The sequence below is a fragment of the Phasianus colchicus genome, chromosome 19, assembly GCF_987193195.1.
Source record: "Phasianus colchicus chromosome 19, bPhaCol1.hap1.1, whole genome shotgun sequence".
Taxonomy (NCBI): Eukaryota; Metazoa; Chordata; class Aves; order Galliformes; family Phasianidae; genus Phasianus; species Phasianus colchicus.
Window position 1 is genome coordinate 4084826 of NC_143454.1, and position 108492 is coordinate 4193317.

A 108492-nucleotide genomic window follows, 5' to 3' on the forward strand; every position below is an offset into this window, starting at 1 on the left:
GCTCCAGAAGCCCCGGCAATCATTCTCTCATCAGCTTACGGGCACCAACCTCCCGTGAAAACCACAGATGTGCCACGACAAGCTGGGAGACAGCTGCACGCCTTCTGCAGGCAGTGCCTGGCTGGTTTATCCCATGCAGAGCACTGAGCTGCAGTGAGGAGCTGGCCTGCTCCTGCTCCTGCCCATCGCTGCTGCAGCGCTGCCAGCCGCACTGTGAACTGCTGCACTCCTCCGAGGGGACACGAGGACTCTGGATGGTGACACGGGGCTGCTGGTGGCCAGGGAGGCACTGAAGACAGCCCAGGGCTGCAGTGAGGACTGTGCACATTTCAATGCTGATCCAAGCTGGGAGTTGGACTCAATGATCTTTATGGTTCCCTTCCAACTCGGGATATGCCGTCATTGATTTTGTGATTTGGGATTTGGGATCGCGTTGCCATGAACTGTAACAGAAGGCTGTGGGCACAGCCCTGCGTCGGGTTTGTACTGCACTAACCTTCCTGTGCCTGCTGTGTAACCCCCTTCTGTGCCTCTGTTTGCATGCTGTAGTGTGCTGTCAGTTCTCACAGATCACAGCTCAGCTCTTGGAGCTACGAGAGCACAAAATGTGACCTTTTTTTCTCCTCTGTAGGAATAAAGCTGCTGGGATCAGACTTCCACAGTGTGCATCAACCGAAACTCCTGAGCTAAGGTTTGCTGTCCTGTTGTGTGCCCAGATCTGCTGGTTGTCCTGGGGAAATAAAATCACCCAACCAGCAAGAAAGGAGGAGGTGGGGGAAGGGTGGGAGGGGGGTTGGAGCCACAGTGGTGCTGAGGCACAGACTTGCTGGTGCCAGCAGAGGGAGAGAAGTTCACGGGCCTGGGTCACAAGAGCTGCAGCACCGGGGTGAGATGGCTTGGGAGAGAGCGAGGCCATCACAAAAGCAAACCAAGGGAGGTGATGGGAAAGAGCTGTTAGAAGGGGAAGTTGAGCCAGAGGTCACCAGAGGGCCTTTATAACTTCCACTGTTTCCACGTTTATTATGGGAATGTAGAATGCTTTGCGGCTCTGAAGTGTGAAAGATGGGATCACAGGCTGGTCCAGGGCATCGTGACCTGTGAATGTAAAGGCATCTGGCTCTGCACAGCAGGGTGCAGCTCAGGGTGGGGCTGCTGCCTCCCAGACATGGACAGGGTCCTTGCATTAGGAATAAAGGCATCAGGCTCAGGACCTGCTCCCTGTCCAGCTATAGGGCCCACTGCAGAGAGATTCCAGTGGCTCCTTGCTGGAAATACCAAGCCCAGGACTTTCAGTGGATATGGTTCTGTGTCTCCTGGGTTATCACTCATCCCCTGGGGCTAGGGTACAGCTTCCTTAATTATACACCTCCAAGTCTGAGTAAATAAAGGCTGGGTTTCCCCAGCCATGCACTCTGCAAGCCTGTCCTGGAGCCCAGGCATAGGGAGAGGTCCCCTGGACACCTTCCCCAAGCCATGGTCCGTGCTCCTGCCATACATGTATTGCATGTCAGGGCTTCTCTTATGAGGGTCAGTCCCGAAAGGCCACAGTATGGCTTTGCAGCCCCAGCTTTGCCCCTTGGGGCCTCCATCCCCAAATCCCAGCCTGCTGAACAGCTTCCATGTTTTGCTGCTTAGCACAAGGCTGTATCCAGATGGATTTCCCCAGGCACGGAAAGTCCACCAACTCCTTGGTCAACTTCCTCCAATTGCTTGGGATTTAATTCGTCTGATTTCCATGACAGACAGCTGGTGTGACTCACCTGTCTCAGAAACCAACAGCAACTGGTTCCTTAAGCTCTGATAAGAACAGAATTCAAATGTTTTTGTAATGACCGCACGTGACCCAGGAGTGGAAGGAAGCTGGATTGCACACACAGCATTGCAGAAGAGGTGTGGAAAAGCCCAGAGGGGCACTGCAGGCCGAAACACCAAAACAGAGGAGATAAGCATGCTGCAGCTCACAGCAACTACAGGGAGACCTGCTTACCTCAAAACAAAACAGCTGAATCACCGACAGGATTCAGTTCCTTCATTTGTACTGCAAAAAATGAGCCATCAGTTGGTGTGCAGCCAGGGAGCTGTGTGGGGTGGGGGGCAGTGGGGCACGGTGTCAGTGAGGGTGGGCTGGGATCAGCCCCTCATCCTTTGGGACACGGAGGAGGGGAAGATGTGCGATCACAGCGAACGACCGAGTGTGGAGTTTTGCAAAATCCTGCCATTCTAACGGCTGCTGAAAATGAAAAGGTGGTTCAGCAGTGGTGGGGGTGGGGTGCAGAGCTTGCAGAGCTCGGTGTAAACGCGGTGAGCCCTCACGAGAGGGCAGCAGAGACAGAACCTCAGCAGCATTCCCAAGGCAGCGCCCCGCTGCGTGCCGGACACGCGGATACCGAAGTGCAGCCGCAGGAGATGCTGAGGATGCGTTCAGTGCCCTGTGACAGCTGGCTTGGTGGGAATCCGAATGTGTGCGTGGGGTGTGACCCAGCAAAATGGAGACAGGGAGCTCTTCAATACGACGTCCCCATCGCCAGGGGTGGGTGAGCTGGGATGTGTGGCAATGCAGATGTAACAGAGGCCGCCTTCAGCCAACTTCCAGGCCAACCATCAGCAGCCAAACACCGTAAATTCACTGCAGGGCTGGTGACTTGAATGAGCTAAATACAACCAGAATGTTACATGCTTGGTCTGCTGTGCAAAGCCTAGCATCCCACGTCGTGACCCCCAGATCCATCTGTGATAAGGACAGGGCCCATCCTGGCCGAGGGTTGAAGGAGTGCACAGGAGTGCACATCCCTGCTGCACAGCCCTGCTGTAGCAGCTCCCAGGCGTGCACACCACCGTGGCTGTTTAGAGCTACAAGCACCAGCTCCAGCTGAGTTTGCAGGGGGTGGGACAGCCTGCAGGATGGACTGCAGGGGAGTGTGTGGTACTGTGGAGGGATGACGTGGCTGTGCGCAGTCTCAGAGCAGCGCATCCAGGCAGGCTCTGGATGTGGGGCATGCCAGGACACAGTCCTGTGTTTGCATTCCTAGCCTTGTGCAGGGCTTGCGACTCCTGGGAGCTGCTTTTTTTTTGCAGGAGAGCCCCCTGCAGCCCAGCTCTGTGGCCTTCTTGGTCCACACAACATTTCCAGTCCTTCTTCTACCCCTCCTTCCTCCAAACCCTCTCCTTTCCCAGGGCTCTTTGAGCCACCTCAGCTCTCCTCCTGCTGCCCTGGACATCCCCAGTCCCACTGGCACGGGGACCTTTGCTCCAGCATGCATCCCTGCTGGTAAAATCTGTTGGCCTTTAAAGCAAACTGCATTCAGATGTGCACTGGGGGCAGCTCCTGGGACATTCCTGCCCTGTGGCCTTGCCTGGGAGTGTGGTACATGTGCTATCCCAACCCAGTCTGACATTATGCATGATAACGTTCCCATGCCCAGCAGCATTTATTTTAGTGCTACAGATACATCCTGTGGGACCAGGCACACTGTGAGACACAGCACTCCAAAAATGCTCCAAGAGGGCTTTGCCTGCCCCGTGTCCCCAACCCCCGGTGTGCCCCTGCCCCCATGCCCAACCTGAGTGGGCACAGCGGCTCATCCCCCAGCGGCTCAGTGTTTTTTCCCAGTGGAGAATGCTAGCAGGGACACACTCTCTGGCACTAAGAGGAGCTGCGTGGCAGCTTTTTCATTCTGCCCAAGGCTGGGGCACAAGGGGTAGCAATGCTGGTGCATGCAGAGGCGTGCCACAGGAATTATAAACACAGCTGCTTTCATTAGACACATTATTCACCCTCTGGCTCGCTCTAATCCAGCCTGTCAGACTGATGATGTCTCAGGAGCACAGTGGAGAAAATATTAACACGCCTTTCTGTAGCTGGGTTGCACGGCCTCAGCACAGCACTGCGTGCTGTGATGAGCAGGGGAACCTGACGAATCTGCTGCAAATACGACTGTGAGAGAGGACAAAAGTAAAGGGAAGTGACGAATAATCAGAAAAGCAACGGACAACCTGGTGAAGACACCTCTGGGTCCGTGCCTCTGCTTGCATTAAAGAGCCAACCTGCAGCGAAGGGTTTGGGAACGGATGGAAGGACGTGTTCCCTCAGCACAAAAATAGTGACAGTGCTTTACGTGAGATGGAATTTGGGGTGCTGACCCTCGCGCAGTGTTTCCTTCAAACCTGGCTGAGGAAGGAGGCTGTGGGGGCAGCAGGGGTTGGTGCTGACAGCAGCTGGGGATGCAGAGGTGAGCAGAGGTAGCGTTGGTTGCGGAGCAGCGGCCATAGAATCACAGACTGATTTGGGTCAGAAGGAACATGGAGGGGCTCTGAGGTACGTGTGAGGGTGTGAGGACATGGGGTACCTGCAGTAACGTGGGACAAGGCAGGGCTGTGAGGTGCAGCACGAGGACACAGCCGGGCCCTGTGATACACGGGGCACCAGGGAGCCTTTCTTTGTCAGGGAGATGCTCCCCTCCCTTAGCCATCTCTGCGGCTCTGCGCTGGGCTCTCTCAATAAATTCCCTGTCCTTCTTGAACTGAGGGGCCCAGATTTGGACACGATATTCCAGAAACGCTCTCACCAGGGCAGAGTAGAGGGGGAGGAGAACCTCTCTCTCCCTTCCAACACATCCAGGATGCCGTTGGCCTTCTTGGCCACAAGGGCACAGTGCTGGCTCCAGGTCGTCCTTCTGCCAGCATCCCCAGCTCCATTTCCCCCACGCTGCTCTCCAGCAGCTCAGCCCCCAGCCTATGCTGGTACCTGGGGCTCTCCTTGCCCAGATACAAGAATCACAGAATCACAGAATGGCCAGGGTTGGAAGGGACCTCAAGGATCACGAAGCTCCAACCCCCTGCCACATGCAGGGCCACCAACCTCCACATTTCATACCAGCCCAGGCTGCCCAGGGCCCCATCCAACCTGGCCTTGAACACCTCCAGGGATGGACGGGGCATCCACAGCCTCTCCGGGCAGCTGTTCCAGCACCTCACCACTCTCTCTGTCAAGAACTTCCCCCTGACATCCAACCTCAATCTCCCCTCCCTCAACTTCAAACCATTTCCCCTTGTCCTGCTGTTATCTCCCCTTTCAAAGAGTTGATTCCCCTCCTGTCTGTAGGCTCCCTTTAGGTACTGAAAGGCTGCAATGAGGTCACCCCACAGCCTTCTTTTCTCCAGGCTGAACAAGCCCAGCTTCCTCAGCCTGTCTTCATAGGGGAGGTGCTGCAGCCCCCTGATCATCTTTGTGGCTCCTCTGCACCCTCTCCAACAGCTCCTGTCTTTCTTGTACTGGGGGCTCCAGACCTGGACACAGTACTGCAGATGGGGCCTCACAAGAGCAGAGTAGAGGGGAACAATCACCTCCCTGTCCCTGATAGCCACCCTTCTGCTGATGGAGCCCAGGATCCCATTTGCCTTAGAGCCACAAGAGCACACTGCTGGCTCATGTTGAGTTTTTCATCCATCAGGACCCCCAGGTCCTTCTCCACAGGGCTGCTCTCAAGGACCGCTCCTTCCAGTCTGTGAGTCTTCCAGACTCCACATTGCCCTTCTTCTATTTCACTCGATTTCTCCCCGCCCAACTCTCCAACCCGTCCACGTCTCATCGGATGGCAGCACAGCCACGGCCCCGAGGACGCGGCTCCGAGCGTCACCCGGACAGCAGGACCCCGAGGCACAGGGGCCGCACAGACACACGGCAGGGCCGCACGGCACCTCGGCCGGGATCCCCCGCCGGCCGGCAGCTGTCGCTTTAAGAGCTGCGAGGCCGCCGCCCCCGCCCGCCCGGCCCGGCAGGGGCCGTGATGCAGCGCGTCCGCCCGCCCGCCGCTGCCGCTTCGGCTCTCAGGTAAGCGCCGCCGCCGCCGCCGCCGCCGCCGCCGCCGCCGCGCTCGGCCCCACCCCGCACCGCCACCACCGGGGGAGGCGCTGCCCGGGGCGGCCGCTCCGCCCCTCCCGTCCCGTCCCGGCGCTGCAGGGCGGGGTGCGGGGCCGGTTCCGCCGCGGGCCGTTGGCGGGCCGTGGGAGCTCGGAGGGTCCCGGGTGCCGTGCGGGGGGTGTTGTTAACCCTCACCTCCCTGAGCTGCTTTTTGCTCACCGAGGTGCTGCGGGGTGGTGGTTTCGTTAGCGTGCTTCTTCCTTTTCTTTAACTTTTTGTTTTGCTTCTTTTTAGGAAAGAGGATTCCAGTTTTTCCCCCTCTTTCTCTCTTTTTTTCCCCCTCTTTCTCTCTTTTTTTCCCCCTCTTTCTCTCTTTTTTTCCCCCTCTTTCTCTCTTTCTTCCCCCTCTTTCTCTCTTTTTTTCCCCCTCTTTCTCTCTTTTTTTCCCCCTCTTTCTCTCTTTTTTCCCCCTCTTTCTCTCTTTTTTCCCCCTCTTTCTCTCTTTTTTCCCCCTCTTTCTCTCTTTTTTCCCCCTCTTTCTCTCTTTTTTCCCCCTCTTTCTCTCTTTTTTCCCCCTCTTTCTCTCTTTTTTCCCCCTCTTTCTCTCTTTTTTCCCCCTCTTTCTCTCTTTTTTCCCCCTCTTTCTCTCTTTTTTCCCCCTCTCTCTTTCTCTCTTTTTTCCCCCTCTCTCTTTCTCTCTTTTTTCCCCCTCTCTCTTTCTCTCTTTTTTCCCCCTCTCTCTTTCTCTCTTTTTTCCCCCTCTCTCTTTCTCTCTTTTTTCCCCCTCTCTCTTTCTCTCTTTTTTCCCCCTCTCTCTTTTCTCTCTTTTTTCCCCCTCTCTCTTTTCTCTCTTTTTTCCCCCTCTCTCTTTTCTCTCTTTTTTCCCCCTCTCTCTTTTCTCTCTTTTTTCCCCCTCTCTCTTTTCTCTCTTTTTTCCCCCTCTCTCTTTTCTCTCTTTTTTCCCCCTCTCTCTTTTCTCTCTTTTTTCCCCCTCTCTCTTTTCTCTCTTTTTTCCCCCTCTCTCTTTTCTCTCTTTTTTCCCCCTCTCTCTTTTCTCTCTTTTTTCCCCCTCTCTCTTTTCTCTCTTTTTTCCCCCTCTCTCTTTTCTCTCTTTTTTCCCCCTCTCTCTTTTCTCTCTTTTTTCCCCCTCTCTCTTTTCTCTCTTTTTTCCCCCTCTCTCTTTTCTCTCTTTTTTCCCCCTCTCTCTTTTCTCTCTTTTTTCCCCCTCTCTCTTTTCTCTCTTTTTTCCCCCTCTCTCTTTTCTCTCTTTTTTCCCCCTCTCTCTTTTCTCTCTTTTTTCCCCCTCTCTCTTTTCTCTCTTTTTTCCCCCTCTCTCTTTTCTCTCTTTTTTCCCCCTCTCTCTTTTCTCTCTTTTTTCCCCCTCTCTCTTTTCTCTCTTTTTTCCCCCTCTCTCTTTTCTCTCTTTTTTCCCCCTCTCTCTTTTCTCTCTTTTTTCCCCCTCTCTCTTTTCTCTCTTTTTTCCCCCTCTCTCTTTTCTCTCTTTTTTCCCCCTCTCTCTTTTCTCTCTTTTTTCCCCCTCTCTCTTTTCTCTCTTTTTTCCCCCTCTCTCTTTTCTCTCTTTTTCCCCCTCTCTCTTTTCTCTCTTTTTTCCCCCTCTCTCTTTTCTCTCTTTTTTCCCCCTCTCTCTTTTCTCTCTTTTTTCCCCCTCTCTCTTTTCTCTCTTTTTTCCCCCTCTCTCTTTTCTCTCTTTTTTCCCCCTCTCTCTTTCCTCTCTCTCCTTTTCTCCCTTTTCCTTTTTCTTGCAGTAGTTTTCTGTGGGAAAGCTCTCCTTTTGTTTGGCTCCCACTGTCTGATGCTCGGTGTGAGTTTGCTGCATTGGCTGCCCATAACTCCGTGCCCAGCCTTTATTCCCCTGGCAGATCTGAGCCCCTCCAGCCTGGGGGGGACACTGTGGGTCCGGATAAAACAGGAGTGCCTGTGGCTGCAGCGTGTTGGCTTCTGCATTGGAATCCTTTAAACCTGAAGGGAAAGGGAAAGAAAATTCTGGGCCCTTTGCTGGAGGGCCCAGAAAGGGAAAAGTGTGTTGTACCAAGAGGTTTGTTTTCACTGCTTCCTGTATTTCTCTGAGGCTGAAGAATACAATGCTTTGAAATGCTTCAGTGTCAAATGCTGAGCTCTTCCCTTTTAACGGAATCTGTTGGAAAAAGAGAGGAAAAAGTTCTGACCAACAGAGCAGTTCTGCCCACGGGGCTGATGTGTGTGTAATGCAGGAAGGGCAGCTCTGCAGGACCAGCAGCGATGCTCCTGTGCGTTGTTCTTCCTGCCCTGCACTTGGTCTGTAGCCCTGGCCATGGGGAAGCTTCAAGCACAGGTTTGTGGTGAGAGAGAGATCCAAAAAGAGCCAGAACAGGGCGTGATTGAGAGCTGCGATCTGTGCTGAGAGCAGGATGCTCCAAGTGTGGGGCTGGCAGGTGAGGTTCGGGTTGTTCCTTGGATTGTAGTAAGTGGCTGTTTGTGTCCTCCGCTCCTCAACAACCGCTGTGGAGGGAATGGCAGAAAGTCTCTTGGCTTCCCGGAGATGGGCAGCTCTCACCTGGAATTCATGGGTGAAATGGGGCCTGGCGGGGTGATCTCTGCTCCTGCAGCTCTGCACCGCCTGCTGCTTTCCTCCTCCTCGAGTAACTTGGTAGTGGTTGAAGCGCTCAGGAAGCATTTGGAGCCTTGAGCTCCTTCAGGTGGGAAAGCAGTGCAGAGAGCTGCGTGTCTGGGGATGTGCTCAGGGAATGGTGCAGCTGAGCCACACTGTGCTCAGAAGCTCTCACCGTGGATGCTCTGAGCCGCTCTGAGAGCAGAGCAGTGAGGGGCATGGGAGGAGAGACTTGGGTACCCAGGAAGAGGCAAGAATGATGCAAAAGATCTGACTTAAAGCACTTAATGCTCAGCAGCACTGAGGCTGCACACACCAGCAGGATCAGCTCAGGTTCTGTGTGAGCCCTGAGGTGGAACTGGCTGCTTTGTTCTCTTCTCCAAGTGTTCTGCCATCCCCTTGGGCTCTCTGTATGTGCTTGCCAAACATGTCCTGTGCTGCTCATAAGCTCCAGCTGTTTCTGCAGGTTCCCAGTTACTGCGTGGTTGCTCTTACTGTGTTTCTTTTAATGGCTATAAACTGATTTCTCAAAAGGAGTCAGAACTGGAGCTGAAAAGTCGCATTTTCTTCTTTCCCTTCTGATTTGCTTGAGAAGCTGCACCGTGGGATATAGCAGCTGAGCTTGTGGTTGTCTCCTCTTCCCCTCTCCTGCCTTGAGTTGACAGAGAGGTGGTTTTGCAGGGACCTGGGCATCTGTGCTCCACCTGAGCGATGTACTTTGCCTTTAGTGGTTGATGGATGTTTGGGGTGGTGTTTGCTCTTAATCCTATAAATTTAGGAACTTGGCCGAGGCATAGAAAGCTTGAAGGAAGCTTTTTCTCTCGTGATGCTTTATGTAACCAGAACGTTTGCACTCAAACAGAGCTATGGGTCTTTTTAGAAACCACAGGGCAAAAAGCTTCTTTAGGGCAGTCCTTCAAATCTGTATAAGATTGAGTCACACTTGGAGCCAAAGGTGCCATCACTGACCAAAGGGTTGCACTGTGGCTCTGCCCTCCTGCACTGTGCAGAGCAAAGCCTCAGTGGTTCTCATGTGGGTTAGGATCAGGGTGGTTCTCGTGGTTGAAGTGTAATCCTGCTGGGAGATAGCAAGTAGCTTTGGTGAAGATAAATGGAGAGAGAGCCCAGTGTGCTTACCTTGATGCCTTGCATTTATGGTAGTGAATGCATGTTGCCTTTCCACTCTAATCTTTGCTTCCTTCTGCTTGTTTCGTAACAGTTACTTTTGCAAGTTGAACGGCAAATAGGTGCTGGAAGTAGTGAATAATCACTTCCCTTGGAATAATCCTGCACTGAGCAGAGCCAAGGATTCCTCATGATCTCTTGCTAGAGACAAGCTGACTTTTTTTTCCCCTTCCTGTATGCTCTGTTGAACACTGGAGAGTGACTTCTATCCAAGAATTTAAAAGAAAACCTTCCAAAGTCCTAATGGCCAACGAAGGGCAGCATGGAAAGGGCTGCCTGGGGGCTGCTGCTGGGAGCAGCTGATGCAGGGTGGGACAGCAGTGGTGGAAGTGATGGAAGTCAGACTGCAGCTCTGAGTTTGTGCTCTGTGGTGCTGATGTGGTGCCGCTGCAGTGCTGCTTCAGGAACACAGTGCAGCTGGCCCAGCAGGGACCAACCAGGAGTGAAAGGTGGGAATCAGCTGCTGTGCTGCTTCTCCCACTTGTTGTACTTCTCACCTTCCCCCCTCCAAGGGCTTCACCAAAACAAAAACCTCGTGGGGATGTGGCACAGGGAGGAGCGTGGAGTTCATGGATGTTCCTGGAGCTTCATTGCAAGTGTAGGTAGAGTTGTTCTGCATCACTTTAAACAGCTTCAGGGTGAAGTCTGCTTTCTAGAGACCTTGTTGTTCTCTCACTTCTCTGCAGAACTCCTCTTTTCCTTGCGAGGATTTGTGTGATAACTGTGGGGAGATGCTCATGTGCAGGTCCAGAAGCACAGAAAACACATCCATGTTACTGCTATTCCCTCTTTAATAGTTTTCTTTCTTTTCCGGATGATGTTCAACTTGCAGCTCTGAGGTTTCTTTTGTGCTCTACCAGTGCTTGCTTAAAATGAGAGTTTGCACAGATCCATGAGTGCATCCTGCAGAGCAGCAGAATGTGATGCTGCAGTTAGGTGCTGGCAGGCTGTCTCACTGCCTGCAGTTGTGTGGGAGGAAAAATGGCTGCCTGGTTGTGTGACCCCAGTGGGGAGAAGAGCAGCTGGGGTTTAACAAACTGGTTAGAACTGTGTAGGCCCCCCAAATTCTCTCGAGACATCTCTGCTTTCCTAGAAGCTTCCTTTAACAAGCTGATTTCTCAGGCTGATTGCTTGCAGATGAGATCATGCAGTGTGTTTTGCAGGGAAAGAATCTGAACTTAGACTGGCGAGCCAGAAAGTTTTAACACACAAGTCACATGCCCAGCGTCCTCATGGCACATACAAAACACCAGAGACTGTGAAAGCATCCATCTCAGGGCAGCTCTGTGCTCCAAAAAGAGCTTTCTGAATACACAGCACGCCAAGGGATGCTCTTGAGCGCCGGGTCCTGTTGCTCAGACAGCAGCAGGAGAGAGCAAGGAAGTATTTCATCTTTCCTTAGCTCTGTTTCTCTCTTTAGTGCGTGTGGTGCTGGGATAAGCCCAAGCAAGGGAAGGCTCTCATCTGCCTTAATTCCACAGACGCTTTTCTGCTGGCATCGGCAAAGGAATTTGTGTAGGATTGATGGTATTTTTACTGCTAATGCATCAGAACTTACTCAACAGTGAAAACTTGATGGCAGCGTTCTGCTGCGGAGGATCCCACAGATCTCTGGCCCTCGCAGAAGGGATGCTGTTTTCCATTTCTCTTGACGGCAGCTGGGCTGAAGGTGTCCTTCATAGAAAAGCCTTTTCTTCCAAAATCATCACAGCCATAGTTGAAGAATGTTGTGACTTCTGCAAAGCTGTTGTAGGGTGATGGTGGGTGTGTGCTGCCAGCAGATGGGAATAAGCTGAGTTTGGATGGCGGCAGCTTTAAGGACAAGCTGTTCTCTCAGGCAAGGTGGGAAGGCACCCTTCTGATCCCAGGGCCTCTCTGGGCCTGACATGACTTCTTCTTCCAAATCAAGGAATTACTTATACAAAACCCTTTGATTTTTGGGAGGGTGTTACTGATGTTGGTGATGGAAATAGGAGATGAGGGGAGCCACTTTTGTTCTAAAAAGGAAAAAGGGGAGTTAGGCTATTGTAGCAGAAATGCTGAGTCAGGGCCTGAAGCAGAGATTGAGCACCTGGTGGGAAGGCAGGGCCAACCCAGGGGAGCTCAGCTGCATGCAGTGCACCTGAATGACTGGAAGGAGTGGAGCCAGGATCCATCCTTTCCCAGACCTCATTTAAGGGTTGGTGGAGGTGAGGACATCTCTGGCTGCAGATCCCTGCCTACCTGAGGCCTTCCAAAGGTAAGAAGCTCTTTTCCTTCATTTTTGCATCTGCAGCTGCTGCATTTGGGCTCATTCTCATTTGCTGTAGTCAAAGACTTTGCCACCCCGCTGTTATCATCCCATTATAGCATTACACCTATGCAGGGAAACTTTCAGTCCTAAACCTGGGATCTGCCCACGTGTTGCTCCCAAATGGGATCCTGCAGGTTGGTGCCCAGGCTGGCTGCTCTCCTGGGGCTGGCTGGAGGTGATGGTCTCTGCCCTGAGCAGCGCTGCCTACACCTTGTTGTGTCTGTGGAGCTCCTAAAGCTGCAGCCCTCTCAGAGCTAATGCTCACAGAATGCGTGAGCAATGCATTAAACTGGGTGGAGTTGTACCAGAATTTGGACTTGGGCCTGTCTGCTCCTCGTGCAGCAGCTCTCTGGGTGTTTGCCTGGACGAGCTCCTGGCGCAGATGATGCTCTCCTGACCTGAGCTGACTTTCCTCTCTTGATGCTTGGGTACCGTGCCCAAATCTGACAGTAATGCTGTGCAGCACAGAGCTCCAGGTGTTGGGTGAACCTGAAATGAGTCCATTGCTGTCAGGGGATGACAGGGTGGTGGTGGTGGCTTCGTACCATGGGGGATGGAGGAGAGGGTGAGAAGACAAGGAGAGGGAGGGATGAAGTCAACCGTTGTGCTCCTTCCCCAGGATTGTCGTACGTTCCGAGCCTGCCAGCTGCAATTTGGAAGGCAGAAGAATAGGGTGGGGTATTTTCTTCCAACCAGATGAATTGACGCAGTGAAAATGAAAAGCTAGTTGAGTTTCTCTGGGAATAGCATTTAAGGTGCAAAAAACATCCCACCCATCAGTAATGGAGAGCTGCAGGAGATTGCGAATACAGAGACAGAGCTCACAGAGCACAATGGCTTTTCAGCTTTCTTTTTGCTTGAAGGATGGGAACCTGGGCACGTTCTGCTGCCAGTATTGTTTGGTAGTGGTTGCAGTCCTTTGTGTTGCTTCTTACTGAGAGTTAAACTCACCAAACTTCAGGTTTCATCATCCATCTGTATTGTTGCTGTGTTATTTCACTTGAGCTTGTTTGTTTACACACACACACACACACACAAACTGTAGCAGAAATAGCTGGAGTATAGACATTCTCTAAATGTCAGCCTGTAGTGAGTGCCTTCCAGTGAGCTCAGGGCTGTTCCCCAGTTCCTGACAAGCTGTCACATTTCCATGCATGGTAACGTGAGCTTTCAGGAATGCTGCTTTCATTTCTTTGTTTGTAGTGGGGCTGAGCTGGGGGTGCGTGTGAGAATATGTGTGGTGTGAGCCTGCAGTGCCATGTTATTGTTTGGGATGAGGTGTTGGCCATGTGTGCTGTGATTCAGCTGTGGGAGAGAGCAGCAGCAGCGCCAGCCATGCAGCAAGCTGCTCTGCTGGATGTGGGTCCCAATGCTGTAAGCTCATCCCATGCACTTTGTTCTGGAGAGCGTGTGTTTTACGTTTCTCTGGACTGTGATGAACATCATTCAAATATCCCTCCTCTTCCCATCACTTTGATGCCATCTATCTGTACAGCTAGCAGCAATCTTCTGTTTTCTTCCATGTTTTGGAACAGTGCAGGCAGGGCCTCGTGCAGACGTGCTCCTTCACCCGAGGACTGATTCTCTGTGATTAGCAGTGGCGTTTTTTGACCTCATCCCAATGCTGGAAGGACAATGAATAGCAGCAGTACTTCTGAGACGTCCCCAGAGCACGAACTGAGTGGGAAAGGATTTCTTTCAAAATTGCTGCAAGCTTCTTGAGAGCTGCTGGCTGCCTGGCTTTTCGCTTGGAAGTCTTGTAAGCTTTTGTGTTTGAGTACATAGCTGAAGTTAATTGCCAAGAAGAAATCTCTTATGGAGGGTGCTAATTCCTCTAAGGACAGGCTGACGCAGTGTGCTGACCCTGCCTGAGACCTCTGCAGTGCATCACAGCACGGAAACTGGTGTGCCAGTATCCCTGCCAGCACACAAATAGCCCTTGTGTCGTCCCCATCAACCAAGCTTTAGCACAACCTGCAAAGATCTCTTCGGAGAAACTCAATGTGAGTTTTTCCTGCAAGTATTGGCAACAATTCTGCATCATCTCTGTCTCTATCACAGAAATGTGGGAGCCCTGGTTGGAGAGGGCATCTGGAGGTCTTCAGCCCAACCTCCTGCTCGAGGTGGGACCATCTCCAGCATGTGATTGTCTCAGCCATGGCTGTGTCTGGTTGAGACTTGAAAATGCATGGGCAGGGCTCAGGGTGCTGTGCCGGATCAGCTTTTGTTTGCTTTTCCTTGAGCTGCACCTACTGCACCACCCTAAGTGTGGGTTTAGGTTTGGATTACCTCATCCTGCAGGTTTCAAAACATTTCAGTGAACTGTTAGGAAATGTCCCAATAGGGCTAATAGTGTGTAATGGGTCTGAATCCTTCTGTCTTTTCAGCGCTAGCATGGGAAATATGAGCTGATCCAAGTGCTGTTTCTACTGAGTCCTGTGTGAGGTGGTTTCCTCGTGTTTGCACGGGCTATTGCAGATGCAGCAGCGCTTGCAGGACACGTCCCATTGCTCAGATGAGCATGAGGGTGTTTTCTATGCAGCATCAGTTCTGGGATGTGCCCAGATGGGATGAAGGCTTGGCACAGGATGGCACTGTGACCATTCCCTGCCCTGGGGCCACACGTGGGATCCGCGTGGGCCAGCTGTGAACCCAGGCTGAGGCCACCCATACACAAGGCATGTTGTTGCCTTTCATCTGCCCTTCCCAGCCCCTCGCAGTGGGAGGGGAGTGTTTTCTCCAGAGTCCACGTTCCGGTCAGAAAAACACGGGGTCACGAGTCGAGCCTGCCTGCTGGAGCACCCATCTGAGCACCCACTGCGTCCTGGTGCTAATGAGAGCAGGATGGCTCTCAACATCTGAGAAATAAGCTTGCCTCCTGAAATGCCACAAACTTCAGAGAGGCGATGATGGGCAGGCAGTGAGGCCAGAGCAGGGGCCTCAGTGTCATCTGGGCTGGGCTGCTTTCTTTGCACAAAGCTGGGGATTGCAACACCCCTGCGCTGCCTTGGGCTGGGATGCCTTGTTCTGAAGGGGATGGGTGCTGGGGTGAAAACATCCTGAGCCTCTGCTGCTGAGCTGAAATGGGGCCACGGCCTGCATCTGCCATCCCCTTGTTGTGGGGAGGCCTGAAACAGCCTATGTGCTCACAGCATTAAAATGAGAGCTCTGCAAGCTGCTGCGGTCATCACGCTGTCCTCTGCTGTGCACTGGCTGGGGCTGTGTGTGGTGGTCCTGTTTGAGTGTTGTAGTGCTGTGCATGGCTCCAATCTCTGCCTTGTGCCATGTGGTGAGACCTACTTGGTGTCTCAGCCCTTCTAAGCTGCTCACTGAAAGCCTTCCCAGGCCTTTTGCTCACGTACCAGGCAGTGAAAAGGGCTGGGAGCATTGGCTCCTGTGACCTCCTGTGGTCTGAAGGCGGTGGTCCTTGCTGAGGAATTGCAGCAATGCGGCACTGCTGTTGTCAGCTGCTGTCTGCATGCTGGCTTGAGCCACAAGTGCAGAGGGCAGGTTTGGGGTCATGTGGCCGGAGGGTCCTGGAACAACAGCTACAAACACAAAAGCAAGAAGCTGGCTTTGCCTGACAGCTCTTGTTCTGACCTGCCTTCTGTACACCAGGAAGTGCTACGGGGGTCTGTGCTGTAAGAGCAGTAATGACGGTGCTGCCAGGAGCTGCGCACAGTTCTGCAGGCTCCGTGTTCCCTGCTGGGAAAAGCATCCCACGTGCTGCTGCTCTTTGCTGAGGCTTAATCTGTGCTTGTGGTTTTCTGGGCCTCTCTGCTTGTCTTTTCTGGGGAAAAAATCTCCAGTGAAGGCAGCTTGTTAGCTGTTCTAGGTCTGGAATACACGCTCAAATGTTGGTCTTCCTGGTGCAACCTGCACAACAGAGATTCACGTGGGGTGACCTCTGGGAGAGAGCAGCAGACGTAGAGCAGTGTTGCTGTAGGTGAGGTAGGGCTTGGCTTGGGAGCTGTGCAGCTTCACCATCATCTCTCCCTGCGCTTTCCTTCTAGCTCCAAACTCACTGCAGAGCTGGAAGGCAGAAAGAGCAGCGTGCTGCAACAGGGAAGAACGTGTGTGAACATTGCTCGGAGTTGTGCTATGGGATGCTGGAGGGCACGTGGCCCACTGTGCGAGGCTGGAGATGTCCCACTTGGGCAGGTCCCGTGTCCAGGGATAGGGAGGAATGGCTGATTGCAGATAATGTTTTTCTGTGCTCCTTTCTGACAGTTCAGCTGGTGTGGATGGCCAAGGGAAAGTGTTTACAAACGTCTGTGCTGAGCACTGCGGTATGCCAGGAGTTTACTCTTCGTCTGGGTGACGTCTTTGCTGGGCCTTTGTCAGTACAACTACAGCTAAGCTGATCTCGCCCTCCTTGTTCTGACCTGCAGGTGTAAGTCAGCACAACTTGCCTTCTCTCTGCTCTCATTCCCATCTCTGAGACAACCCAAAACGTAACAGCTGAGGAATGTGCTTACAAACAGAGCAAATAGAAGGCTGCGAGGTGCTGCTGGTTGAAACTGAACTGATAGCATTACAGCTCCAAGCGAGAGAGGTTTTGGGGGCTAGGGAGGAGGAGTCCCTCCTTCACTCACTCCCTTTCCAGCCGTTCTTTTCCCTGGGTGCCAAAGTGGTACTGAGTCCTCTTCTGCTCCATGTCCCAGCAGAGACCATCATCTGAGAAATGAGCCTTTAAGTGTTCCCTCCAATCCCTATTCTCTTCTGTGCTGTTTGGGACCACACGGGGCTGAGTATGGCAAGAGTCTGTCCCACGTCAGGCATCTGCATGTCACCACGTGCACTGCCTTGTCCTACCATGGAGCTGTGTTACACCTCTGGGCAGCGTGTCATCTATCACTGTGCTCTGACAGTATTTTTAGAGGGTGTTTCGCACACCTCCCACTTTCCCTCCCTGCTGTGCCAAGTTCTGCTCTGCCTCCCTCCCTTCCCAGGTGCATGGCTGGAGGCAGTGTGTGCTGTGCTGAAGGCTGATAGCAGCAGAGCGTGGCTGAGCAGCCCTGGGGGGCTGGGCATGGGCTGTGAGCAGAGCACTTGTGCAACAGGCTCCTCCACTGCACCAGAAGGGCCTGGGGAGGTGAAGGGGGGGAGCTGGCTTCCACTGCCTCTCCCTGAAAGAATAAATGGTGTTAATGCAGCAGGTCCGACCTCTGTGGTGGGACTGTCCCTGCTGTGCAGCCCCCTCATCCCTGCTCAGCCAGAGATGCTCTTCTGGCCTTCATTTCTGCAATGTGATTGTGTGGCTTTTCTTTCTTGGGAGCTTTGTGCACCATGAAAAGGGATCTGCTGGGTTATTCAACACTGTCAGTCTGTCTTCAGCTGCTTATTAAGTTGCTTTTCCTTTAGCACCAGTGTCTTTTCACTCACTTCTCCTGGTGCCACCTGATGGTGCAGCAGCCAAGGAAGCTTCCTGATTTCAGTGCTCCAGTTCACCAGCCATGAATTTCAAATCTCTGCTTTGTTGCTTGGACTCCCCAAAGTATTGATGTTATTTTTAAACACCAGAAGCAAAAGCTGCTTTTAAGCCTGCTGAAACATGCCCAAGTTGTAAATAATTAACAGCACTTTCAAAGCTATTATTTTTATTATTATTATTTTGAGAGTGCTTTTTATCTCTTCTGATAATGTTCCTGAAATGTGTCTGGGTTGCAGGGTACCGCATGGGCACCTCCAAAGCAGCCAAATTGCACCGCAGTAGAATAAACAAGTTGGTGTCTAAACTTGTGTGTGGAATGTAAGTATCTGCTGTTGGGTCTTCATCTGCTCATTGGTCTGATCTTTGCTGAAGCCAAACGCAATCCGTTGGAGGCCTGGCCTGCACTGGTTCTGCTTCCTTGCAGTTTGGAAACCTGCTCGTGCTGCAGAAAACTCTGTGCAAAACCAAAACAGGGTCTGTTGATGTTATTTCTAGTCCTTTGAGAAAGATGACTTACCGGTCACATGTGCTGTATGAGGTCATTAGGAAGCCTCTCAAATACACAATTTGAGAACAGATGATGCCATGGCAGAAGTATGCTCCCTCTGCGATGCGAGATGCAGAGCTCGCTGAAATGCTTGAGTTTCTAATAGCTTTGAGTGGGATCTGTTATCGTGCATATTTGGGCTCATTCCAGTGGAAAAAAAGCACTGTTTTCTGCTTTGCTCTACGCCTAGGATTGATTAGCGAATGCACACGGTGGAATAAAGTTACATTTCAGAGGGCATCCAGCAGAGAGGCTGTTGCTGTGCTGGAGGCGAGCGAGTCCAAGTGCCAGCTCAGCAGATTTCTTAGCAGTGCTTTGTGCTCCGCGGCACCGGCTGTCCGCTGGGAAGGCAGTGCTGCACATTGTTGGGTCCTTGCTCCTCCCAGCCATGTGGGGGTTTGCCAGACTGTTAGTGTTGCTTCTGTGATGGGTGTCTGCTTTATGATGCTGCTATTGGGGTCTGTCCTGGATTGCTTGCTCTGGATTCCCAGAGCTGCCTTCTGCTGCTCACTGCTGTCTGTCATCCAGCAGGGATGCTGTTGGTCCCAGCTTGGTCCACGAGCACTGCTGATGGGGCAGACGTCCTTATTCTGGCAGAAGGGTGCATCCTGCGTGTTTGATCTGAATCAGTTGTACTCACTTGAGGTAGGGCTTCCCAGGCACAGAGGCATCTCGTGTCTGTGCTTCTCCAGCTATTGCTGGTCATGTGCTTCTGCCCCAAAATGTGTGAGCCCTAGTGATTGTCCCATCATCTGGGCTGATAATACACTAAGATGTGGGAAAACTTCCCAAGGGGGAGAAAAAAGTAAATCATTTTTGCAGTACAGAAGTGAATTGTGTAGCTGAGACAGGGCAAGGAGGCAGGGAGGAAAACAGAGCGTGGAAGCATCTGACTTGCCCATGTGACATGCATCTCAACTCAGAGCTGTTTTCCAGTTCAGATCTGCTGTGGGCACAGCATGGCTGATGTTTCTCTAGAGCACATAGCCCTGTTGCTTTCAGTCCTGCTTTTAGAGGTACGTGGGGCAGGGGTCTGATCATGCAGTGCCAGCAGCACGCCGTGCAGCTCTATTTCTCCAAGCATTCCATCACAGCAGTGTCCCCTTCCCCTGGTGCTGTGCTGGTCCCTGCTGTTCCTGCAGACCCCAGTCCTGGGCTCGTGGAAGAGCACGGGGATAGGGATGCTGATGCTGTTAGTGTTCCTTGTGCTGGTTTCAAACAGGCTGTGGAGGAGCGGTGTGTTGCCGAGTAGTTTTGCTGCCCCTGCAGAACCTCAGCAACGTCACCTGCCAGTGAGGGTCCTGTAGGGATCCCCCCAGGTGCTGCCAGGTATTGATTTTTTTATTAGCTCTATTCATCCTGTATTTCTAAAAGAAAAGGAGGCAAATGCAGGATCCGCAGACCTTGCCGTGCCGGCCCAGGGGAGCAGCAGGGCTGTGCTCTGTGCTGAAGATCCTCCTGCCCTGCATTTATCGCTTCCAGGACAGACTCCAGCAGCAAACCCCAGGACCGAGGAGTTCTGTGGCTGCGGTCTCCCTTTCAGCTGCATTTAATAAGTGACGAGTTGCACCTTTGCTTTTTACCTCCCCCCACGGACAGCCGGGGCCGCTGAAGGATTCTGAGCGCGTTGCAATGACAGCCGTGTCTTTTCTTTCTTCCTGTCCGCGTTAAACAAGAAGGTGCAAGCTGGCAGCGCGGGGCCCGGCCTGCCTCTGAGACTACACGGGCCCTGCTTCCTGAGCAGGAGAGCTGCTTTATGTTGTGGTTTTACTAAATGAATTCAAAGCTTGGCCTTCCTCCAGCCCGAGCCCGGGCCGAATGCCAGCAGAGCAGCCCCTGGGGAGAGCGCCGGAGCGAGGAGGGGCCGGCGGGACAGGGAAGAGCGGAGGAATCCGAGGAGGCAGATCCGCCTCGCCGACGAGCTCCCTTCCCATCTGCTCGGCCGGCAGTCGCCATAGGAACCGCGCTGACAGAGGCAGGGCCGTCCCTCGAGCCCGTCCGTGTGCGCGGAGGGAGGGAGCGGGGAGGAGCTCGTGGAGTTTGAACACATCGTGCGTGCTGGTGCGGAGCCGCAAGGAATGTCGGCGGGGCGGCCCGGCTCGGGCCGTGGGGCGCGGAGGACGCGTTGCGGTCGTTCCCCGCTCTCGGCGGCCCCCGAGGGACGCAGGTGGGTGGGCGGCCGGCCGGGCGGATCGCAGCGCTGTGCTCGCAGCCCGCCGGCGCCGAGCCCCGCTTTCCTTTCCGTGGGGATTCGCGGGGCCGGAGTCGGGTTTGCAGCCGTTGTGCCCGCAGGAAGGGTTTGGGGGAGCCGGGCTCCCTGCCGCTCCCGACGGCACCCGGTGGCACGTCGGGGTCCTGGCAGCTTGGGTGCTGCTGCCGCTCGCGTCCTGGCGGGGGTTCGCTGCGGGACTTTCCGGCGGCAGCCGTTCCGGATAAGTGCGATTACTTCCCTGGTAAACCCCTTTTTCCAGGTGCTGAGAACTTTCCCAAACGGCCCCGTTCCCACCGCGGAGCCTTGCAGGGTTGCTCTCCGCTCCGCGGGTTTTTATTTAATAGTTTGGCTGAAATTCCATCCGCTCTTTGTGTGCTGCAGAGAGCGACGCGTTCGCGGGGCTTCTGTCCTTTCAAACAAGAAGCGGATAGAGCCGCTCTCTGCATGAAGCTGCTCAAGGCTGCGCAGACACAAAGCTCCAACAGGGAGATGCAGGAGCCAGGCAGAGAACAGCCCGACCTGCAGCACAGAGCTCTGTGCTGGCCTTAATTACAGCTTTGCTTATACCTGCCTGGGTGAGGGCTTGCAGCCAGCAAACCCTGCCCGTTGCTGTGCTGGTGGAACCACAGCTGTTCTTACTGTGGAGATCCACTGCCCGTGTTGCATTGAATGAGTCCTGTGCTGCTTTGTGGCAGCGCGTCCCGGAGGCGTAACGTGTGTGCTGTGGAATTTCATTCCCTCAATTTTAATTTGCTGGTTTTAATTTCAGTCCGCTATGGAAAAGAGGTAAATGGGATCCTCTCTTTGGTCTAGACATTGTCATTTTGTGTATTTTATTGCCCGTATTTCTCACTGCCTCAAACAATGCGGGACTTTTCCTACACCTCCCTGCCTTCCCTAATCTTATGACTTCTGTGATCTCCTCTTTCTGGTTTGTCTTGAAAAAGATTCCATCAGGCCCTGCCATGCTGCCTTTCCATGGCTGTGAAATGCTGCGAGATCTTTCTCAGTGTCCTTGTTTTGCTTTGTTTACAAACAAACCATTTGGTTTGATTGCTTGAAGTACATTGCGGTAAGCAGGGATGCTCTCTGAACTCTCTTCAGTCATGCTAGGCATTTTGCTGGAACACTGAGTTAATTAACATTTCATCTCCATGTGCAAGAAGTTAAACTTTATCTTTTAGAGCTGTTCCAGTAAATAGCACACCTTGCAGAACGCAGAGCTGCCTGAAAATCCTTGCTGGCTCTCTGGGCTTGCAGCAGAGATTCGGCTCACCCCAAAGCTTTGCCCCTCTCTGCTCCTGTTTTTGCTGGGCACTTCCCCAGTTTAACTTGAAAAGCACTTTGTAGTAAACACAGCTCACTGAGCAGTGTGCAGCCAGGCTTCCCCTGCTCTGCCCTCCGAAGAAGTGAGCTGTGCTGTGGAGCTGCCTGCGCCCATGGAATGCAGTTGGTGATAACAACCTGTGCTTCTTGCTGTTGGAAAAGCTTGCTCCAGCTTGCTCTCTGTAAACGTGTGGCACAGCTCGCTTTTCACCTTGGTAAAAGCTTTGAGGGAAGAGGACAGCAGTGCTGTCATGATGAGGTCAGTGACAGGTGCACGGAAATTTCTTTTTCTGAATGAAGGGACGTTTTTACAGAACCCATAGAATGCAGCATTTGGTAGTGCTAGCGTTGCTGCGGTGCTCTGATGTAAACTGGGTTGCCAGCTGAACGAGTAGAAGTTCCAGCGTAGAGTTTGTTTTCCTTTCCACTGAACCATCTCCTAGTGCTTGGCTCCCACCCTCGCACAGCCCAACCAGCAGCTCTCAGCTCAGGGCTGGATGCTCCACGCTGCTCTGCACGTTGTTTGCTTCCCTTCTGCTTTTGCAAAGAGGCTGCTTGGCCTGGACGACTTTTAAAAGGGATCTGGATGGAGCAATCTGCGTGGAAGCGTAGGTAGGGAGCTGTGACTGTGAGCTGGCTTTTCTGGAAGGGAGCAGTTAATAGAGAAAACTAATTACAACTGAAAAAAACACAAATGTAGCTCGGGGCAGTGAGAAGTACTTTGATGTCTGTGTGGATGTGTGTAGATATGCCCTGGTGCATCACCCAGCTGGTGGGTAGAGCACGCCGATGGTGTTTGGATGGGAGGACTCGGCACTGCTTTGCCATCCACGTGAGCTCTCCCTTCCCTTGTAGCTGTGCTCAGATGGCACCGTCCCAGTTTCCATTCGGCCGATCCATGTTCTGTTGATGAGGTTGATTTACAAAGTGCCACCCGATAGCTCCCAAAAATAGAAGCCAGTGGGAGCACGATCTGTGCTGTGCAACATGGCTGCTGCCATACCCCGGCCTCTGGGATGAGTTCTGCTGCTCCGGTACATCTTCAGGGAAGACAGAGTGCAACTGAAGCCTGGAACCTCAGTCCGTGGAGTCTTTTAAACCCTGGCTGGCCAAAGCCTTGCACTGCTGCTCCGAGCTTGGTGCTAACCCTGCACCAGGAGCTCATCCAGCCCCAACAGCTCTGTGCCTCCGTAACCTGAGCTCCTTCTGAGTGTGAGTTTGAGCACTGTTAAGTAAAAGGTTATGGCGGAGCCCCTTGAGAACGGGGAGGGAGGAAGGTGGTTTAGATTGAGTGCTCTTAATACTCCATCTGTCATCTGTGTGGTTAACATGTCATATAAATGGTTGCTATGTGAGCCTCGGAGCGGGAGATGGTGGGTCTGGGAGGAACGTTGTGAGCTTGTAGCTGCTGTGCTTTAAAGATTGTTTAAAGGAGAAAAAAAAAAAGTAAACAGCCTCGAAAAAGAGGAGGAATTAAAAAAACCTGTAGAGAAACACAAGTGTAAGGAATAGAGGAGAGCTGTGTGAGTGCCACTGTGGGTTCTGCGTAGGAAGGAAGCTGTGGTAAGGGACGAAGTGATGCCTTTGCTTGGGCAACAGGAGATGGTCAGAGCCTTCTGTTCGTGCCCATCATCTGTTCTCCTGCCATCCAGCATTGCAGTATGGTGAACTGCATTTCCTTGTCTCTGGCTCTACCTCTATGTTTTCTATTTTGGCTTGGTTAACTTGATGGGTTGTGTTGCATTTGTTCACTGATGCTTAAATCTGGTGTGTGAGGAAGGGCTCTGAGCAGTTTCCCAAACTGAGGACACCCCATTGCTGTGGAATCAGCCCACAGCAAGAGGGAAATGCTGGAACGTTTGGGGTGTCATACTTGCCCAAACCTTCACACTTCTCCTGGGCTGCAGCTGAGGCTGCCCTTTGTGCTTGGGGCCGTGAGCTGATCCTTCTCCAAATGTTGTATATCTACATGCAAGTGCCTGGGATATGATTTTTTTTTTTCCTAAAATCTTGCAGAGTTGTTGCTTTCTTTTCCCCCAGCAGTCTCATCAGGTCTTTGGCTGTGCTGTGGAAAGGCTCAGGCCCTCACCAGCTTCTTGAGAGCCCCGTCACCCACCTACAGGTACACAAAGCATACCAGACCTCCACAGTCTTCTGCCACAGTGCCCTCTGTGCTGTCCCCATCCCTACCCCACGTGCCACTCTGCAGCACTGTTGGTCACTGAATGAATCCCACACACTCTCTGCTAGTGGTACATCTCCAAATGCCACCTTGAAGATCACACTGAAGCTACTCAGTTTTTCTAGGCCTTCTTACCTTATGCATCCTGATAAACCCCAACCCCTTTCCCTGAAGCCTGGTTGTTGTCACTCACAGCCATGTGGAGCCTGGCCATGCCTTGTGTTCCCTGCTGCACTCCTGATGCTGCCACGTGGTTCTGGTCTCCCTGGCCACCTCCCCTTGGTCCCTTGCATGAGGACCTTGCTGGCGTGCCCAATTTCCCCTTAGTGTCCAGTCTCCGTGGTGCTTGGTCTGTCCTGGTCCCACCTGTGAGTCACACAAAGGCTTCTCCTTGTGTTATATCCAGGGCTGGCTGCAAGGACTGCTCTTCAGGTTTGCTTATGGGAAAACTTGTCACCTGCTTCTCACGGGGCCCAGGACACTGTTATGGGGCTGCTGCCATCTGGTGCTGGGGTGGGTGGCCTTCTTTTCAGGCCAGGGATCCTGATGTAACTTGTGTATTTTCCAATCTAATGGCAGCTGGCTTAGCTAGAAGATATTGCCTTTCCTTATGACATTTGTTCCTATGTGCTCTTAGTGTGATGCCAGCTGAGTTGTGAGGGCGAATATTTGTTATTGATAAACAGGAGCTTATAGGGAGGAGGTGATTGGAACTCCTTCTGCTAAGCATTTTCATCAGCACGTTTGGTTTGGTCAGGACTGGGGCTGCATGGGCTTGTGTGTGCTCCAGAGGTGGACTGTTGGGGTGTCCAATTAATTTTGAGGCAACAGAAAAGCCCCACCATTGTTCTGGAGCCCTTGAAATGGCAATCACACCTCCCTGCCTCCTTCTTCAGGCTTCAGATATTGCCCCATTTAGTGGCTTTGCTGCTTCCTCCTTGAGTGCCTTTAGGGCTGCTAGGATGTAATGTCCAGTCATCCTGACCGTTCCTGAACCCCCTCTGGGGATATTTCAGTTCTGGATAGATCCTCCTGTTACACAGCATGCAGAAATGGATGCACACCCATGAGCCTTGGTCATGACCATGAAATACCTTGGCACAGATGCTGGGCATCTTTAATGGGATGCCTGCAACGAACCCGAAGGTCCCGCTCCAAGGTAACGATCTGCAAAGGAACCAGTTAAAACAAATGGCAGTTTCAGTCAGGATCTAAAGAGGCTTGCAAACATGCCAGACCTCCGTAATGGATCTCTGGAGGGAGAATAGTGCCTGGAGGAGCTCCAAGTCCCACCTTCTTCATGCAGATAGCTACAGAACAGCTCCCTCCTGCGCTCAGTGTGCTTGCAGGGCACGCAGGGAGCTGGGCATGGTGAGCTGTGTTGTTGGAGAGCTGCACTGGGTGTTCAGACACAGTATCTGCTGGCTATGTTGGGAAAAAAGCTGCCCTCCATTGCATTTCTCAGTGAGTTTTTCAGCAACTAGATATTTTTTTTTTTCCACTCTCACAATGATTGTAACAGGATTTTATTCTCCTGCAGCCAGCTGTTAGCAATTAGCAACTTGATCCATTCAGTCTGAGGACAGAGTTTAACACTTTCTTGCCACTGTGAGGATGTTGCTAATCCTGTTTGTGCTGGTCTGGGGCTTGTGCTGTGGTGTTGGCACTCTGTGTACATGTGCAGGTCAGGAGGAGAAGCACCATAAACCCAGGGACTACAATGCAGCTGAAAGAGCTTGAGGAAAAGTGAGTTGTCAACCCAGGAAAAAAGAAAGTCATTAGGAAGATGATTTCCAAGCAGTTTGCACAGAGGCTTGTATTTTGTAGTGTATTCCAGTGTGCTCTAGCACATGGAAGCGTGCAGTTTGGAAATCAAATCTATTACCAGCTGAGATTTAGCCTCAGCAGAAATCAGCATCAGTAGTTGTTCAAACAGCAGTTCCCAGGATGAAGAGCTTCAGAGTGGAGCCGAGGTTCCTCTAAATTATGAGATGAGTGGAAAAACATCCTGGATTCTTGCTCAAGGCACCAACGGCTGCAGCAGGGCTCGAGAAGATGAGTGATGCTGCTTGCACAGTGGTGGTCCAGGACCAGGAGCTAAGTGTGCTTGGAAGAAAAAATTCAGTGCACACTGAACCCAGCTGCTGGGATCTCCACGTAAGGTTCATCTGCTGGAAGTATTCCTTCACTGCCAGATACAAAGGTGAGCATTCTTCTCATTTAACCGTGGCCATCAGGGAGGGATGAGCCTTGTCCAAGCCAAGCTTTGTCTTCTGTCTGCCATCAATGGTGAAGGATGCATCCCAGAAGGATTCATCTTACCTATTTTGGACCCTCTTTGGGTAAGGGAATGGAAGCAGAGGTCTCTAGGCCAAATGGAGCTTTCATAGGCACAGAACTGCAGGCAGGTGAGCTCTACAGCCAGCTCTGAAACTTTCTTAATGTATTTCCTGGAGACCAGGCTGGCTGCTATGGTCACATCTTCCAGTTTCAGCTTGCTGTTCCCTTAAGACATGCTGGTTTTTACATGACCTGCTGAGCTCCACGTGCCCCTGGAAAGGCCCTGGTCTGTGGGATGGGGTCGGAGAGGCAACCCATGTGCTGTCCCAGCCCATGCTGTTCCTCCTGCACTGGCTGCTGGCTCATGCCAGGAGCTGGCATGCTGGTCAGGCATTTCTGCATGCTTTCTCTTGCTCTCCCCAATTCCCTCTTCCCTCTTGTTGTCTCTGATATACTGATCACTGTGTTCAGGTGGAGGTATGACAGCGTGGCTAGATGGATGATTATATAATAGGTTTGATTTGGGACATGTGATCTTTAGGTAAATGAGCACCTGAATGATGTGTTTGTTCTGTACCTGGTCGAAATAGATAATTTTGGATGCTGCTGCTCTGTGTGTTGCGTGTCACATGTATTATATTGCAGGGATAATTGTGGCCATTGTTGTGACTTGAGAGGGTGACAACCTCAGCACAGCTCAGTAAGAAGGCAAGTCCTTATTCTGAGACTCAGTACCTCTCAGTGCCTGTCACTCAGACAGAGAGCCGAAGCATTTGGATGCTTAAGATCACATTTGGGATTGCTCTGATTCCTTTTTTTTTTTTTTTTTTTTTTTGCCTCAGCAGGGGGCTCTTGTCCTCACCTGACAGTGGGCAATGTCTATTTCAGTGCTCTTTGGCAGTTAACCCTGGGTGACTTTGAGGACCTTTCCAGAGTGTTGTGGTGGGAGCTGGCCCCTGTCTCCACAGATGTCTCATCCTTTCCTGCTGGCTGGGCTGTCCTCGTGTTCTGAAGGGGGTGATGAGGATGTGGAGCATCTGTGTGCTTGTCCTCTGCCAGCTGAGGGCTCCTGTACAGTTGGCAGCTGTTAAACCTCCAGCTGAGAGGCCACCTGGGAGATGTCTCTAAGTTGCTGTTCTCCTGCCAGGACCCCCTCAGGACCTGGCAGCTCTGTTACTGTGTGGGGACACACACAGGGAGGGAGCATCCCCAGCCCAAGCTGCACCCACAGGGCACCCCAAACCCCTCCCAGCAGTTCTCTGCTGCGTCTCCATCTCAGGCAGTGCCCTTGCAGTTGTGAGGTTTTTGCCTCTTGCTCATATTGTCACGTTGCTGGGCACAGCACCCATCATTAATTCCCCCTCCTGCACCACATTTGGCTTTCCCAGGAAGGCCCCTAGCTTGGGGTTCAGACTCACAGCTATTCTCTCTGATGGAGTGAATCCAGCAAGGACAATGGCCAATAGCAAATCCTTAGGAAGGAGAATAAAAACAGGGCAAGCCTCAGTGATTCTAACCCTGATTTAGCTGCTGGGCGTCTAGCAATGTGCAGCTGGGGGATTTCCTGAGCCAAAGGTTTTACCTTCAGCTTTAGGAACCAGTGGTGCATCTTTGTTGTGAATAAAGCCAATTGTTTGGGTATCCACGGCAACTTTAGGCTGTGAGTTGAGTGGCTTAGTTATGTGGGGTGGGAAAAACCATCTTTTGTTAGAAATCTCTGAGCTAATGGCATCTGATGCTCTGCCATTCCTAAACATGTGTATGTGCTGGCATGGTGACGATCTCTTCCTTTCATTAACAAATCCTATCACTCAAATTTTGCCTTTTTAATAGCACTCTGAGGGTTCTTTGGCAAATATTCCTTGGCTCTGGCAACTTTTAATTTATTGGTTTGTTCTCTTTTCTTCTATTCTAACGTTCAAGTTCAAGACAAACCCTCTGACCTGCCATCTCTAAAGCAGTCTTCTGGGATGGGAACTTCCCGAGGCAGTTTGTAATGACTGTGGACACAAAGAATCAATGTAACCTCACTGATAACACCTTAAGAAACACAAGGTCATGCTGTGGCTTTCCACTGAAATTGCCAGAGTTTAAGCCCTTTGCTATTTTTCTCATTTCCAAGCAGGAAATTAAGCGTACTTGCATGTGTGAGTGCACACGCTCTGTTGGCAGCAACGTGGACACGAAGGGAGAGATTATTTTCACCCTGGTTTGGAAGTTTGCCTCTAGATTGTGTGACAAGTTTTGGGTATTTGGGGGTTAGCAGTTGGTGTGGATAGAAGTGTGCATCTGGGTTCAGCACTGCCTGGGGAGCCTGGCTGGGCCATCCAGGTTGGCTGCAGCAGCAGCTTCTGTACTTGTTAATATAATGAGGAAACTGATTAATAGATGGAGGAGTTATTGCTTTCATTAGTCTTGCTTAAGAGCAGTTGTTGGGTAAGTCTGTGTAGTAGGCTGTGGAGCTGAGCTGGGTTACACTTCAGTTCTAGAGGTAACCAGGCAGTATTAACCATCAGTTAGCCCCTGGTCAGGAGCTGAGGTCAGGGCACTTCTGAAGGCATGAACTGCCCAACGCATTGCAAGACGATGGCAGTACAGCATGCTAACACAGCAGCACGGCCGTCCTGCCTTTGGAGGGCTCTCATCTTCTCTTTGCTTTGTGTTTCAGAAATGTAGATCGCAGCTGCTGCCTGTGAAGGACTCGTGCCCATCTGAGCCTGCGCAGCGTCTCTGACTGCTACCATGATCTTCTGCATACTGCTGCTGGCCTCCCTGCCTGAGCCATCCGGCTCCGAAGTCAACCCTGGTAGGGAGCTGCCAGATTGGGCTCCAATCTCCCAATTCCCCTACCTTCATTCTCAGCCTTTCTTTGCTTTTCAGGGTGAATGCGTGTAAGTGTAATGAATGGGCATAAACATAATTGCTGATGTAATCCTTGACTGCCTGCTCCTAGGCTGAGGTAGATGGTTTTCTTTGACTGTGCTGGTGTGCAACATCTGACAGTTCCAGGAGGGCTCAGGCATGTGGATTTATTCTTTCCAGTGCTTTCAGCAGGTCTGTGTGGAGTTCTGGTTCTCTCTTCATTGCTTTGGCTGTGCAACGTGCAGAACAAACCTGATTGTAGGCTGGCTCAGAGATGCTTTGCTCACTGTAGAAATCCAATTACCAGTTAGCAAAGTCTAAACAGCAGTACTGCAGCCAGCAAAGGGGATTCTGGAGAGGGATGTGGAAAGGAACATTTAGAAACCATACCTGGCACAAAGCTAAGCTATAGGTAGGAGTGCAAGCCTATGAGTCCCTGTGGAGGGAGTGACCTCTTATCCTGCAGCACCGAGCAAGTTACAGGTCTGAGTGATTAATAAGATAATGATCTGCAGCATATTGCGAAAATCACCGTAATAAGGTGGCTGCTGCTGGAGACAGTCTGAAATTAATTAGTCTAGTCTGTGTCCATATTGGCCCAAGGTGTGGAGAGCCAGCAGTGCTGCCCTGGAGGGGCTTGTTGTGTCTGGCTGTGTTTGAAGCACTGTGACTGTGTTTGGCTCTGACCCCGCTGTCCCTTGTAGATGTTTGCAGCAGTTTGAGGTTGTGCTGCAGCCACACAGATGTGAAGTGAGGCCTGTGGGGGAGCTCAGCAGGTATTTATATGCCTGTTCCCAGTGCCCAGCTTTGAACAAGGGTTGCCAGCTGGTTCTGATTGTTTTCCCTGTACTTCCACAACATTTAACAATCACATGCAAGTCCTTTTAGGTGGTGGTAAGTACATAAATTACATGCAGGAAAAGCTGTTCTCAGTGTGGGACCTTGGCTGGAGGGTGGGCTATGAGCACAAGGCTGTAGTACCACCCTCTGGCAGTGATTTCATCCAAGAAGTGAACATTTGGCTTTGCTAGGACTTCAGAGTTTGGCTTCCTGAAGAAGCTTTGCTTTCTTAGCTCCCCTGGCTGTTCAGCTGCCTCTGTCTCAAGGGCTGTGTCCTGTTCCCATCCAGACACGTGGCCCAGCTGGTGCTCCTTGGTTGTAATGCCCACTGATTGTCTTGCTCTGAGCTGCTCCAGGAGCAGTCTGAAGCACCTCTATAGCCTGTCTGCAGCTTTGTCTGTAAGCAGTGCAGGTGCCCCTGAACCAAAGGGGCTGCTTTGTGGATGATGCCAGGCCTGGGTGGGAAGGATTCCGTATTAGTCCCTTAGCCCTGCATCAGATGTCTGATCTCACTGTGAGAGATGTGATAGACCCTCCTATCTGCCTGTCAGGGGTGTGTGTCCTGGGGTGCACAATGAAGAGCTGGGGAAGTCTGAGCAGGGGTCCTTGCTGGGTGACAGAGCCCAGGTGGGCTTTTTGCACAAAAGGACTTGCTTTTGGTGAGAGTTTTCTGCTGCTGTGAGTCACAGCTGTGTTCAGAGTGCATTCCTCAATGCCAGGGCTGCTCTGGTTTCCATTTGCCCTTTATATGGCATTGTTGCAGGGAATGCCATTTTAAGCAAAAATGTGGCCAGGCAGGACTCCCACTGCAGAATCACAAGAGCACTTTCTGCTTTCAGGTGATAATTGTGCCTTTTTGGGAACTCTTTAGATACTCACCCACAAGTCAGCAGCATAACAACTTAATAATAATAGGTCAAGTTCTACTGGTCCCTTCTGTAATGAGGCTGTTGACTTTTCCTTATGCATAATACGTTGCATTCTGTACCTTTTGATGGGAAAGGAAGTGATGGCTGTGTTCCATATATGTTCCATATATGACCATGAACACAGACAGTTGTGTAGTGGTGTTTTCTAGTTTTTGTGTACTCTGCCATAGTGCTAATTTGGTTTTTGACTTTACTTGCACTCAGCATTCAGGTGTTTGTAGAACAGTTTGTTCTGGTGGTAACAAAAGGTGGGTTTCGTTCTTCTGCCTTTTCTCTTCCAAGGATTTACCAATGACCATTCTGCTTTTAATTGTGTAATGATTTAATCCCAAATAACGATACAACGCTTTTTCATCTGCTGTTGGTGTCAGTCTGACAAAAATATCTCACTTGCCTGTTCTGAATACTGAGCCTTAATGAATACATTAAGACTTTGAGTTTTCTGAAGCATCTCTAATATTCCAAGACATTCAAAACATGACATCAGGCGGAAGAGCTTGGCCAGCAGAGACTTGTAAGCTGCTGCACTGGGCTGTAGTGAGCTTGCAGAGCTGTTGTCTGTACTCCTTTGAGGCACCAAGTCTGAACTCTTACATGGAGAGAGATGCTTGCTTCACTTACAGATGCAGGTAGTGACAGACCAACGTGAGCAGTGTGGACTCTGCTCAATTTGCTGTGACCTGCAGTGACACAGCAGTGTCAGTGCTGTGGGAGACAGAGTCAAAGGCTTTACTGAAGTCTAGGTAGGCTGCATCCACAGCCTTTCCCTCATCCACCAGGTGAGTCACTTAATCATAGAGGGAGATCAGGTTGGTCAGGCAGGACCTGCCTTTCATGAACCCAATGCTGGCTGGGCCTGATCCCTTGCTTGTCCTTTGCATGCTGTGTGATTGCACTCCAGATCACTCCAGTGATGTTCCCTGGTACTGAAGTCAGGCTGACAGGCCTGCAGTTCCTGGATCCTCCTTCTGACCCTCCTTGTAGATGGCTGTTGTGTTGGTAGGTCTGCAGTTGTCTGGGACTTCCCCAGCTGAGACTGCTGAGAAATGATGGACAGGAGCTTGGCAATCACTTCTCCCAGCTCCCTCAGCACCCTCAGGTGAATCCCATCCACTCCCATGGACTTCTGGCAGTACAGTGAAATAGCAGGTTGCTAACTTCTCAATAACAATGTTTCCCACTGCATCCAATAAACGATAGAGATTTTCCTTGGACCTCCTTTTGCTGTTAATGTATTTGTAAAAACATTTTTTATTATCTTTAACAGTGATTGCCAAATTTAATTCTAGCCCACCAGCCTCACTTCCAACCCTGACATGCTACCCTTCATTTCTAGCGAGTCAGGTTTTATCCCTTTCCCCATTCAAACCTAGTCTGAAGCTGTCTCAGTGAGCCCTGCCAACTCCTGGGCTGGAATGCTTTTCCCCTTTGAGGCTGGTGGAGCCCATCTGTTGTCAGTGGGCTCAGTGTTGAATTAACTGCCCTGTGATCAAAAAAACAGTTGCTGTACATTTCATTGTAGAATGGGTCCATGCAATCAGTAATACGAGTATGATTTTGGGTTTCTTGTTCTTTGTCTTGACAGGACTCTGCTGAATGATACTGAGTGTATTTCATTACTTATAATTCTAGTTTATGGCAATTACAAAGCATTCTATCCTTTTTATTTGTGTTCTTGATTTTATCATTACCACGTTTATTCCCTATGAATGGCAGCCTTTTAATTAAACTTGTCTGTTGGTCTCTAAAGAGTTGGTATTGATTTTTGCTTGCTTTGGTTCCTGTTTCCAGCTACATGCCGTTACCCTTTGGGAATGCATGAAGGCACAATACGGGATGAAGACATCACTGCTTCCAGCCAGTGGTATGATTCCACAGGACCCCAGTATGCACGGTAGGTTAACGTATGGCAAAATAGAAAATTCTGATTTTCTTTTGAAGTTATCCAATATGTGATTGAGGAAAATATATTTGTTTAGCTTCAGTGTTGAAGACGCTCATTCTTGTAACACGTGAAGCTGTGACTCAATATTAAGAATTTTCCCCATGAAGTGGTGAGATGTCAGACACGTACCCAGGGGTGGCCATGTCTCAGTGTTTGGGGCAGTTCAGGATTTGGCTGTTCAGGGCAGCACAGCATAGTGTTGGATTGAGCCCCGTGGTGAGCAGGAGGTTGGACTGGACTTCCAGAGTTCACTTCCAACACTGATCTTCCAATGGATTTGGACCTTAAAAGTCAGCCTGGGACAGCCCCCCGGGGCTCTTGCACAGTGTTTGAAACTTGTAGGAAATCACTGATGAGGATGAATTTTCAACAGCATCCTTTTGAACAAATGGGCTGTGTCCACTTGGACCCCAAAACCTGGAAAATGTAGAGTTGAGGAATTGTAAAAAAGCAGCTTGAGGATTTTCTTTCAAGATCAAGCAATACTAACATGTTTCTCATGAGCTTTTCATTTTTGTTGTTTCATTTACCTCAAAGCTGATATTTTCAAAATATTTACAAATCTGAATTTCCTCAGAGTTGTTTGTTATGATGATGTCAAACATTCCTGCAGTTTCTGTGCAACTCAGATTTGAATTTCAAGTTAGCTACAATGCTTTATTTATATTTATTTTTATATATATATAAATTATATATATATATATTTGCATTTATAAATATGCAAAATATATATATTTGGGATTGCTCCCAGTTCTGCAAATACGTGGGGCATCACTTACCATGTGCTACCAAAATCTGCTTGCCAGGGCAGCTGGATGTCCGCAGGGTGAAGACATAAAGATGTCCCCAGCTGACTTTGTTACAACTGTCTTTCTCTTTCCACTTCCTTGACCTGTGTGTTTCCTGGATACTTCTTTCCTTGGTACATAGGGGTTGACTGCACTCATGAATTCCATCAATTAGAGCTGAGATTGCTGTCAGAATGACAAGGGCACTTCAAGGGCTTCCTGTTTGCTAGGAAATCTCTTGCTGAAGAGACTGCATAGCCTTCTTGTGTCCACATTAGAAACTTTCACCACCTGCTGGCTTGCACAGCCAAACTCAGACAAGTCTAGGTAAGGCATTGGTGCCTTTAGTGGCTCCACCTGCTGATGAGTCCTTTCCAACTTGAGATATTCTGTGGTTATGTGGTTCTATTTCCAGAGTGCTCTTCTTGGCATGCAGTCTCCAAGGATTAAAAACCTGAATTTTTGCATCTGGTACTGCAGTGTTCAACTTCTAAGCACAGAATTCCACGTCATGTAGCTAGCAGTGTTGTGTACAAGCAAGTCTGATGAATGAAGATGTGACAGATACTTTGAGATGACACAGAACAATTTGTAGGTGGGCAGAGCTTGCTTTCTTAAATGTATATTAAGATAACTCCTCTTTGTGCTTGATACAGCTGTAGGGAGGAGGTTGAACAGAGTTCCCCATGTGAGATGTAGGAGAAATATGCACTTCCTGGGCATGATGCTAAAAAGCAGGCAGTGCACCATTTGCTACTGAGTAGCTCAGTTGTATCTGAGCAGCATTATATTATTGCTTCTGTGACAGAAATGACTCTTAATGGTTACAGAGAGGTATCTAAAACAAAGAGGGGCTGTCCTGAGCAGGAAAAACCTGGCTGCAGGACTCTGGGAAGTCTCAAAAGTCAGTCCAAAAAGGAGAGGTTTTTGTTACCCTTCTTTTGCTCAATTCTCAGTTTTAAGGTGTCTCCTGAGCTACTGGGGAGGATTGGTGCTTGGAAGTGAAGGCTTTTAATTTGTGTTTTCCCCAGGTTACAAAGGGAAGAGGGTGATGGAGCCTGGTGCCCAGCTGGCTTGCTGCAACCAGAAGACGTACAGTTCCTCCAAATCGACCTGCATAAGCTCTTTTTCATCACCTTGATTGGGACTCAGGGACGACATGCCCGTGCCACAGGCAAAGAATTTGCCCGTGCTTATCGAATCGACTACAGCCGCAACGGGGAGCGCTGGGTCTCCTGGAAGGATCGTCAGGGCAGGAAGGTGAGCACAGACAGGGAGCTGTTGGAGAGGGTGCAGAGGAGCCACAAAGGTGATCAGGGGACTGGAGCACCTCCCCTATGAGGACAGGCTGAGGGAGCTGGGCTTGTTCAGCCTGGAGAAGAGAAGGCTGTGGGGTGACCTCATTGCAGCCTTTCAGCACCTAAAGGGAGCCTACAAACAGGAGGGGAATCAACTCTTTGAAAGGGGAGATAACTGCAGGATGAGGGGAAATGGTTTGAAGCTGAGGGAGGGGAGATTGAGGTTGGATGTCAGGGGGAAGTTCTTGACAGAGAGAGTGGTGAGGTGCTGGAACAGCTGCCCAGAGAGGCTGTGGATGCCCCGTCCATCCCTGGAGGTGTTGAAGGCCAGGTTGGATGGGGCCCTGGGCAGCCTGGGCTGCTCTGAAATGTGGAGGTTGGTGGCCCTGCATGTGGCAGGGGGTTGGAGCTTCATGATCCTTGAGGTCCCTTCCAACCCTGGCCATTCTGTGATTCTATGAGTATAGTAGGTACTGAGTCAGGGAGCATGCAGAGTACAAGAGGGTTAAGATGCTGTCCCCTTGTTTCTGACAACAGTTAAGGATGGTGCTCTCCTTTAGCACTGCTGTTGCAAGATTGTGAAGTTCTGGGCCCACAATAGTGTCTAGCATCAGCCATGTACCATTGTATGCCTGCAGCACCACTTCATTCCTGTGCTTTTGGGAGCACTGCTCAGCATCAGCAGTGGCCAAGGCTGGAGGCAGGTGCTGAGTTTGTCCACACACTGCTGAGTTTGCTCAACAGTAATGGCAGCTTGTGGAGGTGTTAGACAAAATCTGTCTTATTTTTTGCCGTATAGAATGGTAAAAATGTCTGTTTTCCTGTTATGGAGCTGATGCAGAGGTACCTTTCTTCTGAGAGACTGGGAGGTGGCTGAAGCTTTCTTCCTTTTACTGGGATTCTTCAAGACTGGCTGCAATGCCATGGAAGAATAAGAAATACCTCTTAAGGAGGAAAATTAATCTAATTGCAGTCTAAGTGAAATTTTGCCATATGTTTTCTCCTGGTGGGTCTCATCTTCTATCAGCAAGGTGTGGTGGATCAGCAAGGATCCAGCTTAGCTGGCTTCTCAATCTCCTATATTAGGTTGTCTGAGAGCTGAAAAGGTCAATCACTGTCTCCTGCTTCCTGAATTCAGGAATTAGCCATGTACCTGGTTCACTGAAAAAGTCATGAGTGTTTCTCTTAGGAAGAGGGATGTTAAGAGGCTGCCAATTGAAAGCCTGTTGAGGAGCCTGAAGAAGATGCAGAAACAATCTTTTTGACTGTTCTTCTTTACCAAAGATGGAACTGTTCAGCTGGAAGGGACCTACAAAGATGGTCGAAGCTGCACCTCTCTGGGGCTAACCAAAAGTTGAAGCATGTCATTGAGGTCACTATCCAAATGACTTTTGAACACATTTGCCCTTGTTGAATTTCATGTCACCTGTATCACGCAGTGATCTACCTAGATCCTGCTGCAAGGTCTCTCATCCCTCGAGTCACCTTCTGGATTTTAGGGCGGTTGCTGGGACTGTGCAGATCCGTAGTTGTGTACAACCAGGTGCAGGAAACTTTCACAGCTGATCCAGCACAGTTGAACAGATGATGTGACCTCTCTCTGTTTTGGCAGCCTTGCTGTGCTATTTATCCTTCATCATCTTCAGAGAGATACAGTTCTGTGAGTGGCTTCTTTCTGTAGTATAGCATGGCCTTTTAGTTCTCACTGCACTCCTACGCCACAATGAGTCTGTGCTGATGTGAAGATGAAGATTCTGCTCCTTTATTGGCCTCCCCCATCTTTTAAATTGTCATCACACCACCAGTTGCAGTCCATGTGATCTTTTGAACAACCTCTGCTTCTGCTTCCACCCTTCCAAGAGTAACTCTTGATGTCAGAAGTGTTCTTATTTTGTCTCCATAGGTGCAGGTCCTTTCAGAAATCTCTTACATGCTTTGTGTCCATCACTGGGAGATTGACAGTTCAGCTTTTTCCACACACTGACTGTCAACATAAGCAGCAGACTGTTCCCAGAACTGCAGTGAAGGTGAAATCCGTGACACATCAGACTGTACTTCAGTGGTGTCTGGCAGGGCTGCTTGCACTTCCATCCACCAGGCACTGCAGCACCTCTGAAATTTTGTTGTCTTGTGCAGCATTTCATAGAAGAAGGGTATCAGGACTTTCCACAAGTTAATTAATGATGAGGGCAAGTACTCAGTTACTTGCTGTTTGAATGTGCACAGAGGATTGCTTGAAGACAGAGAGGTTATGTACAAGTAACCAAAGATCTCTGCAGCGTGTGGTCCACTTATATGTTCATCTTTCACCTGCCTTTCTCCTCTCCATCATAGTCCTGCCTGGTAGGGGTCTGCAGTGGGCAGGAAGCAAAGTGGCAGTGCTCCTCACCCTGTCAAGCACACAGCAGGCAGGAGGAGGGGAGCAGCAGGTGCCAACCATACTGAGTGGAAAACTCCCCAGTCTTACACTGATGGCATGCAGCTACAGCACCGTACGCACGGATTGCACAACAGGGAGAAGTTACTGATAAGGACTTGTCTTTTCCAGGTAATACAAGGCAACATTGATACGTATGATGTGGTCTTGAAAGATCTCCGGCCTCCCATCATTGCTCGCTTCGTCCGGGTCATTCCTGTGACAGAGCTGCCCATGACTGTCTGCATGAGGGTGGAGCTCTATGGCTGTGTGTGGTACGGTAAGTAGCTGCTGCCTGTACTGCAGAGTAGTCCTCGCATCACACTGACTGGGACTCACCTGTGTGTGCAGAGGGAATTCCAGACCCACAGGACTGCTGCTGTTGGTCCAGATCACAAATACAAGGGTTGTGTGAGCAGGGATAATGGGAGGCGGCTGCTGCTGTGTTTCTGAGGTGTGTGGCCTTCTTTTGTAGATGGGTTGGCATCCTATAGCATCCCCGAAGGAGGGACGATAGCGGCTCCTGGCTTTCCCATCGTTTATCTGAATGACTCGACCTATGATGGCTACCAGGAGCGCAGGTGGGAGAAGTCATCCTGTTTCCTCTCAGTCCTTCTGCAAGTCATCCCTTCTTTCTTACTTACCTCGTCGCTAATATCTCGTATCCCAAACGCTTCTTTGGTGAGACCTCCCTAGCTGCAAGTTATCCTATTAATGCTCCAAAGCATGTGCTATTTCAGTGGGTTTGTTCCAGGCCCTTTGACATGCTGTTAGTTCCTGTTTTAGAGGATGTGGGCTCATGACATAACAGGTTCATTCTTAGATGGCAAAGGCTGTCAGGAAACGGGTTTTTTTTTATTACTGGAAGTTGTCAGTGCTTCTCTTCTAAGAAAAGAATGTCGTTACACAGCTCACGTTGTCTTTGTTCATGGCTTCCATCTGTGCCTGATGTGATGAGATGGTCCTGATGTATTTAGTTGCCTTAAAGCCCTCGTCACTCTTGGTGTCTAATTTTGACCATATCCATTGTACTTATTTATGTTGGGTCAGGTATAGCTTTAAGCTGTTTTTTGATACTTCAGATTGTAAGGTGCTGCCACTCTTTGTTGCTCCAGTTTGGAGTTGGAGATCTGGCTGGACTTTTAGCCTATGTGTCACTGGGACAGATAAAGATCCTTCCCCCCTTTAGTTGCCTCTGTTGCTTATGCAGGCTGCGTTTCAAACTGTTGCAGGAGGTTTCCAGGGTAGACAGGGCATGAAAGTACACAGCAGCTGAATGCAAGGCCTGCACTCAATACCTGTGAGCTCCTATGCAGATCTGAAGTGCTCTGTTTAAAAAGGCCTGATGGACTTGAAACGCTTTGGAAAACTGCATCACTCCCTGTGGGAAGCTTCAAGTCAGCAGAGGCACCACTGCCAACATAGCATGAGGGGAGGTTGGCTGATTGCTCACTGTAGAGATTTCTTGGGTATGATGCTTTTCCAATTTGGAATAAAAACAAAACAAAAAACACCTTAAAATAACTGGATTTTGAGAACTCATTGCAAGGCCCGTTAATTTTTCACAAAATTGAGATTAATTAGGTAGGTTGGCACGATCCTTATGTTGAGGCAGTTCTGGTTTATGTAACTGTTGGGATTTGGAAAGAGTTCATTGACAGTCTGAATCTGAAATATTAAATAACAGTGAACTTGTAGACATTGTGTGACCACTTTGTTTGCTGTAGATTTGAGCACCTTTAAAAGGCATTAAACCTTTTAGTACCTGAGTATGGATGTCCTTTTGGGGCAGCATATCCCTGCTAGGAGTGGGCCTAATAAGTGACCCAACAGTGACTTTTCAATGACTTGCTGTCATAATTTAAGGTGCTTCCATTCCACGTCCAACTGCAGCTGTCATCAACTTCTTTGAGTATTTTTTATTTTTTACCTGAAGTTCTTTATACTTTGAGGTGATTTTTGCAAAGTTGTCTTATGTCATGTTGAAATATGGGAGGAGAAAGTACCTTCTTAGTGCTTGGAAGATGTGGTGAGGTACCAGGTACCTGTGTCTTAGGTTAGTGTCTGATACTTTCAAACTGGGTTGGATATAGAAGAAAAAAAGAGGATTATATGGTCAGAAAGAAGCAGGTGCTACATTTAGAAGTCCAGTGCTTAGGATGCTGAGTTTGCTGGGCAATGTCAGGAAGCTCTAAATGCAGACACAAAGCTCACTGTGCAAACAAGGAGTCTTCAGAGCTAGCTAAACCTAAGTTTGTGTGCTTTACTGGTCTGGAATGGAGTCTCCCTTGTCCAACTGTTAACCTGCTTTGGAGCCCACAAGGCATGTGTACCTGTGCAAATCCTTCTGATTTGAGGGCTCACCTGAAATGGGCTGTGGGACCTCCAGCATACGTAGCAGCAGCCCGAGTGACAAAGGCTTCCTAGAGGAGCTGAACAAAACAAGTCCAGGGAGCAAGCTTGGGCACTAAGGCTGCTGAGTGTTTGCTGTTTCCTTGCTGTAGACTGAGGGACGTTCCAGGGATGACACCAGAAGGACGACAGGTCAGGAGTGTACCACATCTGGCATCTTTTACTTATACAGCTTTCCAGCACTGACCTGGTGGGCTCTGCACTCTCAGATAGGAAGTGGAACAAAACAGGGTTCTGGGAGAAGAGTCTGATCAGCCTTGCCAATGGAACTGATAATGCTTTCCTCTTGCACAAGCAACAGTGCCAAAAATAACCCCAGTTAGAACTGGCCGAGCTGCCCAGGGTCTCGCTGCTCTTTTTTCTGCTTTTCTGTGCCTTCCTGCAAACCTTTCCCCACTGATTTCCCCAGGGTAGCGTGGAGCAGTGTGCCTCCACACAGCACGGTGATGAAATGCTGCCCTGCAGTTTGCTGTTCGGGAATCTTGCAGTATCACTTTCTGTAGTCTCCATTTTTGTTGCTGAGAAGCTCTGCTCAAAGCTTGGCTTCGCCGTCAGTGCAAAAACTCCTGCCTCCTCCGAGGCAGGGAAGGGCTTTAAAATCCCAATTTGAACAGAATAAATGGGTAGGAAATGAGGTTTTTGTCTACGACGCGTTAAGAACAAACAAAGGGTTGTTTTCCCAGCGCCAGCCAAAGGTCCCGAGTGCTTTCACATCTGAGCTCTGGGTGCTGAGCTGTGTAACTGTGCTTCTTCCTGGCCAGGCACTTGTATGGAGGTCTGGGCCAGCTGACGGACGGCGTGCTGGGGCTGGATGACTTCACACAGAGCCACCAGTACCGCGTGTGGCCGGGCTACGACTACGTGGGCTGGAAGAACGAGAGCTTCAGCACAGGCTTTGTGGAAATGGAATTTCAGTTTGACCGACCGCGGAACTTCACCTCCATGAAGGTACTGGGTGTTGTCCTCCTCCTGCTGCCTCGGGGTGGGCTTTGGCTCTGCCTGCTCCCAGCTCCTCATTCAGGGGTTGGAACTTAATGATCCTTGAGGTCCCTTCAGCTCAAGCTGTTCTGTGATTTGGGTTCTGTCTCCGAAGCTGGAGGATGTAATGTGCACAACGTTACATCCTCAGAGGGATGCACAGTGTGAGGAGGCATCATCCCAGGTTTGCTGATGCAGACTGCTAAAGCAGGGCAGCATGTACCTCTCTGGATCTTGGACACTGTCAGTATTTGGCTTAAATGACCAGGGAAATAATACCTGGAGCAGTGTTTAGGCAGCCCTTGTGGGCAGTTAAGAAGGATTTAGGATGCAGGCTGCTCAGTGTTTAAGGCCTGTGTGACCCTTAAAAGAAAAGAACGTGTTTTTGTTTCCATTTTTGATGAAAAACAACTCTGGATGCCTCAGTCTATGCTTGTGCTCTGGGAAGTTACTTACACAGAGGAGAAGGATGACCTGAACTTTTAAATTCTGTAGTAAATAGAATCTTCTAAAAAGGGTCAGTGGCTTTTCTTGTACGGGTTTCAAATGAAGGAGAACCCACCACATCCTTCAGTGAATTGTTTTGGTGGTTACATACCCTGGTTTTATTTTGTCTATTTTTAACTTGCGACCATTGGCTCCTAGCCTGCTTTTGCTGGCCAAAAGTAGGAATCTTGCCTTCTCAGAAACTTTCCTGCTTCTATACTGCGGTTAAATCACGTTCTTAATCACTGCTTCAGTAAACTAGGTTGGCTGAACTTCTCAGTGCCTTCCCTGTGAGATCTAGGATCACTTTTGTAGCTGTCTTCCAGTCCTTTCTTTGTCTGCCAATATTCCTTTGGAGGTACAGAGACTGGATGCAGGGTTTCCATCGAACTGCATAAAAGAATGGTACCAATTCCCTGGCTTTGGATAATTCCTCTTTGTTTATCAATCTTGTGATCATATTAGTTCTCTTAGCCAAAGGATAGGGAGCCAGTGTTCATTAAGACTTTGGTATCGTGCTGAAAGTCAGTTCAAAGTTACTGGCTTCCAGTGCAGAAAGAATTACTTAAGTTTTGTTCCTGAGTTCACAGTCCTGAAATGAGTCAGTCCAGAGGAACACTTTCCTCCTAGGAAAACACCTAAGAATGATTTGTGCCTTGACTTTTTTTTTTTTTTTTTTAAGACTTACTGGACAAATTTTGATCAGGCGAATATTATTCATGAGCTCCTATTATGCCAATCAGAACAAGTGTTCTAATGCCTCTTAAAAGCCTGTCATGTAAACACAGCCATCCTGATCAACCAAATAAATAAGCATGTAAAAATAGCTACTTCATTTAGTGTTTGATTATAAAACTGTATTTATCAGCATAGATTATTCCTTGTTCCTTATTAAATATGAGCTGTTTCAGCTTTGCGTTCTGCACAGACTTGGTGGTCTGTAAATACTTTGTGTTACATCTTGGTACCTTTTTGCTTGGTTCCACTCTTGTGAACTTCCCCAGTATCCAAGGAAGTACTAAAAATAAATGTTAGCAAATATTGCAGCTGCATTGCAAACTACTTAGGCTTGCACATTATAAAATTGGACTTCAGTAGGTGGTGTTTGGAATAGAAAGTGTCTCTGTATCGGTCCAAGATGTGAACATATCCAACTCCTACCCAAATACGGCACAAACTGTGTATTGCAGATGTCAGGCTTTCCTGCCTTGTTATGGATGACTATATCTCCATACTGAATGTTGTCTAAGCTTCATCTGTTCTTAATTATGCTCAACTACCCTTCTTTTGTCTTCTTTCTTCTCACCAGGCCTGTTGTCCTCATTACTGTTTCCCTGCTATTCACTCCAAGATCTCAGAGGCCGTGCAATTAATAGGGTTCAGAGCTGCATGTAGTTTGGAAAGGGCTGTTGTCACAGTTGCTAATGCTCCGGAGTTGTTAGGAAATGATTTCCAGAGTTGCTAAGGGAGGGCTGGACCACTGTGGCTATGAAAACAGAGGTGTACGGTGAGAGACACTGAACTATTTAAGGTTCACCTTATTCCTTTGACTCCCAGTCATTGGCTACAGTGCCAAAATACCTTGGTCCTGATCTTCAGGATGTCTTTGCTTTAGTGAGATGTTAACTGGGCAGCATAGTGATGGCAGTTTAAATTCAGCATCACTGCCTAAACTGATGCTGCCACTGCAGCAGGCAGGACTGAGCTACCAAGAGAATGATGAATGTGGGCTCACATGGCAGTGTAAAGAAAACAGCCACACAGAACTGCTGCTGTATGACGGGAGAATTTCTTCCTGAGGTCACACACATTGCTTGGTTGTTTTGTGGAAGAGATCACCTCAACTGCGGAAGCTGAAGGGTTTCTAAAAGAGGTCAGGGCCCAGGTACAGTTTTCTTTTCCCTTGCAGAGTGTGTGATCAAGGAGAGTTGGTGTATGAGGCTTTAAACTGTACAAGGCTGCTTGGATTATATTTTTTATATGGGCCTTTTGAAGACTGATAAAATTTGGCTATTATTGTATCATTTATTCTGGGCTAAGAGTATTCATACAGAGAGATGTTAGAAAACCTTCACGAACAAAAATCCACGAGGCTTCAAGTTTTTTTTATTCCAACAACTCTTCCTCTTTCCTGCTGTGTTCTCCTTGCCAGGTGCATTGCAACAACATGTTTTCCAAGGGGGTGAAGATCTTCCAGAAGGTGGAGTGTCTGTTCAAACCACGCCTGATTGCAGACTGGGAGCCTGAACCCGTTGGTGTGGCAACGGTCTTGGATGACAAAAATCCCAGCGCCAGGTTTGTGACTGTCCCCCTCAATCAGCACGTGGGCAAAGCCGTGCTGTGCCGCTTCTACTTTGCTGACACCTGGATGATGATCAGCGAGATCTCCTTTCAGTCAGGTGGGTGTTCCTGCAGTCAAGTAGATCTCGGGAAGGGTGGAGAACAGAAGAGGTGATGTGGAGGTGCAGGATGTGAGCACAGGGTGCTGTGGGGCTGCACAGTGGGGAGGAGGTAGCAGGGAGTTGGGAGGGCAGTGCGTGTGTAGGAAAGTCAGGTCTACAGAGGATGCTTTTCAAGCTGTTAATGATGCAGGTATGCAAATGCACAGCCAGGGCAAAAATTAAAGTGTGGGGCATTTCTTTTTAAGGCAGTTGCATACTGTTCATCGGGTCAATTTTTACCTGCACCAAGTATAATTGAACTACATCTATAGCTAGCACAGAAATTAACAGATTGCAGGGTTATATATAAAAAACAAAACAAAAAAACCCACAACAGCGTGAAACTTTTGTTGTAAGTGTGCAGCAGAAGTCAGTACCATGAGGTGGTTTGAAAGGGAGGGAGTGGGCAGAGCCTTGAAGAAAGCAGCCATCACTGCTTAGTGATGTACACAACCTGTACAAAGGTTGTGGCTCCAGCTTTCTGCTCTGAGGTTCCCTTGTGAGGGGACACACATAGGGAAGCAAGGCTCTAATTGCAGCTTGGTGCTTATCTTGCTGATAGCAGCCCCTGCTGGCTGCCTTCCCTGTTACACATGGCACTAGGCAGGCTCTTGGTCCAGCCTGGTACAACGATTCTGCTAATCGTGCTCAAAGGAGAAAGATGACGGGTGCAAAAAAGCCTTTGCTTCAGTACCAGCTTTCTACCCAGGCTGAGGGAAGGATATTGCATGCACTGGCAGTTTGCTGTGGTTAGGAAGCACAGGCTGCTCGATGGAAAGGCTGTGCAGGCTCTGCTCACTCCTGCCGGGCAGGCGGGGAAGTTCAGCTCAGGATCTGCTGTGTGGGTCTCAGCCCAGGCTCACTCTGGAAGGCAGAGGTCATGTTTGGGATTACACTGACTGCTGGCAGGAGCAAGGAGATTTTGTTGGACTGATGTTTTCATTCCCCTCCCACAGACATGGAGAGCGTAAATCCTATTTTGGTTACGGCAGCCACAAGCACTACAGATGCCCTGGAAACAGCATACAACGTTACTGAGGGGACCTGGGGTAAGGGCTTCTGTCACTTAGTTGTGTCCAGGGCTCGAGGGTTGGGGGTGACATCCTGGCTGTTGTGGTCTCTCCCTCTCTGTAGATCTGGGTATGGCCTGCTTGTTGCCCTCGTACACAGGGCTGCAGCTGACAGTCCTCCAAGCCTCAGCTATGTCTTCTGCCCTCAGCTGGCCTATGCTGCCTCACAGAGCAAGTAGGCTGAGTGCATGTGTGCCACTGGTGAAACTCTGGAAGTACGTGGATCCATTGAAGGAGTTTTGTTCTGGTGCTAAGAGCAGTGCTTGGTTGCAGAAGTTCTCTGCACAGTTCTTAGCTGTGAGCCTTCCTATTGTGGCTGACCAAGGAAAAATGGGAACACAGCTGATGTTAATACTCAGGAATCCTAATGAATGAAGGAATGCCTAAGATCTTTTCTATACCAATCTGTAGGAAGGGACATGATCTCAAGGAAGTTAGCCAGCATGTGTAACAGCCTGTGCTTTACTGATGGCAGGTTGATCTTAATTCCTCTCTTTTTGCAGAAACCACATCTTCTGTAACGAGCACCTGGATAGGAGAGAAGGCAGATGACTCCAATACCTCCATCCTTGTGGGCTGCCTTGTGGCTATTATTCTTCTACTCCTGTTGATTATAATCATTATTCTTTGGAAACAATATGTTCAAAAAAGGCTGGAAAAGGTAATAAATACAGTGGGGCTATTTTGCAGGCACATGTTCAGATCTAAGAATTAACCCTTAAAGAGCTCTGAATTCTGTGGAAAGCACAGGGTTTCCTCTGCTCCCTCTAGCAGCTAAAACCCTGGTCCCTCAGCAGGGGAGGGTGCAGGCCCTATCCAAGATGTTACTGGAAACATCTGTACTGGCAGTTGCAGCCAGTACATTACTCAAACTGAGCGTCGCTTCAACAGCTTTTTCTTCCTCTTTTTCCTGAAGGCCCCACGCCGAATCCTGGAGGAGGATGCCACAGTTCGCCTCTCCTTCTACAGCTACACCATTGCCAACAACCAGACCCAGATCCACCAGTCAAATCCCACCTATGAACGTGCTTTTCCACTGGATTTGGAATATCACCAGCCAACTACGCTGCTCCACAAGCTTCCAGAGCTATCCCAAAGTGCAGAGGATTCAGGTAGGGGAATCATCAGACTCCAGAAGTTAGGCGTTTATTCTTTTGTTATTTCCTTCACATTTTTAAAATATGTCTGAGTAGTCTTTGATACAGTGCAGTACTATACAGCATTTTGAAGCTCAGAAGTCTTTTAGTATGTAACAGTGGCAGATGGAGCACCAGCCCCCACTGAAGGGTGGTGGCCTTTTATTGCTCTCTTTAAAGATTGTTTATGTGTTAGCTAGGTCATCTTCTTAGGAGCTGATTTTGGCAATCACAGCAGCAAGTCATCGCGTCTCATCAGCCCTTTGGCAATGGAGTCACTGCCTGCAGTGCTCCCACGCTGTCCAGGCTGCCTGGGGGAGGGGGAGGAGAAGGCCTTCAGCACGTCTCCCTGCAGCATGGGCTCTTTGAGACTCCATTAGAAAAAGCAGAGGCAAATGCAGCAGATGGTTGTCAGTGGTGTGCTGGCTTCCAGCCCCTGGGGAGCTTTTGGATGTGCACAGAAGGGAGCATTTCCCAGAGGCTTTTGTACTCCGTGTGCTGCTGTTCAGAGAATGGAAGGGCAGTGCTGCGTTCCTCAAGCAACAACTTGCTGAGGTCCAGCATTATGCTATATGAGGTGATTGATTTGGACTGAGTCAGGATGTGAATCTGAAGTGGGACACATGTTCTTTGTAATAACTGACCATACAGGGAGTTGTTTATAAAGAGTTATTGCGTGGTATTTATGTGACTAAGCTGTAAGAGATAAGGTAGTGTGATATCAGAGTACAGAGAAAATGGAGGCCCCAATCTCCAGAGAGGAATATAGAGCAAGTTTCATGTTGCAAGCAATGTTCCTTGTGTCAAGTAAAAGGAACAGATCAAATTTAGGATGAATCAGAAACAGGTAACCACTTTAGGCTTGTGCTTCCATGTCTGGGCAAGAATTTTTGCTCTCCCAGCTGGATAGAGCAGGGAGCTGATTAACACGAGTTCACTTGTAACTCTCAACTGTTTGTTGTGGAACTTGCAGAAGTGCAGTTTGTTCTGGTTTAAGCCCTAGTTAAAACAGAGCAGCCCTCCATCTAGGTTGGTACATTGGTATGAGGTTAACATGCATGCAGCTAAGCTGGATTCCCAGAGGTTTGCAGGATTCAGGAGTGGAAGCCAGCCACGCTGGTCTTAAGGGAGTGAGAGTCTGACTTAACCTGTCTTTGTTTTCTCCCCAGTGTGCAGTGGGGACTATGCTGAGCCTGACCTGACCAAGTCCACCCCTCACCAGGGCTTCCAGAACAATGTTCCTCACTATGCTGAAACAGATATCGTTCATCTCCAAGGCGTGACAGGTAACAACATGTATGCAGTCCCAGCCCTCACAGTGGATTCCCTTACCAAGAAGGACATCTCTGTTGGTGAATTCCCACGGCAGCAGCTACGACTGAAGGAGAAGCTGGGAGAAGGACAGTTTGGAGAGGTACAGCCATTCTCTTCCACGCTTTCTCTAGCAGAAAGGAGGTGTCTGGCACAACGAATCCTCTCAGCTGCACTCTGGCATGACTTGGGACTGGGAGACCTGCATAATAGTGTATTACTTAATACATGCCTTTGCTGTTGGTTTGGGCTCAAAAGGATCTTAAAATCATCTAGTTCCAAACCCTTGCTATGGAAAGGGACACTTTCCTTTAGACAAAGGTGCTGTGTTATTGTGTCCTTTAGGATAGCCTGCAGAGAGCCCTATTCTGTCCCTGCAAGGCTGCAGCCCGGTGCCACACAGGGGTCTTTCATAGCAGGCAAACTTTGCCTGCTGTCTGTGTCCCTGTTTATGACCTATAGGAAAGGCCTGGCAGTGTGAGTTCAGACTGCTTCATGCCCTTCCACAGAGATCTCAAACGAGTGGTGGCTGTCCCCCACCTGTAGGCATGTGACTGAACGTCGCTGACTCCAGCTGAGGCAGACTCACTCTGGGTGTACACAGAGTTTTCTCATGAGCAGGTGTTGGTTCTGATGGGGCTCTGTATTCTGGCCCTGGCCGAGGCAGACATTGCCCAGGCTTTGTGGTGCCCTCACATATTTTCTGGCGTCGCTTCTTGCTCAAGTCCCACTTTGCCTCAGAAGCCCGAGGCAGCATGATGCACACATCTGTCATCTGCCAAGCACTCTTTGTTCCTTGGGCTCCTCTTGAGCTCTGTATGTTTCTGCCTTTTTCTTTTCTCCCTACTAAGCCAGGTGATCCCCACACTCTGTCCTGCTCTTCACCTGTGTCTCTCTCTCCTCCCCAGCTTTTCCTCACTCACAGCCTTAACAATTCTGTTTGCTACATTTAGGCAAAGCACAGCCCTTTACTGACCTCTTCCTCATCTGTGTTGTGCCCGTGCCTTTAATTCCTCCCTGTGACACCTTCCTTGCTTCAGCCTCCCTCCCTTGTCCCCCCCACTTCTGTCTGCATCGCTCTGTATTGGAAAGGTGCCGGCATCCTCAGTCTCTTCACCTGGCTGTCAGCACAGCCACTGCTGTGGCATGGATCCTGCCCTGTCCTGGCTTGCACTCCAAAAATGTGAGGTTTTTCCTCACTGTTTTGCTTCTGGTTTCTCCTTCCTATTGATTCTTTTCCTTTAAATAACTGCTAAAGCTTTCTCCTCCTCCTTTCTGTTGTTGATCAGCAGCAGCCAGGTTCTCCATCCCCTTTTCCTTGGAGTTTGATTCACAGCCTGTTTCTTTCCTGACATCACAGGCTCTTCCCCTCAGTTCTGCAGATGTGCTGCATCACAGTTCTTCTTTCTCTCCATCTCACCAACCTAATCTTACCAAACTGCTCAGCATTGTAAGCTCAGCTCTGCTGCTCTGGCTTAGTGTGCAGTTTTGCTTCTGGCATCGTGGCTCATTCATGCATTTTTCACTCCACCCAGAGCTTCTGCAACTCCCAAGCCATTTATTTCTGTTCTAACAATCAGCTTTCTGGAACAGCAACACACTTACCTGCACTTTCAATAAGGCCCTTGGTACCATGGCTCTTTTTCTTACTGCTGGCTTATGTGTCTGGTCTCTGCTTGATGTTGCTAGACTTTCAGAATTTGATGAGAATGAGTCGTACAACTGTTCTTTGACCATGAGATTTCACTCTCCATGTAACTGCAGCAGCCTCTTTGCACTTCTGTTTCTGATTTGTAGGTTTGTCCATTTTCTCTGCTGTTTCCATTTTGTATTCACTGTGCTTCTTGCATAAGAAGCTGTGCTTCTTGGTGCATTCTTCATATAAAATTAATCTCCCATTATGTTTCATTACTGCTGGAGGCAAATCCAGTCTGCTCCCTTCCTGCAGTCCTTTTGCCTATCCTGCACACTCACTTCTTCTACTTTGTCCACTCCAGCAGTATTTGTCCAGTTCTCCTCTTGAGTGTGCATTCTGATAAATCCTCAAGCAAGTGTTTTGTTGCATCCTTTCCTCCATCTTTTTTTTATACAACCCTGGCAGTATTTTCATGTGGTTATTCATTTATTTATCTGAACAGACCCTGAATTCAGTGCTTTCCTCAGAGCATTCACCTCTGGTTGCACTAATAGGTGATGTGTTCAAACCACAACACACATGCATTTCTCCCTTTTTTTTTTCTGGAATTAAAGGACTCTGGAGAGTTGTCTGTGATTTCTGGATGCTCCTCAGTTCAGAGGTCAGGCTGCAGGACAATTCTGTATGTGTTGTGCATAAGCTGTACATACTCAATGTGCTACAGCCTGCAGTATTTGTGAGCACATGCAGCACAAAGCAGACAACCCCAGGCCTTCCTGAGCATCTCTAGTGCTTGCTAGGCAGGCTGACCCCCACTTAGTTATGCACTGCACCAATGGTCTACATCTGTGGAGTAAACCAAGAGCCCCTACAATCCACGTCTACATTATGGGCTTTGTGGTGTAGGTCCAGAATCCTGGGCCAACCCATGGGCTGTTTGTCATCAGAACAATATCACTTTTATTAGATCATTCACTTGGTCGTTCTGCCAGTGGTGACCAAACTGATGACCTCAGTATAAGATTGTTTTCCTCTTGTTTTCTGCTTGTGCATCTCATAGTTGCTCCTGCTTTCTGCCCTGCAGGTGCATCTTTGTGAAGCTGATGGCCTGCTGGAGTTCCTGGGGGTCCCTTCCACAGAATTCACTCACCAGCCAGTTCTCGTAGCAGTGAAGATGCTGAGATCAGATGTCAACAAAACAGCCAGGTAAGCACACCCACAGTGCCAGCCACCTGAGAAGGAAAGCAAATACTCCCCAAGCAACAGTTTCACGTGGGTTAACCCTGATGACCTCTGTAAGAGAGAGGTCTGTGTGTGTGCCTTGTGTCTGTGTAAGGAACAGGATGCAATCAAAGAGCTGAGGGTGGGAAGAAACAATGTCAAACTGGAATACTGTATTAATTCCCTTTTCTGGGGAAGGGGTGGATGCTGCATGCAAGGCCAGAACCATCTTTCAAACTCACTGTGTGCAGATGTGTAAATATTTCTGATCAAGGATTTCCTTACCTGCTGCTTGTGTTTTCTTTAGACAAAGGAATCGCTTAGGATTCAAATCTCTGTTTTCTGTTTTACAAGAAATGATTTCCTGAAAGAGATCAAGATTATGTCTCGGCTGAAGAACCCAAATATCATCCGGCTTCTGGGGGTGTGTGTGCACGACGACCCGCTGTGCATGATTACAGAATACATGGAAAATGGAGACCTCAATCAGTTCCTATCGCAGAGGGAGATCTACAGCAAATTTGCAATTTCAAACAACATTCCCTGTGTCAGGTAAGAGGAGCTGCCTGTCCTTAAGCTGAATCTGCAACACAGAGCTACCAGCTCCTTCTGTACCTTCCAGCCTGGCCCCAGCACAAACTGTGGGCACTGATTTCACTTTGCATAGGATGTTGTTCTTGAGGCCTGCATGAAGTGTCCCTGAGTGTGGGCTCTTCTGGTCTTACATTAATGAGGTTGCATCAAGATTTCATTCAATAGCAGACCAGTTGCATTGCAGATAGAGTTTGGGGATAAAGTCAGGAATTCCTCTTAGGTTTTCAGGATATTTTGTACGTTCTCTGGATGCCTAAAAAATATTACCTAAGGAGAGCTGAGTGTGGAGCTTCATTAAGGAAAGATTTCATCAGGCAAAGAAGAAAAACAGTGCTCTGGCAGAGAAGATGGTTTTGTCTGTAGGGACACTAACCCTCCTCTGTGGAAGGATTGGCATGAAGACACCTCTGCTACTGCAGAAATCCTTTCCTCAGGGACGAGAGTTGCATGTAGGGCTAACATGCACTGTGCTTGGAAAAGGAGCCCTCTGACCAGAGCTCCCTGCATTGCTCTGCCTTGGGCATTTTCACCCACAAAGGAATGGATTTATTTACAGGTAAAGGGCAAGGCAGGGCAAGTTCTGTGGGCGGACCGAAGAGGAGGTGGTTGTGTCTTACAGGATCTAGAAGACAGCAGCTCTGTTGCTGCCACAGCTGGCAGTGGTCAGTGCTCCTGTTATGGGATGTTAAGGAGACGTTGTAAGGAGTTGTGACAATCAAGAAGTGCTGTGAGATGGCTTTGCATCTGAGTGGACACATTCCAGCTCTCTTCAGTCTCCTGTCCTTTCCACACGTTTGAAATAGCTTTTGCCTTTAGAGCTGGGGCTTTTTTTTTTTTTTTTCCAGGCCATAGTCTCAAACAGTCTTTCTTCTGCTTACCTCTCACCTGACTTCAGCACCAGCGTGCAGTGTTCTTCACTGCTTTCCATTACTTGGCCCTTACCCATAAGGTTTTCTTCCTTTTCCAGCTGGTCCTTCAGCCACTCCTTTTGTCCCTTTCAGCCCGACAGTTTCATGCTGAAGGAAGCCTGTGTGACTAGCTCAGATGTCTGTCTCCATAGGAGCTGGGTACTGATAGCAAAATGAATCCCACTGCCAAAGAGTGCATCTTGTGTCTCTGCCAGTTCCTGTGGGTGTCTGATTGTCACAGCAAGTTCCAGCTGTCCCTACAGCTTTTTTTTTGTGTTTGAGATGCATCTTCCTGCTGTCTGGCTGTTTAACAAATCATGAAGATGAGTGAGAAGTCTCCCATCCCTCTCCTCTGTATGCAGTGCTGCATGCACCATGCACTGCAGAGCTTGCTGCACAGGGGGGCATGGAGCCAGCAGGTAGCTGCTGATAAGACCTGCCAGAATGCAGGTGGGTGGGGATTGGATGTCTTGAATTGAAAGAGAAGCAGCCCCAAGCATGAGGCACCGACTGAGGGGAAGGGAGAAGGCAGGGCTGGGAGTCTGTGCCTGCTCTGAAGCAGGAAGCCAGCAGCCAGGTGAGTGAGGTATGCATGGGTGGCTGAGTTCCTTCTCTGGGAACACAGTGGGTCCACCCAGAGCAGGAGAAGTATTGAGCTGACAGTGGGACAGGGTCAGCTGTCACCTGGCTGACCATGGTGGCAGCCCCTCCTCAGTGCAGAAGGGCTGCCTCCCAGCTCTGCAGTGATGGCTTAGCTATGGGCAGGTAGATCAGATGTATTATCATGAGTCATGCTGTTATCATTCAGATAACATGACAACAGGTGACCTTTAAGGTTCCTTCAAACTCAGATGATTCCGTGGTAATGCTTTCCTCACTGCCACCAGAGCACAAAGAGAAGTAAGGCTTTTTTCCTGAGCTTCAGCAGAAAAATAATAATTGTGAGCAGTTTTAGATTTGTTTTGACAAATGCTTGTTTACTTGAAGTGTTTGAGCATGCACAGAGAGAAACAGCTGAGCATCACAAATGCTGGGGTGTGAAGAATTGGGAGAGTCAGATGGTCCAAATTCTGTGTATCACGCGACTTTGTTCATGCTGTCTTCATTTTGGTGATGGGGAAATTGAAGTTATAACAGAATGCCTTGGTTGACATGGTTGGTAATATTAAACATAAGCTGTCTTCAGTGTTTCACGTGTTTATGTTAATATGTGATAGCAATGGTTTGAAATATTGAGCTGGGCACTTCTTAAGACATGAAATTCTGAGCCTGTACAGCTTAATTTTCACTGGCACTCTGAGAATTCGGTGTTTTGCTGCATAAGCTCTTTGAAACTCTTGATATTAATGCTTGGTATTAAATGTCTAAGGGATGTCAAATTCTTACAGCCATGAATTTCAGGGACAGCTCAGGAGCTTGGCCTAGCCTGGCAGGTTGGGCTGTTAGTGCCTTGGAATTGGGACTGTTCAGTTTTGCTGGTATGGCAAAAAACAAACAGCAGGTCCCTCTAATACACCCAGTGCAAGGCCAAGCAGATGGAAGCATCAGGGAAGAACTGAGTGCAAGGAACTGTACTGATTGCCTGTGTCCTGCCACCTTCTATTGCAGCTACTCTAACCTGCTCTACATGGCCACCCAGATTGCCTCTGGAATGAAGTATTTAGCATCCCTGAACTTTGTGCACAGAGATCTGGCAACTCGCAATTGCCTGGTGGGCAACAACTACACCATCAAGATTGCAGACTTCGGCATGAGCAGGAATCTGTACAGCGGGGATTATTACCGCATCCAGGGCAGGGCGGTGCTGCCCATCCGTTGGATGGCCTGGGAAAGCATCCTGCTGGTAGGCACTGTCTGAAACCATTCCATCTCCCTCCCTCTGGTTCTCAGCGTGCCCCTGAACCAGTGATGTGTACTTATGACAGCCCTTACAGCTGCAGTGGCCCGGTGAGATGTCTGTTAGGTTATGTGGGACTGGGAAGGAAGAGTGTCCTTGCAAATACAGCGCTTAGGCTGCAGATAATCTGTGCTGCTCTGTTTCTGGCATTCAGGATTCCTGCTGGAATCACAGGCAAGTTGCTGTTCTTTGCTGCTTCCCCAGCTCTGAAGCCCAGAGGTGCAGGAATGAAACCTGATGAGCCTCTGCTGCTGAGTCTGGGCGTTGGTTTTGTGTGTAAGGGGCCTGCTGGCTGCCTTCAGGAGACTGTTCAGCAGCCTGAACACATCCATTCTAGGGGCAGTTCCTCAATAATCAGCCCAATCTCTTTCTCAAGCTACTTCACACTAGCTTAACCCTAATCATGCAGTTACACTTTCTTACAACACCCCCTCTGAGTACATAGGAGAATTGTAGTTATGGCTGCCTTAAAGGCCAGTGGCTCCAAGCTTTTTTAAGTTCACCTTCTCCTTCTGGCTGCAGCTTCATCTAAACTGTAAGTCACTTCCCTCCTTCCTTGTGTGAGTATCTTCCAAACGTTTGCAGCTGCCTGGGTTGCTGGCTAAGCCTGGGCAATCTTGGCTGCTTGCTGACAAAGCTGCCTCCAGCCCCAATTGTTGTCTATGATTTTGTGAGTAGTCTTTGGCTTCTTTTTACTTCTTCAGAAACCTATTGTTCCAAATAAATCCAGTTTGGGCACTTTTTTTTTTTTAAAGACAGAAAACAGGGACAGGGAGCAGACTGTCACCAACTTATACGTGTGCAAAGATCAGAATTATCCTGGCCTAAGAGTCAGTTCTGGCTCTGCCTTCAACCCCTAGGGCTTTGCTTCCTGTTCAGAGGCTTTTCTGTGCTGCAGTGCTGTGTTTTGGGTGAAGGTGGGTGGCAGCTATCACCTCCCTGCCCCAGCACACAGCATTTTGCTACAGCTGGAAGCAAATGCAGATGTCACCAGGAGAAATGGCAGTCCCCAGCTTTCTCTGAGACTCACTCCCTTTTTCAAGAGATTTGCCCCAGTGAGAGCTTCACCTCCCTAAAGCTGTCCTGTGAGTCACAGAGATGTGCTGTTCTTGCCCTGCAAAGCAGCAGTGTTGTGCTTCAGCCCCTTTGTGCATTGCTTAGAGCACGTTGGCTGCTCTGCTGTCTGTGGAGAGTGTTTTCCCAGCTATGAATCCTTGTGATTAGACAGAACAGATTGAAGTAGTTTTTTGCCAGATGAGTGCTGTGTGCAAACAAGACTTACTTTCTGTTCACAGGGCAAGTTCACCACAGCCAGTGATGTCTGGGCGTTCGGGGTCACCCTCTGGGAGATGTTCATACTGTGCAAGGAGCAGCCTTACAGCCTCCTCTCAGATGAGCAAGTCATTGAGAACACTGGGGAGTTCTTCCGGAGCCAGGGCAGGCAGGTAAGAGAGCAAATGTGACCTCTCCTTTCTTCTCTTGTCCCCATCACAGCCAAGTGGATCTCCCAGGTCCTTCCTGCTGCTCTCACATCATCTGCAGTTCTTGCTTCTATCACTCATCTTATCAAGTGTGTCCCAATTTCCCTGCCCTTTGTGCAGCTCGTGGGACTGCCTTTCCCCTCCTGTGGTCCCACTGGAAGAACCTCCTGGCCTGTCCAGTGCTTCTTCCATGTCATAAATCACTTGTGTTCCAGGCTGCCTGTGATGCCCTGACCTCCTTAGCTTTTCTGAGCCGTCCTGCATAACTCTTCTGCTCTCTGACTTTGTCAGATCTTTCTCCCATTTGTGTTTCCTCTGAAAGACAAAGAGACACTTACTGAGGTGGGGAGGGAGGAACTGTTAGTGTCCAGGGGTTAGAGAACTCCCCATATCTCCGTGCATGCTAAGCTCTAACTGCTGAAGGGCTTCTCTGTGTCATTATCTTCTGGTTCCAGGCAGGACTGTACAGCCCACTGCTGCTGCCTTTGTATCCTTCAATAGATAGATCAGTGAGGATGGTAAATAGAGCATGGCAAACGAGCACCTCCAAGGGTGGCTGTGCCCCAGCAGAGTGGATGTACAGTTGCTTGTTCTCCCAAAACTCACATTGAGTATTGAAAGTTGAGGGATTAAAGGGAAGTAAAAAAAAATTCAAGGTTTTATTCATTGTCTCCCAGATATTAATGGCTTAGTTGAAGAGTCTAAAAGGTCACTGTATCGAAAAGGAGGAAAGATTATAAATAAGTCTGCCAACCTGTACTTTAGATAAGCTCTAAAAGGTCTTTTTTCTTCTCTGCTAACAAGCTGTCACGATGCTTAGAAAGCCTCATGGGTTGTCTACGGTGAGTGAAAGTATTTGGATTTCATTGTGGTGCATTGGTTTTGGTTTGTGTTTTGTGTCCATCTGATCCTCCTGAAGCATTTGTGCTTCCCTGGGACAGCGGGCAGCTCCGTGAGCAGCTCATGGCACGAGGTGGCAGTGCTCTGCAGAGCCATGCCAGGTGGTGTCACAGCTCCATCCACACTTCACTGCTGTATTCACCTTGAATGGATCTCCAACATTGCATGACTGCCCTCTTGTCTGGGCTGAAGCTGTCCTGTGGTCTTAACTTAGGCAAGGTTCTATTCTGTTAAGGACCCAGCACTGAACTTGCTCTGTGTTGTGTTTTTTGTTTCAGATCTATCTGTCCCAGACTCCTCTATGTCCTAACCCCGTGTTTGACCTGATGCTGAAATGTTGGAGCAGGGACATAAAAGATCGTCCCACTTTTGACATGATTCACCACTTCCTGCTAGAACAAATGGAATCAAACATTTGACTCCAGCAAAAGAGACAGACTGATGGGAACAGAGTGACTGTGTGTCCCTGCGGGGGGCAGCCAGGGCACCCTGCTCTGCTCCCTTGACTGTCCCGTACTTAAATGGAGACGTCCATGGCAGCTGCTGGTTCTATTGGCCATGGGCTGACACGTGCAGGACCAGAGGATCTCGTGTGGTTGAAAAATCATCTCCTCTTCTGAATCATTTCCTGGGAATACTGTGAGAGGGGTTTTAGTCGACACCCGTACACCTTTGGGAAAAATGAATGCATCCCACTTTGCTGGGGCTGTGGAGCTCTCCTGGTTGGAATGGAAGCTGCCGGGGAGCCACGATCCAAGGACAGATTCTAGAAGTAAAGACTTCAGTCTTCTCAAACTATTCCATTCAATCAGATGGAAGTCTTGTGCACATTAGCAAGTGTTTCTGTAGGCTCTCGCTGCAGACAGTATGTGTAGTGAGAAACTATGGCTGCCAGAGCTAGGAAACGTTTAGGGACCTGAGGACTGACAGAGCTGGATTAGCAACCCTTTGGGAGCGACGCTATCAGGGTCTGCAGAGGATGCTGATAGAAAAGTCCAAGAGCATGTTCTTTTTTTCCTGTGGTTGTTAAGCACTGCTTTTGTTACATACGTGCGTTTTTTTCCCCACACTGGATTTTTTTTTTTTCTAGAAAAAAAAAAATAAAAAAATGAATGTTAAAGGTCGTAGGAAGGTCACTGTGATCTTCTGACCTGCAAATTAAGGTTAGGGTAGGGAGTTTGTATTGAAAAGTAGCTGATACTGTACTACTGTCACTATGTAGATTCATTAGCCTAATGAACTTGTAGCCACAATGGACTGATGTGCAATTAATCCTGTATAAATACCCATTAATATGAGATCTCTAAGTCGACGCTGTTACACGTGCAGAGGGAACTTAGATTTGGTGAAAGCCAATGGCTGAGAGCAGAACCCTCTATGTCACAGCTCACGGGGGAGGAAAAGGGGCAGAGCACCTTCCGGCCCCGCTCCATGTGTGCACACACCTGCTGAGAGATTCCTGGCACTGGTGCTTCCTCGCAGCCCTGTGGGGTTGGTGCTGGCAGCAGGCAGAGCCCTGCAGCCCATGGGATGGAGCTGTCTGTCATCCGCGGGGCACAGATCCCCCAGCTGTGCACGGGATGAGCTCCCTTTGCTTTGGCTGCTCCCTGCACAGCACATGGCAGCTTCTCATCAAACTGGGGTTGGTTTTCAGCTGTTTCTCCGATGCTTGTTTCTCTGGAGGATTTCATAGGGCTCGGAAGGGTTGCAGGATTTCGCTTGTTTCTACACTTAAATCTATTGTGGATTTGTCAGGTTTGGGGACACTCTGCCGTTCCCTCTGTAGTTGTTTAACCAGATCTTAAGGACCAAACTGAACATTTCATAAACTGGGAGAAGGTGGAAGTTCAGCACTTTTTGAAAAACAGCATCCAGTCCAGCGTGTTTCCAATAAGGATTGAGGAAAATTCCCACCTTGGCCAGACGCAATGCGTGCTGCACTGCCAGCCCTGCAAGGGCTCTGCTGCAGGGGGGAATGCCAGAGTGCTTCTGCTAAGAGGATGGCTGTGGCTGTTGGACTGAAAGGGAAACCTGCACCCCGAGCACCCGGCGTGGCTGTGTGCACAGTGCTGTGCTGGCAGGGCACACGTCGTGCTTCTCCTGGACTGTTTCCATCCCATCCCAGAAAATGTACAACTGTAGCTGTGTGTGCTGTCTGTGTTTCTGAGGTTCTGGAGTGCTGTTACACCACCTGGGCCGTGTCCTTCTGTAACATCAGTTCCTCCGCTGACGCACTGACATACGGAGTTTCTCTCGTATCAATAAATCCTAATGATAACCTTGACAAAAGTGAATTTCTGCTTTTATTTTTTTTTTAAAACTTAGGGCAGTCACTGTGGTGTGAGTGATCATGAGCATGTCTGCGCCCTGGGTTGGAAGGAGCAGAGCAGTGCCATGCAGCTGCTGCATCCCGAGGTTGCAGATGGGACGGGGTTCTCTGGGTGCTGGCGTGGGGCATCCAGCATCCTGCTTGCTGCTGTGCTTCAGTGAGTGGTGTTCTCATTAAAGCAGAAGGAGCCAAAGAGCCGCAGTGCCTGCAGCATCACAGAGGTTTCCCAGGTAACTGCTGTGTGCCCCCATCCCACCCCTGAGCTCTGCTGTGCCATGGCAGCTCCCAGGCAGAGTGTGCTTTTCCCTCCCCATCCGCACCACATCCCTGGGTAAGTGCTGGGATTTACCCACAAAGTCGGTTCATTTCCCACAAATAGCTCAGGTTGGGACAAAACAGTACCTGTAATTCTGGTTGGTTGGTTGTTTTTTTCACTCTGAAATGTGCCACGTAACGAAGGACGTGGCTTTGGAGGGACGAGCAGCTCCTTGCAGCAGGCTGTAATTAAAGACCATGCTGTAGGGCATCGAGGGGAACTTCAGAACTGTGCTTTCATCTATTTAAAACAAGCACAGAAAAGTTTTTGGTGCCGCTCTCCGGGTTTGGGTTCAAAACTGAAATAATTTTTGCATCGAGGACATCTGAAGATCTCCTTCGAGTAAATATTTGTGTGAACACAACGCAGGGTCAGAGAGCTGATGGATCTGCCTTGGTGGCTGTGGGTGGTGGGGATTTCACTGGTACGCAGCTGGGCTTTCTGAAAGGCTTTCTGCACTGCTCTCTGGCCTTTGGAAGGAACAGGGCTGGGCTTGGTGAGAGGATGCTCCCATCAGTGAGTTCCTGGTTGAGAAGGAAGACATGGAAGGCAGAAATGAGTTTGTATGTATGTATGCAGGCTTTGCAGTGGGCAGAGGTGTGTGGGGCTGGTGGTGACGTGGCTGGGCTCTGTGCTCCCAGCCCTGGAGGATGAGGAGGAGCAGAGCTCTGCAGGCGTGAGGCCATTGGGGTCAGGGAGGTCTGGGGGCAGCGTGAGCCCTCCAAGGACAGCAGTACTGATGGCATGGAGGCTGCAGGGCCTGCTGCTGCAGTGGTGGAAATGACCCGAAGGTGCTTGAAGGCACTGGGAAGTCAAATCCAACGTTAGGAATGTGGGGAAGGGCTCGGTGCATGGAGAAGTGCTCCCATCCTGGGTGCTGGCACTGCCTGTCCCATCCTGCAGTGCCAGGGCTGCTCCCTGCTCTGTGACCCAGGGATGGAGGCGGCTGCTCAGGGGTGGGTTTTTAGATCAATGGCTGCGATGGTGACCTACAGAACTGGGGGATTTCTCTGGTTTATTAATGAGAACGCCAGCAAAGCAGCTCAGCCTGCAGTGCTGATCCCTTTCCAGAGCACCACAGCTCTTATCAGCCATGCTGTGATTCACTTTGTGGCAGATCTGTGTTCTCTGTAGGCCCAGACCTGAGCTCCTCAGATCGCCTTGCTTTTAATTGCTCATAAACAGAATTCTTTCTCAGCCCCACCGTTTCTTTGTTCATGATCAGAGGTCCTCTGCCCGGCCTGTAATTATTTGGGCTACGTCATCTGCTCAGATTTATCATCCTGCACAGCTTCCTGGTGTTGCAAGAGGTATTGAAAACCAATGGGAAGAGGCCACTGAGCTCCTCCAACTCCAGCAAAGGTCCTGCAGGCGCTGCAGATCTGCCAAGTGGAATGAATGGCTCTGCTGGCAGCTGTTGAAAGCAGCTGGGAGGGAAGTGCTCACTCACAGCCTTACGATCCTTGTGCATCACCCACCTTTATCTTTGAGGTCCCTTCCAACCCCTGGATACACAGTGGGATCGTTGGTGGGGTGGCTGTGTCTCTGTTTCTGCATTACTTGGGTACTACATTTCTGCAGTACTTGGGTTTCAGGGAGACCCCCAGGCACAGCAACGCTCTGCCCCGTGCACAGCTCCACGTGGGCACCCAGATGCTCTGTGTCTCTGTTCCCTTTCCAGCTATGAGGGCTTCCTCCCTCAGTACAACTACCAGTTTGGAGAAACCTATGGCAAAACCACGTACCGCCTGCTGACAGACCCACACATCCGGAGGAGCCCTCGCTCCGTGCTGGCACCGCTGTGCAAGCCGAGGTTCATTGAGGACTTCAGTGGGACGCAGCACGGCCTGCAGCCCTTCCTCCCCGAGCACCCAGGTGAGCAGAGCCCAAAGTGCCCAAAGTTGTGTGGGTTTGGTCACCAGTGAGGTCCGTGCTGCCCGCAGTGGGGGGATGTTGTTGGTACAGCTGCACATTGCCTGCGAGCTCAGATACCTGCAGAGCTCGGGGCAAAGCCAACGAGTGTGTGTTGGCATCTGGTGGGGGGGCAGAGAAGTTTAGACCTCAGGTTGTCTTTGCTGGGATGGAGATAAATGGCCTCAAGTTGCTCCAGGGAGGTTCAGGTTGAAAAGAGTGATAATGCATTGGCACGGGCTGCCCAGGCAGTGGTGGAGGCACCATCCCTGGAGGTGTTCAAGAACTCTGGAGATGTGGCACTGAGGGACCCTTTACCTGCTGGGACTTTGTGTCTCCTCCTCCTCATGGCTTCCTGCAAACTTCTGCCCTTCCTGCTCCTCCCAGCCGAGTTCTGCAGCAGCAGGACTCCACCAGGCAGTGTTGTTCCCAGGCTTTGTTTCTGGATGTTCCCATTTGCATTTCCTTGGACGGAGTGGTTTGAAGGGACTTAACAAACCAGTCGACCTGGTTGATGTCTGTCATTACTCCTTGTCATTGTTATCCCTCTCAACCCCACCGCTGTCTGTAGCTGGGAGCTCAGTCTCCTGCTCACCAGTGACGTGCTGGGAACACAGCCATGAGAAGCACCGTGTGCCTCCATTCCTCAAACCTCCACTGCAAGATTTGCTCCACACTGCCTGCCTTCCTTAGGCACAACATTAAGCACAACTATGGCCAGAGAGCCCCAGCAGTGCTGCAAATGCAGCCTTCAGCAAGCGCAGCACCCAAAGGATTGGGGTCTTTAGTAAAGCCTTGTTGGTGGGAACAAAGGACATTGTTGGTTCCTACCCACTGAGTCCCATGTTTTTTCCTGGAATGCTGTTGGGCACAGTTGTTGGGGATGTGGTTGTGCTGAGGCTCAGGGTGGCCATGCAGGCAGTGTTGAGAGGATATGGATATGGATATGGATATGGATATGGATATGGATATGGATATGGATATGGATATGGATATGGATATGGATATGGATATGGATATGGCACAGGCTGGTCAAGAGTTGCTTACAGGTTCCTTGCGTAAAGAGGGATTTCATTTTTGGCAACCCTGCCCACAGTAAAGGGTTGGAACTGGATGATTTTTCCAACCCAAGCCATCCTGTGACTCCCATTCCTGTCAATCAATAACTGGTTTGCCAGCTGAAGAAGAAAAGCAGAGATGCAATACTTCCAATAGAAATGTAGGAAATGTTAAGATCATCTTGCTTTAAAACTGGCATGCTGGGTTGAAAAATCAATTTAATTGAGGCTGCCATTAGCCTGGACTGCAGCTGATAGTGCTGTTGCACAGAGTATACGTACCCTATAACACTGCATACAATATATGTCATTTATCTTACAATTATGGGCAGATTACAAACCTAAATGCTGGCCAATAGCCCCATACCTGCAGGAGGAAGGGGCAAATCCTGTGGCCAGTGCTGGTGGCAGTGCGGATGCCGTAGAAAAGGCAGTGTTGGCTGTGGGCTGGAAGGAAAGACTTGGAGAACAAAAGCGGGAAGGATTTGGTTGGTTTAAAAACACAGAAATAAATTGGACACGGTAAGTTTTCTCATGAGGAACAGCAGTTGTTCTCCACGAGCACTGAGCTGAGCGCGCCGGGTCTGCGCTCCCGTCCTGAGGAGAGGAGGGGGCTGAGGGCACAACGCTGGCCGTGCCACATCCCATCCATCGTGCTGCTTCCCCGCAGGGTATTTCCCTTACGACAGAGCCAGAGCTCTGACCAACTTCCCAGAAGCAGATTTCGGGCCGAAGCCACCCGCACCGCGGCCGGCAGAGGAGGAGCTGACGCACACGGAGGCCCAGCACGGTCACGGCGGCTCTGGGCTGGGTGGGTGCCCGCCGAGCGTGGCCTGGGATCCCTTGGGACCACCGCAGGGACAGGAGTGGCGGCTGCCCCCAATCCGTGCAGCCTGTGGGCAGGGCAGGTTGTGTGGAGCTGCAGGAACCGGGCAGGTGAGACCTCGGGGGGAGGTGTGAGGGGTGGGGGTGGCACTGGGGATGGATGGGGGCTCAGGACAGCCCCAGTGCTGTGGCTGAGAGCAGCATCCTGGGGCTCCAGCAGCTCAGGGTCGTCTGCTGGGGCAGAGTCGTTCCCTAAATGTTGAGTACCAAAGTTGCACGGATGTTTTCAGGAGTAGCAAACATGGCTCGTCACCAGATGTTGTGATGGGCGTCCAGTTCACCTGGGTTTCCCAGTGATCCCTCTTAGAAGCATTGGGGTTTGACTTCAACTCTCTGGGACGTGGCTTTGGTCTCCTCATTTCTGCTGGAGCCAGCACTAACGCAGGGCTGGCAGCCAGGGCTGTGCTAATCCCTGAAAGACCGAGATCAGAGATTAAAGATCTGACATGTGGAACCAAAGCTGCTGAGAAGGGCCAGCCCTGCTCCCACGTGCAGCCCTTCAGCTCCCTGGGCACCCTGCAGGTCTCACCTGCTCATTTGGCCTTAGAAATTCTGGAGCAGCTCTATGGAGCAGCAGAAGGACAACGTGGCAGTGGCGGTTGGGATGAACAGGTTTTGGCGGTAATGGAGGAGGAGGGGAGCAGGTTTTACCAGCCGTGTCTCACATTTCTGCTTTTATTTTGAGCCCGTGAGAGATGAAGGTGTGACGCTGCCAGCAGCCGTGGATTGGCGGCTCCCCAGGCTGGATGTGCCCAGAGTGATCCAGCAGAAGGTCATCTCAGGTAGAGGGGGAAGGTGGTAAAAAAAAAACAAAAGAGCGTTTGGAATAAATCTCACCTCTGACATCCAATTCAAATGGATGGATTTGAATGAAGTTTTTCCTTCCTGTGCTCTTCCAAGATGTTGTATTTATTGCAGCAGCTTCTGCTCCCAGCCTGGCTGAGCCTTACGCAGCCTGTGTTCCATCTCCACCCGTAGGGTACACTGGATTCATACCACGCTTCACGTGGGCCCTGGGCACAAATTACCTGCAGGGTGTGAAGGAAGCCATGGCTGAATTTGACAGGCAGCAGGTAGGATGCACACAAGGCTGGTTGCAGCCATGTCCTCTCATCTGCACACCCAGCAGTTCTGTTTGCAGCAGAACTGGGGGTATCAGTGCAAGCAAAAAAACACCACTGGGTAATGTGCTGGAAAAAATGGCGAGCAATTAAATTCCGTAACTTGTTTCCTTGGGACACTAAGGGAGGGTAAATGAGTTCATAAAAGGATTAAGGTTCACGGGAGGCTGTGAAAAACGTAGCTGTGGGTGCAGAACTGATGCAATGCGTCCTTTGCACCGGGGTGGTGATGGAGGTTTTTTCCTTTACTAGCATTGCTTGTCTCTGAAAGATGGACACCTGATTTCTACACCCTCCCCCAAAAGAGGAGAAACACCCATGCTGTAAAGCTCCCATTTCATCCTCTTGCTGCAGCGCTCCTCTGTATCATGCCGTATAATCCTCCTCCGTGAGAAACGAGCTCCCTCCCACTGTGGTTAACAGATTCCTCCGTGCTACCAGATTGGATGTGGCCACAACCCACTGTGCTGCTTGCCAGCCTGCCCTGCCCCTCACTCATAAGGAAGCCCCTGCCTGGGGGCTGGATGCTGCTCCCCATTGGAGGGACCAGGCTTGCTGAGGTTATTTGCAGCACATGAGGAGCTGAAGGGATGAGGGGAAAAAAAAAAAAAAAGAAATCACACCAAATTTCTAAGATGGCTTCAGCCTTCAAGCCTCTAATCTGCTGCCCTAAATCTCTGTTGCCCTAGGTTACGTGCTGAGATGCGCCGCGGATCATTTCTCGCTGGCTGCATCAGGCAGAACAGTGCAATCCTCTCGCTTCAGTGCGGCTCCGGGAGGCAGCAGGAGGGCTGCAGCACTGCGTGGGGCTCCGTGGGGCCCTTCCCCCTCCCAGGGCAGCGTAGCATCAGTGGGACCTTTGGGGGTTCTGCCGCACAGTCCCTGCTCTGTGTGACCTCACAGCAGGTGCCAGAGGCTGATTTACACTCTCCCTTCAGCTCACACATCCTAAGCCTTCCTCTTCCTCCCAGGCTGGGAATTAGGTGTTAATCACCACCAAGGAGAAGCGGAAGCTGTTACAGGGGTGACAGCAAACAGATGTGCGGAGTCACAGCGTGAGGTGCCACTGCAGCAGGAGCTGATGGGTCTCAGCACATCACCATCCTGAGCAGAACGCATCCGGGCTTTGGGGCCGATGCCAAATGCAGAGCTGCAGTGTGAGGTCTGCGGGGCCTCTGCCAGAGCCCTTAACTTCGGGGAGGGGAAGCTGCAGTGTAGCTTAGAAATAGGAGAAAATGGAACCGTGGTGAGAGAACTGCTTTTTGTTAGTTTGAGTGCTGCCTTCAATAAGGACTCAAAGTGCACAGCTCTGCAGCAGCGTGTTTTACAACGAAGGCTGTTATTTATTCTTTTCCAGCTTCTGGAGAGGAACCCATTTCACAGCTTTGGCAAGAGATTTCCTCAGACATACTGGCCTGGCAGCAACATCTACACCAGTGCTGGACTGATACCAGCCTACTCAGGCTTTGTTCCACGTAAGTTCATCAGCTGAGCAAAAATGAAAGTCACCACCACTGATTAATGACCGTCATTACGTAGTGCTGCTGGTAGCTGCAGTGTCAGAGCAGAGGCAGTTACTGAAGTGTTTGGGGGGGTGGGGGAGGAAGAAGGAAATGCATTCCAGTGTGCTCAGTGCAGGGGAGCTGGGCTAGGTGACCTTTAAAGGTCCCTTCCAACTCCATGGGTTCAATGGTTCTGCTTACCTGTGTGCTTCACCCTCTGCCAAAAGCCCCCAGCACTCAGCACAGCTCCCTGAGGGAATGGTGACCCAAGTAACAGCCAGGATGACAAACTTCAACTGCTTGAAGCGTTACCTCACGCTTTAAAAATCTTCTCAACCTTTTCACCTACAGAATTGGGCTTCTGGGTAGGCTTGAAATTGGCCACCTGCTTCTCTGCACAGACACATTTCACTGCTCAGGGTGATTTCAGCTCCTATTTTCACTCTGGAAGGATAAACTTTAAGACAGAAAACCCCCAGACCAGTTACAACCATTTCTTTATTGAGAAGGCAGCCTATCTATCTTCTGTCCAGCTATCCTGCGACAGAATGAAAGAAATCCACAGTGCTCTCTGGTTGCGCTGCTGGAGCTGTTTGGTGCAATTCCTCTGCAGCCGCAGCACAGCTGCCACGAGCTGCAATGCCCCAGCTAGCTCTGTACTGCTGCATGGCTGCAGCCTGGGCAAGGGCAGCGTTCCTCCCTCCAGAACCACCCACCTGCATCTGAAAGGCAAATTGCTGGCACCATCCCACTGCCTGGCAGACACTGAGCTGCAGCTTACAGCAGCCTGTGCTTCTATTCTTTTCTGAGCTGCTCAGCTCTCTGAGGCTGAAGCCTGACCCAGCACCTGTAATAGGAGTCCATGAGCAGGTACCTAAATTTAGATGCAGCTTAGAGCTGAATCTCATCCTCCATGTTAAGGGTATTCCCCTCCATCGCTGTATCCCACAACACGAGCAACTGGTGCCCACCATGAGACAGGGAGTGAAAGCGTGGCTGCCATGCTGAGGGCTGCTGCTCATGCCATGTCCTGGGTTTCTCTTTTCCAGACCTCCGCCACACCCATGCTCTTACTTTTGGAAACAGCACCCGCAAGGCTTACGAGATGGAACAAAGGAGACGAGCCTGTGCACTGTGAAAAATGCTTTAATGGTGCCTGTACAGCATTGGAAGTGACTTGAAGACAAGAGAAGGAACACAACACAGAGAGAAGTTTTGAATGACAGTTCATACAGCTTTAAACAAAATTTACAGGTGTCATCAGCATAGCTCTTACTCTGCCTCCTCCTCAGCCTCTTCCTCAAACTCCCCCTCCTCCTCAGCAGTAGCATCCTGGTACTGCTGATATTCAGACACCAGGTCATTCATGTTGCTCTCAGCCTCTGTGAATTCCATCTCGTCCATGCCCTCCCCCGTGTACCAGTGCAGGAAAGCCTTCCGGCGGAACATGGCTGTGAACTGCTCCGAGATGCGTTTGAACAGCTCCTGGATGGCTGTGCTGTTACCAATGAATGTAGCAGACATTTTCAGGCCACGAGGTGGAATGTCACAGACCGCTGTTTTAACGTTATTGGGAATCCATTCGACAAAGTAACTGCTATTTTTGTTCTGAACGTTCAGCATTTGCTCATCTACCTCTTTCATGGACATACGGCCTCTGAAAACAGCAGCTACAGTCAGGTAGCGGCCGTGCCGTGGGTCACACGCAGCCATCATGTTTTTGGCATCAAACATTTGCTGCGTGAGCTCTGGGACAGTCAGAGCACGGTACTGCTGGCTGCCACGGCTCGTGAGGGGGGCAAAACCAGGCATGAAAAAGTGCAGGCGGGGGAAGGGAACCATATTCACTGCCAGCTTCCGCAGGTCAGCATTAAGCTGGCCTGGGAAACGCAGGCAGGTGGTGACACCGCTCATGGTGGCTGACACTAAATGGTTCAGATCACCGTATGTTGGCGTAGTTAACTTCAGTGTTCTGAAGCATATGTCATAGAGAGCTTCGTTATCAATACAGTAGGTTTCATCTGTGTTCTCCACGAGCTGGTGCACAGACAGCGTGGCATTGTAGGGCTCCACTACAGTGTCTGATACTTTGGGGGAGGGCACGACGCTGAACGTGTTCATAATTCGGTCTGGGTACTCTTCACGAATTTTGCTGATGAGGAGAGTGCCCATGCCAGAGCCAGTGCCACCCCCCAGAGAGTGAGTGAGCTGAAAGCCCTGCAGGCAATCACAGCTTTCTGCCTCCTTTCTTACAACATCTAATACGGAATCAACTAATTCAGCACCTTCAGTATAGTGGCCCTTTGCCCAGTTGTTTCCTGCTCCGCTTTGACCTGGAAGAGAGCCATTTTCGTATTACATTACGGTCACTGCTTCCTGCTCACAAGCAAAGCTTAAGAGCATCAAGGCTTTGCAGAACCCCCACAAAAGCTCCCATTTCACCAAGCTGCGGTGGCACAGCAGCACCTCCCGCAATGACTCGGCACAAATCACTCCCACCCAGCCACGCACCGACCCTTTTCCTCCTCCCGCTGTCGGTACCGGCAGCCACACGGCCGCTTTCTCTGCCGTTCGGCCGCACACCGGGATTAACCCCTCCCGGGGCGGGGAAGCCCGCAGTGCGGCCCGGCCCTGCCCACCCCGCTCACCGCTCGGCTCCCTCCCCCGCTCACTCACCGAACACGAAGTTATCCGGCCTGAATATCTGACCGAAGGGCCCCGAACGCACCGAGTCCATCGTGCCGGGCTCCAGGTCCACCAGCACGGCTCGGGGCACGTATTTACCGCCTGCAAAGACAGGGAGAGGCCGTGAGCGCGGGGCGGGGCGGGGGCCGGGCGGGGGCCGCGCGGGGCCGTACCTGTGGCCTCGTTGTAGTACACGTTGATGCGCTCCAGCTGCAGGTCGCTGTCTCCGTGGTACGTGCCCGTCGGGTCGATGCCATGTTCGTCGCTGATCACCTCCCAGAACTGCCGGAGAAAACCCCGTCAGCGCCGGCGTGCTCGGCCCCCGCCGGCCGGCCGGCCGGCCGCTCCCCTGCCCCCGCGCTGCCCCCCGCCCCGCCGCCCGCACCTTGGCCCCGATCTGGTTGCCGCACTGCCCGGCCTGCAGGTGCACGATCTCCCTCATGATGACTTCAGCGCAGCAACCTCCCAGCCAATGCCACTCTTCCCCCCAACTGACGGCGTTAGGCGACCGCCAGGTCTTATATAGCAGCGGAATGCGCGCGCAGCCTTCTTCTCCCCGCCCAGGCGGCCATCCGCGGCAGCGCATTGGGTACTCATAACGAGGTTCCAAAAATATGGAGTTCTGATTGGTCCAGGTGCTGCCACTCAAATATGGGTTTCTGTTGGCTCCGCCTATTTGTCTGTTGATTTTACTGTCAGGCAACCCTGACTCACACGCGCCCGCCCTACCTGCTGAGGGCGCTTCTCATTGGCTGAATTGAATGATTGATGTCGAGCGTGATTGGCTGCGGGCCTCAGGGATGAGCTAACGTCATTTGATTGGACGAAAACGAAGTGTCCTAGTAACCGTCGCAATGACTCCGCAGCACGCTCGGGGCGGTGGCCGGTGCGGCCGCGTATTCCCGAAGCCGTGTGCGCACTTTGCGCAGCGTGGGCGGCAGCTCCGCCTCGCAGCCGGATGGGGAGAGGTTCTGTGGAAACTTCGCTGGGCCGCTCACCCCGGGGGCCCTGAGCACCCCCTGTCTCTCCTCCCGCCCCACATAAAGGGACGCCTCCACATAAACCCACCGCCTCCTCCGGCCCCGGGTTGCCGCAGCAGCGCTGTGGGGGCAGGGAGCCGCTCTGCGCATGCGCGGGCCGCAGCGCCTTTCTAGCACTTTCTGGCGCGCAGCCGCCTGAGGCGGCGGGGCCGGGCGGCCGTTATCATGGCAACGGCGCCTCACGCCGGGCGTCGGTTGGGGCGCGGGCGCAGCGCTGGGCGCGTTTGTTGCTGTCTGCCTCGCCGCCCTGCTCCTTGTGGCCGTTGCCTTCAGCTGTGTGCTGGCTGCGGCATGCAGGCACGGGTCGGTGCCAAGGCAGGGCCAAGTATGCAGCAGTGCCCTGTTAGGTTCTTTATCCGGCGTTACAACGGGTGCACAAATGGATGTGCGGAGCAGACTGGTGGCTTCGCCTGGGTCGGAGCTGGGATGGCGGCTGGGGCAGAGCTGTGCTGGGCGATGCCTTCATCTGAGCTCCTGCTGCTCCAGCCCTGTCATTAGGCAGCCCAGCATCCCCAGCTTCATCGATTCCTCCTGGCTAACCTTTGCCCTGTCTCATTCTGCAGCACTGTCACTTATTACCCGGCTTCATTTGCACATTCTTGCACAGACTGCTCATCTGTCGGTTGTGCGCTGGTTGTTCCACAGGGCCTGCTGTGGCTGCTGTTTTAAGCAAGGCCTTATGATTACACACCTTCATTAGGATGCCAGTGAGGTCTGTAGGTCCTAGCGCTTCTTGTTCCATAATGGAGCTAGAACTTGAAAGCAGCTCCTAATTGTGCTCCCCAGGCCCTGCCAGTCGCAAAGTGTTGCCTTGATGTGGGGGTGGACTGAGGCGAAAGCAGCAGATGACCTCAATTCTCTGTGCACAAACAGAACACGCCGGGCTGGCACTCTGTGCCGTTCAGGCGCTCGTGTAACACACAGCCACGTTATGACTTGTATCTGTATCAGGATCTATGCTTGAATAACAATAACCCAACTGTTTCTGAGACGGGGTCAGGTGAGGAGGTAAGCAGGAGATGAAGAATATCATGAAGGCTTTTGCAGGAGATAAAATAGCCTCTGGTTGTTGGCTTAATACAAGGGTGTGGGTGAATGACATTTTTGGCATGTAAACAACACATACCCACAGAAATGCTGGAAGGAGCCCAGGAGCATTTGGAGTGGCCCCAGAGGCACCTGGACAACCCTGGAGAGCCTGGGAAAAGCCTCAGAGCATCTGGAGGAACCTGAGAGCTGCCCCAGCAGCCCTCAGAGGCCCTGGGAGAGCCCTGTGCAGAGCACAGAGGTGCCCAGACAGGACTAGGAAGATGCACATCCTGCTCGTCCTCCACGTTCTGAGCCTGAAGGTAGGAAGCTTATGCAGTTCACTGCAAGATAGCTGAGTAATGCAAAGGCATTAGGGTCCAGATTTATCCCACATGATTATAGGCATGACATTGAATTAAATCGCTAACTCTGGGCTGCTTTCATGCCAGAGTCGGTGGAAGGGGTTGGCTCAGCTCACTCCAGCTCTGAGGAGCACTGTGACTACACCTTTCTCTTGCACATAAAGGTATATGAGGTAACGAAATCCAAAATGTCTCTATCTTACACAAGTATCAAAGGCAGCTGAGATCAATCTGGACTAGACTTGCTCAAGATTTTGTGCAGCTGTGCAGTAATCAGTAAAGACAGCTTTTCCTCCAGGATGTCATGTCATATCTTCAGAGTAAGATAAAAAATGAATACTGCCTTCTTTCTGATTAAAAAGATAGAATGGAGTTTAATCTTGCCTGTGCTTTGCTGCTTGCAGTGTTCTGCTGTCTAGGAAAGTATATTCAGCACAAATTAAATTATCATCAAGGCCTGCTCAGAACAGCATTAGCAAGCTTCTGTGCTCATAAAGCACGGAAAACTCTACGTAAAAGCAGACTGGGGGGAGCCACTGCAGGGCTGGGAGGAGGTTTGCTGGTACACCTGCTGCTGCATTTCCTGCAGACAGAGGGCTTTTTTTTTTTTTCAGTCAGAAGGCAGAGGGCTGTGCGTTAGTGGCAAAGGTCTATTTCCTTTCTTCAGTAGAAATTATGAGCCTCTGTAGTCTATGCTTCTGCCAGCTAACGCTTGTGGTTCAGCCCTCTCTGCCTTCAGTGTTTGGGAAGCTGTTCAGCAACGTGTAGAGTGAGAAATGGTGGCCGCCCCCAGTGTTCATGATGGCAGCCAGGAAGTGGAATTACTCTGCACAGTTAAGACTTTGGATACCCATCCCCATCGTGCAAGCAGGATCACACCCAGTAGAGCGGGTGATAATGCCCCATGGGGTAGCTGCAGTTTTGCTCCTGTGACGATGTCTTTGGAGGTTTCCCTGGGAGATTCAGCCACCTGAAGATCCATGGATTAGGAAGCCTTTCACGTTGTTCAGGCAACGTTTATTTTTGCTATTTATATTCCACTCAGCCAGTACTTCTGTACCTAGCTACATGCAGATCCTCAGGAAATGACAATTCTATTTTAAATACTTTTGCATTTTTTAACTTAAAGTAAAATGCCATTTTTTCTAAGCTGTCTCTGAGAAGGAACACGGCCAAACTGCCAGGAATCTCTGTGGAGCGCTGCTGGAGCTGCAGACCATTTTAGCCCTGTGACTTCTAATGCTCTGGCAGCCCAGCAATTATTGCTACCAGAAGGTGAGCTGGCAAGTAGCGAGGCTGCTTTCTGCCAGAACCTTGTCTCACATGAAGAGTGCCTTCAAAGGCAAACCATTTGTACTAAGTTGACAATTCTGCAAGTCCTGGGAGAAAGAAAATGCAAATTCTATGGTCCTGCATGAACAAAATGATAAAATGCATTCCTGAATGTTCTTGGTTTAGTGGACAGTCTGCACAGAGGAGCTGCTGCAGATTCCCAAGGCAGGGAAGCAGGAACATTGAAAAGTAATAGGAATAGCATGGAAAGGAACAGTTTGACCAACTGGGGCAGAAATGTGTCTCCCACATTGTGTCTTTTATTGAAGACATCTGGTTTAGCTGGGATTTGATTTCTTTGGAAGCTCTCATTGAAACTTGCTGCAAGTGACGAGTAAGGAGACTTCACCTCGTTTAGATGCTTCCAAATTTCCCGTCAGTGAAGTTTGCTGTATGAATTAATGACTAAAACAGGGATGCTAAAAAACATTAGGGGCCACTATTGCCAGGCCAAAGTCCTGGGTTTAATCCAGAGGGAGACATAGCAGTGAAGTTAAAACTAAGCTGAAAGTTGCACTTCTATTTTTTTTAAATCTATTTTAGATTTTTTTTTAACTTTTTATTGTAAATGTTTTTATGAATTGTCTTTACTGCTTTCAGTATGGAAGCACATTTTACTGTGAATACATTTGGTTTGAGAGAAATACCTCGAAAAAAAGTAATTTTTGAGTGCTGCCTTCTCCTTTTACAGAACCACTGTTGTTCATGTGCTATGGGGGCTGTAATTCTTGATTCTTTACCAGCAGGGCAGCAGTTTGTGTCTCTGAAATAGTGTCCTTGTCTGAACTGAGCCTTGGATCTGGGGTGGGGCTGGTGGGAACGCAAACAAATCATGGAACTAATTCTGCTTAAATAGGTACAAATGTGAAGCTCTGAGTTCCAGAGAGGGATGCTGCAGAATGAATGTGGGTGAAAGCCTGCTTCTCAGATTGCAGAGCTGTTAGTGGTGTCATTCCAGGTTTATGGTATAACCAAAGTATGGCATAGGGATGAGCACACCTGGTCATTCCAGTCGTTCTGATTTTTCATTTCTAAGGATAAACAGTACTTTATTTTCAATGAATTACTGTTCCTGAGAGATTTTGCCTCACGCAGATCTTCCAGTGAAGTAGGTATTGCAGGTGGGAGGCTACATCCAGAGGCTGCTGAGTGAGAGGTGCAGCTGCAGAGGTGCAGCTTCCTGGTTGAGAGGCTGTTGTGGTTTAACCCCACCAGCAGCTGAACACCATGCAGCCTTCTGCTCACCAGTGGGATGGGGGAGAGAATCGGAAGAGAAAAGGTAGAACTTGTAGGTTGAGGTAAAAACTACTTACTAGGACAGAAAAGGAAGAGAGGTACGACAGTAATGATAATAATTACATACATATATACAAAACAAGCTGCTCACCACCTGCTGCAGGAGCCCCCTCGGCCAACTCCCCCCCAACCAGAGTTTCCTCATATGATGTCATGTGCTATGGAATATCTCCTTGGCCAGTTGAGGTCAGCTGTCCTGGTTCTGCCCCCTCCGAGTTCCTTGTGCCCCCCCAACCCTCTTGCTGGCAGGACAATGTGAGAAGCTGAAAAATTGAAATGTCTTTGGCTCTGTACAGTGCTGCTCAGCAAAAACTAGAACATCAGTTTGTTCTTAGCAATGTTTTTCTCCTTAGGCAAAAGCATAGCATCATACCAGACACTATGAAGAAAATCATCTCTGTTTCAGCTGTAACCAGGAAAGAGGAACAGCTGGTTGGAATCAAGCAGCAAGTCCATCCAGGCCAGTATCTTGTCTCTAATAATCCAGCAGCCAGAGAGCAGCAGGGCAAGCATATTTGGTTATGGGAGGTGGTTCTTGCAATTCTTTCAGCCATAAGCAAGCATCTTTTTGTTTAATAGCTTTGGTAGATTGTTTTCATATAAATTTATCTAATCACCTCTTGCAGCTATATAAACCTCTGACATAAACGCAGACATCTGTCATGTTGAGTCCCATGGTCTAACCACAAGCTGTGGAAGAGCTCCTTCCATCTGCCTTCATGGTTTCTGCTGAGCTCCTCAGTTCAGAGGGATGCTGTGGGCTTGTTACTTCAAGCTTGTACTCAGGAGGTCTTAAACATTGTCAGTGATTACCATGAAAATGAATGCAATGCTGAAGCAGCCTTTACTTGTCATAAGGATCGATATTAACTGGCTGTTTACATCTCCCTCATGCTTTAAATGAGTGAACTTTGAACGCTGTTCCCATGTTTTCCTCGTTCAGTTCCACTGCAGTACAGTGCCCATAGATAAGCACTGTAAGTATCACCTTTCACTCAGCAGTTCTGCTCCTCTAGAGAATTAGCACTGAGGAGCAGTGACTAACTCAGTCATGAGGTGGGCATATGGTGACACCCCCTGCTGTGACCAAAAATAAATCTTCCTTCACACAAAAGTTGATGTTATCATTCCTCCGTCTCTCTCCCATCTCCTCTTCTCCTCTCCTCCATTCCCAGTGCAGTCCTCTTCCTGTTAGGGATTATTCATTCTCCTTATTGCCCAAAGACCCTTCATCGTACACCTCGCTATTGTCCCATCTCTCTGCATGGAAATCTTTTTCCACTAATGCTGCTGTTTCTTATATCACTGATTAGAGCTGCTTTTCCTCCCACACGTAGAGAACTTCCACAGTGCAGCATGTCTTTTATCTCTATCCACATCAGGAGCCTGCTCATCAAGTTTCCGGACGAGCCTACTTGCTAATGGGTCTGATCTGCTGTGGGAGCAGCTACCGGGTTAGGGATCTGCTGAGCTTGAAGGCGCTGCCCCGCCAGCCTCCCTCTTGTGACTAATCCCCGTCATTGCAACTCGGGAGAACGAGAATTTATGCTCGCAGCGCTTATTTAAGAGCACCCTACCGCAAGGAGACCCTATATCTCACGGAGAGCGTATTGGAAAGCAGGTCAAAGACTTTTCATTTTCATGGACTCCACTTGTACTGGTACACGTGGGAGCAAATAGATATGCTACTCTTGTAAAACCTCAGAACGCTTTAATTCAGGCATCTACTTGCCTGGATTTGATGGTGTTATAGAAAGACTTATTTTAAGATAGCTGTGGCAAAAATCTGTGTTTTGCTGATCCCAATTTTCATTTGGACTTGTTCTACTAATAGCATTTCCATCTACTTCAGTGTGTTCTGAATTAGCTCTTGAAGTAGGAGTGTTAGTCCATGAGGTAGGACGTAAACATCATATGGCTTTCTACTTTGCTGGAAGATAATCTGATATATGATCATAGGCATGGTATAAGAACACAACTTAAAATCACAGAAATCACAGAATGGCCTCGGTTGGAAGGGACCTCAAAGATCATGAAGCCCCAACCCTCTGCCACACGCAGGGCCACCAACCTCCACATTTCATACCAGCCCAGGCTGCCCAGGGCCCCATCCAACCTGGCTTTGAACACCTCCAGGGATGGACAGGGCATCCACAGCCTCTCTGGGCAGCTGTTCCAGCACCTCACCACTCTCATAGTAAAGATGTCAAGGCTCACCTTATGTCCTTCTCCCACAATCCCAGGGAGCCTGGGTGCCTCAGAACAGGAAGAAGGGAGCAACTCTGGTCCTGTTGTGCTGGACGTCGTACTGCAGAACTGCACTGCAGGCACTGAACCATTATTTGTCTCAGTTGGTGTGGTAGTTCATTGGTACAGTCTGGATGAGATGTATTGGCTGGGATTCCATGATACTTTGGAAATACTATAAACTGGAAGAAAGACAAGGGACTAATATACTCCTACAAATATGCTGACATGAAATTTAAGCTACTCTGTCAGCAGCAGGTCAGCTAACCTATTGTGTTTCTGGAGCTTTGGATTTCTTTCTTATGGATACTTGCTGACAGCAGCATAACTGAATTGACATGTAAGAAGAAATTACCTGCCAGAAGAGCTCTCCCATGGCTCAGCCCATAGTGAGAAGGGAGGGAGCTATGCATAAGGAATTTACACATAGATTAAAAATCCTCATTATTAATCATTTCCACAATTAACTATTGCTCTGTAACCAAAGGCTGCAAGTATCTTTGTTTCAAAGTAAGTGAGGTAATCTAGAATCTCTTTTTAAGTAGATTTCTGCTGTCAAGGTAATCTAGGGATTCTGCACATTTACGAGGTGACAGGGCTGTTTCTGTAGGAAGTTGGTAGAAAGGAGCATGTTACCTTGATTGGCTTCCTTTCTTCTTGTAAGTTCTCAATTTTGCATCTTTTTATTTTTATGCCTGAAAACTCACTTTAGGGCTTTTAAAATACCAATTTAGCTCAGTATCTAATGAATACACCTGTAATTGTTTATATCTGCTGGATAGCACTTTTACTACTGCCCATTTGAAGCCTGGTTTACCCTGGCTGCTGGGACTGCTGGGACTGCTGGGGCAGCACAATCGTTGTAGGAGAACAAATTTGTCTACTCTCATCTGGTACCACAACATACAAGCCATCAACCTGCAGCTGAAGACAGCAGTGGCTGTATTTGGAGGAAGAGTGGTGGCAAAGGAGAGACTAAAGCTACCACCAGTGTATGGGAGCTGTTTTATGATTGCATTTTCAGAAGCAGGAGGATTGAAGTCTTGAGGATTTCCCCTGTGCTGCTGACTCCCCAGTAACCTCAGTTTTTCTTCTGTGCAGGCTTGTCTGAATCCCTCCTCTTCCTTCTTCAGATGGTTTGAGCAAAGAACACATCAAAGATGTTGACGTGTCTCTCATCAACTAAATACCAGCAGCCAAGTTATCTAAAGTCATTTTCTGCCTCCCTGCCACTCGGAAGAAAGTGCCTTCAGGGGTTCTCATTGTGTACCCCAAAAGTACACGGCATAACAACTCCTGAGTAAACAGAGGCAAAGTCAGCATCCCCCATCCTCTCTTCTGAAACAGTTTGTATTCACAATAAAACCCCTGCTTTGATCTCTTGCCAAAAATAACACAGACAGTCTATTCAAACATCTTTAATAACATGATATAATTAAAAATATCTAACCTGCAACTCAAAGAAATGAATATGAAGCTTGTTTCAGTCTGTTTCCACACCCCTCCAAACTTGACTGACAGGTTCCAGACCTTCATTAGTTGGCCTGAAAATTTATGAACACACCAATATTAATAGGTGGGGGTGGGAGGGGTGGGTTGTCCTATATGTGAATTAGGAACACAAGGGATTAATAACCAGGTTTGAAAGGATTTGAGTGCCATGGTAGCTTTAAATATCCTGCAAGGCAAATCATTGCATCTGTGAGCATTTAAATTTCTGTTTAAAGTGGTCTGCAGTGAGTTGAAGGCACTTGTGCCTTGGGCTTTAAACAACTTGTGTGTTTAAGTCTCTGAAATATTCTGAGAGGTAAACTCTAAAAGTGCTTTAGTCAAAGGTCAGCATTTGTCTGAATTCATCCATTTTCTTCGCAATAACGTGGAGAATTGTACAGCAGCTCCTGTTAGAAGAACAGAGCAGACCAGAGAAGCTGGAACAGCTGCCAAGTCCCAGAGGAATCCTGAATGTTGGACTGTAAAGTCGATTTGGTCACAGTCTGACATGAAAGTCGTTGGGCTGACAACTGGGAAAGCTGCTGTTCCTAAGTCTGTTCTTGCCTGAAGGACAGTGTTAGGTATCACATTTCAGGGGCAGGGAGACAAGCGGTTCAGTGCAAATGAGTGAGCTGCCATCATGCACCCAATTTTAAGTGTGAGATTAAATATCTTAATATAAATCCTGGTTAAAGTGTTTAAATTGATAGTTTTAACCCTGAGTTACCATGACTTGGCTGAGAGATGGGAACTCAGCTGTGTGTCTGTGCCCTTGGTTTCTCCTTTGATGTTCTGTATGTTTTGTAGAGAGCAAGACCAAAACCTGTTGCTTTTGAAAGATTCAGCCAGCAGGAGCATTCACTGGGTGGGATACATGGATACTGTCACCGAGATGGAAGGACAGGTGAGTGGTGTCAGGAAGAAAATACAAGTTTTCTTCCTTGGAGAGTACAAGCAAGTTGGCAGATGTATTCTGATTGTATTTTAAAGCTGTTCCAGTCTCCATTAGTGGTATGTTGCAGGCATCTTCTCTCTTGTGGGCAAAGAAGAGGACAGAGTGCCTTTTTAAATATAACTTTTCCTAATTAGACAGGATTATTCAATATTAACTTTACAACAGTGCTCCTGGCCCGCCTCCTCCTCAAGGGAATGTTTTCATTAGGTTGACACAAGTAATTGCAGTTGCAGCCCAAGCAAGATCTGTGCAAGCTGGTCTTGTTTGGAGAACGTATAGCTTGTCATCCACTGTGAACCTCAGGCTTCCTGCATGGCAGAATGTGTTTTCTCAGTGTACAGTAGTGCAAATGGTTGCAAACTGAAACAAGGTACTGAGACTCTTGAGTCCTGCAGGAGAACCACCTGCATCCTCCAGGGATTTTCACCTGTGTGATTTCTGTGTATACTCTGTTGGCTGCCCTCTGGCAAGAGAATCTAGTCCTGAAATAAGTCAGTTGTCATCAAAAACACTGCTGTTCCTGTTACTGAAGCTGTTCTCCTTGACCATCACTCGGTATGAGATGCGCATGAACGAGCCAGTGAGCAGCACCACAAAGAGGATGAGGAGCAAAGACCAGACACCTGGGTCAATGCCCTTGAGGAAGCTTGGGCTGTCCTGGGGGATGGTGTTTGTCAGATTCAGCAGGTATCCAAGAGTCCAGACAGATGATGTGTCACCAATCTATTGACAGGAAAAGGAGAAGAGATCAGAAGAAAAACTGGGTAGAACAGCTGTGCTTCTGTGAACAGGCCTAAGACCTTGCATGCTTTAATTGAGACTGACCTGTGGATTAGGCTTGAAATGTGCAGCTCTTCCTCTCTTAGGGCTCTGAGTGCACTGCTGCACCTTAATTGCCCCAAACAGCCTCACCTAAGGTTTCCACTCACCCCCTCTGCTCCATTGGAGCTCACCTCCTCTGCCCTTGGAGCTCCATTTAAGTTCTGCCCTGAGCAGCTCTTTCTTTTCTGAGCTGAGGTGTACCTGTGTGCTGTTTTTACTCCTGCTCTCTGCCTGATTTTCCCTGGTGGGTCTCTGTTGTAAGTAGTTTTGTTTGTGGCTCTATTGGCTGAATGAACCTCAGACTGATGTTGTAGGGCACTTGTTTCTGGCTTTTCAGTTTGAGTTTGCTGGATGGACCCTGGACCTAACCTATTATCTGTCATTTGGCTGGTGATTGCTATGTGGTTGAACTGCTATTACTGATGCTGCCTTGCTCACATGTGAGGGGAGTCACACTTCTATTAGCGAGCTGAGAGATTTAAGAGTAAGCTTTTATTTTGTGAGTGTGAGGACCTGAATCAAATCCTGCTTTCCTAAGGAGCTCCAGATCCTGGAGCAGCTGCCTTCACCAGCTGTAAAGCATGATTGATTTAAAGGTGATTGCAGACATAGGGCAGAATGCTTTGGCTTAGGAAATATTATCTAAGCTTTGTCTGTAGCCTTAAGTGATGACAAAGCAATCTTCCTTCACTTGCTTCTTGGACATGGATTCTTAAAGATAATATTGCTTCAAATAAGTTTTTGACCCATCTATTTTTCATGAGTGGAATCCCTAGCTCTCTGATACTCTTTCTTACTTATAACAAATGTGAATTGATTTTGCAAAAATATATTTTTGGAAAAACCTTGTTGGTTAGGTCTTGTAACACTGGAAACAGTCTGACTGTATTGAAATCATCTTGCCCTTGTAATTGGATGTACCACACAGTAGATAACTGACCTGGAATGCAGCCTCAACAGACTGATTGAAGTCAAAAACATATCCCTTTGTACTGAGGTGAAAGATGAAGACAGATACAATGCAGTAATCAGCAAGTGCATCCAGGCTTGTCTGGGTCTCCTTCACTAGCTGGTGTTGTTTCCAGAGGAAGAACAAAAGGAGGGGAAAAAAAGTAAATATTCAGTAGTTAAATGTCAGGCATGTTAAAAATGCTCCCCTTCTGTCTGGAATTGGCTGCAGGACTGGAGGAGGGGGTTTTAGTCCTGTCCTTCATGCTGGTCTGTGGTCTGGAGACCAGTGCCACCTCTCAGTGCCTTTTTCCCAATCTCTTTAAGGGACCTGGCAGTTTGAAGAGCTTCAGAACTGGCAGCCAGGTCTCCTACAGCTGTATTGCAGATCAGCTGCTTGATATGACTTTCTGCTCTATGCTTAGGCTAAGCTAATGCTGCAGCCTTTCTCTCAGCAGGATCACTAACAAGGCCTTTCCCTCCTAAACAAAAGAGAAAACTTTAGGGAACTACTAATGGGACTTTGCTACCCCACTAGCAAACCCTGCTAGTTTAGATGTAAGGAAAGGATGTCTGGTTGTTGTATGCTTCAAATGAAGGTGCCCTCATAAGACACCAGCTGAGGAAGAACTTCTGGAGACCCTACGGCTTGGTCTGCATGAGCCCAGATGAAGTGGGATAGTCGTTGGAGTCTGAGCAGATGTGTTCCTTACACTAAAAGAACGGAGGATAACAGGAAGATCAAAGTGATGTGCAGGAGTGAGTAGACAGGCTTCCTGCTTACTCCTTTATGTGCAGTATAAGGTATTTGTGGCTTCTCATGTGATTAAAAGTAAGTGTAAGAGTAGCAGCTGAGATTGGAGAGGAAGGAAAATAACTAATAATGACTTATAACTGTTAGTTTTGACCCATGCGGGCTTTACCAAAAGGTTCCTGGCTTCCCACTATTATTCCACTTACCTCTTTAACAGACATTTCACAAAGCTTGTTGACTACCTGACCCAAGTCAGGAGAGGATGTGGTTTTCCTCAGGAAATCCATGGCCTCAGGAATCACCTATAATGGCAGCAAAAACAATTGTCACTTCCTTCCTCTGGATGCATCCTCTGAAATTCACTGTCTTTAGGATCTTGCACTGGTCCTGGCTTAACATTCTAATGATAGATGCAAGGTTTCTGATACAAACATGTGGATGGTGGAGCATCCTGCTCAAAAGCTGGTTTGCTCAAAGTGGGAGTGGATCTTTTGTTTCACCAAGGACTTGGTATAGAAGGTCCTGCTCAGCGTGGCTCCCACCTTGCCCTATATCCCTGCTGGATCATGTGAGCTCCTTTATGGCTCAGTGAAGCCCCAGAGTCTGACAAGCAGACATTGCTGGAACATGGAATGAAAAGGCTTTCTCATTGCTGTTGCTGGGAAGCCTGTGGTTCTTATTTGAACACCTGACCCCAATGATGGGGAGAGGACAAGAGAGCTTGTGTGGCACTAAGCAAAGCACTGGCCCACTAGTAGAGGACGCTGTGGCACTTCCCTCTCTATTAATGACTGAACTGGTCCCATTTCTTGTGTTCCCAATACTAATTGCCTACCCCAGAGTAAATGAGAACCCACCAGAAACCTGGTTTGGAGGGGCTTGGCAGCACTTTTGGGGAAATTATTGAGGAAGCTGCAGGAAGAGGAGGAGTTGAGCAGTCTTTGCATAAGTCTCACACAGGCAGAGGGATTGCTGGTGCCAGTGATGTTGAAAACCTGGTCAGGGTTGGGGATATCCAGAGTGTCATCACTGACAGTACAAGGCCCTGTGTGCACTGAGTTCCACTGCACTTCTTGGGAGTAGCTGAGGGGCCAGCAGGGGTTAGGCACAGTTTTAGCACTTCCTTGTTCCTAGAGAGAGAATAAAACAAGGGCAGTGGTAGTGAGAGAGGAAGTTGGCATCCCAAGGCTTTATGGTTAAAATGCACATGATGAGGAAAAGTTGTTTTTTCTAACATCGTATTAGAATAACACCATGTTGTAATTGAGTGGGCATGCTGCAAAAGGTTTGTCAAACCTTATCTCAGCTATTCAACTGCAAGACCCAGACTGATGCAGCGGGATCCCAACTCCTGCTGAGTTCAGAGTGAGCTGCAGCAGCTGGATCTCCCGTGGAGGCTGAGGAGTCCTGGCTTGTGGGAATCATGGCCCTACCTGCTCAATGAATTAAGGTACTCTTTCTAGTTGAAAGGCCGTTCTGGTCTCCTTTCCAAGCGGTTCCTGTTTTGCCCATTTTCACAAGCCTGATCTCTGAAACGCAAGGTGATCCTGTTTGCATTAGGCAGCCAGCCGGGCATGGGTAATTCACTGTTTTGTGATGCTTTAGCCCCCATGCTCTCCATTAGCAAGCATGACCTGGGTGGCATGCAGGTTTCCAGCCCCCTCTCAGTGGCTGCTTGCCTACTAAAGCTGTGTGGGGCTGAAGAAGCCCTTTAAGAATGAGTGTTCTTTGTCTCTAGGAATTCCCCAGCATAACTGTGGGTAGCAGGTCTCTGCAGGATATCCAGGTCTCTACCCTGAGTGCAATTTTAGCACCTCTGGAGAGGGATTTTGTGCTCCACTGTATTAAGTAGCGAGCCAAAGATCCTGTTGGTAGGAAACCCAGGAACAGGTGCCTTTGTGTCTGCTTGGAGGGCATTGATTCAGACATCGAGGAGCATGTTTGACAAATGCCCTGGGCTTTTTTTTAGATATATGTGAACGCTCTCTCCTAAAGACACATACTGACATTTTGCAGCTACACCTTATGCAACTGTCATTCAGTACAAAGAGCTGCCATAATATCTAGGAACCTTCTAAGAGCCCTTTTGGCAGATACTCACTTGTATGAGCATGGAGAGCAGCCTGCTGCGGAGCTGGTCTGTGCCGTGGCAGGGACAGTGGTGGGTGTGCACCGTGTGTGTCTGCCCATACAGCTGCAGCCTCACTCCCTCCTTGAGTATCTGGTTCCCTTCTACCTTGGAAGTGAGCTGTGTTGAGGTTCCTCCTATGGACAGGACTTCTGCCATCCCATTTTTGGATGGGACCATTTGTCCTCGCCAGTTGTACTGACCCAAAAAGAAACAGAGAAGTAGTTCTTAAGGCTTGCTACATCTGGGTTTTAGTCAGATGCAAACATTAGTGCACACAGAAAGCAACTTCTGGTGCAGTACAGCCCACCTGTTTCTTTCCCCCCACAGGACACAGGGATGCTAAACTGCTGGCTTTGGAGGGAGCAGTGTCTGTGCAATGGCTGCCATCTGCACAGAGCTCCCCAGAGTGAGAGCAAACAAGGCTCACCACCTGGGATAGCTGATCTCAGCAGTGCTGCAAGCAGGGGAGAAGGTGGTTGTAGAGAGTGAGAGGGAGGTCTCCAGGTGGGCAGATATGGACTTCAGGAGCTGCCTGGATGCTGAAGCACTCTCCCATCAGAAGAACCCTATGGTTTCATCTTCCACGGAACTCATTTTGCCAGTGCTGAAGTTAGTGATATGGACAGGAAAGCTTACACTGACTGTAGACATGAGCACTCTGTCGCTGTTTTGGGGAGTCTGCCTTGCTGCCAGCAGGGTTAGCAATTCCCTAGCTGGTGCATGCTTGCTGCAATTTATCAGACCTGCCTTTCACTTCCCTGCTATGGGGTAACTCAGTTGCTGCTATCTAGCTTGCTTTTCTTTTGCACTTTGAATCCTTCCTGAGGTGCAGCAGATTGAGAATGTATGGAGCGAGCAAGGAAAATTAAATATACTTTTGTAGTTGTTGTTCAGTTAGTACCTTCTGAATACAGACCAGGCCTCCAGCATGGGACACCTAGCTATACTCTTACTAGCATCAGAATGAGAGGAACATCTATGGGCTTTTTCCTTGCTTTGCTGTTCACAGGTTGTTTCCTGTGGACAGCTGGACTCCAGTGACAATTGCAGAATACCCTGCAGGCAGCAGCAATGCATTTGGAAGTTGCTCTTAGCTAGAACTGTAGGGATCTGATCAGGGGAGTGAGGACCAGGCTGTTTAAAGTTATCAATGTGTGTTGTCCAGGAAATTAGGGCAGCTACACAAGCATGTTATATTTGGTCCTTCAACTCATTTTTAACCCTATCACATCAGGTTCCCTAGCCAGCTAGTGTTGGATATAACATGCCTCCTCTAAAAATTCTTTACCTTGAAGAAGTTCTCCAGAATGTAGTTAACAGCAACCCAGTTGAATGCTTCCTTGTCTGGACTGGACAAGATTTGTACCCCCTGAAAGTCAAAGGGGGATGACTTCAGGGCCACAGTAAGGGCTGCAAGGAGATCATCAGAGAGGGTGGGGTGGCTGAGGCTAGATAGAAAAGAAGAAGAGGGCATGTTTATTGTGCTTTGCCAGGAGCAGTTCACGGTGGGCACAGCTGCAGAACATGTGCTGTTCTCCCCATTTTGGGTAGCAGCGTGATGAGACACATAATTCTGCTGCTGCTTCCCTCCCTGCTTGCACAGCACTAGTGGCAGGAACAGCCTGCACAATACAGATGGAGATCTGATTTGATCAGCTGTGCCACCATTCAAGAATTTGGGTGTTTAGTACCCTCTGCCACTGAAGGATGCTGTTGCCTTGCCCCACTGACCTTCTCCCTCTAGGCCTTACTCTCACCCAGTGTCTGAAAGGAGAGAGTTCCCAGTAATGAGGTGACTGAGAGCAGTTTCCACGAAAGTATGTATCATAAAGTGGATCTTCCCAGCACTGCTCCCAACCTGCTGACAAGAAACACCTCTGCAGCCCTGTGTTGCTTGTCATGTAAACTGAAAACAGCTTCCAGACTGACAGATGTTTTCCCTGGCCCTCATTACAAAAGCGACCTGTAGCAAGACTCATCTTCATAGCTGCTTTGGGGGATGTGGTGTGGTCATAGCCATGCTGTACTCCCCTTGAGTGCATGGGGAGCTGAAGAAAGTTTACCTGACCAGCAGATTAGGGATGAAACACAGTAGAGCAAACAGGGTGAGATTTGTTTATAGAATGATGTGTGCTGATCTCTGGGTGTGGGTTTGCAACATGCACTCACTTCAGCTGCCTTATGCTGGTGGTTGCTCCCAGGTACAGGGGAGTCTGGCTGTGCTGCTCTGCCGGGATCTTGCTCTGGGCCCAGTTCAAACATGTATCCAAGCTCTTTCCTACTTTCTGAGGAGAATCTGAGTAGTTCAGGATTTCTGGACCTGAGGATCAGGGGAAAGAATGGAATTTTCTATGGGAATATGTGGGAGAAGTGAGAGCTGTTATTAGAGAGCCTCCAGGACATGCATAAAGACAGGACACTTCACAGGTGGAACAAAGGAGTTCTTCCTGTTCTTCCATCTTGCTCTTCTGGGAGCAAAAAGGTAAACATGTGAATACCAGGTTGCGTTAACCTAACCCCAGCTATGCTGCTAAGATTTCTTGTGAATGACTGTGAATCAGATGCGTGGCTGCTGCAACAGCTGAAGCTGTCTCAGCCCACAGAGGGGAAAAAGTGTGGCTTTAACCACTGTAAATGATGAGCAAAAGGCTATGCAGACAGCACTGAAACTGATGTGCCAGATCCTTCCTCCAGCCACTTCCTCCTGTGTTGGTGGAGGTGGTTTCTGAACCCTGAGCCTACAAGCTCTGCTCTGGAGGAAGTTGGTGCTGTGCAGAGGGAAGCTGCATGCAAGCCCTGACTCATCTTGCCAGAACAATTCAGCACGGCTTTAAGTGTTGGTTCTGATCTACTACCCAGAAAGAGCCAAGAGCCTTGCTTCCCCATCCTCTGTCCCTCTTGCCTTGCTGGCTGTGTCCCCCTCCCATCAGCTTTGCTCTCTTGGGCCTGCATAGAACTGAGCTGCTATTGCCTATGGCCGTACAGACTGAGGACTGCCTCACTCTTCTGGGAAGGAGACTTGCCTTGGTCTCTTCCTACTGCTGACAATTTACAGCAGTTTCAAATAAGTCTTTGAACACTGAGCTGCAGCTGCTTTTTTTTTCAACCCAGACTGTGACTGTGGCAGCAATCAAAGGATACGCAAGGTTTCAGGGAACCTTGTTGTATTATTTGTAGGTGGCTTACTTTGCTACCAGTCTGCAAGAGCATCAATCCCCTGCTTGTTCTCTGGTTGCCTTGCTGCTGAGAGTTCAGGGTTTCCCAGCATCCTGTGATAATCACATTTCAACATCAAAGCAAGACTGAGAGATTAAAAAAAAAAAAAAAAAACCCGAAGCATTAAGGCATGAAACCCTTTTTGATGGCATTTGTGGGGCTGAAGCGACTCAAACTATGAGGAACACTCCAGTATTTTCCAAAATGTGACACCTAAAGCTGAACAGAACTCGTGCTTTTACCATCAAACCCTGCATAAGGGGTAAGAGTTGTCATGCTTGGAGCACAGTGTGGAGGAGGGAGAAATTGCCAGGAGTCAGCCTGTGGCCAGGCTTGCCTGCATTGATGCTCACATCTCCCCTGGGTGCGGAGCTCAGCAGCCTTGTCTCGATATAGGAGCCAAGGAAGTTGCAGTAATGGACCATGTATAGTTTTTTTCTGTTTTTATCCACCCCATACTAATCTCAGAGACCAGCAAGCATGAATCTGGCACCTTACCTTGCACCGTGCAGGAACTACATTCTTTGATCACCCCGGTCTTGTTTGCCTTGGTGGTGGTCCACTGGTAGATGAACAGGATGGTGCGGGATGGGCTAGCATCCAGAACAATGCCATACTGGAAAATCCCAAAAACATTTTAGATGAATACCACTGAATGCTCACTACTTTGTTATTGTAGGGTTGCAAAGTGTTACATAGGTACCCTGGGTTGCCTAAACTGCATTATTTGAGTTAGCTTTTTACATTCAAAGAAAGAGGTGGAGACAAAAGGTGAAGTGCATGTGCAGTGAACCAGCAGCATTACTGAATGAGAAGCAGCAAATACCCAGAGATGTGTAATTCCTACAGTGGCATGCTCTGTAGCTATTCCTGAAAGCAGGCAAAGGGCTTCTATTACAAGCTGAGCCATCTGGAACTCAGAAGAGGCTCTAGTGCAGTGGAAGAGAGATCTATGCAGTCTGTCTGATTCTGAGACTCTGACTGCTCTTGGGTTGGTTTGTTAATGAGGAAGGCTTTCATGAAGCACTCAGAGGGCTGTGGCTTGCTCCTGCTTCTGAAGAAGCTGAGAATCTCACATCCCTACTGCAGGGAGGGAAAGATGTGATCTGGGTTTGCTCTGATGTGTGCCAAGCCTGTTGAAGTTGCAGCATACACTCTTAAATGCAGTGGTCCCATGGAGACCAAGATGATGTCTCGGTAGAAACTGCAGCAGCCAGCATGAGATTTCTCAACACGTGCTCTGCCATGTTCTCCTCTTGTATAGTTACATAGAAAGCCAAGGGTTTCCCAACATCCTGTGATAATTACATTTCAACATCAAAGCAAGACTTGAGAGATTAAAAAGAAGAAACCCCCCCAAGCATTAAGCCATTTTGATGGCGTTTGTGGGGCTGAAGCGACTCAAACTAATGAGGAACAGTATAGTATTTTCCAAAATGTGACACCTAAAGCTGAACAGAACTCGTGCTTTTACCCTCAAACCCTGCATAAGGGGTTAGAATTGTCATGCTTGGAGCATAGTGTGGAGGAGGGAAAAGTTGCCAGGAGTCACCCCGTGGCCAGGCCAAGGGCTTTCTTGGTCTCTGCAACGCAGGATCTGGTCTGTTTGGGTAGCCCAGTGTGGAGCCAGGAGTTGGGCTCACCGGCCCTTGTGGGTCTGTTCCAGCTCAGGGTATGATGCTATACTGACTGAGCTGGAGTACCCCACAGCCCATGCTCAAAACAGCCTTGGTGCTAGCATAGGATTTCACTTCACTATCGCAGCCTGGGACACCTCTTACATGGGGAATCAGTGCAGGAGATCTGGGAGGTATATGATAGTGTATGGTCTTACCTGCATCTTGCACAGAAATATTCATAACGGTGGCTGAGTGGGAGGGGAAACCTTCAGAGAGGTTTATGCTGTCAGAAAGGTTTTAGCAGAATATGGAGCCTGGCTGCAGCCCTGAGCACTGCCTGCACCCTTCTGGGAGCTTCCAGCTTTAATGGGCTCAGTGCTGGGGCCAAAACCCAAGCAGAATGCGGAAGGACACAGTTCTACCCAAGCCTGCTGGCATCCTCCCACATGAGTGACAGCTCATATTTCTGGCAGGGACGTGTCAGCTGCGCTAGGAGAAGAGGAAACGAGTGGTCTTGGCAGAGAAGCTGGGATTTTTTTCTCCCTCAAAAAATGAGAGGCTGCTGCTTGGAGCGCAAGGGGTCACCGCATTGATGCCACAGATCAGCGTCAGGGAAGGACAGAGAGCTGCTGGGAAAAACTTGGAGCAATAGGATTTTTTTTAAATCCAGTTCAGTTTGACAAGCATGAGAAAGGGCAGCGTCTCTAAACTTGCATGTTAACCTACTTCTTTTAAACCACATCACGCAACTGAGCTCATCTCAGCAGCTTTGCATCAAGAGCAGATCTAACTGCTGCATTGAGCAGGCTGAATCTTTGTCTAAAATCAAGAGAGTAAGAGACAGAAGAAAAGTAGAAAATAAGGAAATAAATAAATTGGTTTTCAAGAAGGAAGCAGCACTTTCCCTGTGTTGAAGCTGTGGCTCCTTGCTGCTGTGGGCTGCTTCTGCCTAGCCTGCATCGAACATCACTGCTGATGGATGGATGATGGTCAGCCTGCTCCTTCCCTGAGCAGCTGGGCACTTGGGCCCAAAGAGGGTGGTTTGTCTTTGGTTGAAAAAACCACAGCATACTGAAGGATGCCCTCCCATCCTCAGACTTGTTCTGATCCCTCAATCAGTTGTTTCAGGCTACTATGTCACTCAGTAGTGCGATGAATGTAAAAAGCAGCAACACACCTGTTTGTAGTTCAAATGCCTAGCTTGCACCAGGGAGGAGCACAAGGAAACTGGCAGGTTCTCCCCAAGAAGCAGCCCTGGAGCTGAGGACACTATCTTTTGCATGTTGCCCTGCGTGACCTTGTTTGCCCACCCCTGACAGAACCATTCACCCTTACCTTGGTCCTGAGCGGGGCAATGGGCACATCTTTGGTGGAGACGCAGAGCAGCACGATGCCTGTCAGTCCTGCCACGATCACCAGCCAGGGGGGAAGGAGCTCTCGCCAAGACATGGAGCACTTTATACTTTTTTAGACAGTGAAAGAGGAAGCACAGGAGTAGCACAGAGCCCACATCTGACAGCAGCTGCTTTCGGCAGGCTTTAAGAAGAGGAGAAAGGCGGAGCCGGGGCCAGTCTCTGGCTTCAGCCCAACCCCAAGCCGCAGGACCATGAGAAGCACATAGGCTGAGCCACGAGTCCTTCAGCCGGCCATGCAGTTGGTGCAGCCGTGGCTTTGTGCCATTCAGGCGCTCACTCAACAGCGCTGCAACCTCGAAACCGCCCTGGGCGACGGTGTTGAGGTAAACAAAAATGCTGGGCGAACTCTGTTTAATAAGCAGAAAGCAGGCAAACTCTCATCGCTTTGGTATTCTGTGCCTGGCAGTGCTAGTGAGAGTTGCCAAAATTAGAAGTCAGGAAACTCTTGTAGCTGGGTTTCCTTTTCATCTGAGAGCTGTGCACGGTTCCACTGTGGGTCTGGGGCACTCCCTGCAACGTGCCTTTGTCTGTGAGGGGTGGTTTTGGCATGCTGCGAAGATGTCTGTGTGTTTGGGTTTCCATGTGCAGCAGGCTCTGGGTGGTTTGCCCTTTGCTATGGGGGCTGCTCAGGCCGTTTGTTCACCTGAGCTGAGATTGCTACAGTGCCTGCATGCCCCTTCTCAGCATCCCCATGGGAAGCACAGCCCTAGACTTAACAAAACGTGCCCCTCTTCCTCCTTTCCTGTGTCACAAAGATACATCTCTGAAACCAGAACTTCTGAAGAAAAATCTCATAGCCACAGGAGGGATATTTCCTTCAAGTATTCTGATCTACTTCCTAGTGATTGGGTCTAGTAATAAAACTGCAGCTGCTCTAAAAGATTTTTGGCTTGAACAAGCTGGGCTGTTAATTAGTACAGACCTCTTGTCCCCGTGGCTACTGGAGGCTTCCCCTGTCAGGCCTCTTCCTGCAGAATCAGAAGAATGGAGATGTGTGTCTTAGTGTTAGAGCTGTTTAAGCCTTGTTTTCCTGCAGATTCAGAGTTCTGTTGGAGTTTAGTGGCTCACATCAGGATATTTGTCCGAGAGCTCATGCCTGTGGGCTGCTCATGGCAGTTCATAACAGTATTGTGGCACTGATAAAGAGGCAACCTTGAGACAAGGGATCCTTTTTTCTGCCCCTGCTTCAGGTGGACTGGGAGGCTCTAAATCATGAAGTTAGAGTTGTTGTTCTGCCAACTGCTGGGCAGTTGCCAGAGGGGTTTTTGTGATGACTTGAATTTGAACTTCTTTGAACTAAAAATGTGCAAATATTCCTATGCAGCCACAAGGGAAAGTACTGCAATCTGCTTCTGTGTGCCATGTCTGGATAAGTTGCCTGAGGTACGAGGTGTCCGTGTAAAAACTCATAAAAATCTCAAAGTAACCCAGCTGGAGATTCCAGCCAGGCAGGGAAGAGAACAACCTGGGGCATGGCTGGAGATCTCATGGAGAATAAAAGTAGGATTATTATTCCACTCTGTAGCAACTATCCTGAAAGTCTGGGCCCTGTGGAGGCCAAATGGTGGTTGTGGAAGGGCCTCTTTCCCTTGTTGACTGTTGCAAATCTCCCAAAACACAGCCGAAAGACAAGAGTTTGGGAGGAGATATTGATTTATTCTGCACAGGGTGTGAGGTGGGATATTCCCACAAATCTAGTGCACAGTCTGTACACTGGCTTCTGTTTATAATCCAGTAAGTTTTCATGACTCACCTATCTAATATGTAATGACAGGACAAGAGGGAATGGCCTCAAGCAGCACTAGGAGAGGTTTAGGTTGAATGTTAGGAAGAATTTCTGCCTCATAGGGAAGTGTTCCATCCCCCAGAGCATTTTTGTGGCCCTCCTGTGGATGTGCTCCAACAGTTCCCTGTCTTTCATAACTACTCCTACCTATTGCATATTCATAGAATTACATACATACAAGGTTACATGACATATTTGAATCTTCTGAGCTCATTTGGGAGCTTCAGTGTTCTTTGGTGGTAGTTTGGGGAGATGTCCCACTCTTTGGTTATCCATGGGTACAAGGACACCTCGCCCCTTCTGGCTGGCCGCTGTCTAGGACTTGTACCTCCTCTGGATGGCTGTCTTTCTTCCTTATTTGTGGCACTCGAATCTTTGAAGAGAAGTTCCATCACAGGAAGGTTGTTTTTCTGAGATAAGGAGGACATCTGGAACTTAAAGCTGTGCTTCAGCCTTGAGCAAAATAGCTCAGCCAGACAAAAAATGTTAAATAATCGCCTTCTGAGTCATCACTCTTTGTGATGTCGGCTGCATTTCCCGACTTCATCCCTTCCTTCTCGGCGTCAGCCGCGAGGTCTCAGCTTCCCGGAACGTTTGTTTGGCGCATCGAGTTCCGGACGGACGGAGCGAGCGTCGGACCGCGCCGCGCTGGGGGACCGGGAGCGGACGGACCGCGGCGGGAGCGGGGCCGGCTGGGCGGCCGGCTGCCATGTACGCGGGGCTGCAGGAGCTGGGGGTGGCCAACGGCGAGGATCTCAAGGAGACCCTGACCAACTGCACGGAGCCGCTGAAGGCCATCGAGCAGTTCCAGGTGGGGCGGGTCGCCATGGAGACGGCGGGGCGAGAAGGCCTCGGGTGGCGTCCGTGCTTTGTTTTGGGGTGAGAAGGCCGCGGGTGGTGCCTGTGCTTTGCTCTGTGCTCTTTTGGCCCCTTTTAAAATTATTTCTTTTAGCAGCCTTTGCTGACCGCCCCTGTCCCCCGTTTGTGTTGGCAGACAGAAAATGGGGTCCTGCTGCCCTCGCTGCAGTCGGCCCTGCCCTTCCTGGACCTGCACGGCACCCCCCGGCTGGAATTCCACCAGTCGGTGTTCGACGAGCTGAGGGAGAAGCTGCTGGAGCGAGTCTCGGCCATCGCCTTGGAAGGGAAGGTGGAGGAAAGGTCTGTAGGCTGGTTGGTTATGTGGAGTGAGAGGGGGATTTAATGTGAATGTTATCTGCAGTGGGCAAGTGGCTTCTGAAAAAGACTTGAATCTTCTGGAGGCTCAAGTTGCAGTGTTTGAGATGAGTTTTGGGCCTTTGCAGTTAAGTGGTAGTTAGAGTCTCTTGGTCTTATGTGTTTTCAGGTACAAGAAGCTGGAAGATCTCCTGGAGAAAAGCTTTTCCTTGGTCAAGATGCCTTCCATACAGCCTGTGGTAATGTGTGTCATGAAGCACTTGCCCAAGGTAAAACTGCTGCTTAGGCTGGCCTGTTCTGTTGTGTCCATGGTGGTTTATTCTGTTACGTCTCTGTTGTATGACTTCTCTTGTCTGTGCAGTTGGCTGGGCTGCAGGCTCCAGCTGCAGATGCTCTGCAAGGATCAGTGCAACTGACTGAATATTTACTGGACTCTTGTGTCTGGTTAACAGCTTAATACGCTAATTTAAAAAGCATTTTAGTATCTTAAAATCAGATGAGACAGTTTCCCAATCTTATTCAATACATGTGGCTTCCTAAAAGTAGTCAAAATCACTAGTAAGTGAATTTTCCTATAGCTGATATGAAAAGTAATTAGAAGGATACAGGATAGAGACTCAGATTTGCGAAAGAAAAAATTCAAGAAGCAGCTTTATTAAAAGCATTGTATTGTACTTAAGGTAATTACTAGGCAGCAGCCTGATCTAGTGGAAGATGTCACTGCCTATAGCAGGGGGTTGGGTCTAGATGATCTTAAAGGTCCCTTCCAACCCAAACCGTTCTATGAAAATGGATTCAGAACTGTTCCTTTCATAAGCAGAAGAGTTCTGAATAACCCCAAATCTCGTAGAGTCATAGATTTAGAGAAAATCTTTTGTCCTCTTAGAAAGGAATAAGGAAAAACTCAATATGTTATTTGCTTGTTTAAAAAGTTAAATTTCTTTGCGTTGGCTTACTGCTACTAGCGTAGAGAGGGCAGAAGATGAGTCTGTGGTACTTTATTTAATTACACTGCTATGTAAATTACCAGGTTACCTGAGATTGTGATTTAGATGTCTTCTGCAGTCAGTTACTTGTTGGAAAGTCAGGCAGGTGAGATTCTTGACATGGATGTAACTGCTCTGTTGATCATAGGTGCCTGAGAAGAAGCTGAAGTTAGTAATGGCTGATAAGGATTTGTATAAAGCATGTGCAGTGGAGGTGAAGCGCCAGATTTGGCAGGATAACCAGGCTCTGTTTGGTGATGAGGTATCTCCACTGCTGAAACAGTATATCCTGGAGAAAGAAAATATTCTCTTCAGCAACGATATTTCTGTCCTGCACAACTTCTTCAGTCCATCTCCCAAAGCAAGACGTCAGGGAGAGGTAAGACAAGGAAATCTCTTACAACATGCTTCTGAATGTTGTTCATCAGCTTCCAGTCAACCTCATCACACTGTGGAGTGTTCATTTCACTCACCCAACTTTGCTATTGAAGCTGATTGGTCACTGAAATATGGGCCCTTTTGTCTTGATCAAAGCATCAGGAATTATTTTAGTAGCTGCTCGATGCTGTGTAATTATTTATTAATGTCCATAGCTGTCCATGAACTTTAAACATTTTCCTTATTGCTTATCCTGGCAATATTCCTCAGCTGTTCTGAAACCAGAGCCTCCCTGTCAAATCAATTTGAATATCTTAAATGTCTTTTATTGTTTGGAGTGTTTGTTGTTTTTGTTGTGTTTTTTGTTTTTTGTTTTTGTTTTTTTTAATAGCAAGACAGACAGACACCAATTCCTTAATATTATTTTTAATGGAAAGGAACACTGGAAGTTGTAGCTATGTTTGCGTTCAGAAAAGTTACTCTTTAGGTGGAATTGCATCAGTTCAGGTGGAGCTGATCTAATACTGCTGCTGGGAGGGCAGGTGCTGCACCTTCTATCCTTGCCAGTTGCTCTGGTAATATCAGAGCCTTTCAGGTAATTGGGACCAAACTGGGCTGGATTTCACTGGCAAGCTTGATGTGGGAAGGAAGGGCATAGGTGTAAGGAGCAGGTCTCCCTCCTTTTTGGTACCAGCAAGCCATTAGATTGGCTCAGCTGTAATTGGTCCTTTCACCTCACGGGGCCTTTGCTCCAAAAGGGAAATACCAGAGTTTCTGTAAGGATCTTGCTATTGAGAATACAAAGGAATTGCAGTGATAAGGCAGTATAATTAATTTAATTTCAGAGCATAGTAAAATAGCTCTTTTTAAGGAACTCAGGTTAATGTGGATGGTTCAAATCATGTAAATGCAAGAATCACTTGCATTTGGTGTGTGAAGTCGTAGCATCTCTTGGTACTGAGTGCATGTTTTTCCACTTTGGATTTAGGTGGTTCAGAAGCTGACTCAGATGATTGGGAAGAATGTGAAGCTCTACGACATGGTGTTGCAGTTCTTGAGAACTTTATTCCTCCGGACAAGGAATGTGCATTACTGCACACTGCGGGCAGAGCTCCTGATGTCACTGCATGACCTGGAAATCAGTGAAATCTGCACTGTTGACCCCTGTCATAAGGTATTGGTCATGTGGGGCAGATGGGAATATTACTGGAGAATTTTCTGTTTTATCCACTCCTGTGCATACTTGCTGCACAGCAAGACTTCAGCCCATGACTTCTCTCTGAGAAGAGAGTTCAGATCTTGAATCCAAAAGTCATCTTATAGTCCTTGGAACTTCAGGTGAAAACTTTTGTCTTGGTTAACCAGCAGCTTGCTTTCATTTCAGAACCCATGAATCATTCAAATTTGAGATGCTTCCACACCACTGGAAAAAAAAAAAAAAATCAAAAACATGAGCTAGCTCCAGGTCCTTAATCAAAGCTTGCTTTCCTTCCCGTTGTGCTGGTGTGACACACTCCATCTGTCAGTAAGCTACATGTGTAACATGAAATACTTTGAATCTTGAGTTACAGAGACATTAAGCTATTAAGGTAATGGGATGTGGTGGGCACAGTGTTAATGTCACATCAGGATCTTGTTACTGGTCCTTAATGCTTCTAAGCTTTGTGTGTATTCTGTTTATAGAAAATATGTCCTAGAGTGATGATAAACATTACTGCATGCTCTTTAAAGTCTTCTGATCAAGAGTCTCAAAATCAGTGTATAAACAGTAACTGAATAGAAAAAGGATCATTATTATTCAAGGTGCAGATTGTTGTTGGTGACCTCATTTTGCCACTGTAATGCAGAGACTGGTGAGAGGAAAATAAGCCAGGATGAAACATTTCAGAAAGTTGAGCAAGTTTTTCTTTCTTGGCATCTGAAATATTGAGGAAAGCTTAGGTGTTTTCTTAAGGGGAAAAAAAAAAAAAAAACGGAAACCAAACCCACAGGTTTAGGTCAGGTAAAACATTTCACTCAACTGTCTTTCTATTTTGGTAAGAAAGCAGAAACGTCTCCACTTTTAATAAGCCCTACTTACAGGGTGGGAGTGGTAGAACATTGGCTAAAAAACAATCTCATGTTATTACTATTAAGTGATGCAGTTTCAGTGGCCTTACTTGCCAAGGAATACCTGTCACAGAAGGGAAGAAAGTGATAACAGTTTAACTTACACTGGAACTTCTGACCTCCTTTTGAGATGTTTTTGTATTCAACCTCCTTTGTATTTGGGATCAGCTTGTTACCATACCCAAGTATATTAATAGAACTTGTTAACTTCCAAGGTTTGGATGTCATTACAAGCCTGTTTTCCTTGATACTGTATATTTTATTGCTAGTCTGTCATTGTCATGAGCATTCTCATTTTCTGAGTAGTTCACGTGGTGCCTTGATGCCTGCATTCGGGAGAAGTTTGTGGATAACAAGAGAGCTCGGGAATTGCAAGGCTTTCTGGATGGAGTGAAGAAAGGACAAGAGCAAGTTTTGGGGTAAGCTGCTTAGGCTCTTTATTGATAGACTGCAAATTGGGTTCCAGATGTCACAATATGTGACGTAGTTCAGGTGTTAATTCTTCCCTAAAACCAGCAGGCAGTCAGTAGTTCTTCTACATGGTCAAGTGCAGTAGATTCAGCAACATTATTGCACTAGAGCATATTCAGGCACCTTCTGGTGAGATCCTTGGTAATGCTTCAGTTACTTTGAGTAATTGTTGCAGGTTTCTCTGTGACCTTGTAACTGTGTGAGCTCACTCAGCTATGCTTCAGCTCTAAAGACCTTTGGTAATTATTTTCTTTGACTTGATAGAGCAGGTTATCTGAAATAACATTCATGACATTTTTACAAAGGCAAGAGAAGGTTTGTGGAATGAAAACCTATCGGTAACAAAAGACAGAAATGTGAGTTTTATGTTATTATACTTAAGGTATTGCTGCCCATCAACACAGCAGTTTCTGGGTTTTGTGTTGATTTACTGCATGTACTACTTTGACATTACATCTAATAGTTGACAGGATTACAGGATTACAACAACACGCCCTGTTCTGTGTTCAGGGAGACACATCTTAAGAAGCTAGTGTCCTACAGCTGGCTATGAAACTAGTCTGCTGCGATGATGGTTAGGTGTGATGTGCATTTCTTTGACTTTTGCCTCTTCTCTCAGGGACTTATCGATGATCTTGTGTGATCCCTTTGCCATTAACACCTTAGCCCTGAGTACCATAAGGCACCTGCAGGACCTAGTTGGGCAGGACACCTTACCCAGGGTGAGTGTTGCAGCAAGAATAGCTAACGTGACCCCTAGTCTTAATTGAACAGCATTCATCAGCAAACAACTGGCAATGCAGAAGTAGGATCAAGTTTTTAAACACATTTGTAAGTTAAAATAAGAGAAGTGTAGTTCTGGCTTCCTGTTTGTATCAAATACCTTAAAGATCTGCAGGAGCGCTGTGTAGAGAGAGGCATTTTAGAGGAATCTGAATTGACCATGAATTCTTTGTGTGGCCCACTCTGTTCTGACAGCTGTGTATGTATTTACACCCCTACTTTATCCTTCCAGCAGTGTACTAAACAGCAGCAGCCTTTATTCCCTGCTGTGGTAAATGTGATGGCTCATTTGACACTGGTCTGCTCTGTTGTCTGCAGTACAGTGCAGTTCCTGCAAGTAGTGTCTGCAGGAGGTGATTCAGTGGAAAGGGAAGGAGCTCTACAGACATCTGAACTGAGTGAGGCATTTGCTGTCTTCATTTCTGAGCTGTCAAATTTTGTTGTTGGATTAAATAAGTTCTTCATGGCAGTTTAAAATTGAAGATTGTTTTGGTTTCAGGGCAGAATATAAAGGCAAAAACTTGTTCTTATGCACACTTCCTACTTCTGCTGAGATGATTTGATTCATCCTGTCACGTTGTATTTCAGTATCCTAATTTGGTTGGACACCTTCAAAAACAGTGTCCTGCTCAGATTGCCTGCATAATTCTTAGCACATTATAGAATGCTACAAAGAACAACTCTCAGCTATGTGTTCTTCTTGCAGCTGTTTGATTCCCATTTTAGGAATTGGTTATCAATTAAATTTGAGAACTGAATGCCTCTCCTGTTAGTCCAGGCGGGCTTTGAATGTAAACCACTGCTTCCAGATAAATACTTGTATGTGTAAATTGTGGAAGGTCAAACTAGCTGTTTTTTCTCCCCCTCTTTAAAATTCGAGGAAAGCCCAGATCTGCTGCTGCTCCTTAGGATGCTGTCTTTAGGACAGGGAGCCTGGGACATGATTGACAGTCAAGTCTTCAAGGAACCAAAAATGGTGAGCCTTCTTTAGGTCTGATTCTTATTTGATGTACACTGTGTCCCTGATTTAATCTTCAAGTCAGTTTTCTGCATATTTTTCAACAAGAGCTTCCTTCAAAAAAGCATGTAAGTGGTCACTGCACAGCAGCTCAAATGGGCATGCTGGGCAGCTGTAAGCTTCGTGTACATGTTTCATTTCCATGGATGTCTGCCCTTACTGTTTCTAAGTTGAGCTGTTCCTCTCTTAAATTCTTTAGCCTACTGTTCTGTGAATCTGATGCAGCACTGATTTCTGTGGAGAGAAGATGCACATAAATACTTTATTTTGCTACTCTAGTTATGCATTGATCTCTGTCAGTTTAGGAAATAAAGAATATGATTTGTAATTGCTGTTAAAAGCAATAATACCAACCTTAATGTGCAGTGCTTGCTCAAACATCTCTTAGAGGAAGTGCTATGTCATTGTCTAAAGAAAGCTCTCGAGCAGGATTAGGTGAAACACAGTTTTCCTCATTACCACTGGATCATGTGGAAGTTTCAAGGAACTGTCTGAAAGCTTGTTTTCATAAGTGTAGGGTGGAGCTAGTAACATTGCCTCAGTATTTTACGGTGCTGTGGAATTATTAGATGGTGTGAACTGACTGATGAAAGCATTCTCCTTTTTCCTCTGTCCTTCCATCCCTCTAAGGAAGCTGAATTGATTACAAAGTTCTTGCCTATGCTGATGTCCTTTGTGGTGGATGATCACACATTCAATGTAGATCAGAAACTGCCCTCGGAGGAAAAGGGGCCAATTCCCTACCCCAGCACCATTCCTGAGGCTTTCACCAAGTACGTAATCTGTATTCTCAACTACTTTTTACACACTGGTCTTGTTAGTAAAGCAAAATATCAAGAAGCCAATGAACACCGGCAGAACAAAATACTGTATGTGGTCAAGACTTTTTGGGGAGTAAGATTCAGTGCTGGTTAATCAAACCTACACTTTACTTTTAGTGAAATGGCTTTCCACCATGATTCCTCAAATGAAATATATCTACATAAAGTATATTTCTTGCTTTGACCATTTTTACATCAGAGTGAATATGAAAGTACTTTGTAGTACTGTTTTCAAATAGTGCTGACTGTGTGACTCTCCAGGCAGTGAGTGATGAATGCTGAAGTGATACCATTTCATCTGAGTGCAGCTGGATAAGTGCCCATGCCTGCTATGTGGGGAGTGCTATTGTAAATCTTATTTTACATCTTTGTCACACAGACACTCTCTGTTGATAACTTATCACTCCAGGGGCTTCAAAGAGATAATTAAAAATCCTCTTTGTGTTTTCTCATATTCAGATCTTGCACTAATTTCCAGCACAATTCTTATCTGTATGCCATGATCTGGAGTGCTGAATACCACTGGTTGGATTTATGTTTGCTCTGTGACAGTGCTGATGTTTGACCTCTAGGAATCCATAAAACAAAACACTGCTGTGCTTTCTGTCATTTTAAATTACTTGAGCTTTTTTTAAAACTCTTTTTAAAATTATCACTTTTATCATTAATACTATTTAAAATGTTCACAACCAGATCCAACTGTATAATTGTGAGATAATGCAATGTTTGCTGAATGGTAACGTTTTCCTTGGCTGTGACAGTGGATTTAGTGATGGTCATTATCTGAGTAGCTGCTTTCCTGTGGCTCTGAGGTTAACCATTGCTATAACTACTTGATTCCTATCCAGCACTGTTTTAATCTTTTAAGAAAAAAAGAAAAGATCTATTGATTAAGAAGCTTTGCTTCTTCTGTAACAGGTTCTTGCAGGAGAACAGAATAGCTTGTGAGATTGGACTATACTATATCCTTCACATAACAAAACAGAGAAATAAGAATGCTTTCCTCAGGCTCCTGCCAGCACTAGGTGAGTTTTTGTCTTATCTTCTGTTCTTCATCTGTTTCCCTTGTCTTGGAGACAAGGCTTAACAGCCTGAAATGAAACTGATTTCAGAGACAAACACATATGTTCTTTTATCTCTTCTGGTGACTTAATTGTTAAGCCCTGCAGAATTACGTTTGTTTTTTTGTCTGCAATTAGGATATTTTTTCTGCTGATCCAAGAACTTAGGGGTAGTGACTGAAGGTCAGTAGTACATCAAAGGCTGTATTAACAATGGGATTAGCTGAGAGCTTTTATGAATGAAACCGAAATATAAAAGTTTAGGTGACAATTCTGCAGCTGCATGTGGTCAGATATTTTTTGAGACTTAGGTTTGTGTGGTGAAAAAGCCTGGAACAAAACAAGACCAAACACAGCCCTAAGTTCCTCCCTGGGATTGCCTTCTGAATTGACCTCTCTGGGTTAAGTTGTGTGAAAGTTCTGTAACATACTTAGGAAGTGCTGCTCCCAGCAGTGGGGCAGATTCCCCACTCCCCCCGTTACCCCAATGCTGTTCTTTGGACCCTTTGCTTAACAGGCAGCTCATTTACATGGGTGACTTTTTCACTGGTGAGCAGTTTGCATCTGTTCACTGTGGAGTCTGAGGAGTGCAGGGAGATGGTTGTGGCCATGAGCAGAGAACTGTGGAAAAGTATAGCAGGGGTCCCTGTGATTCTGACAGCAGCAAACTGCTCTGTGTGACTTCAGTCTGATGGAGATGTGGGTTCTCTTCATATTTTTCTCAGCTCTCTGCTCCTCAGGTGTAAGTTCACAGCCACCTGCCTGGGCTACCTGTTGTAAAAGCCAGTAAGGAAAAGTTTTCACAAAGATTTCAGCAGGGATCTCTGCTGTGTAATCCAGGTTTGGCACATATTTGCAAGTCTCAGTCTTTGTCTTCTTATGTTGTGTAGTCGAGACATTCAGTGACTTGGCCTTCAGTGATATATTTCTGCATCTGCTCACTGGTAACCTCACACTGCTGGGTGATGAATTTGCAGTTGAAGAGTTCTGCACCGCTCTGTTTGATGGCTTCTTTCTCACTGCATGCTCAAGGTAAATCTGATTTTCCCCAGAGGAAGTGAGTTTGTAAGATATCTGGGAGAGGCTGTACTTCTTTGAACTATTGTTTAACATTTCAGCAAACTCTTTATGTACAGTTGAAATCATTAGTCTGATGCTTTTTCTTTTAGGAAAGGTATATACTGTGATAAAGTTCTTAACAGCAGAATTGCTAAATGTTTCGTGTTGGTGTTGATTACCTGAACCATAACTTGTTATTCTCAAGTTGGAGTTACAAAAGATAATAACCTTCATGCTTTGCAATGGCTGTGAATATGAAGCACTAACTGCAGCTCTTTGTAAAAGCTGCGTGCAGAAAAAAACCTGTTTGTTAATTCTCTTAAGCCCATGTGGTTTAACTGGTGGCTGTCAAACCAGATCTAACCTCTGGGAGGCTCCCCCAAAAGCAGTTTCCTCCTCATACAATGGGGGCAAAATATTCTTCTGTGTGTGCATATGGCTCACTCAGCACAGCTGAGAGAGAGAAATTGGTGCTCTGTGCCACAGCCTCTGCTTAAAATCCACCCCACTTTCCCTGTGGTTGCTAGAGTTAGTTCACCCATGTTGATTTATTTATATGAATTAGTTGGATATCTGAGGCAGGATTAGCACTTTGTAACATGTAAGCAATTCCTAGGTATTTTGGAAGATTACAATGAACCAGTCAGTCCTTAGTTGTGTTTGCTGTTCTTCTGATAGAAGAATTGCTGTAGCTTTCTCATTCTGTAGACCGTGTTTGTGTATAACTGTTTCTCTGCTTTAAACTTGCTTTTTTTCAGAAAGGAGAATGTACACAGACATGTACTAAGATTGCTGCTTCATCTGCATCACAAAGTGGCGCCTGCCAAATTAGAGTCTCTCCAGAAGGCTTTGGAACCCACCAAACAGGTAATGAGAAATGGAAAATTAATTGCAAATGAAAGCATCTGTCTTTCCCAGACCTTGCTTAATGGAATGTGTGCTTTATTCAGATAGCAGCTTTCCAAGTTGTCTTAATTACCTTCTAACTTCCTCTTTCTGCATTGGTTTGTGTTAAAACATGGAGGTCAATTGCTTGTTTAGTGCTGTAGTTAGTAGCAGCAGGAACGAAGTCTGACTCCTCTGGTTTTCCTTTCCCTAAATCTCTTTCTGCAGAGTGGGGAGGCTGTGAAGGAGCTTCATAACCAGCTTACTGAGAAACTGGAACTTCGCAAGCCTAGTCCTGCCGAAGTGACTGAGACTCCCTCCATGGAACTGCCCTTGCCCACTGTGCCCACACCAGCCTCACGCTGAGCTGTGTTTGTATTGCAAGAGTGAGACAGCAAAACAAACCTAGTGCTCAGCAGCCTGAGGGCGCTGTACTGCCTGGTCAAGTGTCTGCCCACAGGGTGGAAACAAAAAAATAGCCACTGAAAAAGCTCTTTGGGAAAACACTGCGGTTTACCCAACTGTCTCTTGCTGGTTAGAAAACTCTGTATGCAGTGCATTGCAGAGGTTTACTTTTCTTAAAGGTAGCTGAGTGAGTGTCTTCTTGTAGATCTACTTACAACTGACTGTACTATTTTTTTTTTTTTTTTTGAAAAAGAAAAGGCATATTTTTAAGCTTTGCATCTTGTATTCTTTAACTCTATTTCAAGAACTTATAATCGACTGTCTAGTACATGGTTGAGCAGACAGAGTGAGCTCCTGAAGGCTAACCCGGTTTTTCCTGGCTGTTAGTGGGCTCCTCTGGGTCTTTACAGGAAATGCAGCAAACAAATGTCAGAGGAGATAAGCTCCACTGATGTGATTTTCTGTTTCTAGCTATTTACGTCATGGTAAAACGTGCTGCATTAGTGAGGGATGTCCACCACTGTCACTAGATCAAGAAGCAATGATCTTATGAAGAACACCAGAACCTGAATCAATCCCCTGCTTTCCTTTCTCTCCCAATTTTTTCCAAAGAAAGAGCTTGAAATGAATCTTGGAGCCAGTGAAATAAAACCTAAATGGTGGTGGGGTTTGGGTGTAGGCAGGGTGAAATCCTGACTGAAAGAATAGCCTGTTCTCCATGGCTTATCTGTGTTTGCTGTCTGTACTTTTGCAGTTAATTCCTGTTGTGCTTTTACTGTTGCCTCACTGTAAACATCAGGCAGAGTATGCAGGAAGATGGATTTGGGAGAATGAGTTGTGTGAGCTTACAAGTGACTTTGCATTGGTTTCAGCCTGTACAATATATGTGAAAAAAAATCCCATCAGTCCTCTGTAAACAGGAAGATGGCTACATGAGGGATTCTGAATCGCAGACGAACGCAGGTATGAAGGCACTTCTGAGGGTCTCTGCTTACCAGCTAACTCAGACTAGGGCTCACCTAGAAAAGGTTGCTGAAGGGAACAATGTTGTATTTACCTTTAAGTTTCCTGAGGGTTCTGTTAGGCTGTTTCTCCAGCCCACTGAGGTTCCTCTGAACAGCAGCCCTGCCCAGTGTGTCAGCCATTCCCACAGTTTGGTATCATTTGTAAATTTGCTGAGGGTGTGTTCTGTCTTTGGGTTGTGAATAGAGGCATTAAACAATATTAGCCTCGTTACAGACCCCTGAGGAATGTTAGGAGTAACTGGCTGCCAGTTGGACTTTGTGCTGTTGATCGCAAGTCTCTGGGACTGGAGTCTTGCCAGTTTTCCATGCAGCTATCTGATCCACAGCAAAATGATTTGGCTGTGTGTGTTCTTCAGACAATTGTGTCCAAAGCCATCTGAAGTCAAGCTAAACTGTAATGCTCTCCCCTTGTCTGCCAAGCCAGTCTTCTTAGAAAGTTACCAGAGTTGTCAGGCACCATTAAGCCTTGGAATTTGCCTACCCGTGCTGGTTGTGCTGTCACTTTCTTGTCCTTTTATTTTCCCAGCACTAATTTTTTTTTCTTGGGGCTCGAGCACTTCTAGTTCCAAGCCATATTTATGAGACTTTTCCATTTCCTGAAGCTGTATATAAAAAAAAAAAAAAAGAAAGAAAGAAAAAGAAAAAAAAAAGATGTAATTGAGCAAAGATGGAAGTCCCTCCCAGAAGCTGCTGACTCCCTCTTTGTGTAGTTTTTTCTTCCTCCTGAGATCTCAAGTGTTGCATGAGGAAAGCAAGTACTCATCGCCTCAGTGCCTCGTTTTCCATTTGTGCAGGGTTTTGTCTGTGTCTTTTGGGAAAACTGGGAAGGCAGCATAAGTTTGTGAGTGAGGAAGGGGTGCTGCCCTCTCGTCCCTGCTGCCTTTGCACTCCTTGTCTCCTGGGCTCAGCATGCCTTTGGTGGAGCCTGGGCCGTTCTTGGCAGATTTCTGATGCTGAACTTGCTGGAAACAGGAACTGCTTGTAACAATCAGTATTTTCTTGCAAAGCTTGGTTTTTAAACCATTTAAACTGATGTGTGACTTACACAGAGCAACATCCCACACTGCTTGGAAACCTTTCACTATTAACACCCTCCAGCTTGTGTTCTGCTCAGCCCCAGGGTCCGTAGCTCTGTGTACAGGTTCTCTCTGTCACTGAAGTCTTCCCATATACTGCAGCCTGATTTGCTACTTTCTTGCAGCATTAACTTATTTTAATTCAGGCTGACTGAGCAATTTGCAATTCGGTAGGAAGACCTCTTGTGTTTTATCGTGTGTCAACAGTGCTGGGGATTATTTTTTCAGCCTTTAAGATCTACAGAGGTGGCACAAAGAAATTGAGTCCAGGAGCACGTACTGATGATTACCTGTGCTAGTTGATGCTTCAGCTGAGGGGAAGTCTGTGGGCAGGGGGAGAATGGGAATGGCTGCCACTCCACTCTGCACTCTCTTGACTTGCTTCCTTCTGAAAAGATGTGATAAATTAGCAGAAACATCTCTCAGAAAAGACTTTTTTTTTTTTCCAGAAGTGACCATCTCGGTCTGTTGGCATTCTTAGAGATGAGAATGGTTTGACCCCCAGCAATTATACAGACTGATGCTTTTGTGTCAGCTCGCGCTGTCCTGTGCTGTAACTGCCAGCTGAAGTACAACAGAACTGTGAAAAGAATTACATTTTTTTTCCCTCTTTGCCTTTTCTTAATGCTCCCATATGTAGCCTGTTGTAACTGGCAGCGAGGTGCAGTGCAGATCTCAGTTGTGTGCAGAGCTGTGTGTGCACACTAGAGGGTAGTGCACCACTGACTGCCTGCCACCAGCACGCTGCTGCCTGAAATCCTCCCAGCTGGCATGGAGCAGGGAGCTGGAGCTGCCTGCCCTCTGTTTACACTCATGTTACAGATTGTCTTTACAACGGGGATGTGATACCTGTGGTATGGAAAAATAGCGTATTCTCACCAAGCCTGCTGTGTCTGACTAGGGGATGAATTTTTACGATGAATTCTAATTAGCTTGAGCAATCTGGTCCTCTCTGTGTGTTTTTCCGGAGAGATCATAGTAACTAATAGCTCTGAGAGGTTCTCCAGGCTTTTTGGATGGTTAACATTTAACTGAAATTTTATGTTGAGCTTTGAAGCAACTCATTTGGATTGAGGTATATTAGCAGATTGATAGAGCACTGGAACTGCAGTATTGTAGTTGATAGGAGTAGCTCCAAAATTTGGTTACTGAGGCCAATGCTAGCAGAAGAATCAGGTCTGGGTTATGCAGAATTAGTGGAAAAAATGTTTACAATGGTAAAATACAGTTTACTTCTGAAGGAGCTGACACCAAAAGCATGGCACAGCATCATTTCACATCACCCACATTCTACCTGACATGATGATTTGATGCAGGAAATCTCTTTCTGGACTGAGATTAAAAAAAAAAAAAAGAGGCTAAACAAATCTGCTTGGACAGAAGGAACATGAAGATCCCCCCCGGATAAACGCCAGTTGTTGTGTCTTGCTGTTTTGTCAGAACTGTTTTTAGGTGATTCCTGGTCACCTCTCTATACAACAGCATAAAGGAAACCTGCCACTGGTTTCACTTTGAAGATGCTTGAGTTAGAAGAAGTTGGCCTGCTTGCACAGTGCATGTCTGGTCTGGTCTGTTCTTGCAGAAATGAAGGGAAGACTCACACTGTCTTGAACCTCACTCATCCTTGAAGTCCTGCGTGGGGCCAAAGTGAGGAGCCAGGGATTGGGCTCACAAAGAAATGTTCCTCTGCCCCATTCCAGCAGGTGTCTGGCGTGGCACAGCAGTTTCTACAGGAAGGAATCAGGCACATTCCTGAGCAGTTCCACGTCAGGGAGCAGGTATGAAAATACACTGAAGTGAGACTGGTAAGAAGAACTAATGATAAATACAAATCACAGAATTTCCTCTTGCAAGCATTTAAAACTTCAAATAATAGTATTTTCTGATTTTAATGATTTCAGCAGTCCTGGGACACAGGGAAGTCTGTGGATTTATGTATTGTGTTCTTCACTACCTCCCCCACTGTACCTGCAGCACCTGGGCATGCTGCTGTTGGGCTGGACCTGTACTGCTGCTTCTGCACATGCCCTTCCTTGCCTTCCTCTCCTCTTGGTGTCTTGCTTCTATGGATCTCCCCAGGCTGGGGTAACACTTCTGCCTGATAACGTCTCTTTTTGGAGAAGGGCTGCCCCGTGCTTGGCAGAAACCCTTCCCTGAGCAGCACTATCTTGAAAACCTTGCAGGCAGGAAGAAGATGTGTTTCTTGCTGATGCTGTTTCAGTGTCTGGGCAACATCTACCAAAGTTCCCCTAGGCTGGAACGTGCTCTGAAAGAACGGGAACATTTTACTAGGTGTTGCAGTAGATATTCCACTATGTCCTTACTATGAAAGCTCTGGATTTCCATGGAGATCCTTCCAATTCAGGCATGAAAGCCTGGCACCTTGATGAGGGACGGTGAATGTCACCAGTGCCTTCAATAGAACTCAAAAAGTTCAGATGGGAGCAATTCCATTGCATCATTTACCTCCCATAAAAGGAAGCTTATTGTTCGAAAAGAAGGCTGTATTCTGACAGCCTTCAGTGCTGGACTTACGGGAGTTACATCCTGCACTTCTGAATTAAACCTTAGCTGGTGGTAAAGAACAATTGTGAAACCAACCTCCTGGAGAGGACTGACTGCCAACTTTGGCTTTCCAGCCCAATGACAGTATTTCCCACATAGGACCACAGAACTCACAGCTGGGACCATTGTAAGGATGGGCTCTGTTAAGCTGTAGCTCCAGGGATAAAAATTGCTGGGACCCAGCAATTCGAGCTGTGCATCTTTGTGGCTCTGAATGCTGAAAGCCTCTGCTTGCTGGCAGAACACTCCGTTCTGCCTCAGTGCTGCAGGCACTTTGAAAAGTGGTCGGGAGTGGTGGGTTGTGGTGCAGATGGCTGGAAGGGAGCTGGGCATTTAGCTGAGTGACAGAAAGTCTGGAGCAGATGCCACGCGGCAGAAACTGGAGTTATCCCTCTCCAAGATGCTGCTGGATGGTTTGGGCTTCACAGCCACCTATGGGTTAGTTGTGGTGAGGGGAAGGGTATACAGACAGGGACTTGAGTGCACGAAATATAACTTACCCCCTCACCCGGCGCTGTGCCTTGGCCAAAGGGCAGCACTGGGGCTGTGTGGGGCAGAGCTGTGCCTGTAGCTGTGCTGGAGCCCTCCTAGAGGCAGGGAGAGGTCTGTGTGACGGGGTGGTATGGATGGTTTCTTGCAGTATTGATAGCTCCAGGTGGGTGGATGGCAAGAGTGGAAGGCAGCTCCACCCCATCGCAGGTCACTGTGCTGAGGACTCCTCAGGCAGGGTTTCAGCTCTGTGTTTGCTGCCATCTGAGCCGTTCCTGGGCATCCTCTGCAGTCTTTGCATTAAGCAGCACCCCAAAGTGAGCATCGGTGTCTTCCCCTTGTTCTCCAGGTCTCGTTGATGTCAAAGGAACAAGAAAGATTCCTGTATCTGTCCTCGAGTCAAACAGAGCTGTTTCTGGTTCCCGTGTTGTCATAGAAAAGAAGTCCAGAGCTCAAGAGACAGTTATTTTGGAGCTTTGTATTTTGTTTTTCTTTCCTTTAGCATCCATTTGCTATTACCGAAGCTGTGTTGGCTGATTAGGGTTGACAGAACTTGTAAGTGGTGAAATGTTAATAAATCCTGGTGATGAGTCATTAGCATACAAAGCAATCTGATGACTCAGAACACAAGGTTTTTATTATCATTTTTTCAAGCACATGTATAGGTAGGAGCAATTAAAAATCTTGAGAAGAAATCTGTCTCAGATCTGTTTGTCTTTTGTGAAGGCTGTGGAAGATGCTGACAGATGGGGTGGTGCTCTTTTTAACTCTGAAACCCTTTAGCCTGAGTTGTGTTCTCCTGGCACTGCTTCTAGTCGTGTTCCCCCACCCTCCGTCCCAGCTTTGTTGGATGTCCTTAGCTTAGGAAGGAAGCACTGCATGAGTGTGAGAGGAAGGAGATGGTGAAGTTTATTCCCCTAAAATGCACTTGAAGCTTCAGTCAAGGTGTTGGAGTCACTGGGTCAGAGTCATTATGGACTTGTGAAATGATGTCATCGGAGCAATAACAAAACATCCAATCAGGTCACGGCCTGATTTGTTACCAGCACCGTGTTCTCTGCTTAATCTCTAGTGAGCAATCAGGTAATTACTAAGGACTTCTTACAGGCAGCTTCCTTAAGGCGAGGCCAAGGGGGAGAGAAGGGATCCGTGTTCCTCCTCACCTGGCACTGCTGTGCTCTGGGCTTTGGCTGCGGTGTGTGGAGGTGCAGGAAGCACCTTGTGTTGTCCCAGGGAGGCTCAGAAGTTCCTTCCAAAAAGCCAATTGTTGTGACAGGTCAGATATGCAGTTTAACCCTGATTTATAGTTCCAAAACAATTATTGCTGCCTTTTTCTGGTGCCCTTTAGAGGTTCTGTGAGCTCTGTCAAGTTGAGGAAGGGTGGGTTTGCCAGGTTGTTAGTCAGCTACGGCAGCTTCCAAGTGGAAGAATGGGGTGATGGTGCTTCCAAGAAGCTTGGATGAAGGTGATCCTTGGTGTTACAACAACAACACGCCCTTGGGGCTGTGATGAATATGAATAGTAACTGACACCTACCAGCTTTCTTAAAAACATCTCTTTAGAATTATAGAATCATTGAGGTTGGAAAAGACCTCTAAAGATCGTATAGTCAGCCCATCCATCTACCACATCCCAGCTACCACAGCTCCAAGTTCCTGAGCACTTCAGGGACAATGACTCCACCACCTCCCTGCACTGTAGAGAACTGAGTTGTCATTGGCCACAACTCTCCCAGTGCAACTATCCATCCAAATCCTCACCTATCAGGCAGTCCATCCATCACGTCTCTATCTCTCCAGTTTGGAGCTGTGGATGTTCTGTGGGACTGTGCCAAATACTGTGCCCTAATCCAGGTTGAGACATGCAGGTGGTTCAGGTATTCAGGATTTTCTTCCAGCCCAACCAATTGGATTGGAGACCGGCCTTATTTCCATCCTGCTTTTGCAAAGGAATAGCAGATCTCAGCTCAGCCTTGGGGAACTTCTTCTACCGTGCCAGTTCTTTCATGCAGCCTTTATCTAGATTTGACCTACTTGTCATTTGTGTACAAACAGTTGTCAGAAAGCAGCAGGGATAGAGAGAAGATGCATCTGAGAAGCGCTGGCTCTTCATTAGTACATTGCAGAACAGTGAGCAACTCGAGCAAATGGCAGTGGCAATCTGCAGGTAGGGATGTTTCAGCACACAGGTATCTATGTAACCTGACAGGCATGCATGCACACTTCATTGCATGTCTGTCTGATGCTGCTGGCTCTCGCTGCATGCAGTTGCCCAGCTGATATTTACTACATCCCTTTGGGGTTCCCAGCACGCTGCTGACTGCTCCGTGACCAACAGCTCAGGGGTTGTTGGTAGGATCTGAAATGGGATCTTTCTGCTTCCCCAGGGCTGCAGGAGGTTCCCAAATAAAGCCAGCCCAGATTGACACCAACACACATCAGTCAGGCACGGTGCTTCCCTCT

General features: G+C 48.5%; 5 protein-coding genes across 12 annotated transcripts; 3 read left to right on the forward strand and 2 right to left on the reverse strand.

Moving 5' to 3' along the window:
- Window positions 1-5734: 5734 nt before the first annotated feature.
- Window positions 5735-57934, forward strand: LOC116234157 (discoidin domain-containing receptor 2-like). 4 transcript variants are annotated; one of them, XM_090121349.1, is made up of 18 exons: window positions 19307-20094; window positions 28596-28733; window positions 32350-32452; window positions 34323-34551; window positions 37138-37285; window positions 37481-37586; window positions 40179-40365; window positions 43034-43280; window positions 44279-44371; window positions 44896-45053; window positions 45309-45504; window positions 46698-46942; window positions 49560-49681; window positions 50051-50248; window positions 52807-53041; window positions 54391-54540; window positions 55381-55418; window positions 55755-57934. In XM_090121349.1, exons 2-18 carry the CDS (start codon window positions 28670-28672, stop codon window positions 55801-55803), a joined length of 2568 nt encoding a protein of 855 aa, XP_089977475.1. In that variant the 5' UTR covers window positions 19307-20094; window positions 28596-28669; the 3' UTR covers window positions 55804-57934. The 4 variants fall into 4 exon arrangements, with proteins under 4 accessions (XP_089977473.1, XP_089977475.1, XP_031457409.1 ...); XM_090121347.1 differs by lacking the exons at window positions 19307-20094; window positions 55381-55418 and adding an exon at window positions 5735-5830; XM_031601549.2 differs by lacking the exon at window positions 55381-55418 and having other exon boundaries at window positions 19309-20094.
- A 92-nt stretch (window positions 57935-58026) lies between these two features.
- Window positions 58027-65925, forward strand: CIMIP2A (ciliary microtubule inner protein 2A). Of its 2 annotated transcripts, XM_031601548.2 has the most exons (7): window positions 58027-58136; window positions 59803-59996; window positions 61761-62026; window positions 62661-62757; window positions 62954-63048; window positions 64454-64571; window positions 65648-65845. In XM_031601548.2, the coding sequence occupies exons 1-7, from the start codon at window positions 58081-58083 to the stop codon at window positions 65734-65736; spliced, it is 915 nt and encodes a 304-aa protein (XP_031457408.2). In that variant the 5' UTR covers window positions 58027-58080; the 3' UTR covers window positions 65737-65845. The 2 variants fall into 2 exon arrangements, with proteins under 2 accessions (XP_031457408.2, XP_089977477.1); XM_090121351.1 differs by lacking the exon at window positions 62954-63048 and having other exon boundaries at window positions 65648-65925.
- On the reverse strand, window positions 65727-67809 carry TUBB4B (tubulin beta 4B class IVb). Its single transcript, XM_031601547.2, has 4 exons — window positions 67669-67809; window positions 67457-67565; window positions 67275-67385; window positions 65727-66931 (listed from the first exon to the last, which is right to left on the reverse strand). Exons 1-4 carry the CDS (start codon window positions 67723-67725, stop codon window positions 65871-65873), a joined length of 1338 nt encoding a protein of 445 aa, XP_031457407.1. The 5' UTR covers window positions 67726-67809; the 3' UTR covers window positions 65727-65870.
- Window positions 67810-68654: 845 nt separating this feature from the next.
- On the forward strand, window positions 68655-106796 carry NELFB (negative elongation factor complex member B). Of its 4 annotated transcripts, none has more exons than XM_090121350.1 (15): window positions 68655-69672; window positions 72696-72802; window positions 76890-76984; window positions 90721-90884; window positions 91069-91168; window positions 92034-92264; window positions 93252-93437; window positions 94679-94791; window positions 95463-95565; window positions 96507-96602; window positions 97275-97417; window positions 98384-98490; window positions 99417-99558; window positions 100344-100452; window positions 100699-106796. In XM_090121350.1, the coding sequence occupies exons 2-15, from the start codon at window positions 72724-72726 to the stop codon at window positions 100834-100836; spliced, it is 1806 nt and encodes a 601-aa protein (XP_089977476.1). In that variant the 5' UTR covers window positions 68655-69672; window positions 72696-72723; the 3' UTR covers window positions 100837-106796. The 4 variants fall into 4 exon arrangements, 3 of the variants coding, with proteins under 3 accessions (XP_089977476.1, XP_031457410.2, XP_031457411.1); XR_016458848.1 differs by lacking the exon at window positions 68655-69672 and having other exon boundaries at window positions 71615-72802; window positions 100699-104754; window positions 106380-106789; XM_031601550.2 differs by lacking the exon at window positions 68655-69672 and having other exon boundaries at window positions 71615-72802.
- Window positions 76991-88534, reverse strand: LOC116234159 (ectonucleoside triphosphate diphosphohydrolase 2-like). The gene is made up of 9 exons (XM_031601552.2): window positions 87861-88534; window positions 85405-85522; window positions 83860-84010; window positions 82979-83138; window positions 81661-81885; window positions 80417-80689; window positions 79766-79861; window positions 78798-78926; window positions 76991-77758 (listed from the first exon to the last, which is right to left on the reverse strand). Exons 1-9 carry the CDS (start codon window positions 87972-87974, stop codon window positions 77528-77530), a joined length of 1497 nt encoding a protein of 498 aa, XP_031457412.2. The 5' UTR covers window positions 87975-88534; the 3' UTR covers window positions 76991-77527.
- Window positions 106797-108492: the final 1696 nt, after the last annotated feature.

Bases quoted from the DNA above. Each gene is read 5' to 3' on its own strand.
- LOC116234157 (XM_090121347.1), top strand. From the start codon at position 28,670: ATGATCTTCTGCATACTGCTGCTGGCCTCCCTGCCTGAGCCATCCGGC. The intron at 37,286-37,480 runs GTAAGTAGCTGC...CTTCTTTTGTAG, and splicing joins CTATGGCTGTGTGTGGTACG to ATGGGTTGGCATCCTATAGC. The intron at 40,366-43,033 runs GTACTGGGTGTT...TCTCCTTGCCAG, and splicing joins GGAACTTCACCTCCATGAAG to GTGCATTGCAACAACATGTT.
- CIMIP2A (XM_031601548.2), top strand. From the start codon at position 58,081: ATGGCAGCTCCCAGGCAGAGTGTGCTTTTCCCTCCCCATCCGCACCAC. The intron at 63,049-64,453 runs GTAGGATGCACA...ATTCTTTTCCAG, and splicing joins CTGAATTTGACAGGCAGCAG to CTTCTGGAGAGGAACCCATT. The intron at 64,572-65,647 runs GTAAGTTCATCA...TCTCTTTTCCAG, and splicing joins CTACTCAGGCTTTGTTCCAC to ACCTCCGCCACACCCATGCT.
- TUBB4B (XM_031601547.2), bottom strand. From the start codon at position 67,725: ATGAGGGAGATCGTGCACCTGCAGGCCGGGCAGTGCGGCAACCAGATC. The intron at 67,566-67,668 runs GTGCGGGCGGCG...TTTCTCCGGCAG, and splicing joins GCAACCAGATCGGGGCCAAG to TTCTGGGAGGTGATCAGCGA. The intron at 66,932-67,274 runs GTGAGTGAGCGG...GCTCTCTTCCAG, and splicing joins GCCGGATAACTTCGTGTTCG to GTCAAAGCGGAGCAGGAAAC.
- NELFB (XM_031601550.2), top strand. From the start codon at position 72,619: ATGTCTTTGGCTCTGTACAGTGCTGCTCAGCAAAAACTAGAACATCAG. The intron at 93,438-94,678 runs GTATTGGTCATG...TTTTCTGAGTAG, and splicing joins CTGTTGACCCCTGTCATAAG to TTCACGTGGTGCCTTGATGC. The intron at 100,453-100,698 runs GTAATGAGAAAT...CTCTTTCTGCAG, and splicing joins CTTTGGAACCCACCAAACAG to AGTGGGGAGGCTGTGAAGGA.
- LOC116234159 (XM_031601552.2), bottom strand. From the start codon at position 87,974: ATGTCTTGGCGAGAGCTCCTTCCCCCCTGGCTGGTGATCGTGGCAGGA. The intron at 78,927-79,765 runs GTAAGTGGAATA...AAACAACACCAG, and splicing joins GTGAAATGTCTGTTAAAGAG to CTAGTGAAGGAGACCCAGAC. The intron at 77,759-78,797 runs GTCAGTTATCTA...TCCTGTCAATAG, and splicing joins CTGTTGAGGCTGCATTCCAG to ATTGGTGACACATCATCTGT.